Source organism: Panonychus citri, unplaced genomic scaffold, assembly GCF_014898815.1.
Source record: "Panonychus citri isolate SS breed McGregor unplaced genomic scaffold, ASM1489881v1 Contig00072, whole genome shotgun sequence".
Taxonomy (NCBI): Eukaryota; Metazoa; Arthropoda; class Arachnida; order Trombidiformes; family Tetranychidae; genus Panonychus; species Panonychus citri.
Window position 1 is genome coordinate 1,277,543 of NW_026515477.1, and position 138,734 is coordinate 1,416,276.

The 138,734-nt window shown below is 31.2% G+C and overlaps 24 protein-coding genes, 2 long non-coding RNA genes and 3 pseudogenes across 32 annotated transcripts; 12 read left to right on the forward strand and 17 right to left on the reverse strand.

The window, feature by feature from the left end:
* The first annotated feature begins 5,189 nt into the window (after positions 1-5,189).
* LOC128386477 (calpain-8-like) lies at positions 5,190-12,019 on the forward strand. The gene is made up of 5 exons (XM_053345513.1): positions 5,190-8,314; positions 10,946-11,039; positions 11,116-11,448; positions 11,525-11,580; positions 11,873-12,019. The coding sequence occupies exons 1-5, from the start codon at positions 5,489-5,491 to the stop codon at positions 11,897-11,899; spliced, it is 3,336 nt and encodes a 1,111-aa protein (XP_053201488.1). The 5' UTR covers positions 5,190-5,488; the 3' UTR covers positions 11,900-12,019.
* Positions 12,020-12,080: 61 nt separating this feature from the next.
* On the reverse strand, positions 12,081-14,714 carry LOC128386478 (1,4-alpha-glucan-branching enzyme-like). The gene is made up of 2 exons (XM_053345514.1): positions 13,094-14,714; positions 12,081-12,802 (listed from the first exon to the last, which is right to left on the reverse strand). Exons 1-2 carry the CDS (start codon positions 14,562-14,564, stop codon positions 12,234-12,236), a joined length of 2,040 nt encoding a protein of 679 aa, XP_053201489.1. The 5' UTR covers positions 14,565-14,714; the 3' UTR covers positions 12,081-12,233.
* Positions 14,715-17,118: 2,404 nt separating this feature from the next.
* On the forward strand, positions 17,119-32,144 carry LOC128386475 (GATA zinc finger domain-containing protein 14-like). 4 transcript variants are annotated; one of them, XM_053345509.1, is made up of 3 exons: positions 17,119-17,930; positions 26,992-27,112; positions 27,773-32,144. In XM_053345509.1, the coding sequence occupies exon 3, from the start codon at positions 28,097-28,099 to the stop codon at positions 29,474-29,476; it is 1,380 nt and encodes a 459-aa protein (XP_053201484.1). In that variant the 5' UTR covers positions 17,119-17,930; positions 26,992-27,112; positions 27,773-28,096; the 3' UTR covers positions 29,477-32,144. The 4 variants fall into 4 exon arrangements, with proteins under 4 accessions (XP_053201484.1, XP_053201485.1, XP_053201487.1 ...); XM_053345510.1 differs by lacking the exons at positions 17,119-17,930; positions 26,992-27,112 and adding an exon at positions 27,222-27,413; XM_053345512.1 differs by lacking the exons at positions 17,119-17,930; positions 26,992-27,112 and adding an exon at positions 27,445-27,465.
* Positions 32,145-32,299: 155 nt separating this feature from the next.
* LOC128386474 (para-nitrobenzyl esterase-like) lies at positions 32,300-34,014 on the reverse strand. The gene is made up of 3 exons (XM_053345507.1): positions 33,676-34,014; positions 32,629-33,618; positions 32,300-32,557 (listed from the first exon to the last, which is right to left on the reverse strand). The coding sequence occupies exons 1-3, from the start codon at positions 33,942-33,944 to the stop codon at positions 32,425-32,427; spliced, it is 1,392 nt and encodes a 463-aa protein (XP_053201482.1). The 5' UTR covers positions 33,945-34,014; the 3' UTR covers positions 32,300-32,424.
* Positions 34,015-34,640: 626 nt separating this feature from the next.
* LOC128386537 (acetylcholinesterase-like) lies at positions 34,641-36,296 on the reverse strand (annotated as a pseudogene).
* A 582-nt stretch (positions 36,297-36,878) lies between these two features.
* LOC128386553 (para-nitrobenzyl esterase-like) lies at positions 36,879-39,040 on the reverse strand. Its single transcript, XM_053345599.1, has 3 exons — positions 38,244-39,040; positions 37,190-38,176; positions 36,879-37,118 (listed from the first exon to the last, which is right to left on the reverse strand). The coding sequence occupies exons 1-3, from the start codon at positions 38,510-38,512 to the stop codon at positions 36,983-36,985; spliced, it is 1,392 nt and encodes a 463-aa protein (XP_053201574.1). The 5' UTR covers positions 38,513-39,040; the 3' UTR covers positions 36,879-36,982.
* A 436-nt stretch (positions 39,041-39,476) lies between these two features.
* Positions 39,477-54,960, forward strand: LOC128386673 (fatty acyl-CoA hydrolase precursor, medium chain-like). 2 transcript variants are annotated; one of them, XM_053345739.1, is made up of 3 exons: positions 39,477-39,908; positions 39,968-40,963; positions 54,783-54,960. In XM_053345739.1, the coding sequence occupies exons 1-3, from the start codon at positions 39,649-39,651 to the stop codon at positions 54,916-54,918; spliced, it is 1,392 nt and encodes a 463-aa protein (XP_053201714.1). In that variant the 5' UTR covers positions 39,477-39,648; the 3' UTR covers positions 54,919-54,960. The 2 variants fall into 2 exon arrangements, with proteins under 2 accessions (XP_053201714.1, XP_053201715.1); XM_053345740.1 differs by lacking the exon at positions 54,783-54,960 and adding an exon at positions 41,035-41,312 and having other exon boundaries at positions 39,478-39,908.
* On the forward strand, positions 41,548-43,235 carry LOC128386674 (para-nitrobenzyl esterase-like). Its single transcript, XM_053345741.1, has 3 exons — positions 41,548-41,865; positions 41,934-42,920; positions 42,992-43,235. Exons 1-3 carry the CDS (start codon positions 41,597-41,599, stop codon positions 43,122-43,124), a joined length of 1,389 nt encoding a protein of 462 aa, XP_053201716.1. The 5' UTR covers positions 41,548-41,596; the 3' UTR covers positions 43,125-43,235.
* On the reverse strand, positions 45,266-50,031 carry LOC128386671 (ATP-binding cassette sub-family C member 4-like; annotated as a pseudogene).
* Positions 54,961-55,027: 67 nt separating the features above from the next.
* LOC128386672 (WD repeat-containing protein 35-like) lies at positions 55,028-59,133 on the reverse strand. Its single transcript, XM_053345737.1, has 2 exons — positions 58,493-59,133; positions 55,028-58,397 (listed from the first exon to the last, which is right to left on the reverse strand). Exons 1-2 carry the CDS (start codon positions 59,126-59,128, stop codon positions 55,170-55,172), a joined length of 3,864 nt encoding a protein of 1,287 aa, XP_053201712.1. The 5' UTR covers positions 59,129-59,133; the 3' UTR covers positions 55,028-55,169.
* Positions 59,134-59,306: 173 nt separating this feature from the next.
* LOC128386677 (protein tramtrack, beta isoform-like) lies at positions 59,307-60,367 on the reverse strand. 2 transcript variants are annotated; one of them, XM_053345743.1, is made up of 2 exons: positions 60,223-60,367; positions 59,307-60,123 (listed from the first exon to the last, which is right to left on the reverse strand). In XM_053345743.1, the coding sequence occupies exon 2, from the start codon at positions 60,056-60,058 to the stop codon at positions 59,624-59,626; it is 435 nt and encodes a 144-aa protein (XP_053201718.1). In that variant the 5' UTR covers positions 60,059-60,123; positions 60,223-60,367; the 3' UTR covers positions 59,307-59,623. The 2 variants fall into 2 exon arrangements, with proteins under 2 accessions (XP_053201718.1, XP_053201719.1); XM_053345744.1 differs by having other exon boundaries at positions 59,307-60,088; positions 60,223-60,360.
* LOC128386711 (dolichol-phosphate mannosyltransferase subunit 1-like) lies at positions 60,243-61,580 on the forward strand. Its single transcript, XM_053345783.1, has 3 exons — positions 60,243-60,297; positions 60,361-60,610; positions 60,721-61,580. Exons 1-3 carry the CDS (start codon positions 60,243-60,245, stop codon positions 61,352-61,354), a joined length of 939 nt encoding a protein of 312 aa, XP_053201758.1. The 3' UTR covers positions 61,355-61,580.
* Positions 61,507-63,515, forward strand: LOC128386675 (uncharacterized). Its single transcript, XM_053345742.1, has 3 exons — positions 61,507-61,648; positions 61,793-62,084; positions 62,519-63,515. Exons 2-3 carry the CDS (start codon positions 61,888-61,890, stop codon positions 63,411-63,413), a joined length of 1,092 nt encoding a protein of 363 aa, XP_053201717.1. The 5' UTR covers positions 61,507-61,648; positions 61,793-61,887; the 3' UTR covers positions 63,414-63,515.
* A 1,854-nt stretch (positions 63,516-65,369) lies between these two features.
* LOC128386637 (uncharacterized) lies at positions 65,370-66,420 on the forward strand. Its single transcript, XR_008324912.1, has 3 exons — positions 65,370-65,529; positions 65,859-66,050; positions 66,146-66,420. It is a non-coding gene; the product is annotated as an uncharacterized LOC128386637 (long non-coding RNA).
* Positions 66,421-66,493: 73 nt separating this feature from the next.
* On the reverse strand, positions 66,494-68,850 carry LOC128386625 (anillin-like). Its single transcript, XM_053345682.1, has 3 exons — positions 67,833-68,850; positions 67,617-67,769; positions 66,494-67,454 (listed from the first exon to the last, which is right to left on the reverse strand). The coding sequence occupies exons 1-3, from the start codon at positions 68,644-68,646 to the stop codon at positions 66,601-66,603; spliced, it is 1,821 nt and encodes a 606-aa protein (XP_053201657.1). The 5' UTR covers positions 68,647-68,850; the 3' UTR covers positions 66,494-66,600.
* Positions 68,851-69,313: 463 nt separating this feature from the next.
* Positions 69,314-71,779, reverse strand: LOC128386635 (PRA1 family protein 2-like). Its single transcript, XM_053345693.1, has 2 exons — positions 71,464-71,779; positions 69,314-69,956 (listed from the first exon to the last, which is right to left on the reverse strand). The coding sequence occupies exons 1-2, from the start codon at positions 71,664-71,666 to the stop codon at positions 69,611-69,613; spliced, it is 549 nt and encodes a 182-aa protein (XP_053201668.1). The 5' UTR covers positions 71,667-71,779; the 3' UTR covers positions 69,314-69,610.
* A 233-nt stretch (positions 71,780-72,012) lies between these two features.
* Positions 72,013-73,353, forward strand: LOC128386634 (uncharacterized). The gene is made up of 2 exons (XM_053345692.1): positions 72,013-72,171; positions 72,249-73,353. Exon 2 carries the CDS (start codon positions 72,252-72,254, stop codon positions 72,834-72,836), a length of 585 nt encoding a protein of 194 aa, XP_053201667.1. The 5' UTR covers positions 72,013-72,171; positions 72,249-72,251; the 3' UTR covers positions 72,837-73,353.
* Positions 73,354-73,356: 3 nt separating this feature from the next.
* LOC128386633 (CD9 antigen-like) lies at positions 73,357-75,355 on the forward strand. Its single transcript, XM_053345691.1, has 7 exons — positions 73,357-73,502; positions 73,594-73,679; positions 73,743-73,940; positions 74,026-74,106; positions 74,607-74,702; positions 74,784-74,885; positions 74,947-75,355. The coding sequence occupies exons 2-7, from the start codon at positions 73,596-73,598 to the stop codon at positions 75,097-75,099; spliced, it is 714 nt and encodes a 237-aa protein (XP_053201666.1). The 5' UTR covers positions 73,357-73,502; positions 73,594-73,595; the 3' UTR covers positions 75,100-75,355.
* LOC128386626 (CUB and peptidase domain-containing protein 2-like) lies at positions 75,356-77,047 on the reverse strand. Its single transcript, XM_053345684.1, has 3 exons — positions 76,766-77,047; positions 76,111-76,682; positions 75,356-76,033 (listed from the first exon to the last, which is right to left on the reverse strand). Exons 1-3 carry the CDS (start codon positions 76,973-76,975, stop codon positions 75,418-75,420), a joined length of 1,398 nt encoding a protein of 465 aa, XP_053201659.1. The 5' UTR covers positions 76,976-77,047; the 3' UTR covers positions 75,356-75,417.
* A 742-nt stretch (positions 77,048-77,789) lies between these two features.
* Positions 77,790-79,371, forward strand: LOC128386629 (chromobox protein homolog 5-like). Its single transcript, XM_053345687.1, has one exon. The coding sequence runs from the start codon at positions 78,158-78,160 to the stop codon at positions 79,049-79,051; it is 894 nt and encodes a 297-aa protein (XP_053201662.1). The 5' UTR covers positions 77,790-78,157; the 3' UTR covers positions 79,052-79,371.
* LOC128386636 (mitochondrial import receptor subunit TOM22 homolog) lies at positions 79,360-80,101 on the reverse strand. The gene is made up of 3 exons (XM_053345695.1): positions 79,967-80,101; positions 79,581-79,814; positions 79,360-79,503 (listed from the first exon to the last, which is right to left on the reverse strand). Exons 1-3 carry the CDS (start codon positions 79,985-79,987, stop codon positions 79,480-79,482), a joined length of 279 nt encoding a protein of 92 aa, XP_053201670.1. The 5' UTR covers positions 79,988-80,101; the 3' UTR covers positions 79,360-79,479.
* A 124-nt stretch (positions 80,102-80,225) lies between these two features.
* On the forward strand, positions 80,226-81,862 carry LOC128386628 (uncharacterized). The gene is made up of 3 exons (XM_053345686.1): positions 80,226-81,262; positions 81,335-81,526; positions 81,619-81,862. The coding sequence occupies exons 1-2, from the start codon at positions 80,428-80,430 to the stop codon at positions 81,490-81,492; spliced, it is 993 nt and encodes a 330-aa protein (XP_053201661.1). The 5' UTR covers positions 80,226-80,427; the 3' UTR covers positions 81,493-81,526; positions 81,619-81,862.
* Positions 81,836-113,582, reverse strand: LOC128386631 (transmembrane protein 98-like). The gene is made up of 2 exons (XM_053345690.1): positions 112,737-113,582; positions 81,836-82,247 (listed from the first exon to the last, which is right to left on the reverse strand). Exons 1-2 carry the CDS (start codon positions 113,367-113,369, stop codon positions 82,107-82,109), a joined length of 774 nt encoding a protein of 257 aa, XP_053201665.1. The 5' UTR covers positions 113,370-113,582; the 3' UTR covers positions 81,836-82,106.
* A 728-nt stretch (positions 113,583-114,310) lies between these two features.
* On the reverse strand, positions 114,311-117,153 carry LOC128386627 (uncharacterized). The gene is made up of 7 exons (XM_053345685.1): positions 116,711-117,153; positions 116,574-116,633; positions 116,058-116,225; positions 115,868-115,965; positions 115,464-115,797; positions 115,071-115,372; positions 114,311-114,972 (listed from the first exon to the last, which is right to left on the reverse strand). The coding sequence occupies exons 1-7, from the start codon at positions 116,796-116,798 to the stop codon at positions 114,673-114,675; spliced, it is 1,350 nt and encodes a 449-aa protein (XP_053201660.1). The 5' UTR covers positions 116,799-117,153; the 3' UTR covers positions 114,311-114,672.
* A 248-nt stretch (positions 117,154-117,401) lies between these two features.
* Positions 117,402-119,464, reverse strand: LOC128386630 (glyoxalase domain-containing protein 4-like). 2 transcript variants are annotated; one of them, XM_053345689.1, is made up of 5 exons: positions 119,258-119,464; positions 119,008-119,131; positions 118,676-118,725; positions 117,891-118,551; positions 117,402-117,820 (listed from the first exon to the last, which is right to left on the reverse strand). In XM_053345689.1, the coding sequence occupies exons 2-5, from the start codon at positions 119,089-119,091 to the stop codon at positions 117,755-117,757; spliced, it is 861 nt and encodes a 286-aa protein (XP_053201664.1). In that variant the 5' UTR covers positions 119,092-119,131; positions 119,258-119,464; the 3' UTR covers positions 117,402-117,754. The 2 variants fall into 2 exon arrangements, with proteins under 2 accessions (XP_053201664.1, XP_053201663.1); XM_053345688.1 differs by lacking the exon at positions 119,258-119,464 and having other exon boundaries at positions 119,008-119,181.
* A 2,474-nt stretch (positions 119,465-121,938) lies between these two features.
* LOC128386469 (natural resistance-associated macrophage protein 2-like) lies at positions 121,939-127,517 on the reverse strand (annotated as a pseudogene).
* A 1,366-nt stretch (positions 127,518-128,883) lies between these two features.
* On the forward strand, positions 128,884-130,706 carry LOC128386468 (arfaptin-2-like). Its single transcript, XM_053345500.1, has 2 exons — positions 128,884-129,303; positions 129,590-130,706. Exons 1-2 carry the CDS (start codon positions 129,009-129,011, stop codon positions 130,420-130,422), a joined length of 1,128 nt encoding a protein of 375 aa, XP_053201475.1. The 5' UTR covers positions 128,884-129,008; the 3' UTR covers positions 130,423-130,706.
* Positions 130,707-130,729: 23 nt separating this feature from the next.
* On the reverse strand, positions 130,730-131,872 carry LOC128386470 (uncharacterized). The gene is made up of 2 exons (XR_008324899.1): positions 131,750-131,872; positions 130,730-131,627 (listed from the first exon to the last, which is right to left on the reverse strand). It is a non-coding gene; the product is annotated as an uncharacterized LOC128386470 (long non-coding RNA).
* Positions 131,873-134,262: 2,390 nt separating this feature from the next.
* LOC128386467 (zinc finger protein 423 homolog) lies at positions 134,263-137,400 on the reverse strand. The gene is made up of 3 exons (XM_053345499.1): positions 137,018-137,400; positions 136,513-136,925; positions 134,263-136,260 (listed from the first exon to the last, which is right to left on the reverse strand). The coding sequence occupies exons 1-3, from the start codon at positions 137,130-137,132 to the stop codon at positions 134,356-134,358; spliced, it is 2,433 nt and encodes an 810-aa protein (XP_053201474.1). The 5' UTR covers positions 137,133-137,400; the 3' UTR covers positions 134,263-134,355.
* Between the last annotated feature and the right edge of the window lie 1,334 nt (positions 137,401-138,734).

A 138,734-nucleotide genomic window follows, 5' to 3' on the forward strand; every position in this document is an offset into this window, starting at 1 on the left:
ATTTAAAATCTTTTGCCAATTTCAAAGTGATAATCAAATAGTTTACCTGTGAATGATTTGCTTGGTTAATCTTGCCTGATGATTGACTGGATTAGATGATTAACAAAAATACCAAAACGAGATTAAATTGTTCAGCAAACTATCAACAATCAAGTTAATGATCAACACTGGAAGATTTTCATTTGAGTAAATGATTTACCATTTAACTGGATTGTCAATGTTACCCTATCACAATCAACAACAACAATTAACTTTACGATGATTAAAACCAACTACGGTTTTCTCATTAATGATTAGTTGAAATGGTTTTTTTTTCTCGCACTTTAAATTGTTGATTAAAGTTAAATTAACCTGGTTGATAATTATGACAAGGATGTTAATTGTTAAGAATGTTAATCAAGTGAAAAAAAAGTTAATTGAATTGATGTAACAACAATCAATTGGATTTACCTATCAATCACAATTGTTTTTACAATTGAGCTTCTGTTAATTGCTAAGAAATTGACTATTTAATTATTATCATTCACAATTGAATTAAGTTGGTGAGAAAATTGTGTTTATCAATTGAATAGGATCCTATTAATTGTTAATTGTGAATGATTATTATTAGCTAGAGTTTTCTAATTGTGATATTGTGAAAAAGAGGACAAACTTGTCCAACAATCAAAAGGACCCATTGATTGTGAATGGGTTCAATTTAAAATTAAATTAGATGATGATTACAATTTAACAAGGTTATTGAGGTTATCAGTTAATTTGATTTAATCTTTAAGATAAAAATCATGATTAACTTGCGAATTAGTTAAGTTAATCATTGGCTGTTTATATCTTTTAATAGCAATTTAATAGACAATCAATAGTTAATCATAATCATTGACATTTCTCATCAATGATTATTATTTTTGTCAGATTTTCTCATTTCAACTTAATCAAAAAAAACTTTTTTAGAACTTTTTCTTTCTCGTCGAATTGTATTCAATCGAGCTAATTGATTGTTCAAAATTAAACAATTTAAATTCATTGTTAATAATAAGCTAAATTTTCATTCCATAATAATGTCATACGTTGTTGCTAATAAATCAATCAATAAATTGGATCGCGAGATTAATTTTCAAATGATTGTGTTGATAGGAAAAGGATTTTAATCTCGTTGGTTTGATTGTAAGGCCAACAGTTAACTCCAATTGTAAACAATCACGGTAGAACTGAATTAAGGTTTTAATGTAAATTATATTTTACGACCAAGACAAGAATTGAATTGTTCGTTATAAATATCAATAGAGTAATAATAATTAGATAATAACTGTAGTATCAGTAAAAATAATAAGTAAACAAGAATATATTATTCATGAATGAATATCCTTAATCTACTAAATCGTAGTACTCATCAACTTTTATCGAGTTTAATTTGATCATTCAAATGATTATCATAGACTCGTTACTTGGTTTGATTGATTATCAACTTGTCCCTGTTGATTTCTGATCATTTTTGTAACAATTAAAATCCATCAAAATTTTCTGGTTGAAATTTTTTCAAAACTGATCCTTACAAATTGAGAATTACGAATTTCTGATTGAGTTTTCCCATCGATTGACAATTAACCGATTGGAATATTGCAACTATTCAATTGCTATTGGAAATCAAATTCTATTAGAAGGTGACCCTTGACCCTTGTGATGGAGCTTCTATTTTCCATCTATCTAGATTTCTAAGCAATCGTACTAATCGTAGTTTCGGTTATAGCCTTTATTTAGATTCTTTGACGACATTTCTATCAGAATCGTGAATCGTATTAATTGTTGGAATATTATGATTATAATGTATGATAACAATTAGCTAATTCCTAATTTATCATAATCATCATCAAGTTTTAGGTTGACAACTTCCGGTCATTTCCTCCAATGGGTTAAATTTGTCGAAAATCTTAATCACCAGCGTTAAATTAGTTAATTATATTTTGATATGGTCACGATTAGAAAAAGTAATGTTAGTTATTAATTGTATTCGTTTCATTAAATTTAATTTACTTTTCTCAAATTAAAAACAATTCAGGTCAACTGGAAGACCAAATTGTAACTAAATTGTATATCCGCTCATCTTAATCACAATTTCATTAAGTGTTATTAAAATTTTCATGATGATTAACTAATTTTACACGATCAAGATGAGTTAATTTAGTTTGTTCTTTTTCCAATTGTAAATCATTACCTTTAATTATATTTACGAATTTGATTTTGTTGTTGTTGTTACTGTAAAGAAAGAAAGAGAGAGAGAGAATTAAAATATCATAATAAAAATAAAAAAGTTCTAATAAACATTCAAGTTCAAAATTCCGTCAAAGGTTAATCTTAATCAGAATAATCTGAATCAGAAAACTTTGGGAACTTTTCTCATGTTAATCAATCACAATCGAGTTACTTATTCATCAAGTTAAATTGTTCATCTTCGTCTTGTTAACGATGATTATGATGATGATGATGATGATGATAAGGATAATAAAGCACGGACGATGCGTGCTCAGAGCTATAACAATGTTGGTTAATTAGGTTAATTTGCATAAGAATTAAATGAATCACTTTTCTGGAGCGGGTTTAATTTTCAATTGCGAGTAAACATTTTCAACTCCAATCGACAATTTTATCATTGTGGTTTTACGTTAAGTTGATTGTGTTGATTAACGTGAGTGATTATTACTATTTATGTAACATGATTAAAGTTAATCAACAAGGATAACCCTAATTGTTAGTTAATTAAGGTAAACTGTTAAAGATGACTGATGATGATAATGTTATCAATTTCAATCTGATTGTTAATCAATTTGCTATTTTTTTTTTGCTTACACTTGGATTTTAAAATGATTTCAATTAACTTTTAGTTGATTAGTTATCAGATGATTGGATTAATTTGATTCAATTGTTAACACTTTTACCCTTGATTATGAAGGGAAAAAGGTTGATCAAATCACTTGCGTGGGCTGATTTTGTATTATGTTATTTAATTGTTTACCTTAACAAAATACTAAAATATTATCATTAGTTAATCAACAGGTTGATTAGTAAAGTGATTAAGGTAGGGTAATGGACGTCAATGATAATAGATTGGCAGTGAACCAAGTGATTAGTTAATCAATTTCAACAGCTAATGATGAGGATGCTAATTATTAGCATGGAGAAAGAAATAAAAGTTGATGTAATTTGCTCACAATCAACTTGATTGTTAACAATTAACGCACTTTGATGATCCTTGGTGAATCAATTGTGATGAACAACTTGCAAATGTAATCTCTTAATCTTGATTATGTTTTGAAACAATTAACGGTACAATTTATGATAATCTTTTAGAGGGATAATAAATGAGTAAGTAAAAGACGGAAGTTAATTTGTTAGCGTGATTGTGATGATTAAGAATCCAAAATCCTAGGGAATTAATTGTTGCCGTGGACAATCAAGAAAAGAAGAGGATAATCAAGTTAATCATCTTGAGTTCTCATCTTGATTAACATGATTGTCACCAAACATCCGAATGTTTATGTTTTACATGATAACAATTAACGATCACAGCGACAATTAATTAGTAGATTAATTAGCAAATTGTTGACTATATAGTTGATCGATTTTAAATTTATCTCAAAATTAACCTTTAATTAATTAGTTTTATTAATCACGATAACAATCAAGAAAATTTGAACAAATATTATTTTAACAATAATCACTGATAATTAACCTTAATATTGTTTTGTTGATTTGTTAATTGTTCACTGATTGTGATACTTATATTATCAGTTGATCAATTTTAACTGTGTAGACAGATGTTAATTGTTACCTTGATTTGATTATTACCAGAATATGAAATCAACAATAAAGTATTAATGAAAGAAAAAAGTTTTTTTTTTCCAAACAATTAACTAACTAATGATAACAATCAACTAAATCAGATGAAATCGCAAAAAAAATTAACCAATTCAAAATGATAATATTAAAAGTAAAGAGATTAAAGTTAAATCATCATCATTTGTTACTGGATTAGTAAATTGTTGTTTACCATCAACCGTGAAATTTACTAATCATGATTATCCCTATTTGCTAATCAAATTTAAATTGTTGTTGTTTGTAAATTATTGTTATTAACATTTTCCATTTCAATAATTTAAACGTAAATTACCTTGGTCATGAACTTTAATTCGTTGATTGTTAGTAATTAAATTATCTTCTAATTACCAGATAATCAATACATAAAGAAACTCATCTATTGTATCCAATTGAATTAACCGTTAATTGTTGTAATACTTTCACCAAATACCACTAATTGTTTTTCCACAATCATGATGATTAAAAAATTGTTTATTCCATTGATCAAATCAACTAATTTCATTGATTGATTTTCTCTCACTCTTTTTGATTATGATGAAGACAAAAGTTAATTAAGATTTCGATGCTCCATCAAATGTTAGACTAAAACTATCGTAAAGATAATTAGTCTGATATTTTAATTGTTTCAATTAAACTTGTTGATTAATCAAGTTAACTGGTGAATAAAATGTTCACAATTTAATTTGTCTGATTGTTAATTCTGGTTTACAATTTGTCTCTGTGTCTCTTTTCAATGGATCAATGAATTGATGAGAATTAAAGAAATCAGAAAATCTTTTTCTTTCCAATTCACTTAATCCATACCAATTAAACAATTCTCACCTTTCTCATCCTCATCCTCATCTTCATCCGCATCCCCTTCACTCATCATCACCTATCAAAGGAAACGATAACCTATCAAAATATGAAATTCACCTTTCTAATTGTTATAAAAGTAAAACTTATTGTTAAACTTTAACCGAAAATCAAATTAAACGTTTAATGATCACTAATCAATGTAATTAGTTATTCTCGATCGTGACAATCAATTGTTAATTAATCCTCGATTCTTTCAATGATAAACATTGATTACTTATCATCGCAATCGAAAGCAATTGTTTGCAATTGAATTAATTTTCCCCACGATTAATATTCAATAAATCATAAGTAATGAATTAAAGGTGAATTAAGCAAATGATCAAGTTAATTGTAACAATATGATCGTTGGAAAAGTTTTCTTCATTGATAGAATTGAAAATTTTTCTCTTGCAAATGGAAGATTTTTCTTCTCGTCGTTGGTTCTTCCCAAATGATTGTTATCTTCTTCTTCTTCTTCTCTATCATCATCATCATCATCATTCAACCTTCCCAATAAACAATTGGCTCCCTGAGTGAGTCTCTCATCCTCCAAGTGAGAAGAAAAAAGTAAAAAAAAAGTCACTCAAATGAATCTCTCACTCGCAAGACAAGTTTCAATTGTTGTAGTTACAACTTTTTTCACAATCAACTGTAGTTTTCTTGTTTACTATGATTCCAAGTAAATCTTCAACTTTGATTTAGTTGTGATTAATTGCGACAATTTTGATTACCTTACCATTGTGATTTACCTTTAATTGTGTCTCGGAAAACCTTTTCGTCAATGGGTTTCACAAGGAATATCAATAATCAACAACGAAATCATCACTATCATCATAACCATAATCATAATCACAATCAATTACATAATCAAGCAAATACTTCACATGCAAGTAAATCAATTGGTGGATCATCAAATGTTCATCATCATGTTAATCATTTACCTCAACGAAAACCATTTACCAATCCAGTTAACGGAGGTTTAAGAATCAATGGAAATCAATCTTCACATGTATCAACTAATCAGATTAATTCTTGTGCTAATTCAGTTCCAAATGTTTCATCATCATCATCATCTCCACGTGAGAATCAAGTAAATCAACAGGTTAATCCATCAACTAATGGTAATAATAATAATAATAATCATCACCATCCAATCGGTTCAACAGCGACAGGAAAAGTTAATCATCAGCAACAATCAGCATCAACCAACAGCGCGAATCAAAATGTAAATGGTCATCATCCTAATCCATCATCATCTTCATCTTCATCGACAACATCATCGACCAATTATTCGTACCTTCGTCGACTTTGCCGTGAAAGAGGAATACTTTTCGAAGATGCAACTTTCTCTCCAGGTAATAGATCACTTTTCGGTAAGAAAGATGTACCTTCATCATCTTCATGTAATTTTCTGTCCAAAATTTCATCATCCATTGTTTGGATGCGTCCATATGAGATTTGCTCTCGTCCAAAGTTTATTTCCGCCTCCCCATCAATGGAAGGTGGAACCACCTCAGCCTCACCTATTGGACGTTTTGACGTTGAACAGGGTGAGGCCATAATAGCGATAACCGCTTGTTCTAGTAACAAAAGTTCATCTTCATCTCCATCATCTCTTTTACTTCCAACTTTATCTTCCTCATCAAACTCTAATCACCATCACCACCATCATCATCATCACCATCATCATATTAATAACGGAAATGGTGGTGGGGGCGGTGGTGGAGGAGGAGGAGTAGGAAATGGTAATATAAATGGTCTTAACGGACACTCTGGTCTCTCAGGCGGAATCATTGGAAATTCAAATTCTTCTCCATCTTCATCATCCTCATCAAACAATTATCTTTCTTCAAAAACAACTTGCTCATCTCTCCTTTCGGCCATTTCCTGTCTCACCTTGACTCCATCGCTTCTTGATCGAGTTGTACCTTCCGATCAATCCTTTTCACCGACAAATTATTCGGGAATATTTAGATTTAGATTCTGGAGATTTGGTGATTGGACTGAGGTAATTATTGACGATCGACTACCAACTTATAAAGGTCGACTTCTTTTCCTCCGTTCAGCTGATCCAACTGAATTTTGGGTTCCACTTTTAGAAAAAGCTTATTCCAAAATGTATGGTTCATATGATTACTATTTGAAAAACTGTTTCACCGCTCAAACATTACAAGATTTGACCGGTGGGATCGCCCAATCGTTTACAGTTCCTCATCATGATGGACACATAATCTATCAGATGATTAGCTCAGCCGTTCCCAGATCAACTCTTCTTTCAGCTTGTATCTCATCTATTCCTCCTTCAGAAGCTCCTGCATCACTTTTATCTTTATCGGGTGGAGGGTCAGGGTCAACACCTTTCACCCCGTTTAGTTCATCTTATTTATCTTCAGGTCTTTCCGTTGCAATGAATAAACTTCAACCTGCTCGACTTCGTAATGGACTAATAACCAGACAAGCCTATTCGATAACAGGATTAGCAAGGGTTAGAACACAATCAAGAGGTGGTCTATCAAATCACAATCATATCCATCATCATGCTCATCACCATGCTCATCATCATCCATCTCATTTGCATCATAATCATCATGCTTATGGAACTGGGCACATTAATCAAATGACAACAGGAAATGTTCCCAATGGAGGGTTTCCAATGACCTCTGGATCGGCAAGTAGCCTTGAGGTTGTTTTAATTAGACTGAAAAATGCTTGGGGTAAAGGTGAATGGAATGGCCCTTGGTCGGAAAGGTCATGGGAATGGGATACACTTTCTGATCGTGATAAAGAAGAGCTCTCAGCTCGGTGTAGAGATGACGGTGAATTCTGGATGTCATTTGATGATTTTCTAAGATTCTTTACTCACCTTGATTTAGTTCACATTGGTCCTGATGATTGGATGGCTGAAACAGCCTTACACCATAAAAGACCCTGGAGAGCGGTTCTTGCCCGTCGTCGGTGGAGATATGGTTTCAATTCTGGTGGTTCACCAGAGTTTAAAGATACTTTCTCAACCAATCCACAGTTTCATATTCATATTCCCAAAAATGGTCTCAATAAATGTCACGTTGTTGTCTCAGTTACTCAGCACTATTTACCAATTGGTTTAGCTGTTTATGCGACTCATCCATTCACAAAAGCAGAATTACAATCTCATCATCATCATCACCACCATCATCATCCTCAGCACCATCATCCATATCATTATTCACAACAAAATCAACTATTGATGCAATCATCAGCTCCATCACTTTCAACTTCAACCCAATTAGCATCTTCTCGTAATCAAGGTTCACCAGTTAGTCTTTATCCAATTGGATTCTGTGTCTATGAGGTTCCACCGGGAATGAAAAGATTAACCTCAGCGTTTATCGCTGCCCACCGTCCACTCGATGTAACCGCGTTTACCTGTACAAGGGAAACGGTTACCTTTTTCACTCTTCCTCCAGGCGATTTTATAATTGTCCCAAGTACAGAGAAACCTCATTGTGAGACCAAATTTTTACTACGAATCTTAACCGATGAACCAAGTACGATTTGGGAAGTTAATGATGATAACATTATTTTCACCGATATTTCAATTCCCAAGGTTATCGAAAACACTGGACAGGTAAGTTTACCATTGAACCGATTAATTAGCCAATCTATTCATCTCAATTAACTAACGATCGTCAGTAATTATCAATAGCCACACCAACGAGTAATTAATTACACTTAACAATTGATTGATTTTTTCTTAATATTTTATAACAACAACAATTGAATTATAGTTAATAACAATTTAAACTGTTCACCAATGATACTTGATGTGAGTTTGTTCAAGCCAAATGTAATTAACAATCAAATTATGGGTTAGGTAACAATTTAAATGATCAGTAAATATATATAACCATAAATGATAACGATTGTGATAATGATAATATAACAATTTAATTTTGAAAGGTAACTGATTTAGTGCCCTTTTTGTTTAAATCATCTTAGGTTAACAATCTAATTAATCATATTAATCGTTTGAGAAACTGTTAGATATTTAATTTTATGATAAACAACAATTTAAATAACCTCTTCAATTAAAGAGCTGGGTGAGGTTGTTTGTTTGACTGATTATCATTAAAATTTTGTTGTATATTTAACTTACTTTAATTGTTTGGTTAGTTAATCAGTTAGTTAATCAGGGGAAGATTTGATTTGATCATAATCACCGATAAAATTAATAATAATAAAGGTATAATCATAATGATGGTAACATCTTTATCAATCAGGTAAATCAAGAAATACAATCAATTGAATTGAATTGAATTTACAACAAGAGACCAAAAAATGAAAATCTAATAATAATATATTATCAATATGAATGAGAAAACTTAACAAATTAAGAAAAAAAAAGTTACGATGATTTAGTTTGATTATTGTTTGATTATCTTGATCCATTCTGTGATTAACTATTATTAATATTTTCGCTTAATTGTTAATACATATAATTTGTTTCGTAAGTATAATATCAAGTGAGGAAAGTTTGTTTGTCCATGACAACGATAACTTGATGATTCCCGGAAAAAGAAATGAACACAATTGAGAAATTGTTGATTCTCTCTCTCTCTCTCTCTCTCTCTCTCTCTCTCTTGATTGTCGAGAGGAAGAAAAAAAAATAACCAACATGATCAAGAAATTGAACCAATGTCATGATTATGTTGATTGTTATGGTAAAGAAAACAAAGACATTCATATGTGTATTGGAAAAAGATGATGAGGATGCTACTGAAGAGAGTCATCAAATTGACCTTGAATAATGTGAATTAAATGAGTAGCCAAATGATTAGAGATGGACATGGTTCATCAGGGACAATCAACAGTAGATGGAAGAAGAAGAAAAAAAGTAGAAAGGATTAGAATACAATTGAAAAGAATCTGATGATTTTGTTAGAGAGAAAAAATCATCGGTAGGTCACGAGTAAATCGTTTTCATCATCATCATCATCTTCTTTATTTTCCTTTGATAATCAACATGATCATCAATTGTCAATGGAACACTGAATTTCAAGGTTACTCTCTATCGTAATTATTATTACAATCAACAGATAAATCCCGTTGTACGGAAGTAACAATAATATAAATTGTTGATTATGATTCACAATCATCATGATGATGATTGTGATGTGAAAGATGATGAGGATGAAATTAAGAAAAGAATAGAATTTAATGTTGATTTTTCTTCCATTTTCTTTTTTTTTTTTCCTTCTTTTTGATTAACAATTTAAATCGACATTCTCTCCATTTAAATTCACTTGATCTGTTTTTTCTTGATCGTTGATTGTTATTTAAATTGTTACCTTTTATATTGTATTCTCATCTTGACATTGAAATCTCAATAATTTGAATTGATTATGCTAATTTTTACCTCGATTTGATTTCATTGCGAGTTTATTTAAATCAGTTTTTCACTTCTTGTGTTTATTAGATTCTGTTAATCTTATCAATCATTATAATCAGTAAATTGTTGATAACCTGATTTAATTTCAATTGTCCTTGATACCGATGTTGTTGTTGTTGATTATTACAATGAAGATGAGCTTTCAGCTTTTAAATGATTAACTGATTGTTTAGAGGTTAGAAAATAAATTATTTAAATTAACCTTTAATTGGTTGAATTTGTGTAATTATCGTTTCCACAATTGGCTTTATTTTTATCAACATGCAATTGAACAATTTAAAATAACAATCAAGTTGTGATGTTAATTGTTGTATATTATTATTGTTGAAAAAATTTACTCAATTGGTTAATTTAATTTCCTTATTATCATTGAGATTAAAAACTAATCAATCTAACTAATTACAGTTTTGTTGACAGTTAATTTTCAATCGGTGATTTTTTTTTGTTCAATTGATTAAATTGTTTACCTTTTTCCTTTACTTAACCTTTTCGATTAGTGATCAATTAAAATCAATCCTAATTGTAAAAGATTATCATTAGCTAATTGTGTAAATTGATGATTCCAGTCACGGTGAGAGTTAATTGTAACAACCAAATACCGATTGTTATGCTTTCGATTGACCATCAATCTTAAATTGATTTCATATTATACTAATTGTTAAAAGAATGGAAAAAATATTTCTACTCAATCAAACCAAATTCTAATCAATTTTCTCAGTTGAAATTAGTTAATTGTTACAAGAATCAAATGTGAACAATTGTGTACTAATCGAAAACCCTTCGAACTTTATTGTTGTACTTTCTTAATAGAATGGACAAAATGTTCTAAATCGTTTGATCGCTAAGCTACCTAACGAAATCGACGCCGCTTTGTTACTCAAAGTTCTAAAAGCTTATTGGAAACGTAAGTTTGACATTCGAATAGAATATTAACTTTTTTTTTTCGATCTTTCTAACAACTAATTGTTAACAATCAACAGCTCTTAATATCCTTTACGATAAACCATCAATGGAGCTTTGTCGATGTTTAATTATGCTAAAAGATTCGACAATTACTGGTAAATTAATCGTGACCGAATCTTTGGCTTCCCTATTGAATATGCTCCATTTTTGGAGAACCATTTTCACTAAACATCAATCAAATTCTCATCACAAAGTTTCATCTTATAATTTTCGTTTGGTTCTCTGGGAAGCGGGAATATCAGTTTCGAATAAAGTTCTAGAATGTCTTGTAATTCGATTCACAAACAATTGCGCTCTTCTCAACCTCGAATCGTACCTACTTTCTCTAGTCAAGTTACACCTTGCCCATGGTGAGTTCGAAGCCCAATTGATACTCAAACATAACATTCGTATTCTAATTGTAAATTGTTAATTGTTTCTTCTCAGATCGTTATCGTAGTTTAGAGAGGAAAGGAAAGAATCAAAATTTAACATTGGAAGAGGTGAGTGTGTTTAACAATTAAGTGAACCTTTTCACTGATGATCAACTTTGGGTTTAACAATTTATTCTTGTATTCTATCAACCGTTACAATTGATTCTGTTAATCATGATCATCATGTCAGGTTGTTGATTGTGAATATCATTCAGTTAACTAGAAAAATTTTCTCTCTTCTCAATTGTTCTGGTGATTAGATTTCAGTAAATTGTTAAACCAGTTTTTCTTTGCTTAATCATTTTCTTGAGAAATTTAATCCAATTCAAATTAATTGTCAACTGATTCTCTTCATTTTCAGATGATTCTGTTAACCACTTATTCATAATCATAGTTATAATATAAATTGTTCAATAGAAATTAAATCTGTTAAAATTTCTAATTACTTTTCATTGATTAATTTTTGTAATAATTTAAATTATAATAAAAACATTTTTCTAAAAACTAATTAGTTACAATTAGCGATTCATATTATTTATTAGATGGATAAGTTAATTTTGGGATTAAGATTATTAGAATTAAGTTAATTTATTTAAACTGGATAACAAAAAATAACTTGTTCATTTGATTTGCAACAATAATAATTAACTTAAAATGACTAAAAATAGGTTTTTAAGAACAATTAATTGCTCTGATTGAGTTATATATTGCCAATGTTTAAATTATTTTCTAGCGAAAATGATTCCAGTTCGAGAAGGAATGTAAATCATCATTGAATTAGCACGTCCAGCAAAATCTTCTGGAGAAGTGAAAAAATCAACTGAATGATCCAACCTTTGGAATCCACCAAATTCAGCTGAGTCTGAGTCAAGAATCATATTGTACTTTCCAGGTTCATGAACACCAACTTTGTAGTCTGGAAAAGATTTGGTTGGATGAAAATTGAAAACAAAAAGACATTGGGATCGTTCAAATACAACAACTTTGTCTTGTTGATGTTTCCAGGAAACATAACCAGAATCATCGGCATTTAACCAACGGTACTTTTCTTCCAGGGTATTCATGGCTCGATCAAAATTACCAAGAAACTTGTAACGAAGAAGATCATCATCTACAAGATTATACTGTCGACGAGCATAATGGTAACTACTATTGTTACCAGCTCGAGGGAAATCAAGCCACTCTGGATGTCCAAATTCATTGCCCATGAAGTTTAACCAACCCTCTCCACCGAGACCATGAGTTAACAATCTGATCATCTTGTGTAAGGCAAGTCCTCTTGAAATGGTATCTGAAAGGTAAAGTGAATCGTTTATAAGTATCAGTTTAAAAGTAATAATAATAACAACAATATTAAGATAACAATATAATGGATCAGATTACAAAGCAACTTGACGAGAAAATGGAGGAAATTAGCGGAAAAAGAAAGAGAGAATATGATGACTGGAAGAAAAGGGTAAAAAAGAAGAGTTCAACATGGATGCAAAATATTCAGTTCCATTGGTGAATCTCTTGCGATACTAATGGATAATAATAAAGAAAACAAGTTGGAGAGTAAGTGAAAAAAATAGCTAATCATTACCGGTCAATGGAGTCAAGGTTGACATATTGTCGTACATTTCTTTATCCATCAACCAGAAAGCAATTGTTTTGTCACCAACCAGAGCTTGATCATGAGATTCAGCATATGCAATAGTTTTTTCCTTCCACCGTCGGTTTGTAAGGGTATGGATAATGTTACCAATATCCCAATCTTCATCTCGCTGTTCTTTAAGTAATTCAATCCATTTATCCGGTAAAGCCATTCCAAGACGATAATCAAATCCACCTCCACCCTCTGAAACAGGTCGACAGAGAGCAGGCATTCCGGAAACATCTTCAGCAATGGTAATTGCATTTGGATGGAAAGTGTGAATCAAATGATTAGCCAATTGTAGATAATTGAAACTTTCCGTGTCCGTGTTAAGGCCAAAATATTCATTGTAATCACCAGAGAAACCATGACCAATACCATGTGAATGATAAAGAATCGAGGTAACACCATCAAAACGGAAACCATCAAATTTAAACTCTTCCAACCAATAATGACAATTAGAGAGTAAAAATCTTAAAGTCTCATAATTAGAGTAATTAAATAAACGTGAATCCCATAGAGTATGTTCACCTTTTGGACCATCATGAAAGTAATGACCATTGGTACCATCGAAACGATTTAAACCATCGGCCACATTTTTACAGGCATGAGAGTGAATTATGTCAAGAAGGACATAAATACCTTGTGAATGACATTCATCTATAAGGTGTTTAAGCTCATCGGGTGTACCATATCGAGAAGAGGGTGCAAAATATGAGGTAACTTGGTAACCAAAAGAGGCATAATAAGCATGTTCCATGATTGCCATTAATTGGATTGCGTTGTAACCCTGTTTCTTAATTCGAGGTAAAACTTTTTCTCTAAAATAATCATAGGTTGCAACCTTATATTCTGGACTACTGATACCAACATGACTCTCATAGATTTTTATATTAGTCGGTGGTGAAGGTTTCGACGATTTAAAGGTGTAACTTTTTTCCGGATTGTAGAAAACCTGATCATAGATTATTGATGTTTCTGGTTGTACAACGTAATTTGCCCAAGGTGAAATACGATCTTCAATGATTCCTTGTTTGGTTAGAATTCCAATTTTCAATCTATCACCATGTTTAATTGCTGGTTTACCATTGGAATCTGGTGGTATAATTAATTCCCATTTACCAAAGTCAAGTTTCTTATATGGATGGGAAATTGTTGACCAGTCATTGAAATCACCTTTAAGAAATAATCCTTCAGCTCCAGGAGCCCATTCGAGACAATGGACACTGTTATCAGGTTCAACATGGATTCCAAATTGTTTATAGCTCTCGAGGAAACCTTTTATCCCCTCATTTGAACCAATTGAGTCCAATAGTTGATTAAAATGTTGATATCGACGTTTAATCTCATTTTCGTGTAACTTTAAATATGGATCAAGTTTAAGAAGATTTGATAATTCGGGCGGAGAGACACTTAACATGGCACAAAGAGAAAGATAATACAAATTGTAGTTTCTTCGTTAACAAGGTTAATTGAAAGTCAAAAGAACTTTTTTTGTCTTTCTATCAATCAATTAATTACGAACAAAAAATAAATGAAAGAAAACAAATTAAAAGAAATCACCAAGGCTCAATCTTAATCTTTCTCTATGGAAGATTAACGTAGTAGGCGGAGTCTCTTTTTCGATTTGGCGGTCAATTTAAACTAATCAACTTTTAGAAAAGAAAAAGTAAATTTGGCGCCAAATTCAAATGAGAGTTTTTTTCGATTGAAAGAAAATTAAATTTTCTCTTTTTTTTATTTATTTAATTGTCGAGATTATTATTGATTTGATGTTGGAATTTTGTTCTTTTTTTGTTGTTGTTTCTATTAAAGGTTATTTGATATCTGATGAGTCTGGTAATGTTTATTGGATAAAGGGGGAGATTTACAATGTTTATGATATTGAACAATATTCATATATGATGAGAGTGCGATACTTGTGATGATAAATTGTCGAGTATCATTGACACCAATTAAATTTTATCTGATTCTAAGTTAATGAGAATTAAAGTTATTAACCAATTATCATTCATAAATTTATTCTTCTTTCTTTGTATCGTTTAAATTTTCTAATAAACATAAATTAGTTTCACTTGTTTTACTATTTACGAGCCAATGAGAAAGGTAACAAAATGAACCAACCTTTTTAATGATGAAGTGTAAATGAACAATCAAGAGATTTGAGGCCAGCTAAATTAGAATCTAGAATCGTAATTAACCTTTTTTTTTCAGTGAGTTAACATTTGATTTACAAAATTTCATCGAGCTAATTGTTGATCTTTTCTTAAGATTGGGCGGAAATGATTAATTGTTTTACCCTTGGGGCATAAAGATGACATTTTTTGACTTTCTCAAAAAGTGGAAAAAGAAACAACCAGAAGAAGAAAAAGAAAGAGAGAAAGAAAGAGAAGATAAATTGATGATGATGATGATGATGATGATGACGAGAATGACGAAAATGACCATGTTAATAATAATGATGATTCTGTTTCAATTGAATTTCAGTTAAATGATTAAGGTGCAGCCCGAGAAAAGCCTCAAGGTGAGTTGAGTATATTTTTCTCATTTAAAGTTGAGCATCACTTTCACTTTTCCTTTATTATTATGATAAATTCAGTAAATCATTGAGTTAATTGTTCTTGAATCGCTTCCAGAATCAATTCATCTTGTACTTTAAACATTGAAACAATCAGTAAATCTTAACAGTAACAACTTTCTGCCAATTTTTGCAACAACAAAAAAAACTAATCAATTGAAAATGGAGGTGAAAACAATTCTAGAAAAATTAACTAATTTCAATGAGAGAAAATTAAAACAATCAATCTCATCATAGTCTCTCAATTGATAGATAATAATAATATCGTGAAAATTGTGACAATGATTGAAAATTAAAACTGTAATAACAATCAGGCAATTGGATTAACTGATTAAATGATTATCCAATTTAACATTTTGTTATCCTCACTAATTTCTCAATCCTGACAATCGAGTTGATTACTTGGAAAATAAAGGAATCAAATTGTAAAAGCTTGAAGCAGTTAATCAAAACTTAGAATCAAACTAATAAATTATATTATGAGGCCCACAAGAGAAAAGTTTAGTTAACAATTTATTTAATTTTCCAACTTGACTTCTGTTAATATAAACCGAATCAACTTTTAAATAATAATAATATACACTTCCTTTAATTAGCATTCAATGAATTAAGAAAAATAAACTTAACCACACAGAGGAAAAATATCAACAATTAGGCGAATAACATTTAATCAAAAATGAGAATTAAATTAATAATCAACAAATCAGCAAATTAGTGAATCCAAATGATTCCAAAGGAAAAGGAAAATTAATTCACTCAAGGAGTTAGTTGATTTTTTTTTCTTCTTCCATTTTCAATGTTTATTAATACATTTTTTTTTTCTTCTTCATCATCATCTCTCTTATCCCTTACCTAACATTTTTTTTTCTCTCTCTTACCTTGGCCTTCTCCAAAATTTTTCTCATACCCTGAGGGCATGAAAACATGTTCCTTCTCCTTCTTGTTTCTCTTGTAACAATTTTCATCCTGATAATTTAAACGTTAAGAGACCGATCTGTTGTTCTTGATTGTTGTTTGTTGTTATTACAACTTCTTGAGTGTTGGAGTTTTTTTTCATATCATTGGGTTATTATTATCACACAGAACCAGAGAGAAGAGTCAAAGAAAAAATTGAAACACATGCTTGGGATGAGGATGAAGATGAAATGATCATCATCATTATCATCATTAAACTCACTTGGTTACTCTCTCTCTCTCTCTATTTCTCTCTTTCTGTTAATTTATTCACTTTCACAATTTCAAAGATACAAGTTGAAGTCTCTTCTTGAGAGAGAGAGAGAGAGAGAGAGAGAGAGAGAGAGAGAGAGAGAGAGACTCAAATTAACATAGAGAAAAAAAATTCTCACTTGAATTTGATGCTTGAAACTCACACTCTCTCATCATTTTGCATCTTCTTACCTTTTTTCATGTTTACTTTTTAAATTATCAACGTTAACAGTTTGTTGATTAACCATGATTATCATTCCAATAATGATACAGATCATAATCTTCATGATAATCAACCAATAAATGCAAAATAGATTCACCAATAGTTCACTTCTAGTTCCGTGATTATCTCGACACTATTTATCTCTCTATTTTTTTCTTGCTCTCCTTTTCTCTCTAACCACTGATCATCCCGAGAGATTTATGGTGACACCATAATCATCATTAGTTAATCTCCCTCTTTTTTAGTTGATCTTTTTTTTCCTCTATCACTTTTCTGTATCATCTTCACCCAACACCAGCAACAACACTATCATCATCATCATCATCTTCCAACTCTCTTCCTAAATTTTTTTCCTCTTCCCCTAAATGAGATTAAACCAACTACTACTACTGCTACTAATACATGTATCATTTTAACGGATTATCCGATAACCACCAAGAAGAAGAGGATAGACCAGGACATTGAGAAGAAGATGAAACAAATTTAACTTTATTCTTGATATTGAGAACAGTTTTTTTCTTATATTCCTATTCTCTACCTTTTAAATTGTATGAACAAGTTTCATGTTGATTTGTTGTTTATCAACATTCAACGATTACCTTGATTATCTTGGTGACTTTTTCTTAGATATTCATTATATTTATTACACTGTGAGTGTTAATATCTATCATCTGTTAATCAACCTGTAACCTCATGGATAGTAAATTGAATACGATTTATGTGGTGATGTATTAGTCGTTAATCCATGTTTCTTACCTAACACCTAAACCATTAAGTGGGTAAGTTGATCCGTTTTCTTATTCTCTTCATCTTCATCTTTTTATCATCATCATCATCATCTCTCTCTCTCTCTCTCTCTTTCTCTCACTCATTTTCTTTTGGCTTGAATCTCCTCTTTCACTTGAATGTGTCAAATTGATTCATTTCATGAAACCACAAACAAAATGTCTCCCAAAATATCTTACACTTTGTCGAATTTAAAAACTTTTTTTCTACATCATTTTCATCCTCATATTTATCTTCATCTTCAGTTTTTTCTTCTCTCCATCTTCATCTTCATCTTTATCTTATTCTCGTTAATTACCTTTGAGAGATTATTGCTTTGGAATAGGTTGATGACAGTTCTAAACACACATTAGCTTAAGGCATTTATAATGATCTCCATTCAATAAGCGTGCTCATATTAACGTACCTATTATAAGTTCATTTATTTACTAAATTATTATGTTATCGTTTTTAGTTGTTGTTTATCATCAATTGTCAATTGCTTTAGGTGACAATTTACCGTAACATTTTTACGTATTAATCAGATTAACATGTTAATTCAGTTTGACGATCTTTTTATCCATCTCTCTCTTTCTCTCTCTTCTTGTTACTGTTGATTATTTTAATCCAATTGCAACTTGTAATCAAAAAGTAATTCTTATATTAATCATTTGAAATTCATGAATTTTATGTAAACAAATCAATTCTTTATCCATGGTGATTATCATGATATACAGATTCGAGTGAAAAGTTTCGAGGATGAAAGAGAAAAAAAAACTTTTTCTTTCGATATGACAAGTTCGTTATCGACTTGTTGAACTGAGTTATTCAATCTTTACACCCACTCACCAGAATCTTTTTCATGATTCTGTAATCCTCCACAATTGACACTTGGATAATATTTGATTTGATTGTCAAATGCAAATGATTAATTAAATTAATCAAAATGATCATCATGAATATTTAACCAGAATTAACTGTAAACCAATATAATTATAAGTTAATTTTTATATAATAAATATAAATCATGATAGTTAATCTAAACATAAATCTAATCTTGTTAATGGCCAAGGAGAGACAAATTATTGATTGTTAATCATATCCAATCAATTAATCAAAATAATACGTTTCTTTAATCATTATTTTCTCGGTCAAATTTTACCCAATCAATATCATTTGATCACGATTCACTTTCATTGATTGTTAACCACCATCATCATCATGATAATGATTGAAACAATTTAAATTGATTAGCAATCGTTTTAATCAATTGGGATATTAAAGGTAAATAAAAATAACACTGATGATTTAATATCAATACAATTTGTCAACAATTAAACAATCAAACTAATACAAGAGTAAAGTTAAATGTTGATTGGTTAGTTAACTTATCAACTAATATATTGATCAGGATTAGGCTTAATTATTATGATGAAATAGTTAATAGTTAAAAAATGACTCATCTAATCATTTGATGAGGTTCAAATATCTTACCTTGATTTACAGGTTTTCATCACCAGGAACTTTGAATTAAATTGTTGATTTGATTGTAATTAAATATTAGCCTTTTAATTTCATCAGTTTAATGATAATTGCGATTAGTATTCATATATAATATTTATATATCTAAATTTATATAATTAATTGCTGATTATCAACAATTAATTACAGTAATCAATTGTTACAGTTTAAATTGATATTCTTGAGTAATTGAATTTGATATTGATCTTGATTGTTACTTATTATGGAAAGTTGGTTGTAATTGTTAGTTAATTGTTATCAATATTAAACATAAATGCTTATTGTAATAGTAATAATAATAACGATTATGATAACGATATGTTGATTAGGATGATTAAGTTGATTAAGTTGATTATCTTATTTGCTCGGTGATCTTAATCATCTTCAGGAATTGACCTTTTCCCTCCGATTCCCTCATTTCCCTCAAATCATATTTATAATATTTACCTTTAGGTTTTATATTATTTAATAATAATTAGTTAGTTAATCCATTCAACTTAATTTGATTGTGAACGTGGATAATCAAAATTAATCTAATTCAGTTGAATACATGAAGAAAAAAAAAGTAATAATTATTATTATTTAAAACGATAATCATAATCATCTTTAATCTTAACTTTTAATTTTGTTTTTTCCTTAAGCTCAAGATTATGATTATGATGACAAGATGAATTACAATTGATTGTCAGTTATAATTATTATTAAATTGTCTTAATTAAAAAATATAATACAGTCAATCATACAGGACAATTAATCAGCTAATGATTGAGAAACTTGATCTCAATGATTTTGTTTATTGTTTCATTTTACTTACCTGGTTGTTAATTGTTGTAACTAATTTAGTTTCAAGGTTAATCAAACTTTTCAACTGATTGTTGTTTCATTTACTTTTAATTGTATTGAATTTTAATTCATTAATGATTAGTTTTTGCTGTTGATTTTCAATTCACTCACATTTATTTATTAATAATAATCATATTTACTAATATCTGATTGATTAACTTGATTAGCAACGTAATAGTTTAATAATGATAATCAGTTAATTGTTAGTTAATTAGTACTCTAAGAATCACCTGCTAATGGTCATTTACCTTAATCAATTGTTGACAATCAAATGATTTCAATGTAACAAGACAATTAAAAGGATAATTATAATTACAATGTTTCCCCTGATTATCATTAATAATTGATTCCATTGCCAATAATCAGCTAATTGTTCACACACAATTGATACAATCAAAAGCTTCATTATCATTATTTGTACCTATTATAATACTTGTATCAATGGGATGAATTTTCAAACAATTAACTCGCAATCAAATTTACCGAGAAACAATTTCAATGTGAATTTCAATGGTTTAAGTAAATTGGTTTTGTTTCCAACGAAACTAAATTAACATATTTGAATAATTATCATTCCAAATATAAATTATGATTAATTTAAAAGTTCCAACGAATGATTGAGTAAATTGTTTCAATTTTACGAGAAGAAAAAAAAAGTTTGTAAGAATTTGGAATCATTGAAAAATCTCATTGATTCTTGGGACAAGTTAACAAATAATTAGTATAATTTATTAGCATTTGGAAAGAAGTAAAAAAGAAACCATGTAATTTATGAATTGAATCAAGAATTGATTGAGTTAACAGAATAAATCTGAAATTAAATCCTATCCAATTCTGACCTTGAATAATAATATAAGAGAGAGAGAGAGAGAGAGAGAGAGAGATGAAAAAGCAACACCATGAGCGACGATTCGAGTGACATGGTGAATGTTTATCTCTCCTTTTCCATACAAAATTTCACCGTAAATAATTTTAGTTATGAGTTAAAATCGCCATTCAACTAATTGTAACATAAATCAACTTGATTAGTGTTCATAGAGTCTTTTATATGTTAGCTCTTTTAACGATAATCTTAATTAATTCCTCGAATTTAAATCATCATCATCATCTTCTCATCTTCTTCAATTCCAATGGTCATTTCCAATTGATGAGACCAATCTTATTTTCCTCTTGTTCCAATTCAATTTGATTCCTTTTATATTACAATTGATTTGTTTTAAAAACTTTAATTATCCTCGGGTGTGTTTCTTTGGTTAGAAAGTTTCACTCAACAATTAAATTTAATTTAGTTTCATTTAGCTGTTGATTATAAGTGAATAACCTTCACTTGGTAATGATAATGTTTCATGTTAATCTTACCCTTGATTTCTGATTACCTGGTGGACTACAATTAACTATGCAACATATGTAAACTGGATTTAATGATGATGATATTAATTATTGTGATAATCTAATGGGAGGCAAGGATGATGATGATGATGAGAGAGAGACAAAGAAGACAAATCATTTTAATGAATTAAATAAACATTATAAGGCCACAGGTAAACTCATTCATTATTTATCATTTTGATTAGTTAAATGAATTAGTGAAACAAAAAAAAATATATCAACTTGAAAATTGGAATTAGTTGATCACGAAATGTAATCAATCAACAATTAAATGTTTACAATTCAATTTTAAATTTAATTTGATAAATTTAATCATTAGTTAACACATAGCTTTCTTAATTTACTCTATTAATTGTAAGTCTATATTTTACCTTAATCATTAGCTAAACATTAATTATCATCTTGGTGAATGATAATTATTTCATCAATAATTAACTTGATGACAGGAAAAAAAGTTTCAAATCAAATTCACCTTTTGTTGTTGTATATTAATTGTTGATTACTTGATTACATAGAACTAGATTTATGTATATAAAGTTAATTGTTGCTAAATTGTTTCAACGGATATACGAGGCCATTGCAATCCATTGGCCTTGGCCTTATAACAATTAATTAAATAACAATTTAAATTGCCAGTAAATGATTAGTATTTTTTGTTTTCACTTCTTTCAGTTGATTACAATTAAATATTACACAGCTGACAAATTAGCAGATTTAATTAATTTAGTTGTACAATTTAGGTCACAACGGATTTTGTCCCAAACCGTATCGAAGTCAATATCGTCTTTAAATGTTATATACAATTAAGTTAATCATTTGATATGAAATGATTTAGGATTTTGTTTGGTTAACTGATTGTTGTCTTTAGATTTAGTTAATAATAATAATCAACTAAGATTAACCAAAATCTTAAAATGGGTTAGATTGTTGAAGTTAATTGTTGATTCTGATGATAATAATAATGATGATGATGATACTCTCGATTCTTAGAATTAGTTAATTTCGGAAAATTACCAGAATTATGTTGATTTAAAGTATTTTATGTACTAAATTGTCTGTTGATTGTTGATTAAAATTGAATTGGTTAAACTATCGGGCTACTTTGCTTTGGAACCTCTTGACCTTAAGTCCCTCTCGTTTCATTTGGTTGATGATTCTGTTGATTAAACCTGAGGCTAATTTACAGCCTCATCAATCTAAACCAGTTAAATTAACATATTGTTAAATTAATTACTTTTAATTATCTTGAAGAAAAGTTAAATTAATTGAGGAGGTTTAGTAAATTTCTATTTTTTTTCTGTTAATCTTTTAATTCTTGTCTACTTTTAATTTTGTTTTTGTTTTTCTCGTTGTTGATTGTTGATTTTTCCTTCTTACTTATTAATACATAATAGATATTCCCAAACAATTCAAATTAATCATCAACAAGGTTAACCAACAATTATAATCATCAACATGATTATCATCATTATCTTCAATCATTGTAATCATGATGATTATGATTCTGGTGGATTAACCCAACTTGATTATCCTTACAGATCGATGAACTTAATCAACAATTAAGAAACAAGTTAAAACCATTGATCAAATCTCAGCTAATTGACAATCAAATTAGAGTAATTGAAATAATTGATTCACTTGATTACTTTAATTATTAGACTAGTTTTTGTTTTACAATCAATTGACTCTGAGGAAAGATTTTTATTTTTGTTGATTCTCTTGGATTTAATTAAAGACAGAATCAACTTTAATCATGTTGATCGTTTTTCCCTTGCCAATGGAAACAATTTCATGATGATTATCATGATGATTATGATTTCCTATGAATTGTCATGGTAACTATTTCTCTTCATTCAATTATCTTCCTAGTATCCAAATAATTATGTTGATTGTTGTTACTGATTAATACTTGGAACCACAATTTGAACAATCAGAAGCAATCAAATGCTTCCTTCCTCTGTTGATTCAATTTTTTGGGTTAATTTATTTAATTAAAATGATTAATAAACTGTGTTGATTGTACAAGTTCACAATTTACTCAATTGTCCCTTGATCAAATTGATACAAATTGATTATAAAGGTTAAACAACTTTGACCCTGTTAATTGTGATCAGGTCAATGGTCGTTACAATTATCCAAGTATCACAATCAATTGACTATTGGTAAGAGAAATTAAATTTTCACAATCAAAGAACAACAATTAACTTAATTGACGATCATCTTATTGATTTATTAATTTGAAGGTGAATATAAATACTCTGTTAATGACAGATTTGTTTGATAGGAATGGTTAATAGATTTAATCAACAATTAAGTCACCAAATTTGAGGTAAATTGTTATAAAACAATTATTAATATCTGATTAAATTGTGGTAATTAGAGTAATCATTTTAGGTCAATCTGTATTTTCCAGTTAAATTAGACCACAATTAAATAAAGTTAATCCTTGATTAAACTAATCAAGACAAAACCAAAGGTAAATCAAATGCAATTTATGATCAACCTTTCATATTGGAGCAATTAAATAATCAATTGGATGGCTGTTTTTACATCCTTGTTGATTGTGATTGATTTTGACAATGGTTAACCAAATTAGTCTCAAATTGATTAGGTTTTCCTTTGTTACAATCAATTAATAAATTAATTGTATATATCGCTAATTGTGGATAACCCAAAATCAATTTAATTTTGTCGTTGTTATTGTTGATCAAACAATCAACGCCTTCTTGATCTTTGATCGTTCACAATTGAAATGAAAAAAAAAGTCTTGTTGATTGTTATGAATTAATCTCTCTTTCCACTTCTATGATTTTAATCAATCAATTAATTAATTAATTGTCTGATTTACAAATATCATAGTATGTTCACTTGAAAATCGTAACAACGTTTCAACTGTAACAATTTACCAATATTTAGATCACAATCAAGGCCATGACCGGTCATCGATTATAATCAATCCAATGATTAATTTAATCTTTTTTATTTATCACAATTAAACTTCAACTGATTAATTAATTGCTCCCATTCTCATATAGTTGTAGATATTTTTACAAGTAAATTTGTTTTCCTAAATTATCCTAATGGTAAATTGATTGAAAATGATTAGCGTTGATTGTAAACAAAATTAAATGAATTGAGAGCAATCAATCTCTCTCTCTCTCTCTCTCCTATCTGATTAATTTAAAGTTGTTTACTAATCACTAATCGATTAATAGTAATAATAATGATTCTTTGATCATGATTTGGATTAACAATTTGAGAGATTAACAGTGAAGTGAAACAAAAAGGAGAAAGTTAAGTTCAAATCAATGGAAAACCTTGATTATCATGAAGGTGAACCAGGAAATGATAGAAATTAATTCATTCTCATGACAATCTAAATCAGGGTCTTGATCAGAATTTTCAACTTGAAATTTAATCAATTTCAAGTTTTCTCCAAGATTTCCTTGGTTACCTCTGATTTTTACTTCTCGAAACTTTCAAAAGTCCAAAAAAAAAAGTTTCATGATTGATTGAAACTTTGTCCATGTTTTGATTGTATCAAAAATTAACTGTAATTACCTTTGATTGTTAATCTACCTGTTGAAAGAAGACAACAAAACAAAATCAATTTTCCTAATTGTCAGTACAAATTGTACATGTATTATGTTAACAGGTTATGTTGATTGATAAAGATCAACATTAGCATTGATTTGTATTAATAATATTATCATTTTTGCCTGAGAGCAAATTAAATTTACCTGTTAAAGGCTTTTACCAATGATTATCACCTTAATCATGACCAATTATCTTAAATTGAAAATCATCTCAAGTTAATCAAGTTTACCGTTTATCGAAATTAACTTTCAAACCATTTTTACCGGTTTAACTTGTGGATTAAGACTGAAAACTTAATCGACGAAACAAAAAGAGATTAAGAAACAACCAAAACAACGAAAGAAACTTTTCTCGAAAAACTTTTCTCTCGAAAGAAAAAGTTTCCGAATCTAAATTACCATCGATTATCATGATTAACCTTGAACAATTTAAGTCAATGGTCGTTGAATTAACAGTTATTATCAATGGATAGAAATGTAAACCGTTATGTTTACACAATTGAAAGGAGATTATAAGATTAAAAGAAACTATTAAATCAATGGGATTATAATTGTGACAAAGGTAACAAAATGGATTAATAACAAAATAGAATCAAATTTAAACCGTTAAATTGTTGATCGTTGATGATGAGGCCTAAATGATTAACATGAAGGTAAACATAAAAGGAGAAGCCAAGAAAAGGTAACTAATTAATGTGCCTCTTGTTTTAATCCATGTTGATTAAATGTTGATGATTAAACAATCAGTTTATTCAACAGGCGAAAAAAAAAGATGAAGATGAAAAACTTTCGCCTTAATCTTTGGTTAGCTAAATTCAAGCAACAACAACAACATGAGAATAGTAATTAAGTAATTAATCCTAATTAATCAAGTGTTTATACCACACACTCGTTTCTAGTTAATGTTAATCTCTGATGGAAGAGAAAATAAGAGAAGAAAAATTTTCAAAATTTTCTCTTTTTTTTTCGGTTCATCTTTTTCTCTATTTTGTTTTCATCTTTTCGTTTTCCAATCTCACTCATGTTTCTCTCTCTCTCTCTCCTTTCACTGATTAGCGCCTGAAGAAGAAGAGAATTGATGAGGAACCATTGTGATTGATTTTTATTCTTCATTAGACTATCATCATCATTCTATCATCATCATCATCATCTTCTTCTTCAACAACGTTCGCTTAATTTTCTCTTTTTTTTCTCTCTCTCTTCTCTTCATCATCTCTTTCTGAATTTTCTTCTTCTTCTTCTTCAACATTCAACTCATTTTCTCCCCTTTTTCTTTTTCCCTCCTTTTTTCTCTTCTCTCTCTCTCTCCAAGTTTCTCTTTTTCTCCTTCTCATCTTCTCATCTCTCTCTTTTCTCTTATTTTTTTTTGTGGAAACCACTTTGTGAACCTAATCTAGTTTAAGATATTCTTCAATGTATGTTGATCAACGGTGAAGATCAACCAAAAAGAAAACATCACTTACATAAACACTCACACTTACATTCACCATACAAACTCAGTTACACACCAAAGAAAAAGAGAGTTTCCATTTCTCTCTCTCAATTATTGTTATTGTTTCTTAATAATCTCTCACTTTGAGACTCTCTCTCTATCTACAACAACTACTACTACTGTTGATGGTCAATCTCCAATAAACATGTAGATCGTTTTCTTCCCTCTGTTGATTGTTTGTTGATTTGTTTGTTAATATGTTTTTATCTCTGTTCTTTTCACCTTCCATCTCAGGCTCACTTACCATCAACAACAACAACAACAACAATTAACATCATCATCTCTCCTTTCATCTGGAGTCAATGTTAACCACAATTAAACCTGTTACCATTTGATTAACTTTAATTGTTAATTGGTAAGTTTATTAACTTGTTTTCTTGTACATATATTTATCTCTTATTTACCTTTTATATTGCTAAGTGAAGAAAGAAAAAGAGAAAAGAACAAAAAAATATTCTTTTTTTCGTTTCTCAATTTTTCTTCTATTCTCTTTTATTTTTCTTTTTTCTTCTATTCTACTCTTCTTCTCCTTTTTTTCTTCTTCTAATCATAGTAACTGTTTATTTAGTTTGTTCTTAATTTTCTTTTTACACATCTTAATATCTCTCTCTCTCATCTTAACTAGATTAATTTCAATTGAAATAAGAGACTCCAAGGTGAACTTGATTCTCTCTCTCTTTCTCCTTTTCTCTTTCTTATTCTCTTTCTGTATGTTTATGTTTATATTCTTGTTGTTGTTATATTTTTAGTGTAATAGAAAAAAAAGAAACACTTTCACTTTCTATTCAGTTTTATCACCTTTTCCTTTTTTTTATCTCTGCTACCTGATTGTTTATTCAGATATATAAATTGTATTGTATATACGATTGATTGTCATTGTCCTCTCATTCCAACCACTAGAGAAATAGAAACTCTCAATTGGTGAAAGATGATTAACTATATTTTAGATGTTTACCATTGGAAAGAAAATTAATTCTTCTGCTTTTTGTTTCTCTCTCTCTCTCTCTCTCAACAGATATCTACCTCATCGAGTTCATCTATGGCTTAGATAGGAAATTGTGCCTTTACCCAAGAACCCAAATTCGGATACAAGTTTATTGTGTTAATTTACTGTTTCTCTCTCACTGCCTGTCGTTTATATTTTAAATCTCCAATCATCGGACTTTCTCCTGATTTATTTTGTTCGGCATTTATATATATATATATATTTATATGTTATATATAATATATAAATTACGTTAATCGTTTTTTGATTTATTTTTGTGTTGTGTTGATTAAGGGAGAAAATCAAAGTAATAGGTCCCACATACATAAAGTTATCGTTAATTGAGAGTTAAATATGCGTCAACTTGAAGAAGAAGATGATACTCAAGCAACATGTCCCGAAGACTCTAATTTAACTACATTAAATGTTAACTGCCGCGGGCTAAATGGTCGAGAAGATGGTATCAATGGTATTCCTGGTGAGAATGGGATACCTGGTGTTATCGGTGGCTTAGAATGTAACAATCATAACATGTTAATGAAAGGGAAAACAAATTCGTCATCTACATCAATCAATACAACCACTGGGACAATACATTCTGGTCCACCGGCTATTTTACCAACAACACCAACATCAACAACAACAGTTACAAATACTACTACTACAACAAATATGAGGAAAACTAAACGATCACCTAATGAAAGACGATTTAAATGTGATCAATGTGAAAGAATGTTTTTCACCCGTAAAGATGTTAAACGTCATTTGGTTGTACACACTGGAGTTCGTAATTACGCTTGTCCTTTCTGTCAACAACGTTTCGGTAGGAAAGATCATTTGGTTCGTCATGCCAAGAAAAGCCATCAAAAGGATACTCGAGCTTCAGCAGCTTCGACAGCAAATATAACAGTTTCTTCACCTCCAATTGGTACTACAACCAATAACAACAATAATTCACCGATAAACCATCACCATCATCGACGATTAACTTTCACCCATAGTCAAGTTCATCATGGTTTATCTGGAACACCAACAATTAACCATCACCATCCAGGACGTATGATTGTTAATGTTAATAACAATCTTCACAACAACAACAACAACAATAATAATAATACCAATGGCAGTGGTAATAATGCTAATCTCTCGCCATGCAATTATTCATCATCAAATTTGGGCCCAGTTATGGATCAACCATCATCCATTATGCTTCTAGGTCCAGGTCCGGGTGGAAATGTTAACGGAACTGGAAGCAGCAATAGTAATGTTTCAAGTTCATTAAACAATTGTTCAACCAATGGTACAATTAACGGTTGTAATACTGTAAATGGAAATGGTGTCATTAATAATAATCACCATGATCTTTGTTATCCAGGAAACACAAATCATCACAATGGATCAATGGCCTCTTCAATAAACGATGGTCACTTTGGTGCTCCAACACCAATGGGACATCATTCATCTTTATGTGAAACAACCTCACTATTTAACAACGGCAGTCACTATTTTAGTTTAGGAGCGGGTCCAACTCCATTCATGAATCCAGCTTATATAACTAATTGTTTCGGACATATAACAGTCAATCCAAATAACTCGAGTTCTCAAGGGTTAACTAGTGTACCAACAATGTGCTCAAACGATCAAACAAACTCAGTTAGCTGTACCAATGCTCTAACCCATTTGGATGTCAATCTATCAAATCATCTTCATCATTTTAATCAAGTTTTTCAGTGAGAAAATTAATCAACAATCAACAAAACTATCTCCTTATTATATCGTTAGCTCTCTCTCTCTCTTTCTCTCTTTCTCTCTGTCTCTCTTACACACACACACACACACAAACACTTTCTACCTCTGATAATTTCTCCATTTTAACTTGTCTATTCCATCCAAGGATAAATATACGAGTTAACAATTAGCAAGAAAACATCACAATCAAAACAATTTAAAGTAAATTTGACTTCCCACTATGACAAATAACCTTCTACCTCAAGATTGAGTTACATGGAAAAAAACTGTTTCTCTTTTCTTATTCTCATCATTAACCACAACTCTCAACTACCTCTAACAATTTATCATCCAATTATTCAAAGGTACAATTTACCTTGAAATTGACGCAACTTTCGATGTTCACCTACACATTAATCATCATCATCATCATCAAACAACAACAACAACAACAACAACAACAACAACGTATTTCACTTAACCTCAAAGCATAAAGAAAAAAAAATCTACCTCATTTTACTCAAAGATTAACGAGACATGTGCCATCTCAATTATAACTATTGTTATACTACCTCAATACGGATGGAACTTGATCAACTTCAATTGATTCAGTTTTGTTGATTGTAAACTTTGAATTGATCAGATTATCAAATGATAATCGTCGAAAACATAAAAACACAATTGGTGATAAAAAAAAACAACAAAAAAACCCATCGAAAATACATCGATTATCAAGTATATATTAACCTCTTATAAAGACACACAAAAACAAAGACACATATACACACAGGAACGAAACTACCTCAACGAAATTGACCTAATTTTATAAACCAACTTCGTCCTTTGCGAAAAAAAAATATCACAATCGATATTTGAATGAAATCAACTACCTCAAACTTTTTGGTCTCTTTTACAATTTTCCTTGGAAAAGATCAACCATGAAAAACACCATAATATTGATAAAGGAAGATGAAGATAGAAGTAAAAAAGAAAACGAGATTGTTATGATAATTGTTGAAGTGATTTAATCATGAAGAGAGATGAAAAGTTCAGTTTTAATTGCCATTGTTAATCAATCAGCTATTAATAGTTTTCTATATACTAAACTATTTGTACAAAAATTTATCGAAGATAAAACAAAATCTCATTGAAAAGGGTTTAGGATTATCTAAGATTATCGAATATGTTTCATTGGAAATTTCTGTTTTTCTTTTCTCTGATCTAATCTTCCTTTCTCATGTTATAATTATTGAAACTAATTAACTATCATTAACGATTTTAATCTAATTATTTTTTTTTCTCGTCGAAACAAAAGGAAAATCCATTTTATTTGTTTACAACCTTTTCTCTTGCCTCTTTTTGCCAATATTAACCATTTAATCAACATTGTAAATCCCAAAATGTTGTCAATTTTTTGCTCTACCTCAACTTTTTGTTTTCAATTTAAATTGTAAGTGGTTGACAATGTAAACTTACAATTAATTGTTTAATGTAAATCTCCAATCATCGCTACAATCAAATGATTTTATTCTGAAACAACAAACAAACAAATCAACTTCTAATTGTGTAAAGATACGTTTCAGCATTTTGAGTCAAATTTGAAAGAAAAAACTTCTTTTTTGTTTCTTCTCTCGATTCTAATCTATTTTAATGCCTTACCTAAATTTTTGCTCAACAATTGTTACAATTAATTAATTAGTTAATTAACGAAGAAAAGTTAATAATAGGAACATTATTAAGTATTCTAATTGCTCAAAATGCTTGTAACTTGTCTTCTTCCATCTTCCTATTATCTATCACTCTCTCTCTCTCTCACTCTTTTTCTCTCTCATCTCTCTCCCTGATCATGATAAACCGTAAATTAATTGTGATTCAATTAGGAAATTAATGAACTATATTATAATTTGAAATGACTGAATTGTTATCAACAGGAACCACAACTCTACACCTTGAAAGTTAATGATGTTTCTTGATTGAAAGGGAACATTAATAAGACGAAAAGGACGAGAAAAAAAAACTCTTTGGAATCAAGAAAATACACTCAACCGAACTCACCTAAAGTGCCGTAATTGAATTGATATAAAACTTCAGGAAAAAGAAATTAGCAAAATTAATTAGCCAAATAACAAATCAAAAGGGAAAAGTTTTAGCATTGGTCAAGAAATTATCATCGTAATTGTCAACCGTCAACAAGTAATCAAGATAATCTTCTCGCTCTGTTAATCTCTTAGCAATTGTTTTCCTCTTCACTCATATTCATGTTCACTAATTCCCATTGAATGTTGTTAAATGTTATTGATACAAAGTTTGACCACTAACATGATGATAACTGAACAACAAGACACTCACAACCATGAATACCTCACAATCAGAACCATGATTACAATGTAATTAAGTGTCTTATATTATAATTTCATCTTTGTATTACCCTCCGAATAAGTTTCCTCCAAAAAACAAAACAAAACAAAACAAAATGGTTCTATTTACCTCTCTATCTGAGTGTTAAATCACTATTTTAATCAATCCTTTAATTTCTGATTCTTAAATTACCTCAACAAACAATTTGTCTTAATTGCTGATTTGCCATAACTTTGTTCATCTCTGCCAACATTTAAACCGGTGTAATGATTATTATCATAATTATTATTATATTATTATTATTATTATCTTATTATTTCAATCAATTGCAATATTTTTTACTCTTTAAACAATTAAACCAAATCAATCTCGATCGTGTTGAAACAATTAAGTTAACCATCAAAGCCAACAAAATAATTTATTGACAATAGTCAATAGTTTTAAAGTAATTATTAATACCATCGGGATAGATATTGTTGATTCAACTAATACTACATTTATTGATCAATTTTCATGATTAACTAATTTAATTGTTGATATTTTTATTTAATAGCAAAGATACAACATAAGTGTGTTGATTACTTGGCATTAGTTAATTATGATGATAAACATTTTGTTCCAGTTAAATTATCAATTTTACCGACGAACTTGTTGTTTAACTCAATCAGATTAACCATTTTAGGTCCACCGATTTGAGGCCAATCGATTGGCCCTTGTTTAGTTGGTACACTAGAGATAAAATTAAAAGTAAAATAGATTGTAATTTGTTTGGTGGTTATGATTTGGTTTTAATTACTTACCCATTTCGTGCGAAATCAGCCCAAATTTTCATGATGTTAATACTCAGTTCGATATCATCGGCATCGTAATCAGTAGGATCTCGAAGAGGAGCTCCGAAGACGTAAACTAGTTCATCGCAGTGACAAACTTTGTCCATTTTTCTGCCACAATTAGGAATTGGTGTGCTGCCGAATGGCCTAATAGGGGCCTGGGTATGGATGTAACCGTAAGTTGATTTGGTTGAATTAGTGGCTTTGAGAACGGCAAACTTGTAAGTGCCACAAACTAGACTATCACCTTCATCTCTTTCTGCTCCAACCAACAAATTGACATCATTGAACTGTCCAGTTGCGATCGCTTCATCGTCTTCGATTGGAAGAAATTCATCACCGAAAATTGGAGCTAGAAAAGCTCTAGGGACGTTACTCAAAAGATTATTCCATGGGATCGATCGAAGACAAGATAGTTTATCAGTAGCATTCGAGCATTCAACCGCCTCAACAATATCCGTTGTAACATCAGTAAGGTTTTCTTTTGGCATGAACTTCATGATCCCTCCCGATTCCATGATGGCTCCTTTGAATAGTCCCTTATTTTGTGGTGAAAGAATATGATAGGAAACAGCAGCCGAACCAGCCGATTGTCCAAAGATTGTGATTTGATAAGGGTCACCACCGAAACGATGAATATTATCTCGTGTCCATTTAAGAGCAAAATGTTGATCCCAAAGACCGAGATTCGGAGTAAGGTTAGGAATCAAATCTCCACCATTTAAGAATCCTAAGACTCCCAATCGATAGTTAAAAGTGACTAGAATAACATCTTCGAGAATCACTAAAGGAACTCCCTTGTAAGCATCATGTTCATTACCACTTCCACCCTGAAAACCACCACCATGGATCCAAAAGAGAACTGGTTTCAATTGAGTAGTTCGTTTGTCAAAAGTTTCCTTGTTAACATAGATGTTCATGTAAAGACAATCTTCATCCGTGTCTTCAGCCTTAATCGCCCTGTTCATGAAATAGAATCAGTAACATGGAAAATTATCGAAAATCAAAAAAACTTACCATGCAGATTGTGGACAAGATTTTCCATAAGCGACTGTGTCTTTAATTCCTTCCCATGATTTAGGATGAACGGGCATAGAATATCGAAGAGAATCGACCGGAGGTGCGGCGAAGGGGATACCTTTAAATTCGTAACTTGATCGGCCTCTCCATTGTTCAATCGCACCACGAATTTTACCCTGGGGCAATTCAACGACTTCACTAAATTCAAGACAATTTAGTTGATCAAAAGCTAAACAAACAACCAACAAACAAAATAATAACTTCATTTTCAATTCAATTGTCAAAGCTAAACTTGTACAACAATTTTAATTATGATCAGACTCAAATCAATCAATTATTTATATACACAATTAAAATTGTGTCTCAATCAAGTTACTTTAGGTATTGAGAATTTAATCAATCATTGATTGTTACGCACTTCAGGATTAATTGAACTAACATCAAAATCCTCGAGATAAATTGTCACAAATTATTTCCATGCTATTTACTTTATTTATCTAATTATCTTTCATTTTCCTTCGTAAACTGGATTAACTCACTGAATTAGCTAATTAAGGTTCCAACAATAATATGAAACTGTTTCTTGTTTTCCAATTAGTAAGAATTATGATTAAGATTAAAAGTATAATTGATTATTATCAAATTGATTAAATTCTATTCTTAATCTCATTGATTAATAATATCTACGTAATATCAACAAGAGACAATTAACATGTTGTAATTAAACTAGGAATCAAACGCAAAGCCTTAATTAATTGTTCATCATTTAATATAATCAAGTCTCGTATTCAATGAAAACTCATTTGATTTTAATTATAACTAAGAGCCAAGTCACAAACTTGTCATTTTAATGAGTTGAGATAATTGGATAATCTAATGAATTGATTTTTTGTTATAAAAAATAATCCAAAGTTATTCAAATTGATTTGCAGAATTAAGTTATTATATTTATTAAGTTATTGATTAATTTACTAGTGCAGATACAATATTGTCATTATCGTGTTGATTATTTGGTGAAATTAAATTCAAATTTTGGACAAACATTTTGTCCCAGTTTCATGATCAATTTTACCAACGAATTTGTTGTTCAATTCAATCAGATTAACCATTTCGGATCCGCCGATTTGAGGCCAAACAATTGGTCCTTGTTTAGTTGGTATTCTAGAGATAAAATTAAAAGTAAAATAGATTGTAATTTGTTTGGTGGTTATGATTTGGTTTTAATTACTTACCCATTTCGTGCGAAATCAGCCCAAATTTTCATCATATTAATACTCAGTTCGATATCATCGGCATCGTAATCAGTAGGATCTCGAAGAGGAGCTCCGAAGACGTAAACTAGTTCATCGCAGTGACAAACTTTGTCCATTTTTCTGCCACAATTAGGAATTGGTGTGCTGCCGAATGGCCTAATAGGGGCCTGGGTATGGATGTAACCGTAAGTTGATTTGGTTGAATTAGTGGCTTTGAGAACGGCAAACTTGTAAGTGCCACAAACTAGACTATCACCTTCATCTCTTTCTGCTCCAACCAACAAATTGACATCATTGAACTGTCCAGTTGCGATCGCTTCATCGTCTTCGATTGGAAGAAATTCATCACCGAAAATTGAGCTAGAAAAGCTCTAGGACGTTACTCAAAGATTATTCCATGGGATCGATCGAAGACAAGATAGTTTATCAGTAGCATTCGAGCATTCAACCGCCTCAACAATATCCGTTGTAACATCAGTAAGGTTTTCTTTTGGCATGAACTTCATGATCCCTCCCGATTCCATGATGGCTCCTTTGAATAGTCCCTTATTTTGTGGTGAAAGAATATGATAGGAAACAGCAGCCGAACCAGCCGATTGTCCAAAGATTGTGATTTGATAAGGGTCACCACCGAAACGATGAATATTATCTCGTGTCCATTTAAGAGCAAAATGTTGATCCCAAAGACCAAGATTCGGAGTAAGGTTAGAATCAAATCTCCACCATTTAAGAATCCTAAGACTCCCAATCGATAGTTAAAAGTGACTAGAATAACATCTTCGAGAATCACTAAAGGAACTCCCTTGTAAGCATCATGTTCATTACCACTTCCACCCTGAAAACCACCACCATGGATCCAAAAGAGAACTGGTTTCAATTGAGTAGTTCGTTTGTCAAAAGTTTCCTTGTTAACATAGATGTTCATGTAAAGACAATCTTCATCCGTGTCTTCAGCCTTAATCGCCCTGTTCATGAAATAGAATCAGTAACATGGAAAATTATCGAAAATCAAAAAAACTTACCATGCAGATTGTGGACAAGATTTTCCATAAGCGACTGTGTCTTTAATTCCTTCCCATGATTTAGGATGAACGGGCATAGAATATCGAAGAGAATCGACCGGAGGTGCGGCGAAGGGGATACCTTTAAATTCGTAACTTGATCGGCCTCTCCATTGTTCAATCGCACCACGAATTTTACCCTGGGGCAATTCAACGACTTCACTAAATTCAAGACAATTTAGTTGATCAAAAGCTAAACAAACAACCAACAAACAAAATAATAACTTCATTTTCAATTCAATTGTCAAAGCTAAACTTGTACAACAATTTTAATTATGATCAGACTCAAATCAATCAATTGGCTTATATACACAATTAAAATTGTGTCTCAATCAAGTTACTTTAGGTATTGAGAATTTAATCAATCATTGATTGTTACGCACTTCAGGATTAATTGAACTAACATCAAAATCCTCGAGATAAATTGTCACAAATTATTTCCATGCTATTTACTTTATTTATCTAATTATCTTTCATTTTCCTTCGTAAACTGGATTAACTCACTGAATTAGCTAATTAAGGTTCCAACAATAATATGAAACTGTTTCTTGTTTTCCAATTAGTAAGAATTATGATTAAGATTAAAAGTATAATTGATTATTATCAAATTGATTAAATTCTATTCTTAATCTCATTGATTAATAATATCTACGTAATATCAACAAGAGACAATTAACATGTTGTAATTAAACTAGGAATCAAACGCAAAGCCTTAATTAATTGTTCATCATTTAATATAATCAAGTCTCGTATTCAATGAAAACTCATTTGATTTTAATTATAACTAAGAGCCAAGTCACAAACTTGTCATTTTAATGAGTTGAGATAATTGGATAATCTAATGAATTGATTTTTTGTTATAAAAAATAATCCAAAGTTATTCAAATTGATTTGCAGAATTAAGTTATTATATTTATTAAGTTATTGATTAATTTACTAGTGCAGATAAAATATTGTCATTATCGTGTTGATTATTTGGTGAAATTAAATTCAAATTTTGGACAAACATTTTGTCCCAGTTTCATGATCAATTTTACCAACGAATTTGTTGTTCAATTCAATCAGATTAACCATTTCGGATCCGCCGATTTGAGGCCAAACAATTGGTCCTTGTTTAGTTGGTATTCTAGAGATAAAATTAAAAGTAAAATAGATTGTAATTTGTTTGGTGATTATAATTTGATTTTAATTACTTACCCATTTCGTGCGAAATCAGCCCAAATTTTCATAAACTTAAGACTCAATTCGATATCATCGGCATCAAACTTTTCGGGTTCACGTAGAGGTGAACCAAAGACGAAAATCAATTCATTACCATGACAAACTCTATCAACTTGCCTACTACAATCTGGCGAGGGAATAGCGAATGGCGTTAAAGAGACCTGAGTGTGGACATAACCGAAAGTAGATGTATTTGAATTGGAAGCTTTGAGAGCAGCAAATTTATAAGTACCACAAATAAGATCATCGCGTTCATCTCGTTCGGCTCCAACTAATAAATTGACATCGTTAAACTGTCCGCTTTTTATCGCTTCAGTTTCATCTAAGGGAATGAATTTATCACCATAAACTGGCTGGTATTTCAAAGGTTCAGTTTCATTGAAAATATCGAACCATGGAACTGATCGAAGACAAGAAATTTTATCAGTAGCATTCATACAGCCGAAAAAATCAACAGTATCAGAGATAATTTCTGTGATATTAAGTTCTGGGTTCAGTTTCATTATTCCACCTGATTCCATGATGGATCCTTTAAATAGACCCTTGTTATGAGGAGAAAGCATCTGAAAAGCTACAGCAGAAGATCCAGCCGATTGTCCAAAGATTGTGATTTGATAAGGGTCACCACCGAAACGATGAATATTATCTCGTGTCCATTTAAGAGCAAAGTGTTGATCCCAAAGACCGAGATTCGGAGTGTGAGAGGGAATCAAATCTCCGCCATGTAAGAATCCAAAGATTCCCAATCGATAGTTAAAAGTGACCAGAATAACATCTTCGAGAATAACTAAAGGAGTTCCTACATAAGAGTCGAAATCAGCTCCACTTCCAAATCGAAAACCACCACCATGAATGAAGAACAGAACTGGCTTTAGGTGAGTAGTTCGATTGTCAAAAGTTTCCTTGTTAACATAAATATTCATGTAAAGACAATCTTCATGAATGTGTTCGGCAGTAATACCCCTGATATTTAGCGAAAAGAATATTTCATTTCGATTATGTCATCAAAAAACTTGGAAAATGTACTTACCATGGATTCTGAGGACAAGATTTTCCATAATCGATTGTATCTTTAGTTCCTTCCCATGGTTTTGGATGTTCTGGCATAGAAAATCGAAGTGAATCAATCGGAGCTGCAGCGTAAGGAATACCCTTGTATTCGTAGGTAGATCGACTTCTCCATTCTTTAATCGCTCCACGAATTTTACCCTGAGGCAATTCAACGACTTCACTAAATTCAAAACAATTAAACTGATCAAAAGCTAAGAAAACAATCAATAGACAAAATAATAACTTCATTTCAATTATTTATTTCTTATTGTGTTTTTTTACTGTATTGTAAGAGTTAAACTTGTAAAACTATTTCAATTATGATGAAAATTAAAACTATCAATTGATTTATATATTTTTTATTCGCCATTGTAATCAAACAATTAAGTGCAATTAGTGACAAAGTGAAACATTTAATCAACTTATTCATCTTATTATTCGTGAATCGGTGCAACTCAAACAATAGTCTAATTCCAGATACTAAGATCTTAGACCCGATTTGCTGTCATAGATTTTTACGGAATTTATGGTAAAACCGAAAATTAAATTGTTCTTTTTTTACATTAATTATTAGATAAAGTTGATTGTAATAATTGGAACATATTGAACAGTTTTTTGAGTTAATTAAAGAAGGATACAAGTTAACTTTAATCGTGTTGATTACTTGGCATAAGTTAATTATGATGATAAAATTAAAATCAAGAAATTGCAATTTAGATAATTGAGTCTCATCAATGAGATTAAATTTTTTTCCTCTATTGTTGCTCAATATCAACATTATTGAGAGATGGAAAGTTGATTAAATTGTGATACAATCAACAAGTGATAGCAAGATTTAATTGTCCACTAGGTTTGGTAATCAATTGATAATTTTAGCCTAAGAAATAAAAATATTTTGGATATTCAATATAACATGAGGCTTGTATTAAGTGTTGAGAAGAAGCAAAGAAAGTGTTGAAGAAAGTTCCAACTTGATCAGGTTAATCAATGTGATTATTGGAAAATTGAATCAATTAACAAGAATCGATAATCAATTTTTCAATGTATCTAATCTTAATCCTCTTCTAAAGATATCGTAGCAATCAACTAAGATCTGATTGGAAGAAACCTATTGAACCAAAGATATACCCACAGGTGAACCAAAGCTCGTGTGAGCTAATTAAGCTAATTAAAGTTAATCCAGTTTATAAAGAAAAGAGGAAAACAGTTGAATGAATAAAGTAATCGTCATGTAAGGATTTATAACAATTTATCTGAAGGATACAAATACGAAGCTAATTAATCCATGAAACCGTAACCAGCAACTAATGATTCTTGACAACAGATGAATTGGTGGTAGAATCTAATTATTAAGATTGTTCCAAGTGTTTAGAAACCAACTTGAAATGAAGTTATTATTTTGTCTATTGATTGTTTTCTTAGCTTTCAATCAGTTTAATTGTTTTGAATTCAGTGAAGTCGTTGAATTGCCTCAGGGTAAAATTCGTGGAGCGATTAAAGAATGGAGAGGTCGATCTACCTACGAATACAAGGGCATTCCTTACGCCGCAGCTCCGATTGATTCACTTCGCTTTTCTATGCCAGAACATCCGAAGCCATGGGAAGGAATTAAAGATACAATCGATTATGGAAAATCTTGTCCTCAGTAAGTTTCGATTGAAATGAATCTCTAAGTTAAATTAATTCAATTCATCTAATCAACAGGCCAACCAAGGCTGAAGACACGGATGAAGATTGTCTTTACATGAACATCTATGTTAACAAGGAAACTTTTGACAAACGAACTACTCAATTGAAACCAGTTCTCTTTTGGATCCATGGTGGTGGTTTCCAGGCTGGAAGTGGTAATGAACATGATGCTTACAAGGGAGTTCCTTTAGTGATTCTTGAAGATGTTATTCTAGTCACTTTTAACTATCGATTGGGAGTCTTAGGATTCTTAAATGGTGGAGATTTAATTCCTAACCTTACTCCGAATCTCGGTCTTTGGGATCAACATTTTGCTCTTAAATGGACACGAGATAATATTCATCGTTTCGGTGGTGACCCTTATCAAATCACAATCTTTGGACAATCAGCTGGTTCTGTTTCTGTTTCTTATCATATTCTGTCCCCAAAAAATAAGGGACTATTCAAAGGAGCCATCATGGAATCAGGTGGATTCGTGAAATTTATGCAAAATGAGAACATGAAAAAAACTACCAGTGATATTATTGATTCTGTTGGATGTTCGAATTTTACAGATAAATTATCTTGTCTCCGACTGATTTCATGGACAAGTCTTCTCGACAAAGCTCCACGAACCTTTTTATCATTTCCTCCAACTTTCGGTGATGAATTCGTTCCACTGCCAGATGATGAAGCGATTCCAATCGGACAGTTCAATGATGTCAATTTGTTGGTTGGAGCAGAAAGAGATGAAGGTGATGGCCTAGTTTGTGGCACTTACAAGTTTGCTGTTCTCAAAGCTGCAAATTCAACCAAATCAACTTACGGTTACATCCATACCCAGGCCCCTTCAAAGTCCTTCGGCAACATACCGATGCCTAATTGTGGTAGGAAAGTGGACAAAGTTTGTCATAGCGAAGAATTGGTTTACGTCTTCGGAGCTCCTCTTCGTAATCTTACTGATTACGATGCCGATGATATCGAACTAAGTCTTAATATGATGAAAATTTGGACTGATTTCGCTCGAAATGGGTAAGTAACTAAAACCAAATCATAACCACCAGACAAATTACAATCTATTTTACTTTTAATTTTATCTCTAGTGTACCAACTAAACAAGGACCAATTGTTTGGCCTCAAATCGGTGGATCCGAAATGGTTAATCTGATTGAATTGAACAACAAATTCGTTGGTAAAATTGATCATGAAACTGGTACAAAATGTTTATCATCATAATTAACTTATGCCAAGTAATCAACACGATTAAAGTTAACTTGTATCCTTCTTTAATTAACTCAAAAAACTGTTCAATATGTTCCAATTATTACAATCAACTTTATCTAATAATTAATGTAAAAAAAGAACAATTTAATTTTCGGTTTTACCATAAATTCCGTAAAAATCTATGACAGCAAATCGGGTCTAAGATCTTAGTATCTGGAATTAGACTATTGTTTTAGTTGCACCGATTCACGAATAATAAGATGAATAAGTTGATTAAATGTTTCACTTTGTCACTAATTGCACTTAATTGTTTGATTACAATGGCGAATAAAAAATATATAAAGCAATTGATTGATTTAATTTTCATCATAATTGAAATAGTTTTACAAGTTTAACTCTTACAATACAGTAAAAAAACACAATAAGAAATAAATAATTGAAATGAAGTTATTATTTTGTCTATTGATTGTTTTCTTAGCTTTTGATCAGTTTAATTGTTTTGAATTTAGTGAAGTCGTTGAATTGCCTCAGGGTAAAATTCGTGGAGCGATTAAAGAATGGAGAAGTCGATCTACCTACGAATACAAGGGTATTCCTTACGCTGCAGCTCCGATTGATTCACTTCGATTTTCTATGCCAGAACATCCAAAACCATGGGAAGGAACTAAAGATACAATCGATTATGGAAAATCTTGTCCTCAGAATCCATGGTAAGTACATTTTCCAAGTGTTTTGATGACATAATCGAAATTGAAAATTTCTTTTCGCTAAATATCAGGGGTATTACTGCCGAACATATTCATGAAGATTGTCTTTACATGAACATTTATGTTAACAAGGAAACTTTTGACAATCGAACTACTCATCTAAAGCCAGTTCTGTTCTTCATTCATGGTGGTGGTTTTCGATTTGGAAGTGGAGCTGATTTCGACTCTTATGTAGGAACTCCTTTAGTTATTCTCGAAGATGTTATTCTGGTCACTTTTAACTATCGATTGGGAATCTTTGGATTCTTACATGGCGGAGATTTGATTCCCTCTCACACTCCGAATCTCGGTCTTTGGGATCAACACTTTGCTCTTAAATGGACACGAGATAATATTCATCGTTTCGGTGGTGACCCTTATCAAATCACAATCTTTGGACAATCGGCTGGATCTTCTGCTGTAGCTTTTCAGATGCTTTCTCCTCATAACAAGGGTCTATTTAAAGGATCCATCATGGAATCAGGTGGAATAATGAAACTGAACCCAGAACTTAATATCACAGAAATTATCTCTGATACTGTTGATTTTTTCGGCTGTATGAATACTACTGATAAAATTTCTTGTCTTCGATCAGTTCCATGGTTCGATCTATTCAATAATACAGAAGCTTTAAAATATAAGCCTGTCTATGGTGATAAATTCATTCCCTTAGATGAAACTGAAGCGATAAAAAGCGGACAATTTAACGATGTTAATTTATTAGTTGGAGCCGAACGAGATGAACGCGATGATCTTATTTGTGGTACTTATAAATTTGCTGCTCTCAAAGCTTCCAATTCAAATACATCTACTTTCGGTTATGTCCACACTCAGGTCTCTTTAACGCCATTCGCTATTCCCTCGCCAGATTGTAGTAGGCAAGTTGATAGAGTTTGTCATGGTAATGAATTGATTTTCGTCTTTGGTTCACCTCTACGTGAACCCGAAAAGTTTGATGCCGATGATATCGAATTGAGTCTTAAGTTTATGAAAATTTGGGCTGATTTCGCACGAAATGGGTAAGTAATTAAAACCAAATCATAACCACCAAACAAATTACAATCTATTTTACTTTTAATTTTATCTCTAGTGTACCAAGTAAACAAGGACCAATCGATTGGCCTCAAATCGGTGGACCTAAAATGGTTAATCTGATTGAGTTAAACAACAAGTTCGTTGGTAAAATTGATCATGAAACTGGTACAAAATGTTTATCATCATAATTAACTTATGCCAAGTAATCAACACGATTAAAGTTAACTTGTATCCTTCTTTAATTAACTCAAAAAACTGTTCAATATGTTCCAATTATTACAATCAACTCTATCTAAAAATTAATGTAAAAAAAGAACAATTTAATTTTCGGTTTTACCATAAATTCCGTAAAAATCTATGACAGCAAATCGGGTCTAAGATCTTAGTATCTGGAATTAGACTATTGTTTGAGTTGCACCGATTCACGAATAATAAGATGAATTAGTTGATTAAATGTTTCACTTTGTCACTAATTGCACTTAATTGTTTGATTACAATGGCGAATAAAAAATATATAAAGCAATTGATTGATTTAATTTTCATCATAATTGAAATAGTTTTACAAGTTTAACTCTTATAATACAGTAAAAAAACAATAAGAAATAAATAATTGAAATGAAGTATGCCTCTAATGCTGACCATAACCTGCACATCGCTTCCACAATTGAATGATATTACAGGGCTATTCAGCTATTTTCGCCGATGTTTTTTTGCGATTTTCTCAGCAACTAGAACGCTCAAAGACTCACAACTTGAGTGTTATGAGTTTGAGTGATATTCAATTGTCATATCAAAAGATCAAGGCCATTCAGGTCATCGGTAAAATAACAAGTTTCAAGGTCATCTGAAGGCATAAAAAGTGAACAATGGGGATGTTGATTAGTCGGTGGGTGAAAGTAAATTTATATTGGGGACATGATTATAAGAGATGTAGAACTTATTGGTCCCATCATCATTGAACAGTTATTGTAATCCAGAACGATATCTAGGGTAACCTTTCGCTTTTTTATTAAATTCTTCCATCAAATATTTACGTATCTTTGAAATGTCTATAATGGGTTTATCGGGAGCGCACGCTAAATTTACCTCTTCTGTCAAGGCCTCGAGATTGACTTTGCTTATGTTGTTGTAGGTCATTATCTCCACATTCATCTTCTTGCACTGCGCTGAAAAATGGACTGCCTATCTTTAAGGAGTAACATAAACAAGATAAACTGATTCGAAAAGTTAACACTTATTAATGATCGAAAGATTTTTGAAAAATTTAATGTTATCGCAAACTAAATTGAAAGCAAATGAAACAAAGAGAATTTTACCGTATTGATGTTTGATCAAAGTTTATTTTGTAAACGATTAATTGGCTTTTTTCTGACCATATTGTCTCACACTTTCCACAGGGCTATTTTTACCGATGTTTTTTTGCGATTTTCTCAGCAACTAAGAGTCAGAGAAACTCGTGACTTTAGTGGTATAAGTTTGAGCGATACTCAATTGTCATATTAAGAGATCAAGGTCATTCAGGTCATTGTTGAAAGAAAGCGTTTCAAGGTCATCTGAAGGTTTTCCAACATCGGTAAAAATAGCTGAATAGCCCCTGTAGTTTTTAGCAACAGTGGATCATGACTTCATGTTCACCTCTTCGTGAACCCGAAAAGTTTGATGCCGATGATATCGAATTGAGTCTTAAGTTTATGAAAATTTGGGCTGATTTCGCACGAAATGGGTAAGTTAATCATTATAAATTACTATTTGATCACAGAATCAGTTGACTCAATTTTACTTAATTATATCTCTAGAATACCAACTAAACCAGGACCAATTGCTTGGCCTGAAATTGGTGTATCAGAAATGGTTAATCTGATTGATGTTGTCTTGTTGATTGTATCATAGTTTAATCAACTTTCCATCTCTCAATAAAGTTGAGTTGCTAATATTGAGCGATAATATCAGAGGATAAAAATCTAATCTCATTTATGAGACCCGGTTATCTAAATTGAAAACACTCTTGATTTTAATCTGTTCTAATTAATACAATCAACTTTATCTATTAATTAACGTATTTTTATGAAGGCTTGATAAAAAGTCTCATATTTTATCCCCACATGTTAATCAAAATGTATCAAGTTGATTATAAAAATCAAATTAAACACAGCGATTAACAATTATCGGTTAACGGTTTACAGTTGTGGTGATTTAATTAACGCTAATAATATAAGTTATAAATTCTGAATAAATAAATATTGACCACTAATGGACAATTAATAATTAGTGGACTTTTACAACGAAAAAAAAGTTTTCAAAGAAAAATTCAATTTCATGATTAACTTAATTAGAAGTAAATTAAAAGTTTTTTATTTTTTGAATAGAAAGTAGAAAAAAAACTATCTAATTACAATCAGTTAATTTGATTATCGTTGTGCAATTGGGTAAATCAAATTTCGTTTAGCAATTAAAGGCCCAAAAATTTATTACTCTGAATCGCTTAATCCTTTGCCCCTTAATCGGCTTCTCATCGCAATCTTGATTAATGCATCAGCAGTTTCTTTACCTGTTGATTGTATCATTGAGTAAAAGATTCCCTCTTTATCATCAGCTAAACTTGCTGGATCACCAAATTGAGCAACTTTACCTGCATCCATGACCAAAATTTTATCGGAATCCATGATGGTGTGTAATCTATGGGCGATTGTTAATACAGTACAATCAGCAAAACGTTTTCTGATTGTCTGTTGAATTAATTCATCAGTGACTGGATCAATATTTGCTGTTGCCTCATCAAGAACAAGAATCTTGTTATTGGCTAAAATTGCTCGAGCCAAGCAAACAAGTTGCCGTTGACCAACACTTAGATTTGTACCTCCATCGGTTACAATAGCGTCCAGTCCACCCATTTCATCAACAGGTCGTTTTAATTGTACCTGATTAAGAGCTTCCCAAAGATCGGAATCTTTTTTTGAGCTAAATGGATCTAAATTGTATCGAATTGATCCTGAAAATATTATCGGTTCTTGAGGAATAATTGAAATCTTTTTTCTCAAATCATGTAATCCAATCAATGAAACATCGATTCCATCAATGATTATATGACCTTCCGTTTCGGTCATTCGATATAAAGCGGTCATTATTGAACTTTTACCGGCACCAGTTCGACCAACAATGCCGACCTTTTCTCGAGCATTAATTTTGAAACTAATATTATTCAGAACTGGAGCTTTTTTCGGATCATATTTAAGGTAAACATGATGGAATTCAATTTCACCCTTACTGGGCCAAGAATCGGCTGGCTTATTTTCAGGGGTTGAATCTAATTCGGCTTCGGGTTCAATGTATCTCATCTGATCCACACGTTCAACCGAAGTCATCATGGTTTCAACTTCCGTTAACTGTCTCATACCCCATTGAATACCAGTGGCAAGTCCAATACTGGATGTAATAATAAGACCCACGCTACTACCATTAAGAGAATCGATAACAACCAATACAATGACGATAATTGCCAGAGTATAAAAATTTGAAATCGTATTCATCATCGATATAAAGAATCGGGAAGAAGCGACCCAAGTGAAATATGCCGATGAATGGTCATCTTGATAGACATCGAAAAGATCCTTGAATCGTGATTCAGCTTTGAACGCTCGAATTGTGGTTAACCCTGAAACGGAAGTTGACAGATGAGAAAAAACTGGACTTTTAGTAACTCCTTCGAGCCTTTTAACATTTCGGGCGATGTCAACATAATAGTTACGAGCAATTCCCGCAACAACAAACAGTAAGATTGAAGGAATCGCTAAGAAACCATTGAGCACCGACATTAATAAGATCGCAGCGAAATTGGAAGTTATAATGAATAGAGTATCGAACATGGTTGCAGGTAAGAAATCATCAACAGTTCCAATGTCTCGAGATATACGGTTAAGTATAATTCCTGGAGGATTATTATCGAAAAATGAAATTGGAGCTCGAACAATTGATTTGAACAATCGGGAATGAAGTTTGATCGAGGCTCTCATACAAACGGCAAAAAAGGCAACGTTACGAGTTAAACACCAAACCAACAAGATTAAAGTTAATCCAGCAAAGAAATAGATATTATCGATTTGACTGAAGTTATCAACAAACGATTGTGCCACCAAGATGGTTGAATTATTTGAGAAGGCGATAGACTTTCGCTCTTCAGAATCGGTCCAGAGTGAGAAATAATATTCAATAAAAGACATGAGCAGTTGACTACCCAGAATATAAAACGCAAATGCTGGTAAAAGAGTAGGATGAATTCCCGCTCGAATATAAGTCCAAAGAGAATTGGATTTAGTTTTAATTCTGGAAAGTTCATCTTCTTCACCCTCATCTTCATCTGGATTATAAATTTGCTCATCATAAAGATCAGGCTCAGTTCCAGTAATTCCCGACAATATTGATGCCAATGATCCTTTACGACTGACCCGTCTACTCAATTTTCTTGACGTCACCTTTTCAACAACCGGCTTAGGTTTAGGCTCATTTTCTGCGGTTATTGTTGATGTGAGAAAGTCACTTCCCTTTTTCAAGAGTTCAGAATAATCCCCAAAACAAACCTGTGAACCATTTTGTAGTAATAATATACGATCAGCTGATTTCATGAATTGTAACTGATGGGTAACCAGAATAGCGATCTTATCAGAAAGAAACTCTTTAACACTTTTCTCAAAGATATGTTTGGCTACTGGAGCATCAACAGCCGATAAAGGATCATCTAGAAGGTAAATATCGGCGTGAGCATAAAGAGCACGGGCAAGGTTAATCCGCGCTCTTTGACCTCCAGAAAGTGATGCTCCTCGATCACCGACGACAGTTTGATCTCCGGCAGGTAATATTTTCATGTCTCGTTCGAGAGCTGAAACATGAACCACTTCCTTGTAGCGAAATGAATTATATTCATTTCCGAATAGAATATTTTCCCGAACAGTTCCTATTAAAGAGAAACAATTTTAAACATACAAATCAATTGAAACCTGAGGAAAAATCTAATAATCAACTTACCTGCAAAAATCCAAGCTTGTTGACATGCATAGGATATTTTCCCTTTGACCTCAATCTTTCCAACATCGGCAGCAATTTCGCCCAAAATTGAGTTGACAAGTGTCGATTTCCCTGACCCAACGGGACCAACAATCGCCATTAACTGGCCTTTGGTAAGATTTAGATTAATTTTCGTTAGAACTGGATCATGATCTTGTTTCCATCTGATTTGAACGTTTTCATATTTTATCGAAGGTTCTTTTGATCTTGTGTTAATATTTTTCATGGTAGATTTTTCCTCAAGTTCAGGAAGTTCAAGGAAAGTTTGTATTCTTTTAATAGAGATCAGAGCTTCAGCACCAGCAGATATACCGAGAGGTATGAAGAGTGTGATAGTGTATTGAAGTTGACGAATCAATGTCATTGCGACGAAAACCATTTTAGCTGATAAATGATTTCCCATTAGAACATAAGAACAAAGAACCAAGAACATGATCAATTTCTCTGAAACAGTTCCAATTCCATAGTTAAGAATTTTCAGATAAGCGGCACTACGAATTTTGGACACTTCTCGTTTACGAGCATTATCGACTAGAGATGCAAACGGCTTTTCCCATGCGTACATTTTGATAACTCTCATCGCAGGTATGAACTCATTCATTAATCTAATTCTCTCATCGGTTCGAATAGCTCCTGTAGTTCGAAGTTTACCGAATGCTTTTCCCATGAAATACTGAAACGGAGCAAAACAGAAAAGCACAAAAATCCGATTACCGATGAAATACCCAAAAGTGGCCATAGAATCCAAAGACAGATTCCAGTTTGAATTGGACCATAAAAGAAAAAGAAAGGAAATTCGGAAGCATAATCAAATCGAGCGACATCATTAGATAAAAGATTAACGATCTGTCCCGTTGTGGTTTCACCTAAAGCTCTTTGAGATAATCGTAAAGTTTTCTGATAAATTAAACGACTACAAGCAACACGAGCATTTAGTCCACCTAAACGAGCATAGAGCCAATAAAAGTTATTCGAGTATGCGAGCAAAAATTGGGAGATAACAACTCCCGAGGCGTACCAATAGATCTGATTCTTGAGTGAATGATTATCGACACCAGGTTTATTCATTTTGTAGAGAAGATCAACCAAATATCCCATGAAAACGGTCTGAATTATTGGGAACAAGTTCTGTAAATCATGAAATCGAAATGATAAAAATCAATTTTAATCCTTTTGATTGTTAACAGTTTGCTCTGCTAATTAATGATGCTCGATGCAAATATTAAAATACAAAACCATTAAATATGTAAGATATTCAACAGAGAGATCGTCACAATCAATTTAAATTAATAAATTGTGAAACTGTTATTAGGTAATTGACATTCAAAGGTTATAAAGTTAATTAATTGAGACTAAAAAATAACATTAATTATGATGAAATTGTTTGAATTAAGTAAAAGCAAAAACCAAATCAATGAACTTTTTTTTCACCAATTCAAATGAAAGTTTAAATGGTTAATTGTTTTGATTTGAAAAGGTCAATTGAGCAAAAATTAACTCACCGAAATCGTCATAATGATGAAACAAAGTGAATACGAAGGACCAATCGCTTTAATTATCGCCCATCCAAGACTTGGTTTACCTTTACCTGTTTTCCCCTTTTTGAGCTGGTTAATCCATTCCCTAACAATTAAGAATATTTAATTATACATGTAAGGTGCAATTAAGCCAATGATTAACTTACTTTTCTAATTTGATTCCAATCGTTGATGATCTTGAGGTTTGTGGACATTTTTCTAGATCGGAAACTTTTAATTTCTTTCTCTGTGAATCGATGAAAAATTTCAGCATCCAACTAATAGCGAAATAAACATGATAATAAGTTGACTAATTTAATCAATAATTAAGAGAATGATGAAATTTACTTACCTGAAAAGTAATTTGGATACAAAATTAGCTTGATCATATGTTGATTTAGATGATTGAATAGTCATTTTATTAATTGTTCACCTCTTTCTTTGATTGTTGGCTTAGATACAATAAATTACACAGAAAATGAAAGTTAATTGTTACTTGATTGTTGTTAAAACAGAAACAAACTAATCAATTGTTTCATTGTCTCTTTTAAATACAATCAAATCTCACTTTTTATCAGCATTTTCATATCTTTATGAGATTCATTCTCATTTCGCTCAGAAAATTTCCTCGTGCGATTCATTTTACAATATTATTAACCTTGGATAACATTTGTACCTAGACTCATGATAATCAGTTACTATAAATATCACTTTCGATTTCGAGTGCTAATAAAATAAATTCTAAAGTTTTCTCGATTTTCTTTTGGCTATTGAATTTCTATTTAAACTAGAATATGGTTAGAATTGAGGTCAATAATATCAAACTATCACAACATACTAGTATTAATACATGAAAAAAAAATCGACCAGAATATCAGAATAATAACTGAGCTCATATGAATTAATTGAAAATTTAATATGAATAATTATTTCAACTTCAACAATTGGAAAACAATTTCGAGATATTCAAATTCTTTATGTAATTTTTTCTCTCGAAACTTTGACCTCGAACAGTTGAAATTTGAACTATTTTATATAGCTTAAAGTAGGACAAATCAGTTATCATTATTTATTACAATCACAAGGTGAATGACAGTTTATTACAACGTTACAACGACTCCATATAATTTAGATAAGCAAATTTAATTATCTCTCTCTCTCTGCACATTGATGTTACTATTATAATGCCATTGGACTGATGATCAAAGGGGTAAATGAACCCTAAAGCCGATCTCCATGAAGCTTTTTTAGATAGAGCACTTATTGACTCTGACTAACCTTCTTTAAAAGTTCTAAAAATGTTTGATTAGGCCACAATCAGCGATTCGATTTTTTTATCATTTTCTCCAATTTAGATGAATTAAATACTTCATCTTATCGATTATTTTCGTCAGCATTTCACAAGCATCGTCAACACGATTTGCCTTCCGTTAAAGTTCAACGATATCGATGTATGTAATACCTTTCCTTGGACAGTAAATGATTAGCATATTGGGTCATTAATGCATCGATATCGGTTATTTGTCGTTCCTTGGCTAATCAAAATACTTTGATCACCAAGATTTTTTAACGCTTCTCTCATTCCAATATGTTTGTCATCAAACAAATTACAATCTATTATTCTTATACAGCCAAAGACTTTGAGTTTGCAACCACTTTTTAAATCATTCACGCAGTTAATGATAATCAAGTAAACGTAACTTTTGATATCTAACCAGTTGACCATTTTAAGACTTCATCACTTAAATTAGTGGACAAACTTATCATCATATCTTTGGGTTAACTGTATCTCTCATTAATTAGATTCAACTGCGTGAATGATTAAGTAAACAAGTAAACAAGGACCAATCGATTGGCCTCAAATCGGTGGACCTAAAATGGTTAATCTGATTGGGTTAAACAACAAGTTCGTTGGTAAAATTGATAATTTAACTGGAACAAAATGTTTATCATCACAATTAACTAATGCCAAGTAATCAACAAACTTATGTTGTATCTTTGCTGTTAAATAAAAATATCAACAATTAAATTAGTTAATCATGAAAATAGATCAATAAATGTAGTATTAGTTGAATCAACAATATCTATCCCGATATTATTAATAATTACTTAAAAACTATTGTCAATAAATTATTTTGTTGGCTTTGATGGTTAACTTGTATCCTTCTTTAATTAACTCGAATAACTGTTTAATATGTTCCAATTATTACAATCAACTTTATCTAATAATTAATGTAAAAAAAGAACAATTTAATTTTCGGTTTTACCATAAATTCCGTAAAAATCTATGACAGCAAATCGGGTCTAAGATCTTAGTATCTGGAATTAGACTATTGTTTGAGTTGCACCGATTCACGAATAATAAGATGAATAAGTTGATTAAATGTTTCACTTTGTCACTAATTGCACTTAATTGTTTGATTACAATGGCGAATAAAAAATATATAAACCAATTGATTGATTTAATTTTCATCATAATTGAAATAGTTTTACAAGTTTAACTCTTATAATACAGTAAAAAAACAATAAGAAATAAATAATTGAAATGAAGTATGCATCTAATGCTGACCATAACCTGGACATCGCTCCTGCAATTGAATGATAATACAGGGCTATTCAGCTATTTTCGCCGATGTTTTTTCGCGCTTATCTTAGCAAATAGAAGGCACAAAGACTCACAACTTGAGTGTTTTGAGGTTGAATGATATTCAATTTTCATATCAAAAGATCAAGGCCATTCAGGTCATGGGTAAAATAACAAGTTTCAAGGTCATCTGAAGGCATAAAAAGTGAACAATGGGGATGTTGATTAGTCGGTGGGTGAAAGTAAATTTATATTGGGGACATGATTATAAGAGATGTAGAACTTATTGGTCCCATCATCATTGAACAGTTATTGATATCCAGAACGATATCTAGGGTAACCTTTCGCTTTTTCATTAAATCCTTCCATCAAATATTTACGTATCTTTGAAATGTCTATAATGGGTTTATCGGGAGCGCACGCTAAATTTACCTCTTCTGTCAAGGCCTCGAGATTGACTTTGCTTATGTCGTTGTAGGTCATTATCTCCACATCCATCTTCTTTCACTGCGCTGAAAAATGGACTGCCTATCTTTAAGGAGTAACATAAACAAGATAAACTGATTCGAAAAGTTAACACTTATTAATGATCGAAAGATTTTTGAAAATTTAATGTTATCGCAAACTAAATTGAAAGCAAATGAAACAAAGAGAATTTTACCGTATTGATGTTTTCATGTTTCGTGTTTGATGTTTGATCAAAGTTTATTTTGTAAACGATTAATTGGCTTTTTTCTGACCATATTGTCTCACACTTTCCACAGTGCTATTTTTACCGATGTTTTTTGCGATTTTTTCAGCAACTAAGAGTCAGAGAAACTCGTGACTTTAGTGGTATAAGTTTGAGTGATACTCAATTGTCATATTAAGAGATCAAGGTCATTCAGGTCATTGTTGAAAGAAAGCGTTTCAAGGTCATCTGAAGGTTTTCCAACATCGGTAAAAATAGCTGAATAGCCCCTGTAGTTTCTAGCAACAGTGGATCATGACTTCATGTTCACCTCTTCGTGAACCCGAAAAGTTTGATGCCGATGATATCGAATTGAGTCTTAAGTTTATGAAAATTTGGGCTGATTTCGCACGAAATGGGTAAGTTAATCATTATAAATTACTATTTGATCACAGAATCAGTTGACTCAATTTTACTTAATTATATCTCTAGAATACCAACTAAACCAGGACCAATTGCTTGGCCTGAAATTGGTGTATCAGAAATGGTTAATCTGATTGATGTTGTCTTGTTGATTGTATCATAGTTTAATCAACTTTCCATCTCTCAATAAAGTTGAGTTGCTAATATTGAGCGATAATATCAGAGGATAAAAATCTAATCTCATTTATGAGACCCGGTTATCTAAATTGAAAACACTCTTGATTTTAATCTGTTCTAATTAATACAATCAACTTTATCTATTAATTAACGTATTTTTATGAAGGCTTGATAAAAAGTCTCATATTTTATCCCCACATGTTAATCAAAATGTATCAAGTTGATTATAAAAATCAAATTAAACACAGCGATTAACAATTATCGGTTAACGGTTTACAGTTGTGGTGATTTAATTAACGCTAATAATATAAGTTATAAATTCTGAATAAATAAATATTGACCACTAATGGACAATTAATAATTAGTGGACTTTTACAACGAAAAAAAAGTTTTCAAAGAAAAATTCAATTTCATGATTAACTTAATTAGAAGTAAATTAAAAGTTTTTTATTTTTTGAATAGAAAGTAGAAAAAAAACTATCTAATTACAATCAGTTAATTTGATTATCGTTGTGCAATTGGGTAAATCAAATTTCGTTTAGCAATTAAAGGCCCAAAAATTTATTACTCAGAATCGCTTAATCCTTTGCCCCTTAATCGGCTTCTCATCGCAATCTTGATTAAAGCATCAGCAGTTTCTTTACCTGTTGATTGCTCAGAAAAACAAATTTTCAAAGGCTTTGTATTGTTTGAGTTGCACCGATTCACGAATAATAAGATGAATAAGTTGATTAAATGTTTCACTTTGTCACTAATTGTACTCAATGATTGATTAGAATAGCGAATATAACCAATATAATAGCAAACCAGTTGATTGATTTCCAAGTTTAATTCTTATAATACAGTTGAAAAAAGAATATGAAATAAATGATTGAAATGAAGTGCGATATAAGAATGGAGAGGTCGATCTACCTACGAATAGTAGGGTATTCCTTACGTCGCAGCTCCGATTGATTCACTTCGATTTTTGTGCCAGAACATCCGAAGCCATGGGAAGGAATTAAAGTTACAATCGATTAGGGAAAATCTTGCCCTCAGAATCCATGGTAATTACATTTTCCAAGTGTCTTGATGACATAACCAAAATATCCTTTTCTTGAAATATCATGAGTATTACTGCCGAATACATTCATGAAGATTGTCTCTACATGAACATTTTTGGTAACAAGGAAACATTCAAATACATCTACTTTCGGTTATGTCCACACTCAGGTCTCTTTAACGCCATTCGCTATTCCCTCGCCAGATTGTAGTAGGCAAGTTGATAGAGTTTGTCATGGTAATGAATTGATTTTCGTCTTTGGTTCACCTCTTCGTGAGCCCGAAAAGTTTGATGCCAAATGGGTAAGTTAATCATTATCAATTACTATTTGATCACAGAATCAATTTACTTAATTTTATTTAATCATATCTCTAGAATACCAACTAAACAAGGACCAATTGTTTGGCCTGAAATCGGTGGATCCGAAATGGTTAATCTGATTGAATTGAACAACAAATTCGTTGGTAAAATTGATCATGAAACTGGTACAAAATGTTTGTCCAAAATTTGAATTTAATTTTATCAAGTGATCAAAACGATAATTATGACATTTTATCTTTACTAGTAAATAATCAATAAATTATCATCGTCAATATATTTGTTCTAATTGAAAATCTATAATTCAGTTCTGTATAATTACAATTAGATTGTGTTTGACGATTGAACCAAGACAAAAATATTACGAGAAAATGTTTCCACTTCTTAATAACATTCAGAGATGAACAATTGAATCGTCCAATTAATAGTATTTTCTAATCTCTATTATGATGTAATCGGATGGTGACAAAGTGGACAATTATTGAATGTGACCAATTCAATCTTGAGACAGTTATGTTTACACCTTGAGCAAGTCCATTGCTGAGATGAATCCATAATTGGTTTGCCTGAGGCGACACAAATTGGAAATTTAACATTACACGAGGGACAAATTGTCGACCAATCAGCAATCATAGTCTCACAATATGAACATTCTGATCGAGATAAATTTTTCGATTCTTTCGGTGGATTTAAAGTGAATATATTAATCGAGAAATCTTGATAAGCTGATCTCCTTTCTTCTGGAATTGATTCAAGTGATTCCAATTTGATAAAAGCTTTCGATGCAATGTAATAATTTGAATTGACGATACTTGTGATGGCAATCAACGAATAAATATCTTCCGGGTCAATATAATCATCGTAATCAATTAAATTGAGGCTCGTTTTCATGGCCGAATCATAATAACCATCATACAATTGCTTCTGAGCGTAAATATAAAAGTGATAAGCTTCAGCTCCTTTCCATGGTTGATCAAAGGCCTTATTGAAATGTTTACTCCAATGTTGATTGTTGAAAGATGATGAATGATCATCAATTAATAGTGAATTAAGTGTATTAGTCCGGCGATCGTTAATCGTTGACGTGGTGTAATATTGTTCATAGAGAAGTCCAATTAATGTGTAAACCTTTTTCATACTGATCACTGGGGACAATCCCAATTTAGGTGAATTAATCTTCATCTTATCAATTATTTTCAACAGCATTTCACAAGCGTCGTCAACACGATTGGCCTTTCGGTAAAGTTCAACGATATCGATGTACCTTTCCTTGGACAGTAAATGATTAGCGTATTGGGTCATTAATGCATCGATATCGGTTATTTGTCGTTCCTCGGCTAAACTAATCGCCATTCGCCATTCATTTAAATTTACACAACATTTAAGAGCTGAATCGAGACGAGATGCTTTTTGGTAGGCTTTCACAGCGTCGCTACAAAGGCCACTTGACTCGAATATCCATCCAAGTGATTCCAATAATGTCGGTGATTCAATATCGTTGAGCAGTTTTCTTAGACCATCATAGTTTTCCAATAACGTGTAACATTTAAAGAGTTGGTGCCAATCTTGACACTGCTCATAGTAATCGACTGCATCAGACCATCGATGCGAATCAAAATATTGATCACCAAGATTTTTTAACGCTTCTCTCATTTCGATATCATTGCCATTATGACCCATTGAATCGTCCTGAATTAGTTTAACTACTTTAGGCCAATCACCGATCATTTTTCTTAATGAGATGGCTAAATCTTGTCGGTCACAATTGAGATAAACTTTTTCCGCTTCGTCAAATGAACCAAAAAATGCGTAAACTTCAGCTCGTTGCAGTTCTTGATTTGGTAACTTTGACACTCTTTTAGCGAACTGGATTCCTTTGTGATCTTTACAACGAACCAGAGCAAGTTCAGCGTTCTTGAAATCTAATAGTTCGAGAGACGATTCAGCTAGTAATCTCCATAGTCGAGGATGAGAATGCTCTTCGATAAAAGAAGTTCCCTCAACTGGTCCAACTTTTTTCAGCACTTCTTTTGCTTCTCGTAATAATTTAGTCTCATGTTCAATCAAATATCCATCTGATTGTGACGTTGATTGGTATTGTGATGCATCAACGTGATTCTGTTGATGGTATTGATGGAATGATGTTGGTGAACATGATTCGATAACCAAACCATCAATAAGAACCATTTTAACAACTAAATCTTTAAATTGACAGATATTACCATTGGAAGTAATTGATTCATCAGGTTCTAAATTAGAGTAAACAATTAATTTCGATTTCTCCGTGATAGCAAATGCATCCGAATTCTCAATGGACCAACAAAAGTCCCAAATATCTTTCTTCTCGAACTCAAGTATCGAAGGTTTCGTCGTTGTTGTCGCCTCCAAATCGATGATAGTTAACAGACTAAATGTGTCGATAATTGCAAGTTTTGAAGAATCACAATTAAGATAAATTGATTTAGGTTTACAATCGATAGTAAACTTTTGAGTTAAACTAAGTTCCGGCATAAGATATGAGAAAATGTTCCCTTCCTCAGTCGCAATGATTAGTACCCGTTCTGATAAAGCTAAACAAATGATTTGATCATCAGATGAATGAGAAAAATTCAAGTTGATTGTGTCAATTTTATCATATCGCTGATTTGATCCATTTTCATCTCGATCATCAAATCCCAATGATAATCCACCATCAATAGCTGATTGATTGTAGCTCCATGGTGTCGACAATGAAGATAAAGATGATGAACTTAATCCTGGTTGATGATTGTTAACACTTTGATGGTCATTATTATTTAGATATTGACCTTTGGATGGTGGTTTAAATGACCAAACAACGAAAGAGTTGATTGAAGCAGCGACAACACGAGTTGAATTGATGGCAATTTGGTTAACAAGTAAATCGATGTTAACAGAATCGATCGGTGTCCCAATTGAATTACATAAAATCAGTGAAAAATGATTGTTTAAAGTTGATTGTTTGATCGATGGTGAATATTGGTTATCCTCTGTTGGAGATGAGGTTAAGTGTTGGTAAGATTGTGTTGCAGTTGTTGATTGTTTTGTAGATAATGATGAAGTTAAATCATCAAATCCAGTGGCAAATACACAATATTGTCCATAAGATGCAAGACAATTAAGATTTTTGATATTTTTGATTTGCCTCGAATTTGAGTTTAGATTATAAAAAATGACCGTATCACTTATTCCCGAGCCCGAATTAGCAACTCGATTAGTGTCCAAAATTGTCTTCATATCTCGAGGTAAAGCGACGATCACCGTGTTCGCAAAATAAGACCACAGGTAATCGGGCCTAATGTTGGCAAAGAAAATGTAATTATCAACGCCTAAGGCGATTCTCAGTCCTTCCTTTTCCCATGCACATGAGACAATATCTTTACCAGGAACTTTCAGAGTTTGAACCAAAGAACCAATTGGATCGTAAAACTTTACCCAATTAGTTGACGATTCCTCAGTTGCCCCTGAACGCCCAGTGATCGCTAAATAGGTACCAAAATGATTCCACGACAAACAAGTAATTGTCATCTTGGTGTCGATTAAAATTGGATTATCATCACATTCATTTTTCATCAACTGAATTACACCATTGGATAATCCGATTGCTAAACTATTTGGTAAGTTACCATTACTAAACCATTTTATGTCAATAACCTTGTAAATACAGAGAGAAACAAATTGTAACAACAATTAACCATAAAATTTGCTGATCATTACAAGTCTTGATTGATTGATTGATTGATTATTACCTGAACCGAATCAATAAAACCAGTAATTGCCCTTCCATTGGCTCCATTAACACCAGGTAATGGGACTTTACCAACATAATTACCTGTCTGATCATAAATATGAACTTGACTCGAGGTTGAACCAAATAAAATTAATCGACCATCGGGTGACCATTGGACGCTAGTTAGTTTGATTGATTTAATCTCTTTACCCCAAAGTCTATTACCATCAACCGAACCAACAATAATCGCACCATCTTCATAAACGATACAAATTTTAAGACCATCAGATGACCAGCACATACCAATTACTACAGATCGATTACGATTGTTGACCATTTCCTCGTACCAAGAACCTTTATACAACATCCAGACGATAATTAAACCATTCGAATCGGATGAAGTTAATTTCTCATATCTCTCATTCCATACGACAGATATAACATCACCATTATGACCTTCAAGGGTTTGATTCATTGATAAATTTTTGGGTAAATTTAGATTAGTTGATTTAACTTCCCAGGAATCTAATTTGAGGACTTTAAGTAAACCGTTACTTGCACCACAGGCGATGAATCCGTGCTCTTGGCTCCAGGCGATGCTTCGGACTTTCCGTTGGTTTGGAACTGCGATTTTTTTACTTAGATAGATTAACATTGTGGAAAATTGATTACAATTAATTAGAATTACAGTTAATTAAAAGGTAGAACAGTGGATCAGAGCTGTGAAAGAAAAGAGTTGTTTTTTAGAAAACAAATCAAACAATTTCCATAGAAACCTTTTGTTTATTTTCTTTCACTTTTCCAAAATAATTATGGGCCAGTTTAGATCAAAATTGTTACGAAAATTGATTCTAAATTTTTCAATTAAAATATATACTAAAATAGGTGAATATTAATACACCTCATGGTAGTTACAATGAATTTCATTTAGATCCATCAAACAATTTCACAGAATGAGGAACAATTTTTTCATGTTTGTTTTGTGATACTGAACTTTAAAAAAATGATCACCATTGGAAGAGTTTAAATGAATTGTCAGATCAGTTTATCATTTGAATTGGTTTGATTATCCGAGAGTTTTTGATAGTAGATTTAGGAAATTGCCATAGAGAAAAAAATGTTGGAATTGGAATTGGAAGGCGACAAATCATTACCATTGTTGATTGGTTTGACTTTTGGTTACGTTCACTTCGGATAAGCCTTTTACCTTAAGACTTTCAGCGCTTTTTAATACTGATGCCAATTGCTCTTGAGGGACGAAAACCTCTCCTCTGTAAATAAATTCAACGATAGCACGAAGATCGGCAAAAGGAATATCCTTCATAATGACAACTGGATATTGATAGGGATTGACAAATTTGTTGAAAATATTCTTAAAATAAGATGAACAAGCGGAAAGAACCATTTTATGAGCCCGAATACTTCCATCGACACAGGAAAGGGTAACATCAACCATCGCTTCCTCTTTGAACATTCGTTCAAAATGCTCCGACATATCGGAAGAATGATTATTCCGTCGAAGACAAAAAGCTTGAGCTGACATTGCTTGAGGGATTCCTGCATGTTGATCTTGAGCTGCAGCCATTTTGGTAGAAGAAACAAAAACCAAATTTATCTGATTAAAGACAAAGAGAGAAGAAGAAGAAAAAACTGAAAAGAAGAAGAAAATAAAAAATCAAAAAGAAAAAAAGAAAAAAAAAGAAAAACAATAATAAAACAATTAATTAGAATGTTTAACTAAACACAAACCAAATTAATCTAAAGGTAAGATGATCTTGAAGCTTTTACACTTGATTAACAATTTAAATGGTTTAATAAGATTAGGTAACAATTAAAGGAAAACAATTAATTGTTAGTTAACTTAAATCTAAACTTTTACTTGAATAGATAAAAAAAACCGAGGCCTCACTTTGGATAACCGGATTTTGGAATCGATATTTTCATTTGGATCTCCCAAGTATCGGATCTTCACATTTTCTTTACGTTTTCAATTTTTGTTTCCAAAAATTTCAATTAGTCTCTGGTTTTTAATTGTCGCAATCAATATGGTCCAATATTCAATTTTATTACCTACATATAATGAAAGGGAAAATCTACCGTTGATTATTTGGCTGATTGTTAAATCTATGGATGCCGAGTAAGTATTTTTATCTGTTATTTGTTATTTGTTGTTTACTATTTTGAAACTTGTTTTGTTTTTTGTTTAATTATTGATTATTGATTGATTGTTATCTTATTGTTTTCTAGAGGATTTTCATATGAGATTATTGTTATTGATGATGGTTCACCGGATGGTACTCTTGATGTTGCTCAAAAATTGCAGGAAATTTATGGAGATGAAAAGATTGTCTTGAGACCAAGGGAACGTAAACTTGGCCTAGGAACGGCTTATATTCATGGATTGAAACATTCCAAAGGCGATTTTATCATCATAATGGACGCTGATTTATCTCATCATCCTAAATTTATTCCACAGTTTATTAAGAAGCAAAAGGAAGGCGATTTTGACATTGTCACCGGTTCAAGATATGAGGGCGATGGCGGTGTTTATGGTTGGGATTTCAAGAGAAAATTCATCTCAACAGCAGCAAATTATTTAACTCAAATTCTATTAAATCCTGGTGTTAGTGACATAACGGGAAGTTTTCGCCTTTACAAACGTCAAGTGCTCAAATCATTGGTCAATGATTGTAAATCAAAGGGATACGTTTTCCAAATGGAAATGATTGTTAAAGCAAGAGAAAAAGGTTACAAATTGACCTCGGTACCGATTTCTTTTGTTGACCGATTTTATGGTGAATCAAAATTAGGTGCCAATGAAATCGTACAATTTGCCACTGGATTAGTGACCTTATTCATATCGACACAATTACATTTATAACTTTAAATTTATTTAAAATCAACTACTAAATGAGTTGACTCACTTTTACCACGTATGAGAATTGCCTTATCATCAGCTGTTTCATTATTATTGTTGTTGAAAATTCTGGTAATTTATCAACAAGAAGATACCAAATATTGAATCAATGGAATCAAGTTCCTTTCATTAAAATTGTTCTTGATGATTATTTATATTAGTACAAGTAAAAGTTATACTTTTTCATGAATCCAAATTAGTCTTAATTTCGTCAATTTCTTCGTGTTAATTACCTAGAAGCGACTCTCGTGAATGAAGGTAAGATTGAAATGAGATTCAATCTCTCTCGATGTCCATGATAAACTTGCCGATCAACAATCGATGTTTTTTTTTCATGGTAAATTGTTGATTCGAATGAATTTCTCGTGAGATGATTAACTTGTTTTCTCGTTTCACTCTCAGTTTTCAGCTCATTTCAATTTCTTCCTCTATGGGTGATGTTTATCCCTTCACTTTAAAAGCTTATTTCATGTAATCAAATTTTCTCACCATTAACCATGATGAACAATAAATATCCACAATCAGAGAAACTCAATCACATCAATGAACTCCAATTGAAATATCGAAAATTACTCAACGAAACTGTTTATTTACCTCCAGTCCTTGACACCTTTGACCCAACGAAACCACCGAGATGGTACAACAAGGATAAATTGGCTCAATCTCAACGAGTTTGTATGAAATATTTTTACAGGTAAGTAATTAGACTAATCAACTTACTGTAAATTAAATGAATTTCTGGTTGATTCTCTGAATGAACAATAATCCATATTCACCAACAAACCCAAACTTAAATTCAATCTCCAGTGAATTTGTAATCTCAATTTCATTGATAATTTCACAACCAGTTTAATCACAATCAAATGTATATTTACCTTGCTAATTATCAGACAACCTTGTAATCAATAATGATCACCTTGAAAGCTAATTCCTGATAATTTTTTGTTAAATTGATCATAAAAAAAAACGTCAATTGCTTTTGATGATCAAATCTTAATGATGATTTGATTGTCGATTTAATCTTTAACCATGAAGGTGTAAAGTAATCAAAGATGTCAACTAATATTTGAATGACAAAATCAACAATTAATGTTAATCATTTTGAACATTTTTTTTTCTTGATTACAGTTTATTCAAATCAATATTGATCGGTAGTTTTTTGGCTCTTCAAACACCCACATTTGTTAATCCAGTTGTAACTACAGGTAATCACAAGAATATCAGCAAAATTTACCGTCGCTATTTGGCCACAGCGATTCATATGTTAACATGGTTCCTCGAAGATCCTTTCGACCCGGAAAGTTCAGCTTACCGATCATTCAATCAGGTTCGTTCCATGCACATGAAACTGTTTCTCTCAATGAATACTCATAACAAGAATCATGGTGTTGATAAACTTGATTCATCTCTTCATGATATGATCATGGCGATGTTCCCGTTCATCGGGCTTCTCATTAACTATCCAATCGCTTGTGGGGCTCATGGAATCACCCAACATGAAAAGGATCAAATCATTTACACATGGAGAGTTATCGGTCATGCAATGGGAATCGATGATCAATACAATATTTGCAATGGATCAGCTGATGATTTCTCACAATTATATAAACAATTTGAGAGAGATTTCTTTATCCCTTTATTGTCAAAAGTTCCCAATGAAACACCATTGGGTTGGCGATTATCACAAGGATATATAATTGCTCTTAATCGGTTAGATTTTACACTTAACTTTAATTGTATCCTTTACTATTGGTTTAATATCATTGGTGTTCCAGTTACAATCAAATTAAACCTCTACGAATGGACAATCATGATGGTCAATCATTTCATCAGCAACTTTTTACTACGATTCAGATTCTTTTACAATCTAATCAACAATCATGTTCGTAGTAAAATTGATCAACATAAACAGATTCGAGATTCAGTTTCAAATGATCTTAATCAACTTTATTCACACATTAATTACGTCCCATCATGTCCAGTTAATCAAGATCCTGATTACAGAGATGATTTCATTGATTAACAATCGTAACTATTATCATCATGTATTTATTATTATAAAATCGAGTCAATTGTAAGTTGATTATTTAAATTGTTGAAATAAAAAACGAATCTATTTTAATAACATTATCGATTACCATTCAATACGATCAATACATTTCGAGGGATTTAATTAAAAACAGTTGTCCAATTGATTGCTGGTAATTAAGAGATTTGTATTGTTTGATTGATTGTGATCGCGAAAATATTTATTACATTGATCAATTGACCTGAACATATATAATAAAATGTTATTGATTCAATTGTGTGTTTACAATTAGATTAATTGTTATTGAAGAAAACAAAAGTAATTCTGTAATGATGGAATCAAATTATTGATTTGTAAGTTGTTGATTTGATTTATAAATGATTAAACTAAATTAGTAAAAGATATAAAATCATTTCATTCAATTATTTCAACTCTTCCGGTAACTTTAAATATAAATTTTAATCGTTGCAACTGATTAACTTTATCAGATTGTTTCAAGTCATTAAATTAAATTAAATGAACGAAAAAAAATAAAATTGAGACAAAATGAAAATTAAAAGAAAGTTCAAGCTCGAAAGTTAATTGTAAATGACCAGCAGAAAAATTATTTCTAAATTTACGTTAATTGTGTCAGAAAATGATTAAAATTTAGTTGATTATTTGATGAGAAAGAAGCAGAAAATTAAAAAGATGAGACAATTTAAACGATCTGATTGTTAATTGTTTTCTATTTTTTTCTTCTTCTTCTTTGTTTCTCAAATTAATCTTTCGTCTTTAATTTGATTGCTACTAATTGATTGAGAATCGTAATCTGATCAGTAAAGTAGCAATTTACTAATTTTGTAGAGATAAATTAATCATGTTAAATTGGATTTAATTTTAATCTCCTCGATCCAGTCAATCACATTGATAATATTAGTTGAAACTATTGATCAGAATTGCGATAAATTTAAAAATTGAAATTGAAATTATGTTGAACAATTTAAAAGTTAATTGTTAAGATAAAGGATTATTTAAATATAAACAAATTGATTTGAAAACACAGCAATTAATCAAAATGATGGTAATTCTGTAATAATTTTGACAGGAATCGGGTTGAAATATTATTAATATTAAAGCAGAATAACAATTTAGATTGAGGTTGATTATTAGATTGTGATTATGATCACAGTTTTACAATTTGACAAATTTAATCCAAAGGTGATGATGATTAGTGATAATTAATATGATTAAATGTTAATTGTTAATGTGAAAATGAATTGTAATGAAATAAAAAGTTGAAAAGCTTCCGGTTTGTGATAAATTTCATTAAGACCTGAAGCAAATCCTAATATGATTGTGAGATGGAAAAGTTTGAAGACAGAGAAAAAGAAAGAGACTAAGTGGGTGGTGATGATGCTCACGGCATCATCATCATCATCATCATCATCATCTGAAGATGAAATGGTTACTCAATTATCCAATATTCGGGTCGCCTGGACTTTTCGAATGGGAAAAATTACCTTTGTTCTAATAACATTTTTTAATAATCGTTGGAATCGCAAAAAATGATCAAAATGAGATGATGATGAAGAGAAATGATGAGAATGATGATGATTATTACGATGATGATGATGATGATGATGATGATGATAGGTTATAGAAATCAAATTGAAATCAAAAAGTAGCCTGAGGTCATTTTTTCAGTCAAAATTCTTTCGTGATTTTTGTTTACCAAATATTTTATACTAAAACATTAACACTGAGCGACGATTGAAAAGTAACCTACTTCCTATTATATATCGGAAACAGGATAACATGATCTCCATCTCAACGGCAACGGCTTCAGGTCAAAAATCAGTCCAAACTTTAGTGAATAAGGAGGATCTTAATCATCATCATCATCTCTTTAACTTTCTCCTCAGTGTTAATCACTTTCGCTTTAATCATCTTCTTTTGGGCTGTTCCTTTAGAATTTAATTTTCGACTATAAAAAGCGAATCAGCTAAATTGTAATTCTCATTCACATTCATTCATTTGATTTGATAACATTTGAAATCAGCTTAGTGCAGTAATTTGTTGATTCTGTTTCATTTTTGGATAACCAAAGGATAACCAACTAAACAATCAAGTAAGATTTTCCAAATCAAAGTTTATTGTGATCACATTACAATCCAATCAGTTTAGTGTTAATTAACAGTTAAGCTACTCTATCAACCTCAACAAGTGACTTGTGATTTTTAACAATCAATTTCCAATCAATAATAATAATAACAAGTGATCTTATTGTTAGATTATAATTAGTAATTCGATCTCTCTTTCTTTCTGTCTAATCAAAGTGTTTACTTATAAAGGAAAAGATTTAATTTTCTCTCTCTCTTAACGGATTAGTGTTAATCGATTGATTGTTGAAAACAAAAGTTGTAATTCTTTGTTTTAATTGATTCTCTTCATAATTAGAATGCGTTCAATTACAATCTGTTGTTTAATCGCCGCTGTGATGATCATTCTCGTCACTTTCACTCCAAGCGGAAGTGAAGCCTCCCGAAGGAAAATCATGAAGATCAAAAAACTCGCTGCTCTTGCCCTTCTTCTTAAGTCCAAGAAAAAGTACATCTTCCCAATTCCACTTCCTCTTCCTCTCCCAGTTCCGTAAGTGTCAATTTCTATAAAAAATATTCTATCGATTATAAATATTCATTGAGTAACTTTCTCTCTCTCTCTTTCTCTCTATTTCCGTTTCTCAGAGTTCTCAAGAAAACTGTCCAAGCCTGGCCTGAACCTTCATGGCCCGAACCATCATGGCCTAGCAGTGACTCTTGGTCTCAACCCCAAGCTGGTTGGTGGTAAATTAGATGATAAATTCTGATCATGATTATTAAATTAATCTCTTGATCCCTTCGATATCATCAGCTGATTATTAGGTCATTAAAATTTTTATTTGTAAATATAAATTTTCATTAAGATGATTAAAGATAACTGGATTATCTAAATATCATTAAATCTGATGCCTTTCATTTTATTTCAATTTCAATTTATTACTTGATTGACATAACTAATTGCGAATCAAAATATAAAAATAATCACAATCGCGATTGTTGTAATAATAATAACGGTTTATTGCAAAAAGATTATGATAAAAAAAAGTGATAAAGATCAATCATAATAATGAGATGATGATATCGTTTAGAATTTTTTGTTTTCACTTCATCGCTCGATCCAAGGAAATTTGGTCCATAGGCTGTCGGGCATCTTTCTCCCAAATTCTGATCGTTGTTAGAACTTTATTCAATCTATCGAGCCAAATATCTCTTTCTTTACGAATATCGGCAGCCATTAAATAGCGAACTGGTTGAAATGAGTTTTCTTTCCGTTGAAAAGTTAGGAATGAAAAGGAATACGATCTCATGCAAATGTCCGAAGTCGCTTTCGATATGGTTGGATTAACGCACTGTTTCAAACAAATGGAGCCCATCGGCTGTTTGGTACCTTCGTCTTCAGCGTATCTCCAATAATAGATTGATGGACCATCAAGTAGACACCAACGACGATTCCATACTGGATAATCTCCTGAGGTCTCATGGAAATTCAGATAACTTGAGAATTTGATATTATAATCAACGCCGATTTGTGAGTCAATGGTGATCAAATTTTCGAGAAGATCTGGACATGTCAACTTCGAAAGGTGAAAAGTGTCTTGGAATAAATTTTCTCGAGTAAAGTCAACATAACCAACGAGTTTAAAGTTACTCTTGTTTTTCTCGCACTCAGAGTTTTCGATTGATGGTAATGAACTGTTTGGTTTCGGTCTAGTTTTCGGTGTGATTCGGAAACTTTTTGATGTGATCTTTTTATCGTGATTCCGTTTACTCTTTGCTGAAGCCATAACGTAGACGTTTAAACGTATTTTGAAATTCTCTCGCAAATTGTCAAACACAATTTGATTGCTGAAACTTAAAGAGGCTTCACGAATCGAGTGATTTGAACTTAGTGTTTCTGTCGCGATAACTTTGTCCCCACAAATGAATAAACAAATGAAATTGTAATCATGAGAATCTGTGAATAGATCAGAGAGAGAGAGAGAGAGAGAGAGAGAGAGAGAGAGAGAGAGAGAGAGAGAGAGAGAGAGATGAAAAGTTATATGTAAGGAAAGATGAGATTATCAATGGACTTATCGGTTGAGGAAAGATTCGAGTTGAAATCGAAAAGGTCACTCACCGTTCCCGATCGCTTGAGAGGCAAAGAAACTTCCTTTCACTGGAATCGTTAGTTTGTTGAAAGTCACTTTACCAATTGGGTCATCGATAATATCACCAATCGATTCACTTTGTAATCGACTGAGTTCATCCTCGCAAGCAGTTTTCTTGACCACTGAACACAAAACCAAAATTAAATATTAATCGAAAATATTGATAACATCAAATGTCCACTTACCATTGACAAGAAGAATTTTTTCCGCTTCGAGTCTCTCAGAAACATTATTGGTCTGAACACACAATTCTAAAGCTCGAGAACTTTGGTAAATGATATTGTTGTATTTTTCGAGCTCCATTTTAAGATGATTCAACTTTTTCGCTCTCGAATCAATATACATTTCAATGAGTTGATTCTTTAGATTTTCAGTTTCCAGGTCATCAAAAGAATCTTCAGAATCTTCCATTTTACTGAGGTTTCGAAATTTCTGTTCCCTTCGATACATACTCAGAGTACGAAGCGGTGTATGAGAATTGGACTGGACGGGAGGAGAGATACATGTATTTACAACAACAGAACTTTCGACCTGAAATTCTGTGGGAGATTCAATTGGCGATGGTTCATCCGACCTGTTGATCGGTGAGATGAGATGAAATTCTGGTGATTTATTGTCACTTCCATCACAAGGTAAACTAATTTCTTCAAGTTGAGGTAATTCGGGATATAATCGAGTCGATTGGGTGACAAAACTATTGTTCTCTGACGATAGATGACTAGACTCATCTTCGGAAGAAATAAAATGATCATAATCAGCGGAATTAAAGTCACAATTAGAATCATCGCCATTAAGGTTATAATAAGCACCGTTTTCTTTTGGCAGCTCGTCGATCTTTCTAAAAGCGGTCAGAGCTTCAGTGACATTCGCTTTGTCCAGAATGATTGTACCATTGATCTTCGGCTCGAAAAGAGCCCGACGAGCGGCCAAAGGTAACAATGAAGGGTCACAAGAGTTGTCGGTCGTTAAACTATTAGAATCCATTGAGTTTTCATTCATTAAAAACAAAACAAATCACGAAAATAAAATGAATCAAAATTGAAAATAAAATCAAGGGAGAAACAGAGACAATTAGCAAACTCTGTTGGAATTGATTACATTTAGAATTGTGATTAAAAACAATTGGCCAAACATTAGGAGAAACAATTAACTTGCCTACTAAATGGTTATCCAAATAGTGACAATCCAATGTTAACAATTAGTGAATTAGTGAGATTTTAAATTGTAAATTGTTTCCTTTTCATTGGTCACATTATCGAGACTCACTAGAGGGCAATAAGTGTGATTACCGCGCGATTAAAATCTAGTTGATTAACTAATTTGATTTAGTTTGTGTTCCCAGATTAATTGTCATGTTGATTGATCTTTCGTTCATAAATGGAAACTTTAATTCTGATTGTTTATTCAGTTTTCTCAGCTCAATTTGTTTTTGGCTTCTTTTAGAATCATAATTGTTCATTGGGATATTCAGTTAATTGTTTCGATTTCTGGATCAGTTTTAATTGTTGATTGAATTTGTTGTGATTTACATACATCAACTTTCTGATTGGATTTTTTTTTTGCTGCGATTTGGTTACGAGAATTGATTGGATTTGATTATTTATATTTGATTGGAGTTTTTTAGATGAGCAATTGAGTGAATTTAAATTGTTATTACAAGAGGAACTTGTGATTAAAACTGTAATTTCAATATTCATGCTTTGGATTAATTTTGTTCGAGGTGCATTTTAATTACATCGATACTTTGTTTTTGATTGGGGAAGAAAAAAAATGATCTGATTTTGAAGAGATCGATCACAGGTTACAACGATCATCGGATGTTTAATTTCTTTGAGAAATTATTGATTAATCATTCTGAAGATCAGTTGAATTGTGGTGACATTTTTTTTTCTATCAATAAAAATAAAAGATTTTTGGATGAGAGTGATTATCCATAAAGAGAGAAAGAGAAAAATGAGACTTTCTATTTGATGTCGATTCCCATTAGAATGAGAAATTTTCCCATTGGTGTTGGTCCAAATCCGAAAGATTCGAGATGCTTGGTGATCTTATTGCTCAAGTTTCGAGCTCGAAAAGTTGCATGGCCTAAGATGGTCATAAGAGGAGTTAATATTCCCCACATGAGAAGATAAATATCGAAAAAATAGAAAACCAGGCCAATACAAGCGATTAAAATGGCCATTGAAGCAGCAGCATATTTCTCCTTGAAATTGGTTATAACGGGAAGTTTTGAGGCCACAAGAAGATAAATAACGGCCAATAAATACATCGAAAAGACTCCTTTCATCATTCGATCTGGTTTCAAAATTCTGTAGAAATGCAATAAGACAAAAAAGAGAAACATGATGAGCAATTAATTATAATCAGTAAATGATTAAGGTAAATGAGTCTAGAGAAAGTATCATGTATATAAAACACAATCATCTCTAATTCAAGGACAATACGATGAAAGCGAATCATTAAATAACTTGTTTACATGATATCACCTGGATGAAATGTTTACAGGTGATTACTGAGTTTACTCATTTGATGAACAATTCATGATGGAAAACAGAGAAATCAGACTAAAACGACTTTAAGAGATGACAGGAAGGTTAAAAGGATAAACAATTTAGAGATTTATTTCTTTTCTCAAATTGTTGAAATAGGAAAAATTTGAGAAAATCAATCAAAAGAATTAGCTAAACATAAGTAACTATCATTGAGAATGATTAAATTGGAGTTGAGAGCCAAGAAGGTTCATCTGTCCATCTCTATTGGTCATCTAAGATGTGTTCACTAGAATTTGACAAAAAGTTTGGGTCTTATTTTTGCTTCTTTCTGATTGTTTACAATTAATTAAAATATATAAAATGAAAGTTCAGCTATTCATCTACATTCATGAAAAATTTCAAAAAATTCTGATGAAAGGTTTTTAAACAATTAAATTTTGAAAAAGTTCAAATTGAAAATTTTTATGTTATTCTCTATGAGAAATTAACATGGAGAGCAAGAAATGCGTTTGGTCAGAATTTTTAAATTAGCATATTTTTAATATGCGATTTCATGGTAACCTTTAACCTTTACGGTTTTTTATCATTGCCTCTGAGCATCTTTTGGTGTTTTCAAAAATCAAATGTGACCTTTGGTTCTCGTTAAAAAGCCATTAATTCGAAAAATATGGTGAAAATTCTGATTTTCGCGATTTTTTTTCAAAATTTAATTGTTTAAAAACCTTTCATCAGAATTTTTTGAAATTTTTCATGAATGTAGATGAATAGCTGAACTTTCATTTTATATAATTTAATTAATTGTAAACAATCAGAGAGAAGCAAAAAAAAGACCCAAACTTTTTGTCAAATTCTAGTGAACACATCTTACTATTCTCTAGGTCATTATTTAGGTTTTTTTTTCTTTCAAATCTTGAAACGTCAAAGAAATGAAAAGTTTAAAAGAATTGAATTGCATGTAAATCTTATTCTTTTACCTAATCAACTCAAAAGAAAATATCATTGGCCAACCAATACTCAGAGACGAAACATGAACAATTCTAATTGGTTAGATTGTGACTTCTATTGAAATGGTGTTGGTGAAGAAGCTAATGCATCGGAAATTAACATAATTAACATTAATTAAAAAAAGATAATGAGAACAATAGATAGAATAAAACAAAACGAATAGACCAACAAAGGACAAAGACAAAGAATCATCGTGAGCTAAAGAGCGGAGGAAATGTTCAATTGTGTTACAATCGAAGAAGCGGAATTCCAATTGGAATAGACAGATAATTTCCTAGTAATCAGGTAGATTAGAACAACAGTTATTTATAAAACATACCCAGCAAAAATGCAGGCGATGAGCCAAATGGTAAAATAATTGGTTTGGTAATAAAGTAGATTATCTCTAATCCTTCTGGTAAATTTGGTCGGATCATTGTAAGCGGGTAGCTTGAAACGGCCCATAAAATCATTGGTCCTGAAAGGAGGGACTTCAAACGATGGACTGGATGAAGAAGAAGATGAAGCTGATGATGAATCCATGGTTTAATACTAAATCAATTGAAGAACAAATCAATTGAAACAAATTGTGAACAATTAAATCAAGAGAAAGATGAAAAAGAGAAACACAAATGTCAATGGAGATCAACAAACAACAGAGAAAAACCAAAAGCGCCCTCACCTTTTTGGAAAAACAACTGAAAAGGATTCGAATTTGTTATCGAGTCCCAGAGACGAAATTCCAAATTCGATTGATTAATTTTCTTCTATTATATTTGAGAGATTCCAAATTTTTTTCTCTTCCAATTAAAACACAATCTTAATTAACAGAATTAGATTAACATCTCTAACTCATTCAATATAATTTCACAATTTTATTGATTAGAGAAAACAATTAGATCTGATACTTGGATCGGAAGATATTTGATTCCGATCCTTTTGGTTGGATTTCCAATTCAATTGTTGTTGTTTTGAGTTAATTTTTTAATTTGTTACATTTAATTGTCTCGGGTTTTGTTTTTATTGATTGTTAATTATTAATTCTTTGGTGAGTATCATTTTGTGTTCTTGATTGGGCTCTTACTTTGGCTTGTGGTTTAATTGTTTCTTTTTCTCTTCTTTTAGGCCATGACATCTATAAAAGAGCGTGAAACTGTTCCTGATGAATTGATGGCTTATGTTGACAATTTAAGGAGATTTATTAAAGATCAGAAAATGATACGAGAAGAAAATTGTTGTCAAAGATTTACCATTGAACCTATTGTCCAAATTGAAACGGAAATGGATGAAAATATAAAAGCCATTCTACCCAAATTAGAAATTGAAATTCAACGATGTTCCAAAACAGTTGATTCATTGAAAAAAGAAGCTCGTGAACTTTTACATGATGCCGAAATGTCTTATCGATTGAGTAAATCTGGTGTTGCGTTTAGGACAATTTATAGTTCACCGGAAAATCTACAATTTAATAGTCCATTTGTTGACAAATATTTCCAGGCTAAAATAGAAAAATTTGAGGAAAGAGTTAAAGTTTATCAAGACCAGATTAAAGATCTTCAAACTCTTCTAAACACTTACAATAAATCACATACACCAGAAGAATTATTCGCAATAATCAGACGTCAACATGAAATTCTCGTTGGATTATCATCTCAAGTTTACGCTATTCAAGATTCTGTGTCTAAAAGTGGCCGTCCAGCTTTAATTGCCTGATCTCTACTATTTCTATCATTTTGATGATCGGATAACAACTGAGAACTAACTCACACAATCATCTAAATTTCTCTCTGTTTACTCAATCAAACTAATCAACAACCCAAAGTAGATGATGATTTGAGAGGCGACCATCAAATTACTCATAAAAACTGATAAGCTGATTAATCAGATGCCCTCAATGATTAACTTTCTTTTTCTACCATAATGATACAACATTTGGTCAAAATATCTTCAAAAGCCTTTCCCAAGTATCAATGAAGATTCCAATTTCAATTGTGATAAAGAAAAAAACACAAACCGAGAGAGAGAAAAAAATCAAGAACAAAAAAAAACAACAGAAAAATGGTTGATTCTTTATCCATGTTTATCTGATACAATATTAATATCTTCATAATAATAATATTCCCCCTCCATCTCTCAACATGTAACAATTGCCCCGCCAAAGTAAACAAGATGATTGTTAACTTAATCGCGCTCTCATGGTAACATTGATTAAAACTTGATTAACCATTTTCTTCTGATTGTTACCTTTTTCTTTCCATTACACCTTATCATTAATTACCAAGTTACCTTCTTCCTTTAATAACAATCAAACTATTACAATCAGTGTAGAGCAATCAACTAATAACATCGTGTGATCTTCCAATCAATTTAAATCTAACGGTTAGTTTTCAATCATTTTTTTCTCTCTAATTTTTTCCATTGACAAAAATTAAACTAATTTCTGATTTCTTTTCACAATTAACTTAATCAGAAATGACGCTTTGGGACTTTGCCACCCCAGATGCTGCTCTTCCTTGTTTCAAGTATTTCATTTTTGGATTTAATTTCGTCACTTGGGTATGTTATCCGTTAATTGTTCACTAATTGCTGTAAATTAACTTGACCACTCTTTTAATTAAGTGTCTTGGAGCAGCTTTACTAACCATTGGAATCATAATCAGGACGGACGACACTTTGTATGAATACACGAAAGCGCTTGAGATTCAACGTTACTACATTTCGACCTACCTTTGTATGGGCATCGGCGTTTTAATCATCATCATTTCATTCATCGGGTGTCTTGGTGCTGCCGTTGAGAGTCCATGTCTTCTTGCATTTGTAAGTGATTAACAATTTAGTCTAATTGTTGTGTGTGTGTTAATTGACTAATCGTTTTTGTTTTCTAATCAATCAAAATTAAAAGTATGTCTTTGTAACGGGCATTTGTATGGCCTTGGAGGTCGCTTGTTGTGTCATGGTTTGGAAAACCGCTGGAGGCGAAGCTGTAAGTAGACTTTTGATTAATTTATTAATCATTCAACGTTAAATTAGTTTAGTTAAACATTTAATTAACAGTAATAATTGTCTATTACTTGAGCAAATGTTTCTCTATGAGTGTTTCTCAAATACAATAAAATCAAGAGCAAACAAAGATTATCAATTAAGATAATTTAGACTTTAACGTTTTCCTTTTTTTAAGATGATTGTTTCTCATTGATTGGAAAATTAATTGTTATTAATAGTAAATTAGTTAGCAATTAAATTGTTCAACTTAAATCGTAGCCGAATCTAACCAAACTCAATCTAATTAAACTCGAAAACAACCTAATTCCGTTGAAAAATGACCTAACCCAAACTAAAGTAATCGCAGTCACGATTGGGTCTCTCACCTTAATCAACTCGTTTAACATTTAATTAATCAGTTAAACCGATTAATTAGTTAATTTCTTCTCAATCAATGAATCTGTGTGACTTTAATCAATTGAATTGTTATTTTCTTTTTAGCTTCAATCAGAATTAACTGAGCAAATGTTAAATCACATTCGCATGTATAATTCAAACCTTGATTCTAAGCGATTTATGGATTTAATTCAGTATCGAGTAAGTTAATCTGATTAGAATTGTTCAAGTTAACAATTCGATAATTGCTTGTTAATTACTTTCTCTTTCATTGAATTTTAGCTCGAGTGTTGTGGTGCCCGTGATCGTTTAGATTATGATAAATATTCACTTGATGATCCACCTTCGTGTTCATCAGAAAGGACAAATAATATCAACATCAGGGTAATTATCTAATGGAAAATTAACCAATCTAATCAATTAATTGTTTCTCCGATATTTTCAGAGTTGCGGTGAGAATCTACGTCGATATTTGGAGAAACGAGGTGGGGCCATTGGCGGTGTTTCCATGGGACTATTGTTACTACATCTTTTCTCACTCGGATTCAATAGTTGTCTATTCTGGGGACTTCATCAACAATCCCGTTATCGTTATTAATCAACCCTCTGGAAGAGCAATTTGATTAGTTAATAGATTATAATGGAAAATACCAATCATCTAATTCAACTTTGCGACTTTTGATTTCATTTCATTGATTAGCTTTTCGAGAAATTTATTCACAATTTATCATTTCTTTTTTTTTCTCGATTCACTTTAAATCAACATTAACAAAACGATTCGTTTTTTTTGTATTAATCAAAATTTAAGATCATCTTTTTTTTGAACAATTAAAGAAACTTTTTTTTCACTTCGATTGTTTCGTCTTTCGTATAATCTTTATTTGATCTTATTTCGTTTTCGAAATGTTATGTTAAATTATTCCATAGTTTCTTTGATCCATGAGATTTTCGCTCTAACATTAGCGTAGACTGCGTTTCCATCCTTATCCCCACAAACTGGACCAAGAATTGTTCCAGTAGTGACCATACTTGCGATTCCAAAGAGATACCAAGTATCGTCCACTTGACAGACCAAAGGTCCACCCGAATCACCGCTACAAACTCCCAGTCCATGTCCACCGACTTTGATACAAATCTGAGAGTCACTTGATGTATCGACTTCCTCAGCATCACCCATAGACTTTGAGCAAGCATTTATATCATCAATTTCAACGATTATCTGCTTGAGAATACCACTGCTTCCGGTTCCTCGAGTTGCTCCCCATCCTGTTACAAAACATTTGGTTCCTTTGGTTAATTTTGTCTTCGAATCTGCTAAACAAATTGGATTAACAGAATCGGTTATTTCCACAGGAACACTCAGCTTCATCATAGCGAGATCATTGATGTGATCGAAATCACCGGTTTTCACTTGAAAAGGTATATCACCATACTGAGTGACAGAATCTACTGAGCGAGTCTGTTCAGTTCCATCATTTTTGAAGGAGTTATGATTACCAAGAACAACTCGAATATCTGAGGATCGAGGAACTCTGTAAGATTAATCATGAAAAAAATCATGAGAATATAATTAATCTGAATTGATAACAAGTTTCGACAAAAAACTTACGCGGCAGCACAATGGGCTGCAGTTAACACATATTGAGGATGGATTAAAGCTCCTCCACAGTAATGCCCTGAGGGCCAGAGGAATCGAGCTTGAAGATCAGCCTGCCAAGGCCAACTTCCAGGAATAACAGGATCACCACCAAGAATTCTGTCCGTGAATCCACTTGTATCTGGTTTGATTTTTTGTTTTCCACATTCATATTTAGGTAACTTTGCCTTTTTACATCCTCGTTCATCAGATCCATCGGTACATTCATATTTACCGTTGCAAAGTAACGTACGAGGGACACATTCACCTGAGAAACACCTAAACTCTTGATTTGAACATTTGTCATAATTTTTCGAGGTTGTCCAGGAGATATGGAAACCACGGCCAGAAAAAATATAATCGCTAACAAATTCAATTTTCAACAAAGAAATTTCGGAAACTGTCAAGTCTTTTGGTTTCCAAGTTCCACATACGCGTTGGACTAGCGCTTCTTGAGCGAGTGACGATCCATAAAACGAAAGCGAATCGTCGTCACATCCAAGTGATTCGTCGAGATCCAAATCTTCAAATTTAACTGTTAAATACTATCAAAGAAAATGGAGAAAAACAATTAAGTTGAAAGTAGAAGCTCACAATTAGTAAATCGTCATCATATTGGTAGACATACCTGTCCATCGGGAATCAAGATTGACCATTTACAATCAAGCCCTTCGGAATAAGATTGATTAGAAAGGTAACCGGGGCTGTAGATATGCCCTGAGGGCTCTGTAAGTATATAAGGAACATCTTTGTTACAAATTGAATCAGGAGCAATCGATAAGCAATTAAACGATTGGTTAAAAGTGATTAGAAAACTTAATAAAATTAAAACTCTCATCGTTTATGGTTAAAATGGAAACAACAATTAAATTGGAAAGTTAATCTTGTAAATGTGATTTGTAAATTTATTTTTCTCTCCATTTGATTTGCTTAATTATCATCGGAAAATTAATCATCAGATTGTAATAATCAAATTTGTTCACAATAAAATCAATTGAACTTGATAATTAACAGTGGATTCAATTGTTTCAATTGTTATTATGAACAAAGAGGAAACAATTAATTGATGAGAATTTAATTGATTGGTGGTAAAAAAGTGATCATTGTGATTAAATGAATTGTTGAATATAATCAATATTGGAAAATGATTGTAATCAAATCATGAGATTTTTGTTTCAATGTTAATTGTAATCTGATGAACTAAAGATTAGCTATAAAGACAAGAAATGATTTGATTTTTTTTCCTCTCGTTTTATTAAAATAAATTAATCATTAAAAATTTTCTTAACTTATTGATTGTCACAATTATCTTACAATAATTTATTGATCAGATAAATTGTTCAAGATTTTAAACAAATATCACTAAAAATCAATAACGATTTTCCTAATCTATTGATAATCAAAATGTACATAGATTAGATTAAGATAATCCATTGACAAGGCCATAGATAACCAGGGCTAATAATAATCACAATTTTAATTGTTACCCATTCATTAATTAGAATAATTATTTTTTTTTCAATTCTAAAGTTGAATTTGAATTTACCGCTTTTCTAATTATGTTGATGTGATTCAAGTGGAATTTTTTTTCGCCATCAAAGTGACTTTTTATTTCAATGTTTTCTCAGATTTTGATTAAACTGTTGACACTTTTTACTGATGGAAAACAAATTTTCAGTCTTTAGATTACTGAAAGTTATTCTTTAATCGGTGATTGAGATAATTGTTATTCGGTTTTAATTGAATTTCCAATTGTAAACATTTAATTTAATTAAAACGAAAATAAGTTCTCAGCGCCATCTCTTGTTCTCTTGACTTTCCCGGTCTCTTATTGGTGAGCAGAAAGTGAGAAATTATTTTAATCCAGTCTCATAGGGCAAAGTCTGATCGTTTTTAGGGTTGATTCTTATTTTCCTGGTTTATCAAATTATCTGATTGATTTGTGTTTTTGTTTTAATTTGTTGTGCTCTCCATTGGTTTAGACTTTGATTTTAATTGTTTCTCTTTCATCTGCTTCAAAATGACCAAGAAAAAACGAGGTGGAAATTCAAAGAGAGGTCGTAAAGCCAAGGAAGAGGAATTTACTGTTGAATCAATTGTTGACCGTCGAGTCAATAGTGAAGGTGTCATTGAGTATCTTCTTAAATGGGTTGGTTTTAGTCATGATGATAATACATGGGAACCTGCTGATAATTGTGCATGTCCAGAACTAATTGAAGAATTTGAAAAAGAAGCCAATCGCCGAAGGAACATTACTGACATTGATCTTGATGATACTGATGCAGAAGATGAAACTGATAACGCCAATAGTAGTTATAATAAAAAGAATCAGAAAAAGGCTGATGATTCTGAAACTGAAAGTGAAATGAATGAAAAACCTAAACCAGCTTCACGTAAATCTCGTAAAAATGGAACCCGATCTGCTTACAAGGAAGATACTACAGAAGATGAAGAAGATGACCTTATGGAAGTTGATCGGTCAACCATAAGTAAAGACAATATTGCCTTGGAAGAATCGGAAGATAGTCTGGATTATAATAAGAGTAAATATTATAACAAGGAAAATGATGCTTCTAAAATTCAACCTGAATTTGAGATTGAAGAAGATGATGATGACAAAAGATCTGAGAAAAAAGATCCACCTAGAGATAAATTTGATGAAATTATGTTCAAAACTACTTCATCTCGCTCATCTTCAGCCATCTCACCGACTACACCTACTAATACAATTTCCGAGAATAATTTGGCCGCCGAAAGAATTTTAAAAGCGGGTCTACTCAAAGATGGTAAAATCCATTTCATCGTCAAGTTGGAAGGTCTAAATGAGCCTCAAAGATATTCCGCTGCCGATGCTAATAAGCTTTTCCCTCAAGCAGTCATTTCTTATTACCAAACCAGAATCAGATGGGAATGAGAAGCTTTTTTATAATTTCAATTTACTCTCCCAGTTGATATCACTTTTTTCACATTCTAATCCGATTTTCATTCAATTTTCAACCAACTTTTCTCTCTCTATCATTGTCACTCTATTATACTATCCTTATTTTTCCCAAGTCTTTTTCTTATCCCATACATGATGTTACTTTATTTTTCTTTCTTCTGACTTGAAGCTTTAAAACTCTCTCATTTGTAAGACACCAAAATTGTTCATCTCAAACAAAGAAAGTCTTCAAAAAGCATGAATTTCCACATGTTCCAAAATCATTAAAAAAAATTTTGACATTTGTATGAAAATTTCTTTAATTATTAGACTATTCTTTTTGTTGTAATTAATTTAATCTGAAGGTTTGACATTGATGGTGATTGTTGATGAAGGTGAAACAACAAATCTAAAGCCGGTCTTCAACCACGCGGTCCAAGTAGTAACTGTAATAACAAGAAAAGATTTTTTAAGATTAATCACTTGTTACAATCAATGTTAATTATGATTCTATGACTGTTACCTGTCTCTGTAATTCTTTCTCTATTGTTGACCTTTCAATTTCCACCCAAATAGGTCCAAACAGAACAATACTAGAAGTAAATGTAACCCAAACAGATGACCGACTAAACTGATAAGTAGCTTTCACTGCTCTAATTGTACCATCGAAAACGGAATAAGATGCATTTCGAACACACTCAGGGAACATTTCGGTTAAACCATAAAGTCTCTCAGCAATGGTTTCATCAATGTCCGGCTAAATAGAATAGAATAACAATGGAAAAAAGAAAAAACAAATTAAAAGAAAAGAAAATGTGGTTAAGGCGAAGGTCGTGATCTCAAGGTAACATTAGACAGAAAAGAGAAAAAGAGAACAAAACGAAAAGAGAAAATGATCCAATTACTTACATCATCTTCGATTGCATTCATTATTGGAAAGTAAAGGTAATGCCAACAAAAAGAATAGAAAAAATTAGCGACAATTTAATTAATTACTAAATAGAATAAAAAAACCAAAAATTTTCTCCAAAATTAAATAAGAAAATCGGACAAATTTTCGCGTCGAAAACCGGAACCGGTTTTTCCAAGAACCGAACAATTTTAGTTACTGTTTCTATCGGCAGATGTCTCACTGATTTCGATTTAAAATCAAAACAATCAAGTGATTCTTGTCTTGATCTCGACAAGTTATTTACAATTGAATTGATGTTTAAATGACTGTAAATTCAATGTTTTCTGTTAAATTGTAAAAGTGAAGGTAATTCATCAAGTGTTTTCTTGGAATTGTGTCAAAGTCACAAGTTCTTCTTGAACAATTCAGATTCTATTGATTAATGTTTTTGCCATAGAAAAAAAAATCAAAACAAATAATGGGCGATGATAAACAATTGGGTCGGACTGCGGTCAATTCTTCGAAGTCAATTCCACCTCCACCACCTCCTCCTCCTCCACCTCCATTACCTTCAAGTGTCACAAGTAAACCTGCACCTTCCCTTGTAGCGGAACTTTCAACCGTCTCTCTTAAACACAGGCCACCTCCAACCTCCAAAAGTAATAATTTGACGCAAAGTAAAAAAAATGTCCCAATGGTTCCCGGTGGTCCATTTAGACTACCACCAGCTTCAACTTTGAAAAAAGTTCGCCCACCACAACCGCCATCATCTTCATCCTCACCATCACCATTACCATCATCATCTTCATCATCAGCTCAATCTTTACCATCAGCAATTAATTCTGGCAGATCAATTGATCCTCTTTTAGCTGAAATCTCTGCCGTTTCCCTAAAGTCCAGGTCAACTCAAGGTGGTAAAAAAAGTGTCTCCAACATTTCCAATACCTCGAATGACACCTCATCTGGTTCATTTAAACAACCAGCACCTTCAACTTTACCCAAGAAATTTCGTCCACCATTACCACCTCCACCTCCACCATCAGTTCCACCCTCTGGATTCTCAAACAATTCCAATGGCTCAAAATTCATCCCTCCTCCACCTCCTTCCCAAGCCTCTTCCAGTAGCCTCAAGAAACCTGCCCTTCCACCCAAAAAGATAATCAATCAACCTGTCAATACTAGCGAATCAGATAATCGACCTGCAACATCCACAACGAACTTAGAGTCGCGATTCCGTCACATATTTAAAGATCTCCACACTTTACCTGCTCCAGAGCCTTTTCTTAGCTCCAAAAAACAATATCCAAGTGAAAGTAAGTCCAATAATTTGTATCATTCATCAAAATAATTAATTCGTATCCTTTTGTTTCCATTTTCATCTACAGGGAAACCCCGAGGTCCAGCTCCACCTATTCCTTCACGATCAACCTCAATTTCAAATCAAAATGACAACAACGAATCAAATAAATTCAACTCAACGCCAATGCTTCATGTTCAACTTGAACACCAAGCTCTAGGTGTAAATTACAATACTAGATACTAACGAAAGAGCCTCTGGTTCAATCAAAATGAAAAAGGTAAATTCAAATTCCATACTCACAATATATAAATAAATTACTCTTTGGCAATTATTGATTTCCTGGTTTTTTTCTCTTCTCTATCTCCATAGATTATCGTTTATTTTGTTTTCCTCTTCTTCGTATTTGGATTGTACAATTAAAACACAATTAAGAGAAAGAAAGAGCTAATTGTTTTAACGAAAATGTTTCCAGTATAAATACAATGTAAAGAACTTTGGTCTTGACGATTGAACGACGTTTTCAAATTTTAAAAATTCTATTCAAACGATTCCCGATCAACTTTGTGATACAATTAAAAGACAAGAGTCAAGATTAAAAGATTGTTTAATTTAATTAGATTAAATTATCTTGATAAATACAAGTTTTGATGGAGTTTTTTTTGGCTTAAGAAAAAAAGATGAATAATTAAAGGTAATTAGTGAGCCCGTTTAACAGGCCAAATATTAATTCCAATTTTATCGCCATTAGGCTCTTGCTAATTATTATTATTATGACTTGATGATAATCAACCGTTTATGAGGTAAAACAAAAACAAATTGTTGATATGAATTACGATTGATTGTTGATTGTTGGCTGATTAGTTGAAAACAACTTCCAATCTATTTGTTGGTGATGAGTTTCTTTCGTCTTCTCCATTTGCTGAACAAACTGGATTAATTGCTCCATTAGAACCATTATTAGTTGATTCGATTAACGATTGACCAACTTCCCGAAGAGCCTAAAATGATGTAAATTGTAAACATAAATTATCATTTTATTAAATTGTTACGAAATTGTAATAAATTAGTTAATAGGAAATTAAAAAAACTACATCACAATTAACGTGATTATATTGACATTTCAATTCCAGTCAGGGAATTGCTATCAACCAATATCTTGAATCTCATCAAAGGAAAGTTAATTGTTAGTCAACTAAATTGTAACATTGATTATTAATCACTTTATATGTAAGAATTTCTAATTTTTTTCAATAATCAATCAATATGATTAAATTTTATTTAGGTAAATTGTTTGAATCAATTTTAACCGGCGGGTGAGAAAACTTTAATTGTTGGATAATCTTTAAGTTTTCATGTTTAAGGTTAAAATTTAACTACTAACTTTGATTATTTGATTTAAATTAGCCTTAAATTGTGAACAAATTAGGATAATTTAGTTGATGATTAACGTTAACATGATTAAGTTACCCTGATTTTCATGGTTGGTATTACAATTTAAATTACAGTAGTTACGAGATTAAAGCATTTAATTTCAATCTAATAATTAAATTATTGAACAATTTAACTTATTCTCATAATGATTAAACTTAATTAATGGATTTAAGTTCATCTTTTAATCCAATTAATTGTAATCCAAGCATGGAAAACAATTATATAATCATTAATTGTATCTAACAGGAGACAATTAATCAATGACAATTCATATAAAATCAACGGTAATTGTAATTGGATCAGATAATCAGGAATCAAATTACTAAATTATTGACTAAATTGAGTTATCAGCTGATCTAGTAACTATCAGAGGTTTTTAATCAATAATTAACTTGATTATAAATAAATTAAGGCGTGTTGGTGATGGTTTTAAGCCATAATTAGTAATTAAATTTTAACTAATTATCTAATAGTTTTCCATAATTAATCACAATTAGATAATCATGCCTTTATTAGTCAATGAAGAAAAGTTTCAATCGGTTAATGTAATCATTTTAATTGTAGTAATCAGTAAATTAAGATTGGTTAGTTAATCAATTTACTAATAATAATAATATATTCCAACACTAATAGTAAACAATTTGATTAACTTTTTACCGTTCTAATTATAATACACAAATATCACTAATTGTCAATTTAATCAACAGAAAAACTGTAAATCAGTGAAAATAAATCATTCTGACCTAATTTAATTGGGTCCGTTTACACTGATATTTGATTACAATTAAAGTAACAAAAAACTTGATTAACCAAGAAAATGAAACAAAGTGTTAAAACAAAACAATTGATTCCAATCAAATTAATCAAGTTTCTAATTACAGATTGATTGTTTTCATTCATTAGGTGACATTTATAACGGTAAAATTTAATTCCAATTATAGTTGATAAATGTTGTTAATTTGATTTCTTACTGTAATTGTCAATCAGATTAAATTAGATTTCCTGTTGAGTTAATTTTTCCGTAATTGTTTATTGTTGTGTAACCAAACTGGTTAAACAACCAGTTTCTTTTGTTCAACCAGGTACCACCTCTCACGTGGTACCTGGTTCATTCTATTGGTTAAAATTTTGGTAAAGATGAAGAAGGTGAGTGAGACAATTCTCTCCCTCACCACCAATATAATGGCCGATTTTCGGCCATTTTCCTTATGGAGATTTTGGGTAAAGTAACCCTGTTTTCGTAACAATAAAATTACCTTTTGTTAAGTGCTTGTTTCTCTCCATCTTTGGCACCCTTACGGGGATCTCTTTTATATGTGTTTTAGATAAAATATTGTACAACAATCTAAAGTGAATCACTTAGTTTAATCCTTAATGCTAATCCTATTTACTGTGTTTTAATCAATAAGTTTGTTAATTTATGTTCTAATCAGAATAGTAATTGTGGTTTTAACCAACAACTTAGTTAATTTCAATTCTAATTTCAATTAGAACAGTGATTGTGACTATAACCAACCCATTGGTTAATTTCAATTCTAATTTAAATTAGAATAGTAATTGTAACTATAACCAACACATTGGTCCCTATTTTAACGTTTATTACAAGTAGAAAAGTGCGGTTCGTATTGACAAATAAACTGGCTAATTTCTATCAATTAGAAAAGGTGCCTTTGTTTTGTAACTGTATAAAACAACAATTTAAACGCTGACTGACACAACGATTTTGGTTCTCGCTTACGATTTAATTCCTGGTTAACATTTTTTCTTCATTAATAAAATAAAATATTAAAAGAAATCCATTTACAACAATACGATTTTACGAAGCAAATCGATAAATTAAATCCAACAAATTGAGCCATTGGTCTGCTACCAGGAAAATAAATCAGATAAGTATTAAATTAATTTTGTCTCAAATCATAAACAAAAAACTGATCATATTGAGTTAAATTAACCATCGAAAATGAAATCATAATGATGGTGAAACCTAATTAGAATAACAAGAAAATTACTATTCACCTCATCCTCAATGAAAAGCAATTATTATTTCCTTTTGTACTCAATTCAACAAAAGGAACATTTTAACTTCGACCTTAATTCAAAACAAATAATTATTACATTTCATTTCAACCTCAATTTAAAACAATCAATTATTTCACTTCAATATAAATCATCGCTGTTTTCAATATAATTCGTCATTTATTGAATTAACTGATTTATTAAACCATAAATTACCTTCAACAATTAAACAATAAAACAATAAACAATTGAATTACCTTCAGCAATTAAACAATAGAAGAATGAACAAATAAATTACCTTCAACAATTAAACAATAAAACAATAAACAATTGAATTACCTTCAACAATTAAACAATAAAACAATAAACAATTGAATTACCTTCAACAATTAAACAATGAAACAATGAACAATTGAATTCAATCAGTTATAAATAAAATTAATTCTTGAACTGGGTGAGACAAATTAACTACAATCATAATTGAAATCAGTCAACTATAATTAAAAGTAAATCATTGAAATTTTCTCAAACTGAAGTGAACTTTTAACAATTGAAAGCAACCAACCATAATTAAATATAATTATCTGCACCTTTTGAATTGAATTGAACTTAACAACAATTGAAACCAACCAACCATAATTAAATATAATTATCTCACCTTTTGAATTGAATTGAACTCAACAACAATTGAAAGCAACCAACCATAATTAAATATAATTATCTGCACTTTTTGAATTGAATTGAACTCAACAACAATTGAAAGCAACCAACCATAATTAAATATAATTATCTGCACTTTTTGAATTGAATTGAACTTAACAACAATTGAAACCAACCAACCATAATAGAAGTATAATTATCTACACTTTTTGAATTGAATTGAACTCAACAGCAATTGAAACCAACCATAATTCAAGTATAATTATTCGAACTTTTGAATCAAAATTGCACTTATAATAATTGAATTCGCTCTCAATCAAATATGATTAACTCTATCCTCAATTAAATACAATTAAATTCTCTCTTAGCTCTCTTTCTTTTAATTTCAAGTTTCTTTCTTCTCTCTCTTTTGAATTTAGCTCTCTTTCTTTTTAATTTCAAGTTTCTTTCTTCTCTCTCTTACTTTAGTCTCTCTCTCTTATTTTATTCTCTCTCTTTTACTTTAGTCTCTCTCTTATTTTATTCTCTCTCTCTTACTTTAGTCTCTCTCTCTCTCTTACTTTAGTCTCTCTCTCTTACTTCAGTCTCTCTTACTTCTCTCTCTTATTTTATCTCTCTTACTTAGTCTCTCTATTTTATTCTCTCTCTTACTTTAGTCTCTTACTTAGTCTCTCTCTCTTACTTTAGTCTCTCTCTCTTACTTCAGTCTCTCTCTCTTACTTTAGTCTCTCTCTTATTTTATTCTCTCTCTCTTACTTTAGTCTCTCTCTCTTATTTTATTCTCTCTCTCTTACTTTAGTCTCTCTCTCTTACTTTAATCTCTCTCTCTTACTTTAATCTCTCTCTTACTTTAATCTCTCTCTTACTTTAGTCTCTCTCTCTTTTACTTTAGTCTCTTTCTCTTACTTTAGTCTTCTTTTTACTTCAGTCTCTCTCTTTTACTTTAGTCCCTCTCTCTTACTTTAGTCTCTCTCTCTTACTTTAGTCTCTCTTACTTTAATCTCTCTCTTACTTTAGTCTCTCTCTCTTACTTTAGTCTCTCTCTCTTACTTTAATCTCTCTCTCTTACTATTTTAATCTCACTCTTTTAATATTAATTCTCTCTCTTTTAATTTTCATTATGTGCAAAACATTTTGTCTATTTTTTTGTTTAATCATTATTTTCTGGTGATATGAATGATAACGATCACCTTTTAGAAATAGAGGAACAGGAAGCTATACACTTAATATTTGGAATTCAATTTAGTGATACTACAATCAAAGTTATACAATTATTAAGTTTTCTCTCTCCATTTATTATATTACTAATTTGGTTTATCTTTAAATTACAACAATTATACATTGAAACTCATTTCTCACCCTAACTATGGATGATCAACCTCTTTTAACTACCCCGGTGCTGGGGATTGGTAGAGAGAAGAAAAACAAATTAAATTCTACAGTAAATCAACAATTACATATTCCTAATTTCTCCGGTGATGGGGATGAGGATTTATTAGATTGGCTTGATCATTTTGAATCAGCTGCAGTTGCTCTTGATTGGGATGAAGAGATTAAACTAAAAGCTTTACCTGCTTATTTAACTGGTACCGCTAGTAGATGGTACAGATGTAGAATTAAACCTTTAACTGGCGATAATATTCCTAAAACTTTTGAAGATCTGAAAGTCAAATTGGTTTCAGATTTAGCTCCTTCAGGTTACCGGAAAAATTTAATTAAAGAGTTAAATAATAAGAAACAACGTTCAGATCAATCAGCTATTTCTTACTCTTACGAGGTTCGAGATCTATGTAGAAGAATTAACCCAGACATGCAAGAAGAATTAGTAAATAGCTTCATCGACAGAGGTTTAAAATCAAACATCCGAACTAGATTAGATTTACTAACAGCTGATTCTACCTCTGACTTTATTACTAAAGTAACATTAGCTGAACGATCAACACTATCAAAAAATGATGATTTAACTGAATCCGAAGAGAATGAACAGTTAAAAAATACAATAACGGCATTATCGCAACATTTACAACAAATTACCGAAAGATTAGATTGCTTAACTTTCCAACAAGATATGAAAAAGCGAGAGAGAGACAATTATCGTAATCGAAATGATTATGGAAATAGTAATTATCGAAATGATAACTATCGAACTGAAAATTATCGAAATACAAATAATTATCGTGGTAACTATCGAAATAATTACAGAATGAATAACTATCGACCAAGTAATCAATCAAACGATAATAATCAACCAATCATATGTTACGGTTGCAATGAGCCTGGACATAAAGAAATGAATGTCCCTGAAGAGCGGACAGACCTCGGATGATCAAAAAGTATTGGATGGGCAACTCAAGGTCCATCAACATCTAAAGATGATAATTGAGAACCCAAAATCAATCACAAGATAATCGAAAACAACCATGGTTTTAAACAGAAATTTAAGTAGATCGCCTCCTCGTTCGATGCGTCCACCTCGACCAGATGAATATAAAGTTACCTCAATCAAATACACCACGAAATCGATCACTAAGTCCTCGACCTAGAGGACGACCACAAAAATCTCCTCACCCTCAAGGTAGAGGTAGACCAAGATCGAGATCAAGATCACCAGTAGTATAAAAGTGAACCTCTGGCACAGTTGGAGTTCTCTGATTGGCTGATACAAGCATCGATCAAAACGCCCCTGGTGGCAACTAAAGCAGTCTATTTCTATATGGGTGGTCCAAAATCAAGAAAATGCCAATAGTGTGTTTGAACTGGGTGCCTTTAGGCACCCTGGTTCATTATACAGGGTGTTCATATTGGGTTTTGTAAAATTCTATTGGTTGATTTAAAGGAGCAGCCTAATCTTTGAAAATCAATCATTTTCATCTAACCTCGACCGAGTCAATATTAAAAATACGATTTGACTTTAAAAAGTTAAAAATTTGTTAATTGTGAATTTTGGATGATCTTGAGTCGTTTAATTATAAAAAGTATCAATTTTAGATTTTGGATGAAATTTAAACGATTAAGTTTTAAAAGAGTAAATTGTTGACTCTATTTGAACTTGAGTCGATTAGCTTTAAAAGCGACATTGTATTTTTGATGAACTTGAGTCGATTTACTTTAAAGTGTAAATTGTTGACTCTGTTTGAACTTGAGTCGATTAACTTTAAAATGTGAATTGTGAATTTTGGATGAATTTTAAACGATTAACTTTTAAAAGTGACATTTTATTTTTGATGAACTTGATTTATTCTTGAAATCACCTAAATTAGTTCTCCATATAGATGACGCATCGAAATATAAGTCAAGAAACAGCAAGAATGCGGTTGGCTGCTCTAGTGAATCGCAGTGCAAAACTCAGGGAGGAAATCACCAATTCAGGATGGGAAGAGATAAAAAATTGGTCCAATAATCCCGCAGGAGTTGATGAACTGTCAAAAATCCTCAAACGGAGTACCGTCGAAAGATCATCCTTCCTACTCTATATTTGTGAATTAATCGAAATTGATTTGATAAAACACAGATTCTGAGAGGATTAATAGCTAATTTCCACTATCCTACCAATCCTATACGTTACTTTTTAAATTAAAAAATTTGGCTTATTTTGAAATTTATTTGTATTTATTTATTTATTTATTCGGCTTTTTCTATCTTGATTTTATTAATCTTGTTTCATTAGTAAACACAAAATCACAACTTGTTTAATATTCTATCTTTTAACTTTTGTTAATTTTTGGTCATTTATGTTTTTACCTCAAAGAGTAAGTTGTTTTTGTTTGTTATGCGAGTCCATGAGGTGAATGTGGTGACCTTCAGGGGTTGCTTTCACCTCTAGAGATGAACTAAATGAATTAATTAAAAATTATTTAATCATTTAATTAATTAATTAATTAATTAAGCAATTAATTAATTAATTAATTAATAAGTTGATTTAATTATTAATTTTTTCCCAATTAAAAAATTAATTAGTTGATAATACTTATTTCAAAAGAATTAATGTGCTAATTTGTTTCCCTCAATTTTCCATTTTTCCCTCATTATTGAAGACTACTCGCCTTTCACTGTCTTTTTTGTCGATAAACTTTACATTTTTTCTTTTCCATTTCATTTGTGTTTTTACCTTCAAAGAGGTAAGTTGATCACAGTTATTATGCGAGTCCAAAAGGTGAATGTGGTGACCTTCGGGGTTGCCCTTTCACCTCTAGAGATGAGCTAAAATGAATTTAATTAAAATAATTAATCATTTCATTAATTAATTAATTAATTAATTAATTAATTAATAAGTTGATTTAATTATTAATTTTTCCCAATTAAAAATTAATTAGTTGATAATACTTATTTCAAAAATTAATGTGCTAATTTGTTTCCCTCAATTTTCCATTTTTCCTCATTATTGAAGACTACTCGCCTTTCACTGTCTTTTTGTCGATAAACTTTACATTTTTTCTTTTCCATTTCATTTGTGTTTTTACCTTCAAAGAGGTAAGTTGATCACAGTTATTATGCGAGTCCAAAAGGTGAATGTGGTGACCTTCGGGGTTGCCCTTTCACCTTTAGTGATGAGCTAATATTAATTAAATTAACAAATTAATTAATTAATTAATCGAAATAAAATTAATAATTAAATCAATTCATATTAATTGAAAAAATTTATTCATTAATAATACATTGTATAATCATTAAAGTATAATTAGATTCATATATTAATTTTAAAATTAGATCTAAATATAATTCACTTAATTAATTAATTAATTAATTAATTAATTAGTTGATTGATTTAATTATTAATTTTTTTTCTTTCCAATATTGATTAGTTGATAATATTTATTTTAAAAGAGTTAATAAGCTAATTTGTTTCCCTCAATTTTACAATTTTTTCATTTTTCAAGACTACTCCCCTTTCACTGTCTTCGTTTGTCGATAAACTTTACATTTTTTATTTTCCATTTCATTTGTGTTTTTACCTTCAAAGAGGTAAGTTGATCACAGTTATTATGCGAGTCCAAAAGGTGAATGTGGTGACCTTCGGGGTTGCCCTTTCACCTTTAGTGATGAGCTAATATTAATTAAATTAACAAATTAATTAATCCTTTCATTAATTAATTAATTAATCAAAATAAAAATTAATAATTAAATCAATTCATATTAATTGAAAAAATTTATTCATTAATAATACATTGTATAATCATTAAAGTATAATTAGATTCATTAATTAATTTTAAAATTAGATCTAAATATAATTCGCTTAATTAATTAATTAATTAATTAATTAGTTGATTGATTTAATTATTAATTTTTTTTCTTTCCAATATTGATTAGTTGATAATATTTATTTTAAAAGAGTTAATAAGCTAATTTGTTTCCCTAAATTTTACAATTTTTTTTTCATGACTACTCAACTTTCACTGTCTTCGTTTGTCGATAAACCTTAAATTTTTTATTTTCTGGCTCATTTGTGTTTCTGCCTCCGAAGAGGTAAGTTGATTAGCCTTATTATGTGAGTCCAAAAGGTGAATGTGGTAACCTTAGGGGTTGCCCTTTCACCTTTAGTGATGAACTAATACAAAAATAAACCAATTAATCAATTAATCAATTAAACAACTAATCAATTAATCAATTAAATAATGAAATAGTTATATTAGTTGAAAAATATTTTCTTTTGTTGATTAATTGTGCAATTAGTTGATTGAATATTCTATTAATTGGTAAATTAATATTTTTTTATAGATTTTTAAGAAAGTTATTAATAAAAGTTCATTCACTTTTCGTTTTTTCAAAAATTATAGACTAGTGTGGCCTTCATCTGCCGTTTTTCTTTAATTCTCTGTCATTTTTGTTTCCTAAGCGGTAAGTCAATGTTGATAAAAAAGCATGTGTCAGATGAGTGTCTTTACAATGATAGGTTACTATTCAAGCTTCAATAATGATTTTATATGTATTTAGTTTCAAAAAAAACAAAAAATGACTAATTGAATTAATTATATTAATTATAATATTGATTAATCTTATTAGATTTAAGATTAAGTTACAAAAGTTTACAAGCAGCAAGATATGTGAAGAAGTTAAACCAGACCATAATACATAAATAACATAAAATTTCTTTTGTATCTTTCAAGTTATACACTCACATTTTTCAATCTGTTGGAAAAAAGTTTAATATCTACATAACTGGTTATATACATCTATACCATAAAAGTAAGTTGTTTTATTATAGAATCGAAAGCAAAAAGCTGTTATGATGATACTCATCATTGTCATTTGATTCCTAGTAACAAGCAAATTAATTAAAATTTAACCCATATATTTCTATACATCCAATACACAGATACAGCTTTAATCCCATATTAATCTGAATTGTATCTTTGCGAATACTTAAAAGAAAAATGGATGGTAAGGTGTAATTTTTAACATATGATAATCAATTTGCAACATATATATTTTTTTTTCTTCCCTTTTTCATCATAGAACGAATGCAAGCCCGATTAGCAGCACTTGTTAATGACGGTGTTCAGACAGTAAGTTTCTCTGAACCGTTTTCACCTGATTTGAGTTTAACCTTTTTTCTTTTCATCTTTAAGTTGCTCGCTACCTATTACACTTTTTTGACTCAATTGAATACGGAAGCTCGACCAATCGTTGCAAATCTGAGGAATAATGAATTTCCTATTCAACAATGGACTATTCCAGTCAATTTAAATGACCTTGATGAATCAATTGGTAAAATCTTGGCACGTAAAATTCCGAAAAAAGATGACAAAAATTACTATTTGGTTATTGCCCTCAATGAGATAGATCTTCTCCGAGTTCAATTAATCCATCACATCAAAAACCTCGAGCGAAACCCAGTATATGCTCCAGCCCCCATTGAGCTCAACTAACTTCATGTTCACGTATACCCTATAAATTTCATTTGTATTTTGATATTCATTACCAAAGATTCATTATCCAAAAATGTTATATCTTGTCATACTATTTCCATAAATGTTTTCAAGTCATTATAAAACAAAAAACACAGCTCAAAGTATATATAATCAAAAAAGCCAAACAATAAAATCATGATACAAAGTTAATTGCAAATTTTCCCGCTCATTACGTGTATGAAACTATTGTAAATAGTTCACTCTCCTTTATGATTAGTCATTTGTTATTCATTCATCAATGAGTCCAATTGTTGTTATCATCATAACCTTTATAATATTACTTGTTAGTATCGCGTACTTTTTAAATATCTATTACCATGTTTATGCCCCCAGAATTACGAGTCACTTAAATATGAAATAAAATTAATGGTGAGTCTCTGGAATCTTAATGGTAAAATCAATATTACTGTTGATAATTCAAAACGTAAAAAAGCTTATAACGCTCAAGTAATTAAATCTGAAGGGTGTACTTTCCTTGTATTTGCATCTGGTAAAGTAGTGGCAACTGGTGTCACTGATGTAAGCAAACCTGCAACTGTATTACAAAAACTATTTCGTAATAATTCAGTCAGTTTCATACGAATATGTAATATTGTAGCTCAATCGTATTTACCATATATGATAAATTCAGCCCATTTACTGAAAGCTCATACTGATTTACAATATGAACCTGAACTATTTCCGGCTATTTACTTGAAAGAAAATGGTGTAACTCTTCAATATTTCTCAACTGGAAGTATAATTATAACTGGAGCTAAGACTTTACCTGATATAGAGTGTATTCTAGCGACTCTCCTTTCAAAAACCGCGCATTTAAATACTTCCATCAATCAACAGTAGATGGCGCTTCTTCTTCTCAATATAAGTAGAAGCACATTGACATGTCCGCCATTTTGTGTTTAGTTCTATGATGGAATGGTTCTCTTCTCGACCGATACATATTGGTGATTTCATCTACCTCAAACAATCTTGGACCATTGTTAACTGTGAAATTTTCTGTTCAAGAATCAACATCACCGCCTATAATCGAAGTGCTTCACCAACTGGATACGGTATTTCATGTACACTTTCAGAGTTTCTTTTCATCTCAAACTTCATTGATTCAACTTTAGCAAATGTGTTTCATCCAAGTGAATTTTATAATATAAAGATAGAATCTATTGGTGATCTTCGTTTAAAAGTAACCAAGGGTGATAAATTCATCTTTTTATCTCGAGCTAATAATTTACGTTTACTGGAACTTCAACCTGCACTTGTATATCTTGTCAAGTTACAGAAAAAAGTCAAAGAAGAAAGAGTTGGAAAATTCAAATTTCTCTCAACACTTTTTACTGCCGCTCATCTTTCATCAAGCTACGGATCATCCATTGTACAACAAGTTTGTCAACCATTATCTAGTGAAGTAAAAGCTACTCTTGTCCCAATTGTTGGCAAATATTGGGATCTCTTCCTTAGCAACGTTCTCGCTCCATTACAACTACCACCAAGACCTAATCTCGCTGTTGAGAATATAAAACATTTTGATCACGAACTGTTAATCGAATTTTACAACGAAAACCCTCAAACTTTCTTATCACTTGTCAATCTCTTCTATCTTATCCAACATCACCCAGCGTACTGATGGACGATATTTGTGGGTATTTTGATACGCAAGGGTTTCGTATCCATAAAGTTTACTATCCAAAAGAGATTGCATGTCTCAGTGTCTCCGAGATTATGTGTCTCAAGGTATCAATTGCATCTGATGTGCCTGATTACCCTCTTCCTTCACTCGAAATAGACTATTTAACCAAAAACCATCATGGGTTAGAATTTAATACCAGTGATGATCTACAGCTAACAAGGAAAGAATTTAGAGACTTATTGAAAGAATTTTATGATATTGTTAAATCCCCTGAGAGAAAAATGATTGCAGTTAAGTCCAGAGAAGCTGAAGAAATAATGATGGAATTTAATATCCCTACCCTGAATATTCTCTCTTTTGGAGGTACACATAAAACCATACGAGATATAGAACGTTTACCCTGTCCCCACCATGTTATTCAAAAACCTTTTATTAAATGTTGTCTTAATACTGTAATTATGATGAAAAAATGGACTGAAAATAACCCCTTATACATATGAAATATCAAAAGCTAAATAAAAATTCAATTCAAATTTGAATGAAGTCATATTATATTTACCTGCATTATTCATTTTGATTAGGATTTATAGTATTTCTATAATGTATATCGGAGTAAATCATGATGATTTATTATGATTAATTAAATTTTAGCTTTTTTATACATTCATATGATGACTAATCATTATTTTGAGTAATTAAATTTTAGCTTTTTTATACATTCATATGATGACTAATCATTATTTTGAGTAATTAAATTTTAGCTTTTTTATACATTCATATGATGACTAATCATTATTTTGAGTAATTAAATTTTAGCTTTTTTACGCGTTCATATGATGACTAATCATTATTTTGAGTAATTAAATTTTAGCTTTTTTACGCGTTCATATGATGACTAATCATTATTTTGAGTAATTAAATTTTAGCTTTTTTATACATTCATATGATGACTAATCATTATTTTGAGTAATTAAATTTTAGCTTTTTATACATTCATATGATGACTAATCATTAATTGTTTTCATTTGTATTTAACCTGCTCCCTCCATTTGAGCTCACTCAACAATATCATTTGTTATTGGTTAATACATAATGTTAATGTGAACAAGTCCTCTCTATTCTTCTCTGTCTTTGTTTGTCGACAAACTTGTTTACATTTTTATTTTCTATTTCATTTGTGTCTCAACTCTTGGAGAGGTAAGTTGTTTTCTTTTCTTATGCGAGTCCAAAAGGTAGAAGTGATGACCTTCGGGGTTGTCCTTCTACCTTTAGTGATGAGCTGAGTAATTAGGGATTTAGAATAGGTTAGGTTTCCGGTAATTCTCAATTAATCATGATTATTTACATGATGAAATCATCCACATGATTTGTTCAATTAAATAATAAAAAAAATAATGAATCTATAGATTTGAGTATTCGATCATATTATTTATAGGTTCATTTCTCTATAAAAATTACTTTTCAGCTTTTTCTATCATAAGTTTTATGACGTAGTTTGTTTACTAATTATTTGTTTTCTCATTTTTACAGGTTCTTTCTATTCTTCTCTGTCTTTTTTGTCGCAATATTTGTTTATTTATTGTGTTTTCCTCATTTGTGTCTCAACTCTTGGAGAGGTAAGTTGTTTTCTTTTCTTATGCAAGTCCAAAAGGTAGAAGTGATGACCTTCGGGGTTGTCCTTCTACCTTTAGTGATGAGCTGAGTAATAGGGATTTAGAATAGGTTAGATTTCCGTTAATTCTCAATAGATCATGGTTATTTTCATGATATCATTTAATGAATTCATTCAATTAATTTATTGATTTATCTGAATCAATAGATTTCAACAATCAAATCAAATAATTTATAGGTTCATTTTTCTATAAAAGTAATGCTTAGCTTTTTTAAATATAAATATGATGACGTAGTTTGTTTACCAATTATTTATTTTCGTATTTTTACAGGTTCTTTCTATTCTTCACTGTCTTTGTTTGTCGACGAACTTGGCTACCATTCTATTATCTCTTAGTTTGTCTCCAGCTTTCGTCTTGGTAAGTTCACTTCAATGTTAAAATGAGAGTTGAAAAAGTGATCGTGATGATCTTTAGGATTGTCCTTTCAGCTCTAGTGAAAAGTCTAAGTTAATAACATCTAGTTTTTGTTTAAATTTGATCTATTTTCAGTTTCATCTCTAGTATATTATACACATTCTATCAAAATGGATAACGATGTAAGTAAAATTTGATCAATTTGAAGTACTTTTAGTTCATCAATGGTTTTTTTTCTCATAGAGTTCCAGCGATGAAACAATAATATATGACAATGAGTCATATGGTTCAACTACTGAAATATCATCATCATCATCATCATCATCATCATCATCATCATCATCATCATCATCATCATCATCATCATCATCATCATCATCATCATCATCATCATCATCATCATCATCATCATCATCAGTGAAAGGTGAAAGTATTGCTAATCGTACATATAAATGTAGAAATTGCAACAAAAAGCCTTACAAGCGCTATGGCATGTATCGGGCACATACCAAAATTTGTGGTAAACCTTACCCATCACTCAATGTATCATTCCCATCAAAGAATGGACAATTTCACAAGTTGATGAGCTCTATGGGAAATCGCTTCGTTGTATATCGAACCGAGAATCCAAATGCTGTTGATACAAGTGCAATTTATGATAACTTATCCGTCAATATCATAAATGTTTTAAAAATGGCGATCAACAAGATGAAGCTTATTAAAGCCGCAATAAGTGTTAAACTTGAAATGATCAAAGAAACAATCAATGGACAACAGAAATTGAAGCCAACGTTCACGAGTACATTACTCAAAATATATCAAGGATCAAATTTAACTAAAAAAGTTGGAAAATCACTCACTGAAATTGATTCTTTCATAGATCAATTCACTCAACGAGGGTCAGGATGGTCAGTCAATAGATTCATCAACGTGGACATCATCTTTGGCTTATACAAACCTCATAAAGGAGGGTGTCGCTCAATTAAATTACCTCGTGAACTTGCAAACAAAAAGTGTCTCATTTCACCAGCGTGTGATACGAATTGCTTCACTTTCGCTGTTCTTGCTTGTCTCCATGCTCCAGCTCATAATCCACAAAGAATATCATGTTATTCACGGTTCCATCGACTTTATGACTTCTCTGATGTGCAAGGTATTGTTCCCGTTACATCTATCAACAAGTTCTGTAGAAAGAACAATGTGTCAGTGAATGTTTATAAATACGAAGTATCAACAAAAACAATCTGGCCAATCAAAGTTATGGATAAACAAAATCCAAAACATTGTAACCTTCTTCTACATAACGATCACTACTTTGCCATTTCAAATTTTAATCGTTTAGCTAGTAAGAAAGGTAGAGCTTATCATCATTTTTGTCACCGCTGCATAAACTCTTTCAGAGATGAAGAACGATTGAAAGCTCATTTAGAAGATTGTTTACTTCATAAAGCTCAACGGATCATTCTTCCTGAACCTGACTCACGGAATTCATACATAACTAGAAATGATTATCGAAAAGAAAGCCGTTTTCCATATGTGATTTACGGTGATTTTGAAACTCTATCCACTCAAGTTGAAGGATCAGAACGTGTTCTCGCTGACTTGGTACCTGTTAGCTTCGCACTTGTAGCTGTTGACTGGAACTCAAATATAATTGAAAAGAGACTATCCTTCGGTCGAAATCTTGGTCAAAAATTTTTCACAGCGCTTGTTGAAATAAAAGAAAAGTTGAAAAAACATCGTGAAGAAAATTTCAAGCCATTGTCAATGTCCGCACTTGATGAACATGAATTCGAGAATATAGAGAACTGTCACATTTGTGGGAAAAAGTTACATAGTGACCGTGTAAGAGACCATGATCATTTCACTGGTAGATTTAGAGGTCCCGCTCATCAAGCTTGTAACATCGCTTACCAGGTGCCATCCAAGATTCCCGTCATTTTTCATAATTTGAAAAACTTTGACGGACATATTATCATTAATGCTCTACGATCTGGAATGTTTGAAAAGCCACCACTATTGATTCCACACACCATGGAAAAATATATCGCATTCATTCTTGATGACTTGGTTTTCCTTGATAGTTACAGTTTTCTCTCTTCATCCCTTGACAATCTCGCTTCATCAGTTCCTGAAGTATTCAAAAGGTTTTTATTGAGTCAAGTGTTTGCAGCTGGAACACCTTTCGATTTATTAATGAAGAAAAGCTGTTTACCATATGAGTATTTCAAGTCGATTAATGATTTTGATACTGATCATTTACCACCAAAAGAAGCTTTCTACTCAACATTGACTGACTCTCATATCTCTGAAGAGATGTATGCTCATGTCAACAATATTTGGGATCAATTTGGGTGTACAACATTAAGGCAATTACATGACATTTACTTGAAAGTTGATGTTATTTTATTAGCTGCCGTCTTTGAAAACTTCAGGAAAACCAGTTTTCGACACTTTGGAATCGATCCCTGCCACTACTTTTCCGCTCCTGGTCTCGCATGGGCTGCAGCGATGAAGAAAACAGGAGTTAAACTTGGCTTGATCACAGATCCTGATATGTTATTAATGGTGGAAAAAGGTATTCGTGGTGGTCTCACTCAGGTATCCAAAAGACACGTTAAAGCTAATAATCCTAGCTGTCCCGATTATGATTCATCAAAAGAGCTCACCACATTAGCCTATTTCGATGTCAACAATTTATATGGCTACGCTATGTCCCAAGGACTACCAGTTGATGGCTTCAGTTGGGTAAATCCAGCTTATTTCAATGATATTCTCACTACAATAAGAGGTCATGGTCCAAATATGTCTAAAGGCTACATTCTAGAGGTTGACTTGGAATATCCTGACAATCTCCACGAGGTACATAATGATTATCCATTAGCACCTCATAAAATGACCATCACTGACGATATGCTTAGCCCATATCAAAAAGCTCTTTCACAAAGACTTTCGGAAATTGGGAATAAAAGCACCAAAACTCCAAAACTTGTGACCACATTCCTCAAGAGAGAAAAATATGTAGTGTTGGGTGCTACTCTTGGTTTTTACATTCTTGAAGGTTTAATTGTAACGAAAGTACATCGAGTGATTTCATTCAAACAGCAACAATGGCTTAAACCATATGTTGAATTTTGTACTAATCAACGAAAAGAAGCTACATCTCCATTTGAAAAAGACTTTTGGAAGTTGATGGTGAATAGTATTTATGGGAAGACCATTGAGGACAAAAGAAAACATACACAAGTTGATCTTGTGTTGAATGGTGCAGATGCTGAAAAACACTTGCGAGCTAATACTTGTGAGAATTTCCTGATTTTGGACGAAGAGAGAATGTTGTTTAAAATGAAAAAGAAGAGTGTCAAAATGGATAAACCAATTGCCATCGGGTTTGCTGTTCTCGAGATATCTAAAATGAAGATGTATGATCTCCATTATAATCATTTCAAACTGGAATATGAAGATCGAGTCCAGTTAATATATACTGACACCGATAGTTTCATCTATGAGATCAAAGGCCAGGAGCTCTCTGACATCGTGATGTACTCAATCAGTCATCTTATGGATACAAGCAATTACCCTGTTGACCGTCAAGAGTATTCAAGGGTTCATGAGAAAGAAATTGGATATTTAAAAGATGAGTTGGCTGGTGGTACCATGCTCGAGTTTGTGGCTCTCAAATCAAAGTTGTACGCTTATACCACGGATTCAGGGGAGAAAAAGCGAGCAAAGGGAGTCAATAGGGCAGCGATGCAACACGTAACATTTGATGACTACAAACAAGCCATTGAATCAAATGCTATTTTACATTTAAAAATGAATCGTCTTGGTTCTCATCTACATGAAATTCAATTACTTGAATATACAAAACTTGCCATCACCCCATTTGATAATAAAAGATATATTAGAAGTGATGGTATTTCCACTTATGCTTATGGTCACCATGTACTTCAAAATTAATCTCATATATTCATTATACTAAGAAATATATTATGTATCCATAATTTTTTCTTTCCTTAAATGAAATATTTAAAAATCATATCTTTAAACTCATTCATCTCTTTCATTAGTTTTCGCTTGCGGTATATTCACTTGATTCGCGATAAATGAATATTAATTACATGGTCATTCGATATTTTTAATATACAAGATTATTAGTTCCATACTCATTTCAGTTATAAGTCAAGAACCAATGAATTCAAAAAAGACCAGATATTTGAATATACAGGGCTATTCAACTATTTATCAACGTTTTACACAATTTTCTTATGAACTAAGAGTCAGAGAGACTTGAGTGATATGAGTTTGAGCGATACTCAATTGTCATATTATAAGATCAAGGTCATTCAGGTCATGGGTAAAATGACACATTTAAAGGTCATCTAGCATTGAAACAGTTATTCTCCACATTTTTAAACCCTGGAGTTTAGAGATCGCTGTTGTCACAGACCTTGAGATATTACAGTTTATCTGAATAACTGTTGAAAATCTTATATTCAATAAATTTATCATTAAGCTGTATATTATTCCAATTCATTTGTGACTGTGACCTTGATCCACAAAAATTCACATTATTTTATAATGCATTGCATGAGTACTTTTAACTATCAAAAACTAAATCGGTTATCCATTTTATCACGATTGAATTACTCGATTTAGAGTACATTCGGAACTTTTCCATGATTATAAAAAGATTGATTCCATCTTTTACCGAAAATAAAATTTTAAAATAAAAATTTATACATTTGATACTATTTTTAATGGCTCTTTTGTTATTTTCAACATGTTTTCCAATTGATAAATATTTGTTTGTACTTTTTACATAGTTATTGAATGAAGAGTATGTATAAATATAATGATTTATAGTGAATATGAAAATATTAGATATGTATTGGAAAAAATAAACAATGAACAGAATAGTATCTTTCTCAGTTTAGCTCGGTCAATGGAGGGGCATATTGTGGATTAGAAGCCAGAATATTCATATGATGAATTACTTGTGTTCGAAGTATATCAATTTCATTGAGATTAATTACCAAACTATAAATTGGACTGTGTTCAGGAGGTACCTTACGAGCCAGAATAATATTAATTGATTCTTGCAGATTATTTGAGTTGTATTGATGAACCATTGATCAATATCGAATCCATGATCTTTCAAGGCTGCAAGAATAGGTTCTGCTTCTCGTGTAAGACTTGTTAAGGCTGAGTGATACTCATTGAGTAACTAATACAAGGAGAGAAAAAACATTAGTCATTGAAATAATTATTCAGATACAACTTACTCTTTGTCTTACATCAAGATCGTGGTTGGGTTCCATTGTCTAGATTATAACCAAGTTATTACTTGAATACTGTATAATATTTAAATGTGAAACAATATGCTGCATTAATAACAAACAACTTAATGAATTTTACTCATCACTAGAAAATGAAAGGATAATCCCGAAGATAATCACAATTATATCTTGGACTTGTATTAAATAGAAGTTGACTTACCAAAACTATTAAATTTCCAACGTTTTTTATGAGAATTGACTTTAGTTTGATATAAACTATATAAAAATAAATTCTAACTAATCTCACTTTATTATTTCTTTCACTTGTTGAACAAACTTAAAACTTGACTCAAGTACACTGTTTGATAAATGCAGCTCGGGCAATGTTTTTGATAGGCCAACGATCGCTAATAAAAAAATTAAAAATCATCAATGAATGGATACAATAATCATTATGATAATGGATAGCTCATCACTAGAGACTAAAGGGCAACCCCGAAGGTTACCACATTAGACCCTTGGACTCGCATTAAATCAAAATATTATCTCATGTGAAGTCAAAATACAAATGAATACTTTGAGAGACAATATTCTTGTTTGTCAAAAAAAGGCGAAACTTGAAGTTTAGTTATCATTGAATCAATAAATGATGGATTGTATAAATAAATTTATACTTTTTCACTAAATACCAATATCACTATTACTTCATTCTAAGTAATCAACTTTTAGATTTTAATATGAAAATATTGATTAACCCTTTTGGCTTTTTTTTATATATTTTTTTACCCTTTTGACTTTTTTATATTTTTTAGCCTTTTGGGTTTTTTATACTTTTTTGTTTTTTTTTTATTTTATACTTTTTGGCTTTTTTTATTTATTTTTTTTGTTTTTAAGCCTTTTGGCTTTTTTTATTTATTTTTTTTTTGTTTTTAGCCTTTTGGCTTTTTTTTATTTTTTTAGCCTTTTGCTTTTTTATTTTTTTTTATTTTTTATTTTTTTTTTAGCCTTTAGGCTTTTTTATTTTTATTTTTTTTTTTGCCTTTTATTTTATTTTTTGCCTTTTATTTTATTTTTTGCCTTTTATTTTATTTTTTGCCTTTTATTTTATTTTTTTTTTAGCCTTTAGGCTTTTATTTTATTTTTTGCCTTTTGGCTTTTTTATTTATTTTTTGCCTTTTATTTTATTTTTTGCCTTTTGGCTTTTTATTTTTTTTAGCCTTTTGGCTTTTTTTATTTTTTTATTTTTTTGTTTTTTTATTCATTTTTTTTATCATTTTTTTTATTCATTTTTTTTCTTCAATTGGTTTTGGCATTTTATTGCCGACATCATTGAAAAGATTTTTGGATTTTTGCGCTTTTTCATCCCGCTTCTTTTCCGTTTTTGTAATATTCTTTTCCATTTCTTTTAGTTTGTCGCCTTCTTCTGTGACCAATTTTCGCTCATACATGGCTTTAAGTTTTTGATTCAAAGTATCTGCTGCTGCAAAATGTTTCCGACCTTTTCGCATTAACCATATTTGTTTGTTTATGTCAGTTTTGGGGATTTCCTTCATTTTCATTTTCCTCTCTTTCGCTCTTAATTTGGCTTTTTGATTTTTTGTCAACCCTTCAGGGTACCGCTGAGAACAATTACCACTTTCCATATTCAATAGTTAATTGAATTACACCAATTACTTAACTGTTTGAAATAAATAGAAAATTTGACAAATTGTAATGAAATAGAAATTTTTTTTTAAATCAGCTTCAAAACTCACATAAAAAGAAACAAAATCAACTTACTTCTTTGAAGGAAGAAAAACAAATGAAATATTTTTTACAATATTTTAAACAAATATGTCGACAAAAAAGACAGTGAAAGGCGAGTAGTCTTCAATAATGAGGGAAAAATGGAAAATTGAGGGAAACAAATTAGCACATTAATTCTTTTGAAATAAGTATTATCAACTAATTAATTTTTTAATTGGGAAAAAATTAATAATTAAATCAACTTATTAATTAATTAATTAATTAATTGCTTAATTAATTAATTAATTAATTAAATGATTAAATAATTTTTTTAATTAAATTCATTTTAGCTCATCTCTAGAGGTGAAAGGGCAACCCCGAAGGTCACCACATTCACCTCATGGACTCGCATAACAAACAAAAAACAACTTACCTCTTTGAGGGTAAAAACATAAATGACCAAAAAATTAACAAAAGTTAAAAGATAGTGAATATTAAACAAGTTGTGATTTTTGTGTTTACTAATGAAACAAGATTAATAAAATCAAGATAGAAAAAGCCGAATAAATAAATAAATAAATACAAATAAATTTCAAAATAAGCCAAATTTTTTAATTTAAAAAGTAACGTATAGGATTGGTAGGATAGTGGAAATTAGCTATTAATCCTCTCAGAATCTGTGTTTTTATCAAATCAATTTCGATTAATTCACAACATAGGGAGTAGGAAGGATGATCTTTCGACGGTAATTTCCGTTTGAGGATTTTTGACAGTTCATCAACTCCTGCGGGATTATTGGACCAATTTTTTATCTCTTCCCATCCTGAATTGGTGATTTCCTCCCTGAGTTTTGCACTGCGATTCACTAGAGCAGCCAACCGCATTCTTGCTGTTTCTTGACTTATATTTCGATGCGTCATCTATATGGAGAACTAATTTAGGTGATTTCAAGAATAAATCAAGTTCATCAAAAATAAAATGTCACTTTTAAAAGTTAATCGTTTAAAATTCATCCAAAATTCACAATTCACATTTTAAAGTTAATCGACTCAAGTTCAAACAGAGTCAACAATTTACACTTTAAAGTAAATCGACTCAAGTTCATCAAAAATACAATGTCGCTTTTAAAGCTAATCGACTCAAGTTCAAATAGAGTCAACAATTTACTCTTTTAAAACTTAATCGTTTAAATTTCATCCAAAATCTAAAATTGATACTTTTTATAATTAAACGACTCAAGATCATCCAAAATTCACAATTAACAAATTTTTAACTTTTTAAAGTCAAATCGTATTTTTTAATATTGACTCGGTCGAGGTTAGATGAAAAATGATTGATTTTCAAAGATTAGGGGCTGCTCCTTTAAATCAACCAATAGAATTTTACCAAAACCCAATATGAACACCCTGTATAATGAACCAGGGTGCCCTAAAGGGCACCCCGGTTCGAAACACACTATTGGCACATTTTCTTGATTTTGGACCACCCCATATAGAAATAGACTGCTTTAGTTGCCACCAGGGGGCGTTTTAATCGATGCTTGTATCAACCAATCAGAGAACTCCAACTGTGCCAGAGGTTCACTTTTTATACTACTATCACCATCAAGTGACAAAAGAACTAAAGTAGTTAAAACAGTTTATACTGAATATGGTGATGATGATGATGAAGTAAAAATTTCCAGTTCAATCATTTCAAATTTATTTAAAGAAAAGAATCAATTAATATTTACTAGAGCAAAAATTAAGGAAACAGAAGTAGAATGTTTGGTCGACACCGGAGCCGAAGTCTCATTACTTTCCAAACAATTAGCTCATAAATTGTCACTGAATTATCATAACTATAAAGGTCCGATTCATTTAACTGCAGGGAACCAACCATTGAAAGTGATTGGTGAAACTTATATTAAATTAGAGATTCCAGATGGTCCAACTAAAATAGAAATTAAATCACCTATGATCATTGTTGACACCTTGCCGTCAGGAATTGAGGCCATCATTGGACAAAATATTCTAGAAAAGGGAAAATTTTTCATCGATTGTAAACGGAGAAAATTAATTATTCCATTAAACCCAAAAGAAAAATTTGAAAACATAGATTTAAATTTTAAATCAAATATAAAGCAACTAACCACATCATCAATCGTCTCATCTAATTATGATTCGAATCAAATACAATCATCAACAAATTCACAATTAATTACAAGAAGTGACTATTCATCAACAATTAGTTTATCTTCATTATTTTCAGTCTCCGGTGATGGGGAAGAAAATTTTGTTGATGAAGAAATTTACATCAATAATATAATTAATGATTTAAAACTTGAAGTGAACAGTGAAATTCAACCCACAACACGAAACAAATTAAATGAATTAATAACTAAATATCGAGTGGTTTTCGCCACATCCAAAGAGTTAGGATTCTAATGTTTACTCTCACTCAATTGATACTGGAAATCATCCTCCAATATCTCAAAACCTTATCGAATGTCAGATTTGAAAAGAAAAGTAGCAGAAACTTCAATTAACGAATTAATAGATGATGGAATTGTTATCCCATCCTGCTCACCTTGGTCATCACCAATTGTATTAGTATCAAAAAGGAACCACAGAGATGCGATTGTGTAGATTATAGAAAATTAAATGAGATAACTGTTAAAGATAAATTTCCATTACCAAATATTCAAGATTATCTTGATAGTTTAAGAGGAATGAAATTCTATTCATTATTAGACTTAAGATCAGGTTATCATCAAATGGCAATGGATCCAAAGGATCAGCCTAAGACAGCATTTGTCACTCCAAGTGGGTTGTACGAATACACTAGATTACCATTTGATTAGCAAATGGACCTTCATCATTTATGAGGATGATGACTATTGTTTTGAGTGGATTAATTTATAATACTTGTTTAGTTTTTATTGATGATTTATTAATTTATTCAGAAAATGAAGAAGAACATTTAAGTAAATTAGAATTAATATTTACGAGACTCCAGAATGCAGGGTTAACTTTAAAACCTAATAAATGTTCATTTTTGAAAAAGAAAATTCTATTCTTAGGACACGTGATTAGTGAGAATGGTCAACAAGTTGACCCAGAGAAAATAATAAAAGTTCAACAATTTCCTACTCCTAGGACAGTTAGAGATATAAAATCTTTTGTTGCTTTATGCTCTTATTATCGAAGATTCATAAAAGACTTCGCTAACATCGCCCGACCTCTCACTAACTTAACAAGAAAAGATTTACCTTTTGATTGGGGGCCAGAACAAGAAAACGCTTTTAATGAGTTGAAATTTAAATTAACAACACCGCCAGTTCTTGCTCATTATGATCCAGCAAAAGAAACTCAATTGCGAGTGGACGCCTCAGGTTATGGTCTCGGAGCAATTCTCTTACAAAAGGATGATAATGGTTATCACCCTGTTGGATTCGCCTCCCGAATATTAAGAGGAGCAGAGTTACATTATCCAGTATCTGATAAGGAATGCTTGGCCATCGTTTGGGCAGTACAAAAATTCCAAGTCTATTTAGAGGGAATTAAATTTGAAGTAGTAACTGATCACTGTGCCTTATGCCACATTCATTCAAAAAAGATCCTTCCCGCTCGCTTACAGCGATATGCAATGGCCCTCCAATCATTTGATTTTTCAGTTAAATATAAATCAGGGAAAATTCATGCTGATGCCGATTGTTTATCACGATATCCTGTTGATGATATTGTCTATGATAATCAAAAGGATGAATGTGAAGAACTGTTCACATTATTAGTTAACCAAATTATTGAAGAAAAAATAGACTTAGTTGATGAACAACGAAGAGATCAACGAATCATAAAAATAATTGAACAATTAGAAAACTTTCCTCATTTAGATCCCAAAGAAAGAAAATTAATTTCTAAGTATAGAATTCGAGAGAATCTATTATACCGATTAACAATTAACCATTATGGAGAGAGTTGGAATATAGTTATTCCTAAAAGATTAATTAAGCAAATTTTGCATGAATATCATGATTCGATCTTGTCCGGTCACCCAGGGATCTTTTCCACTTACAATAAAATTAAACAACATTATTGGTGGCCACAGATGAGTAGAGATGTAACAAATTACGTTCGAAGTTGTCTAATCTGTCAATTAGATAAAAGAGGAAGTGGAACCTTAGAAGCTCCATTAAAATCAATAATTGTTAATAATGCATTCGAGAAAATTGGAATCGATTTAATTGGTCCCTTCCCAACATCTAAGAAAAATAATTATATTATAGTATGTACCGATTACTTTACACGATGGGTAGAGGTTGCAGCAATCAAAGATATGACCGCTGAATCAACAGCGACTTTCCTAATTAACTCGATCTTCCTCAGACATGGTTGCCCCAGAACAATTGTCTCAGATCAAGGTAGAAATTTTATATCTTCAGTGGTTGATCAAATTAGAGTTTTCTTCCAAAGTAAATGGTCATTTTCGACCGCCTATCACCCAGCAACAAATGGCTTAACAGAAAAGGTCAATCAAACATTATGTTCAATGTTAACTCATTATTGTAAAAAAGAAAACACTCAAAAGTGGAGTGAATTAATCCCGGTGCTGGGATTCGCTTATAACTCGAGTATAAATCAATCTACGAAAGCCTCTCCTTTCTATTTACTATATGGTCGTCAACCAACCTTACCCATTGATATTATAATTAACAACCAGACATTTAAACAATTACCATCTAACTTAAAATCAACAATCGAAAAATGGCCTGAGATTTATGATCAAGCAAAACTTTACTCATTGAACTCAAAAGAAAATCAAAAAATTCAACATGATCGGAAGAAATTACGAACCTATCAAGTAGGAGATGAAGTAATGTACAAGCAATTTCAGGGACCAAAGAAACTGAAACAAAAATTCAAAGGACCATATAAAGTAATAGAAAAACAAGGAGACACCACTTATAAAATATTAAGAACAGATAAAAAGGAAAAAATGAGACGAGCGCATAGTAACCAACTCAAGCCGTACTTTCATAGAAATTTAATCAATTTAGTAACAATTTTAAGCATACTCACACGAGTAGAGATGCTAGAAATTTCTCCTTTCATTAGTGGTGAACCTATTCTATGGAGAAAAACTGATTATCACCCAAGAAAATCAGCTCAACAGGTCTCTGTTATACTAGCATTTTCAAACCCATGTAAAGAAATCCCAATCGTTCTAAAAACAGACAAGGAAAGAAATGAATCCATTACATGAGTATAATCCAGCCATGTGTAAATTAGTAAGGAGATTTCTAGACAAATTTGAAGACCATTGTTCATCATTTATTGATGAAAATTACATAAATCCTATTCGTAATATACCGAACGTAACAACCCAACCAGAAGAAAATATTATAAAAATAAGACGAGAAATAATCACTCTGGGAACTGTAGCCACCACAATAATAGTTGGTGGAATAGTAATTAGTGGCGTTAACTATTTATATAAACACATTTTCCCTCCCGAAATAGAAATACAACCAGTACTAACAGCCATCGCAGAGTCTAACCAAGAATATAAGAAGTTGATAAAAAAACAGTTTGAACAATTACATAATGTAAGCCAACAACTGTTTTATATTCAATTCGATGTGAATCAACTGCCTCAATATTTACCAATATTAACATTTCAAGCCGCCGATACAGTAACGCAAGCAAATAACCAACTTAACCAATTAAAACATTTTAATGAAACCATTAGAGAAGCTAAACCAAGGATTGATAAGAATTTCTTTAAATTCTTCAAAATTATTTTACCATGCTCACCAGAATGTTCATTAGATGAAATTGAAAATGTTAATGTAAACGTATACAATAACGAAAGATTTCCAACATTAATGATAAATTTTACAACATTTTTACGAGATACCACTAACCAAATATTTCAAGCAGATGCATTTACATTATATAATAAAATAATACACACTTGTAAAGTTACATATAAAGGTCCAGAATATGTATTAGTCAACATCACTGATTATCGATTCTGTGAGATTAGCGAGAAGGATTTGAAAGGTCATAATCCTATTTTTAAGAAAGTATCGAATTGTAAAGAAAACTTGAAGAAAATTGAACTTTGGAAGAATGAAGTTTGTTTCAGCAATAGCCCTAATGTCACCACATACGCAGAAACGATTCAAGTTAAACAAATGGGAGAGCAGTATTTAATACATTGTGCAGGACACCCAATTACTTTATATAGTAATATTAAATATATTTGTCCAAATAATGTGATAAGATTATCAAAATATACCAATTTTACTATCGATGACCTAGAATATACAGTTCAAAAGTTCCAAATTCACAGTCAAGGTTCACCGGTATCAGAACATACACATGCAATCAATTTACGATTAACTCAACCATCGGCTAAAGAATTACAAATTGAACCACTTGATTTCACATTAATCGATGAAACTCAAGAGAAAATTGAAACAAGTATCAATCACCTTAAAATCAATTGGAAAATGAATGTACCAATGTGGATTTGGATACTTATTAGTATTACCATCAGCTTCTTGTGTTGTGTTATTGGTTGTAGATTAATCCCTTATCCAAAAAGATCAATAAACTCTGTGATAGTTGCTAGAGAAAATAAGGAAAATAAGGACGTTATTATACCTTTACATCAGTGTTATTAATACAATTAAAATCAATGCTCCGGTGCTGGGGCAGGTTTTCGAATTTCTCCGGTGATGGAGATAAAATTACTAATGATAATGATAAATTATTTGGTAATGGACATACAATTAATAAAATGAAAATGTTCTTTTCACCCGGTGATTGGGTTTTCGAAGTTCTAATGATAAAAGTTTAATTAACCCGGTGATTGGGTATTAAAATTTAAATTTATGATAAAATTTCAATCAACCCGGTGATGGGTAATTTAATACTTATTATTCAAAACTCCGGTGATTTGGGGTAGATGAATAATTGAAATTCTCTTCTTTCTTTTCTTTCCTTTACAATTAGGATGGAAGAAGATTGGAATAAAACAAACGCTCCTCCACATCCAAAACTACTCGCTTTTCAAAAGAGTATGGAGAATTTAAAGATAAAATCAAAAAATAATCATTCGACAACAAATAAACAAACACAATTAACGAACCAGAATGCAAATCAATTTAGATTAATTTCAACAGCATCAATATTCAGAAAGTGTTACTTAATCCTCTCAATCTTTGCATCAAAATATACCAATTATTATGGTCACGTTTGGAGACCAGAATTAGTGTCGTCAGAATATGAAATAAGTGGTACACCCAAGGAAATGAACAAATACACAAAACTAACGGTAACAGCAAATCATCCAGATAAATTAGAGATCGCTCATCACAACCTGGTTAAATATACAGAAAATCTACGTAGACAAAACAGCAGAAATTCAACACAAGTAAAACTTTTTCATTTGCCCGAAAAACATTGTTCCCTATGTTTTAGACTTGAGCACACAAAAATGAATTGTAATTTTTGTTCATATTGTAGTGAATTAGGCCATTTTAGAAGAGATTGTCCTGAGTTACCTTTTAAAACTGATCATCAAATTAATATAAATATGGTAAAGTTAACTCCAGAAAAAAATTCACGTATAAAAGAACAAAGGAGAACTCGACGACGGGAGTTAAGGTCAGCATATGGAGGAAAGCCTTGGTGGAAAAACTTGAATAACCCGATTGCCGAACACCTAGAAAAATATATCCCAATTGGTCCGAAAAATAATAAAAAAGATACCTTGGCACTTGATATTGAAGGTGATGGTAATGGTGGTGTTGGTAGTGTTCATCTTTCAGGCTGGTTTGGAAATCAAATAAGAATCCAAACCGTATACTACGCACAGGTTAAAAATGAAAATATAACGAATCCATTAACTAGAATTACAGGTTTACAAATTAATGACATCTCATCTGGATTATCCTTAGATGAAGTCTCAATGCAAGTTGCAGAACTATCCATCGGCAGAAGACTAATAACACAAGGAAAAGATGATCTACACAAGTTAGGCCTAACCCCAGACAAACTCAAGAAATATTTTATTGAACACTTAGATCTTCAGGACCTTTGGCCAGGTAAACAACCCATAGGATTAGTCTCCCTGGACAAATTCCTATTCCACGATCATCAAAAACTTCGACGAGAAGACACATCACATGTAACAATTGGCCATTCACCAGAAAGAGATGCTCGTGTTACCCTTAAGGCGTACATGCAATTATTAAAACTAAAGGAAAATAATATCACTATCCCTCCAGCTGAGGTCGTAAGAGAAATGGTAAAAAATGGACAGACGATACAACATTGGCTTGAACATGAACAGTCAAAACCATCATATAAAATTATCAACTTTTAATAATCATACACTTAATAATATTTAACAAGTTTTTTTTACCTTGTAAATAATGTCCGGTGCTGGGCAATTTTATATTAATAATAACTAATTTATTATTGTAAATCAACGAGGACGTTGATCTTTTCTATGTACCCCCGAAGAACTGTAACCAAACTGGTTAAACAACCAGTTTCTTTTGTTCAACCAGGTACCACCTCTCACGTGGTACCTGGTTCATTCTATTGGTTAAAATTTTGGTAAAGATGAAGAAGGTGAGTGAGACAATTCTCTCCCTCACCACCAATATAATGGCCGATTTTCGGCCATTTTCCTTATGGAGATTTTGGGTAAAGTAACCCTGTTTTCGTAACAATAAAATTACCTTTTGTTAAGTGCTTGTTTCTCTCCAGTTGTTTCATTTAATGTTTACAACCAAATTAACAGGATGTTTATTGTTGGCTTGGCTTAATTATCACAATTTAAATCATCATTATCATCAAACAATTACCAATGAAAGTTAAATCATCAACAATTACGAGGATCAGATGATTTAATTTCATTTTTTTTACTTCTATTATTTCAATTACAATTAATATTACAACTTCTTCAAGGTTTTCATCGTCTTTTGATTGTGTTATTTAAATGGCAACAATTAGTTAAATTGTTTACCAAGTTTCCAATCTTGATGATGTAAATAATTTTACCATCAAAGGCTTCAATTGATGATAATTAATTGATTTGTTTAATTACTTGTTAGATTGTCATTGCTTAGGATGAATCAATAATCATCATCTAGCTGATTAATTGTGATTAACATCACTTTAAGTGCTCTAGATTGTAATGATTAAAAGTTTCCAATGTTTCTTTCAAGGTAATTAACTGGATGATGAATAAATTGTTTAGGATAATTAATCAGTAATTGTTTAAACTACTCATCATTTAATAGGATGATTATGGTAAAGTGAAACAAGTCAAACCAATTAAGTTTGTCACTGGACAGATACAATTAAATTGTTGCCAATTAACCTTTTCAAAAGTCATCACAATTTAAACAATTTAAGGTTAATTTTAATATTCAATTTTTATCATTAAAACTTAAATTAATTAGTTAATTAGATTAATATTAATACAATAATGTTCACTACTCATTGAATGAGTAAAAGTAATTATTGTTTCAACAATTAGCACGAAAACTATTTCAACGTCTGAGACTCGTTCATACAACAATTAACGTAGCAATTAACTAATAACTTTCATTTTTCTTATTCTAATTACTTTCAATATCATAGAAATACTTAATCACTATTAAGAGATGAAAAGTCCACTCATTTGAATGAATATAATTCTGAATCGAATATGATATTTACAATTAACTAATTAGTTATTTTGGCGGATATTTTTTTCTCAATTCTATCGAGGTAATTAGCTAATTCGTAAGGCTTACAAGCGGTAATTAACTTACCTTCATTTGTTGTTCCAATTCATCGAGTGATTCTTGAATCCAATTACTTTCAACATGACACAAGTACTTAATCACAGTCGCGAGATGAGAAACGGACAAAACAACGGCCAAACAACGAGCCTCGAGTAGCCGAGCGTCTCCATTGTACATGGACTGGACAACATCATCGACACGTGGAGATATTTTCTGAGCGATTCTAATGATCTCCCATAATTTCCGCTGTTGGTCATCTTGATGATAACTATTGAGAGCGGCCATTGTTGCCTCAACAAGCCGACCAGTCAAATGATGGCAGGACTTAAGGATAGCCAAACAATGAGGTATTAGTCCGGTAACATCATCGACCCAACGAGCATCGGCCAAAATTTTATCGATCTCCGGATGAATGGCAACATCATCGAGCTCAATTGAATTTGATGGACCAAGTGAGTGACCATTAACTGTTGTTTTCGATGAGGATGAAGATGGACCAAGAAGACCAGCATCAGGAGTAGCATCGGAGGACAAATTTTTGAATAAAAAGTCACGTCGGCAGTAACGTTGTTGACAGATGACAATTAGAGCTGCAAGTGAACCAAGAAATATTAAAATTAATATTCCAATGGCAAAGATAACAACAGTTTCCATTGGCATTTTCAATGACCAATCAATGGTCAATGTGGTCAGTTAATCAAGAGTAAACTATTCAATACTTATTATATATAAGAAAAAAGGTAAAAGTGACCAAAACAGAAATGATAACAAAACGATTAACCATAAAAGTGACGGGAACAGGGAAAAGTAAATTGTCAATAGTTAACTGATTATATTCACTATTTGGTTACTTGATGTTCACACCTCTGGTTACAGTTGAAGGGACACAATTAATCAACGATTATCAAGCTAAATTGTATGTGAACGTTTAATTGTGATAATCAAAGATGAAACATTTGAAACTTGTATCACAATGTTTAAGGTGTTTACCTTTTTTCTTATGAGTTTATTTCTAGCGTCAGGTAACCGATCATCCTAATCATCATTTCCAGTTTTCCCAAGGAGAAGGAGAAAGTTCAACGATCCTCATCATCTTCAGGGTAAAAAAATGACCTTTGTGGTTGGTGGCCGTTCCCTCTCTTTCTTTTTCTCTTTCTTTTGGTAACTTTTCTTTTCTCAAAAAGTCCAAACTGGTTTAGAAAAACTTTCACATTTCTCTTGAGTATTTATATTATCATCATCTTCCTCTAACTTGTAATCATCTTTCAAACAATTTAAACTAAATTACTCTAAACAATTGTAGAATCATCTCTCTTTGGTCAGTATAATGGCCACTGGTCAGTTTCTTTCATTTTCATTCAGGATCAATTTTTGTAGCATTAATTGTTTTCTCATCATAAATATGAATCGATCATTAGTTTTACTCTTAATTGTGAGTTTCCAATTAGTAAAACTTTATCATAAATAATTAACTTCGCGTTATTACTTTTGATTATTTAGTGGATTAGTTTTTCAGATTAATTTTCACTCTCGTTGATCAGTTAATCACATTGATAAGTAAATAATCAGTTTTGTTGTTGTTGTTGTTGATTAAGAAAATCTTATATTTAAAATAAGTGTATTATTCAAATAGTCCAATTGAATGGTTGAAGATTTGTCATTTACAATACAATTGAATGAAAACTTTTCAAATGTTTTTGTTTTTGTTTTCTATGAAAGGTTAAAGTGTAATGAGATCAAAAAAAGAAGGTCAAAACATGAATGAATTTACAGGAATTAGAGGTGATAAATATGATAGTTTTTGCAATAGTAGATTTTTGTTTACGTCTTTTTTGCATAGAGGAGAAAACTTTGATTTTGCTTTTCGTTTTTAAACTTGACAACAATCACAATGAGCCTTTGATTATAATTTGATTGGTGATTTTGATTGGACGTCATATATATCTTAATTATATCCATTGATTTAGTAACAATCTTCCGGAGTTGGATCGATAAATTTGTTCAACCAATCATCTCGCCAGAATGTTTCATAGCATTTAGTATCTTCGTCAAAAATAATTTCGCGATTTAGTTCAGAACATAATTTGGTTAATATTGCTCTTCCTTCATTAGATGAAAATGATCCGTCCAGGTAAAGTCTTTCGAGATTTTTACAGGCATCAACGATAATTCGAATGCAGGCCACAGTTATACATCGACTTACAACTCGAAGCTCTTTTAGATGTTTCAAATTACCAAATAAATGGCATAACGAGTCTTCTAACTGAAATGAGAAGGAAAATTTAATGTTAATCATTTAAAAATCAAAATTTTCGGTTAAAAGTGGTCAAGAGTAAAGGTAAATTGTTCGTATACACTTACTTTAGGTGTAAGAGATCCGTTAAATTGAAGTCGCTCAATTTTGGGACATTTATCTGTCAACACTTTAAGATCACATCCCGAGTCAAGGCATAAATTTTTCAAATTGGGTAAGAAGTTCACTAAATACATTTGCATATCACAGGTTGCATATAATAATTCATCTTCCGATACATCATTGAGTCCACAATTTAATACATCGTCAAAAAATTTGATCACAAGAGTCTTTAGGTTCGGTAAACTGTTGAAATCACGAGCGGCTCTTATTGTCTCAACATATTCAAGGACCTCGAAATCATGAGAATCTAAAGTAGAAGAATATAATTAATAAATGATAAACGATTACTACTTTATATCTCTTTCTCTCCCTTGAAATAGAATCACAATTGAAATTACCATCTTTCTTATTCCATTCAAAATGTTCGAGTTTTGGAAAAGTATTATGGAAAACAACCATCAAGGGGAAAAATCCATAAACACAAAGTCTTCGCAAGTTGACACATTTTTGCAGCAAATTCTCATAATTTAGTGGACTAAAGTAATGAAAATCGTCGACAAAATCAATATCCAACTCTTCAAGAGACTCATGGAACTGGAAGGAATCATCAATCTCGAAATTACCAGACAAATGAATGGATTTCAAAGAAGAAGCAATTTTAAGTCCTTGGGTTATATCGATAGTTGGCATTTCTTTGTCGAAATCTTTAGCTTTTCTAGAAAAAGTCAGAATCTGAAATAGAATAAAAATAGAATAATATAAGTATCGATGACCAATCAATTGTTAACACTTTTCTAAGTACCTTAAGATTTGGTAAACTTTCCATCAAGCGAATAAAACTATCTTCAGATAGAGTTGTGTCCGATACACAGAGGCCTTGAAGGTGCTTAAAATAGTCACCTGATATTCAGAGATGAAGAGAAAATCAGAAATTAGAAAAAAAAATAAAGAAAAATTTGATTCCAATGGTGAAGGAAAAGCGTTTAAGTTACCAATAAGATCATAAATGATAGGCCTCGGAGAGCAACCATGAATTCCAATGCGCTTCAAATTGGGTAAAAGGCTGAATAAAAATTTAAGATTTCGTCTTCTCAATCGCTTGTTTTGAGCTATGACATTTTGACCTTCATAATCTTTGATGATATCACTAGAAACGTTGTCTGTATAATAAGATAGATAGAGAGAGAAAAGGTTATTAAAACGAAACAGATATTTCAATGTAAACACCAGACTCAAAATTGGAGCAACAAAGATAAACACATAAGTAGCTAGAGAAAAATAGAAAAGCAGAAATGAGAGAACATGAGAGAACATGAGAGAACATGAGTTTCCAATGAAGTAAATAGCACAATAGAATAGGAAAAACGTGATAACTATTCGAATGGGTGAAAAAATAACAAAGGAAAACATAATCTACATAGAAAACAGTGTTAGAGGTTAGAGTTGAACCCAATTTAAAGTGATCGGTGTTGTGTCACAATTGATGGAAAAGGTGAGATGATAATTACAGTATAAGGTTTCAACTTTGGTTCCAAATTTGAGAATTAGATTATTCCAATGGCGACAAACTATACAACAAAGAGAAGAAAAGAAAAGAAAACCAAATAAGATTAGACCAGAAATGGATTCTAAATGGAGAACTCACCTCGTCTACAATTGAGAACATCGTTTAAATTTGTAAGCGAATGAATTATTTTGACCAATATTTCATTGGGAAGATAATGAACATTCATTTTTCCTCTTCTTCTTCAGTAGAACAGAATTAACTAAATTGTGGTCACTTGAATTTCGAAAACGTTGAATAAAAACATAAGATCAAAAAAATCAATGGAGAAGAAGAAATTTAAAAATCTAAGTTGGTGTTTATAGACAGAAATGATTAAAACAAAAAAGGAAAAGGATTTGAGACTTTATCTGGAATAGATCATGAATTATCTTGAAACCATCAACATCTAATTGATTGGTTGATTATCTGGTGAATTAAGGTTGAATTAACAACAATGACAATGGAAAAAAGCACAAAAAAGAAAAGAAAAAAAAAGCAAAATGTAAACAAAAGCGTCGAAAGGGAAGAAGAGAAAGAGAAAAGAAATTGAAGGAAAGAGAAAAAGAGAAAGTGAGAGAAGGGAAAATCTGTTGAGAGGGGAAAACGAATTTCAAATGGACCAATTGGTTAATTATCTTCTCTCTAATTGATCGACAATCGAATGTTCAAATTTAACATCTTCGAAAGTCCAAATTGTCAAAGGTGAAAGTTAACAAAAATTTTCAAATTTTTTCTCCAATTCAATTAATCAAAGCGGCGATTTTTTTAATAACATTGATAATCCGATTCCTTGGTTTTCATTTTCTTTTTATTTAAAATACTTTTGAATTGTTTCCAAGTGAAAGATAAATTAATTGGCTTCACATTTGATTAATCACTACTAATTAGATGATTAGTGTAATACAGAAACAGAGAGAGAGAGAGAAAATAATTGCGAAAATCACTAATCATGAACAGGAATTTTAAAAAAAAAGCAAAATGAGAAAATTAAATGAAACGATCAATTGATGTGAATTTGGTTGGAATGGCCAAACGAAGAGGGAAATGGCGAATATGATTAACGTCCAGTTAATCGTAACAATCGACTGTTAATTGTGTTGATAATTTACAATGAGAAACCAATTGATTGGTGATAATTTAAATTTACTCTTCCTTTCGACCATCTCGTCCACCTCTTTTCTTCCAAACAGCCGATTCATCAGCCATTGCCTGTCAACAATTAACAATACAATTCGATTAGTAAACAGAATTAACATGAAAATATAAGATCAATTCTCACCTGATTTAATAGCTTTTCGGCATCCGGATCAACGGCAGCGAGTTCAGCAAAATTTTCCGCTCCAACAAAACAGATCTCATAGTTATCCGGATCTAAGAGTATGAGGACATGAACATCGGATTTACCTGGAGTTGATAGAGTAATTAAATCGTGAAGGATTTTCAATCCTCTATTCTTGACCGATTCATTGATTTCCAATAGTCTTGGTGAAGGTACACCGAAGGCCATTCTACCCCAGCCTGTAGCATGATCGACCTGAGATTCAATACCAACAAGGTTAAGTTTACATTGATCATCAGCATAACCGAGAGTAACTTCATCATTAGATTGTGAATAGATGTTTAAACCAAGAAGACCAGACCAATAATCAATTGATTTGGTTAAATTGTTAACGGAAATCGATACTTGGGTAACTAAATCATTTCCTTTACGAATGACCAAAGGATAACCATCAGGATCTTTAACATCAACCTCATCACCGATCAGATTGAACTCTTTTTTAACACCTTCCAATGCTCGAGTTGATTCAATTACGATTTTCCTTAAATCATTACCAATACCATAAGAGGGAATTGGATAATTGTAAGTTAATTCAAAGATGAAATTGTCACTTTCTGGTCCATATCCAATCATTGTTTTGCTCCAGGCGTTTTGGTAAGGCCTAAAGGGGAAAAGATAAAATTAAAGATTACTAATTGTCATTGGAAAATTAACTATCAGCTAATCAATTGATTGTGAGTAAAATCGGGTGACAATCAATGACAAAACTGTTACAATTAACTTACCCATTACAAGTTGCTTTGCAACCTTCATCAAACTCTTCATGACGAAGTACCTGAAAGAGTGAAAACAATTAGTTAATTACGGGTAATTAAAATGTGAATCTTGTGACGTTTATGGTTAAATAAAACATTCTAAGGACATTTGATCAATTAGACAATCTTTAATTTGATTGCTGAAAGACACACAAATTGTTGACTTTGTGTTTTTGCTTTCAATTTTTGGAAATAATTGAAAGTTAAACAATTAAACTGTAGAATTACAATTAAATTTAATTTAGAAAAATGGTCAATATTTTTGGGAAGAAAATTGAGAAAAAAAAGAAAATTGTTCTTACGGTCATTCCAAGAATATCTCGATAGAATTGAATTGAACGAACTCGATCTCCGATCTTTAAACACCAATGAAGAGCTCGGGCCATGATCACAATCAGTTAATTGGCAATTCGATAACAATTTAAACTAAATTAATTGAAAGTGAAACAGAAAATGTGAAAATTTGATTGGCTCACATTGACTTTTAATCTCAGAAGATGAGGAAGATGAGGAAGATGAGAGTGACTTTTAGTTGCAGAAAAATTAACTTACCGCGGGTTAATTTGATTCTTTAAATTGGAACAATTTAACTAACAATTAGAATTATGATCTTTTGTTGTATTCCACAATTATAATCAAATTTATCGATGATATAAATGGATGAACGAAGGGAATTGTATATGAAGAAGTTTGATCGTAGAAGGAAAAAAAAAGTTGACAATCGTTGGAACGAAAAGTTTAATTGTAATGGATGCAGAGAATAAACTAATTAGAATAGTAATTAACTAATTAACACAGAATAGAATAGAAAATAGAGAAATCAATTTAATCATCTGTTTCCCCCTGAATTGTGAATTAAATGACGATTAATCAATGGGGGAAAATGAATTTATATCTCAATTCATGTCCTTCTCTCTCTCTGATTGATTACAATCAAATCATAGTTAATCTTTGTCTCTCTCACTGATTAAACAATTAAGCTTTTCCCCTGAACAATTAACATTAATCATCTTCATTAAGTGTCTTCAACATCTTCATGTCCAATAAAAATTAAACTCATTTTCGGGGCAAAAATGTCAACCAAAATTAAGATACTTAATTACTTAACTTTCCGTTGATTAGATACAATTAAATAACGTGTTGATTGTAATTAAATTGCCAGTTTTACTTTTGTCTCATCTTTATTATCATTGATTGTGTTTAATTATTATCTTAAATAATATTATGTAATCGATGAGGGACTTAGATTAATTATATCCAACGCCAATCAATTAGTTGATTGTCGTACCTGATTAAAGGGAACAAGTGGTAACAATTAAATCAATTGAAACAATTTACGTTCATAAGAACTGATTAATTCTCATGAAAGTGGATTAGTTATTAATAAATATCTTATTTAGTTGATTGTTAATCAATTCACGGACAAATTAGAAACATTAAGAACTATTGGTGACAATTAACATTTATTATCGGTGTTAATTAATCATCCAATTCGTGTGCAATTTGATTAACTACAATATTGTTAATTAATTCACATTCTTATTGATTTTTGTTATATTTTTCATGTCACTTAATCAGTTAACTATTAATAACAATTCCGTTGAGCAATTAATCCCTTACAATTAAAGATGATCAATAAAACTTTTTATTATTATTGATTGTTTACCTTAATTGTTCAATTTGATTACACGTGAATCAAATTGTTCATCAAAAATCGTAATTAATTGTTAACGTGAATTGTTCATGATTAATTTTATTGCCATTGATTTTTTATGATCAATTTTTGATCATACAAATTGTTACAATTACAAATCATCAATATTGATTATATTTTGATGGAAAAAAAGTTAAATTGTTTGCCAGAATTAACTCTTTCATGATTGTAATCAATTCATTGGAATTAATCTGATTGTCCATTATCAGGATGTAAATTAATCGATATAACGAACAATTTAATCTTCGAAATTGTGAAAATCTAATCAATGACAATTACCACTCGCAAGTATTTAAAGCACTTCCAACCTACTCATTAATTGTAAGTAACAATCAAAGTCTAATAAAATTGATTAATTTTATTGATTTATTATAATTTGTACTTGGAAATTGATAAAATAAATTGTCAACATGAAAGTTAATTAACTTGCACTTTGAGAAAGTTTAACTTTTACCTTTGGTGTGACAATTAAGTTAATCAGCTGATTCATTGTAACAATTGACATTAAATGAGTCAACCTTATCAACCAGGTACATTGAAACTCAATTAAAAAATTAAAGGAAAGTAAATATTACAATCTAATTAACTAATAATCAAAAACCAAAAACTCAACGAGTTAAAAACTAATCGATAATTTTTCTGGTTCATTGATGAACAATCGATGTATCGATGTATCGATATTTTGCGAAAAGAATTTTCCGATTGTGTCTCCCTCTATTTTGCTGAATTCTAACTAGTCTCGACCTTCTCAATCTCAAGTTGATTTTTTTGTTCTGTTTATTGTTGATTAAATTTGATTCTTAATTTTAATTGTGTTTTAAACGTTTGTTTTAATTAATTTAAAATGAATTTCGCAATCCGTCGATTGTTTTCTCCAAAGAATTTGGAAATTCTTCAAAAAAGAGGTTATTCTTATCCTTATGGAAACAAATTCCTTGTTACTCCTCCTCGAACACCGATCTCAGTTGCTGAACGAATTGGTTTGTTTACTTTATTATTCTGTTCAGTTACTTCCGTTCCAATATGGATTCTGTATCATCTTCGACTTTACCGTAACCAAAGCTACGAGGATTGGATTGCTTACCAAAATAGATGGTCCAGTAAAGATTAGACGGACAATGGACCTAAATAGAAACATGATTAGTCTCAATAGATTATTGTATCCAATGTATCAACATTTTGTTTCTCTCCTTAAGAAGCTTTAACCTATTCTAGTCTTAATCGTAACCAATTTCAAACAAATGGACGATTTAATTTATCTAAACCAAATTCAATAAGAGAATTGATGCCGATTTAATTGTTCTGTCAATCAAAGATTGGAAACTATTTACAATTAATGTTTTACTTGACAAAATTATTAGCTAATTGTGTAAATTTTTTGTCTCAAAATCGTCAACCTTAAATTATAATTTTAATCGATGATTAAATGTTAGATATACTTGGATTTTATTAATCTCTTGTATGAATGAAGTAATTAAGTTGATCTAAATTGTCCGGGAAAGTAAACAAACCAACTGAATTGAAAATTAATAAGCTTTTAATAGATTTTCAATCACATCAAATGGGATAAATTAGAATCCAATATGAGTATAAGAAGACAATTAGTGTAAACTTGATACAATTAAGAGGACGAAATGATTTATACAAATTAAAAGAGGAACAAACAACAACAAAAAAAAGGTAGAAAAAGCAATTATAATCGGTAGATTGGAATTGTCTTCGAGGAGGAAAAAAGTTCTAAGTATAAAAAAAAGTTTTGTAAACATCAATTCGAGTGATGATTATTTGTTTCTTTCGGTTATAAAAAATACTGTTTACAGTTGATGTAATCATTTGATTCTCTTCCGACTCAATTTGATTGTTTTTCTGTGTTTTTTTTACATCCATTAGGTATTAGTATTGGAAAAGAAAAGAGAGAAAGAGAGAGAGAGTTAATTACTTCAAATTAGTATTTATATTATATAAATTAGTCAAGATAATTAAGCTAATGGAGATGGTGATTGTCCTCGATCTGAAGGTGAATTTTCACCGGCTAAATGTTCATGTTCAATTGAATGTTCTTCCCTCATGTGTTTACCAACAATCGGTAGAACTGTTAACCAATCGCAACCAATTACTACTAAGAAACAACCAACCTGAAGAAGAGAATTAAAAAATAGATTAGAATTGATGATAATCATGGTAAATTCTGTTAAACTTACTAGATAAACAACGAAAATAAGGTAAAAGATGACAAATATCAGCGTTAACAGGATGACCCACCACGTGACGGGAAAATTGTCTTTAACAAATGAGCCAACGAAAAAAATATTAATCGATATGACGACAATTGAAAGTATCGATGCAATCATTATATTGGTAAAATCGTTTCTAAATTGACCCATCACTTTTTTAGATGAGGTAAAGGTGAGTGTTGGTAACAAGGCAAAAGGTAATTGTAAGGACATTAGAGTATTTAAAAGGTCATTCATTCCGTTAAATCTTGTTGTCGGTAGTAGGCGATAAAAGAGTTGGACAAATGGCAATGGTTCGGGTGAGAAGGACTCGTTTCATCGAGCCCAATGAAGGTCAAGAAAACCTTCCATAGCAAATTGACCAGAATATGTTCCGGTCATTGTTGAACTTTGACCAGCAGCAAATATACCGACAGCCCAAATGTAGAGAGCAGGTAAACCAAAGTAACAACCAAGATAAATTCTGAGAAATTGAAATAAATAACAATTTAAAAAGAGTAATTAACCGTTGGGAATATTAATCCAATTAATATAAATTCTTACAGCTTTGAATAGATCAGCATCAACGAGTTCGTCATTATTTGGGAAAGTACCGTTAGGAATTGGATAATTGATTCCAGAGCATTGAGCATTCTGTAAAATAACAACAAAAGAATCACAAAATATTATACAACTGAACAGTTCGAACAATATTTAGGACAATTGTTCGAGTATTCAAATTCGCTTTATGAAAGTTCAAAATTCATTTGGCCACAGATTCATACAATCAAGAGTTAGAGGTAGACATTAAGTAAACTCTACAAATGGTGAATTGAAACTGAGTCTAAATTACAAATAAATTGATTGTGATTAAATACACAATAACAGTTGTTAGAGCTAATTGATCCATTTAAATTCATTCCTAAATTGTAACTAATTGAACGATTGCTGATTAAAGTGATATAAGAATTAGGTTCATTATGACGTTAGAATTGTTATCACGATAATTTCGTTTATAACCTCAAAGAACCTCAATAATTTTTCATCTAATTAATATAATTGGAGGTGAGAAATTTCATAGATTCGATGATAATCGTTAGAGTGTTAATGATTATATGACTTGATGATTTCAAGAAAGAGTAATAATATAACGATAACTACGACTGAAAGTTTTATGAATTTTGTTTTCTTCAAATAATCAGATGAGAAATAAGGTTGATGGATATTGATTAACTTCATGATGAATTGCATGTTAACATGATAATCGCTTTCTGCCTCGTCATTTACTGTTATTTTTCCTCTATCTCTCTCTCTCTCTCGGCAGCAGAAATAATCAAACGTAGGACAATTTAATTTAGCTGATTGTTGTTGATTAAGTCATGCTATGGTTTCATGTATCCAGAATTGAATAATTAGTGTTGAAAAATATTACAAGAAATCAACATGACACATAATTGAGACTGACGTAAAGATTTGATTGTTAATTTGGTGACAATGTTGCTCCAATTAATAAATCATTAATTAGTGAAACCATTTCATCATAAATAATAAATGATTTTTGAGACAATTCAATTGATATTTTTCTGTTGTATTCCTATGAAACTATGAGTTCCAACTGATAATTAGTAAATCATTTCGGGAATTAGTTCATTCAACATAATTATTATTACATGACCTTCTAGACAATCGTGACAATATTTAAACAATTAACATCAATCTCCCTAGACAATCAATTTTAATTGTCCCGGATTTGATTTAGTTTAGCTGATTAAACATATTACACAAGATGAATTAGTTTAATTTTACCTGGTAAATTATCAAATATATCAAAACAAATCTCAGTTTTTTTTGCGTCAAACTAATTAAATGCCTTTAATGTTTGATTACAATTAAAATAATCAAACGATTAACAATATAAAAACACAATAGAGAAGTGAATATGAATCTAAGCTGATAAAACGTTAATCAAGAGTTAATTGTTCCCAAATGAAATTATTATAAGTGAACAAATTGTAAAAAGTGATAACTGATTCATTGTTATATTCATGAATCAGGGACAATTAATCAATAATTGAAATTATCATGATTAAGTTACAATCCAATATTAACTTGATTAGATGGTAGCCTTCATTGTAGATCCTTGATTTCAATTAATCAAGAAAAAAATGAGCAGCAAAACAAAAAAACTCAAGATCTCAAACTTGATTAGATTGAATTTCGTTGAAAATTTTTACGGTAAAAGTTTTAATTGTTAACAATTAAAAGTAAATAATAAGGTAAATAGAGGATAAAAAAACTCATTGATGTAACTAATCATTAACTATTATTTGTTATAAGATGAATATGAAAAAAAAAACAAACAACGATGATAACTACAGGTGATCAAATTAACAATCGACAGTGATTATCATCGATTGACAATTAATTTGTACAATATAAAGCTATCTCATTTGACGATAGTTGTTAATTGTTACTTTTCCATCAACAATTGAGACAGAAAAAAACAAATAGTTAATCATCAAGTGATGTATTCTCATGTATTCCAAGTGAATGAGAAAAAAGAAAAGAAAATGTCGACTAATCTTATTCGCAATCGAAAAAGTAAAGAAGAAGAAAAAAGACAGAATTAGGAAGAATTAGGAAGAAGAATAATTATCATCATCAGTATCATCTCTTGATATCGATGAGGTCCAAGCCATTTAAAGAATCAAAGAGCTGATAGAATGAACCGAAAAAAAAATTATTCTCAAAACAATCAACAAGTAAACAAGGAAACTGGAAAAGTTAATAGAATCAACTAATCAATTAGATGGTGGAAATCTATCAAAGAAAATCTTATTTCTTTGAGTACATTGAACCTCAAGTATTTTCGGGTTTGCACCGAGCAACAAAACACCACAAACTCACCACTTGAGAATTGGTGACACCGTACAATCCATGAGCAAACACCGATGTGACGGAAATGTTTATTAGCAGAGAAACTCCCAGCGCAATAAAGGCTTCAATGAAAACGTATCTATTGGCATCTTTCACCTCGGCGGCATTGGAGCGATCAATTTTCCTAGACTATAACAATGAAACAAGAAACGGAAAAAAATAACATGAGACAATAAAAGAAAATATCTTTCCATGAAAATGGATTGTAACAATTTAGCATTAATTGTTGGTTGGAATCACTCTTGTTGTTGTTGTTTACCTTGACTAAAGCCGAGTGAAGGTAAAGATTGTGAGGCATGATGATTGCACCTATTATTCCGACTGCTTGCATTAATGCTCCGTATTGACAGTTAGCGCACCAAGGAATTAAAAGTCCAGAACCAACGCTAACAGGGTCAGGTTTTACTCTGAAAAATTCATAACCAAAAGTAAAGGCCATGATGGTGATGAGTAGACCAAAGAAGGCTTCGAGTTTCCTTAGTCCATATTTATCCAGAAATAGAAAGGTAAATGTGTCACAGATCGTTATTAATACTCCGACAAAAACTGATATTCGACCTTGTGTAAGAATGTTTATCGCTATGGCAGTTCCGATAACCTCTTGCATATCCGAACCAATGATGGCGATTTCAATCATAATCCATAATAAGATCCTTGGTAATTTAGGATAACGACGATAACAAAGTTCAGCAAGATGTAAACCAGTTACGGTTCCAAGACGAGCCGCTAATCGTTGCATTAAAAGCCCCAAAAAAGTGGACCACATTAACACCCACAATAGATGATATTGAGCAACTGTACCAGCCTGAAGATCAGATTCAATGTTACCAGGGTCAAGATAAGCGATACTCATAAGGAAACCAGGACCAGTGAATTGCCATAATCGCCTCCAGCTAAAATTGTACTAAACAAGAAGCAAAACAAAAAAGGTAACAATCAAATTAATAAAATTGTCAATCTATTGAAGAAGATGTAAATTAAACTTACATCATTTGGAGGAGGAATTTCAATACATTCATTGAAATAAGTTTCTAATTTCTTCTTATCATCAGGTTGAAAGGTTAAATCAGTTCGATCCACCTCATCATTGGCTTCTCGAAATGAACTTGATCTATTTTTGACATGTTGTTTATCTGAAGAGCTATTTCCACCTTCATAAACAGGATTAACTGCTCCATAGTGGATTAAATCATCTTTATTAAGATTAACACTGGATTTAGATTCATCCATAATTAGTAAAACAGGTAAAATAATCAAGGTTAATCCAAGATTATGATGAAAACGGTGGTGATTATATGGAGATGAGTAAACACTTAAATTGAATGGTTGGTTAATCTTTTAACCATTGGCAAACAATTGAAAATAATATAAACACTGAAAAAGGAACCAGCAAGATAATCAACTAATTAAGTACCCGAACACATACTAAATTGTTGAAGGATTTTCATTGCTTCTATAACGTTTTGATGATGAAAATATGATGATAATGATGATCCAAAATGAGGGAGAAAACGTTTAAATAGATGATATTTTTTGGTCACCAGAAAGAGAGAGAGGAGTAAACACAATAGGTAAGAACAGAATTAACAAAAATTTTCCAACAAAATTGATTAAAAGTTTAATTAGTGTTAAATTACTAGTTGATTGATCAGTTTACTTTTTCCAATATCAACCAACCCAATAAAAGGTTTTCTAATATTCATCTCTCTCTCTCTCTCAAACACACTTTCAGGTAAAAGAAGCAACAACAAAAAGGAAACTCTCTCTCTCTCTCTTTTTCTTTGTATCTTTACTGGATCACAGTTAATTCACAAAGAATACAATTTACTAATTAGTTGTATTAATCAATTATTAGATAAAAATTAATTGAAACCTCAAGGTTTTAATGATAAGGATAAAATGAGACACAAATGAAAACTTAAAGGAACCATTGAGTCAAAAGGATCACCAGCTGATCGGAAGGCGGAGCTTAAATTTGGTTTCGTTGTTTTCTTTGAAATGTTTACCTTAACAATTTGATTACTTTTTTGTTTGATAATCAATTAACTAAATTAGTTTGGAATTGTAATTATTAGCGAATTGAATTAATGTTTCATCGATTAATTTGTCAATTAACACTTCAAATCTTATCGTTGGTTGAGTTTCTCTCTCTCTTGTTGATCAAATTACTTGAAGATAATTTTACTTTTAATTGATTAACATGATTGTTGTAAATTATGAACAATTAGATTTGTTAATTTTGTTGTTGTTTGGTATTGGTAGTTTTTAATTTCTTTCGATTAGTTGTGTTTTATGTTGGTAATTGATTAATGAATACATTGTGATTCAATTTTGATTGATTTACTTTTTGATAAGTTGGTTGGAATTGAAAAAGGAGACTGATTTAATTAGCAATTTAGAAACAATCACGATACAATTGAGACAATGGTGAATTGATTTAATTATCTTGTTCATTGAAGAAATTGTCAGTTATTGTCTATTGATCAACTGATCTTGATTGGTGATAATTTTCAGAAAGTTAAGTCAATGCTCTGGGAAAAAAATTCTGATTCATTATTTTTACCCCATGGATGGAATCGTATTGATTAATTTAAATTCATTGAAATCAATTGATTGTCCACAAATTTAATCACAATCACAATTTTCCATTGCTTGATGATTGAGGCCAAAAAAATCGCTCGATAAGAATAAGAAATGACCAAAATTTTCAGGAAAATTCGAGTCAACAAATGAGTGAATCTTCATTCATACAATTCCATAAGTTAAGATCATTAATCAATCAGGTTCAAACGAACGTAACTAAATTGATCAAGATAATTAAATATCATATCAATTTTTTCAGAGATAATTGAGATTCGTAACAATTAATCACCAAATAACAGTAGTAACTACTTACAATAACAATTTACTAAATATCTCTATTCACTTTTGAGTAACTTTTTTCATATTTGGACCTTAATTCATATATATATGACACTGATTAAAGAAAATCAATCAAATATAATAAACTTAAAATTAAATTAATTCGAGTAAATAAATTAACCTAAAAAAAAACACCAATTGATTAAAATACTTCAAATGAACCGTTTGAATTTGGATCGAATGACAAAATTTCCAATTGTCTTCTCACCCCATGGACGGGAATCATATTGATCACGCCACGAATAAATTGCTCAATGGACATTGGACAAAATTACGAAAAATGAATGAAAAAGACAACAATTTAATTCTTAATTCGATACAATTTAAAGATCCCTCACTTTCTACCGATCCATTGAAATGATGAAGGAAAATCAACCAAGCATGTGTGTGGATTATGATTCAAGCAGAAATAACAACAAACCATTTTGACATTTGGACGCTTTTAATTTGGTCATTTGTTTGTCTCTTTTTGTTTTCATAATCTTCTTTTATTTCTAATAGATTTAAATTGTTGGAAATGTCATCCAATTTTGGTACAGTTAATCCACTTCACTATTCCATCCCTTCAAGTCCCGAAATGACCGAGATCTCAATTGAAGAGACAAACAATGCAACCGATGTTGTTGTCACCAGCAAAGATAATAACATTTCCTCTCGTCCAGCGACATTACCTGTGTCCTCGCCCTTTGGCCCTCCTGGTTTACCTTCAACAACCTCATCTTATTCAACTAAAAATGGCATTGACAGTGAAACTAATCCATCAATTTCATCCAATTATCCACTTGGATCAACACCCAAAAGTACACCAATAGGTAATAAGGATAACCCAAGTTTCCTATTGACAAAATCATTTATAGTTTCTTATTATATTTCTCCGGATTTTCATTCATTTTACACATTAACCATTTTCTATCCAATTAATTGTGTTCATTTCAACCCTTCTATTCATATCACTATATTGATAAATTGTATTGATTGTCACTTGGAAATGTTTCTTTGTTTACACCTTCCTATAAGATACCATTTAAGTGGCAACACCTAAATTAAGTAAAGTTTAATGTTTCTAATGGTTTGATTTTTACCTTTTCTCATTTTCAGAAGCAATCAAGGAATGGTCGATAACAACATTTAAATGTACTAAACAATTGGTTAATGAGAAATTAGGAAAAGTTCAACGGACAATTGATACTGGATTAGAAAGTGAAATTGATAAATTAAGAGAGACCCAGAAAAAATATTCCCACATCTTGAGGATCGCTCGAGATATGTCATCGATGTATTCATCTCTAGTCCAACAACAGATTCTACTTTATGAATCGCTTAGTGATCTCTCATTAAAAGAGCCGAAAGTAGACACTAAAATATCTTCATCGTCATCGAGTGTTACATCAAATGTAAGTGGCGGTGGAAGTTCAGTTGGAGGTGGTGATGGAAATGGAGAAGATGTTAATAATTCACTGAGCAGTTTAAATCTTTCAGCTGATTTCCGACAAAATGCTGAAATGTTACGTTTGGTTTCCAAAAATGGTGAAAAATTGATTTTGGCTCTTCGATTTTTCTGCTCCAATTTATCAACTTTAGTCAATAAAACCATTGACGATACCATAGTTACGATAAGACAATTTGAACAAGCAAGATTAGAGTATGATGCTGAACGTAATAGCGTGGCAAACTTGCTACCAGCTCAAGCTGCGGCTGCAGCCAGCACCGAGAATCTAATCGCTGCTCGAGCTAAATATGAAAGACTACGACAAGATGTTATCATTAAGCTTAAATTCTTGGACGAAAATAAGGCGAAAGTGATGCACAAGCAACTAATTCTATTCCACAATGCCTTTACTGCTTATGCCTCTGGAAATGCTTCGACATTGGACTCTACACTTCGACAGTTCAGTATTAAAGCGACTCCTCAGTCTTGGCTGGAAAAATGAACAGGAAGAACAGGAAGAACAATCTTGTCCCAATTTGAATTCTATCGACTAAAATTAATAGAGAGAAAGAGAGAAAGATTAATAAGTGCAAACAAGAAAATCCAACAAATGGAACTGAAATAATTTGAAGAAACAAATCAATTCCTTCCACAATCAATTTCTAGTTGGTGATTCGAGACGAAAAATGAAAATCTTAAAGTTAACAGAAAGTTCTAATCATCACCTTCTCAATATAATATCTTCGTGGCTCAGTTACGTCTAATAAAATGGATTTTACCATTGAATCAGTTTCATCACACTAATTGCATTCGGTTAACTTGTACTTTAATTGTAGCTTTATGTTGATAATGAGATTTACATTTTGATTACTTTTCATTTATAAACCAATAAAAATGGACATTAACTAATCATAACACAAAACAGTAACATCTAAGCGCGTGCATGATGCGATTGGCACGAGGAATCTCCAAGAAAGTGAAAGAGAGACAGAGACAGAAAGAGAGAGAAAATAAAAAGAGATAAAATTGAAGAAAGAGAGAGAGGTAAGAAAGAAAAGAAAGAAATTTGAGAGAAGCGCAAATTCTGTACAATTGGGGACAAATTCGCCGCAATCTCGTGAGAATTTTTCATCTTCGAAGTCGACTTGGCTCAGAAAATTAACGTGAATTCGATTGCGGATTCACAAACTGAATGCAATCAAAAGTTTGCATTGATTTTCTTTGGTTTGATGATAAAAATCTCTCGGTAAGAATAAGAAATGGCCAAGATTTTCAGGAAAATTCGAGTCAACAAATGAGTGAACCTTCATTCATACAATTCCATGAGTTAAGATCATTAATCAATCAGGTTCAAACGAACGTAGCTAAATTGATCAAGATAATTAAATATCATATCAATTTTTCAGAGATAATTGAGGTTCGTAATGATTGTTAATCATCGATTGAAGTAGCTACCGTTGCACCGATGAATAATCTATAAATATCTCCATTTTCTTGGAATTGTTGTTTTCATTTCCTTTGGACGTACACATTTTTGCCACAGTGAATATGAAAAGTTAATCAAAGATGATCAACTTGACATTAGATTGATACGAATAAATGAAAACAAATTGCTCTTGCACCACCAATTCACCAAACCAATCGTTTGAAACCATATCGCACAGAGTATTAATTCATTTTTCCAAGTAAATTGTCATCTCCTTCATCCTACAAAAATAATCAACAATTAACATTAGGCTTTGTCATTTGAAATCTGGTAAAACAATCAAAATAAAGGAGGTATCCCCGATATTAGATAACAACATCAATAGATCACGATGTGCACATACCTTGAGAAATACTAGCATCATGTTAATAGAAAGTTGTAAATTACGATTCATAATTAACGCATCAACAATTAAATTGAAATTTGATTTGATTGTTTATCAGATTGAAAAAAAGTTCATCTGCTCTAATTATCCACCAACAGGTGGCAGTAAATGTCAGTAAATTTTATCTCGTTAATTTCGAAGGCGCGATTTTCAAATGTCAAGTTTTCGTAAACAAATTTTGTTGAACAAAATTTTGATTAAATTAATACATTTACACTAAAAAATTAGCACAATTAACTAGACATGATAGCATTAAATTTTCAAGAGTAATTAATAATTTAACAATTTACCAAAGAATGAGAAACTAATTTTCAGCCTTTTCCATCAATTTATCATCGAGTAAATTAATTTCATCAAAAGCTTAAATGAAACAAATTAACTAATTGTTATTATATGACACGAATAATAATAACTATTGAAATTAATTCTATTAACTATTAAATTAACACAAATCAATATACATTTAATTACTCTTATTGTTCATTAGCTTTTATTAAAATACCCACAACACTTCATTAATTACAATGAGTGAAACTTTTAATTACTATTACCTAATTATTGAAATTAAAACAAATCAAGCCAATAACTTTTTCTGATTAAATATCAACAATGAAACTAATTCATTAATCATGCACCAATGAATATCATTAATATATAAACAAGAAAAATCTAAAGTTAATTATATCCAATTGCATGAGAACTGAGCATCAGAACGAGTGAAACTTTAAAACACTTTCATAGGGAAAAAGTTTTTATTTCTCATTAATAACAATTAAATTGTTACGAATCTACAAAGATTAAAGTAACACTAATTTCACCAATGACACCCAAACTTAAATTACATTTAATTACCTTGGCATAATAGTTAATTCCTTCATTTCCTTTTCCTAACAACAACAACAATCTAAACCTTATTAATTATCATCTCTCAATGATTGTAACTAATTAAAATACTGACAAAAAACTGTTAACCAAAGCTTGGTGTCAATTAAATTGTAACTTGTTTTCTGTAAGTGATTAAGATTGTAACGTTGGCACCATTCAAAGACCCCACACCAAACAAATTAACGGCTCACGGGTCCATTCATATTTTGTATGTTAATTTAATGATAATCATGATTAAAATAATTTCCTCGTATGTCAACTCGTCCCTTTTGACCTCAAGCTTCCGTTATTATTATTAACATATAATCGCGAACCCTTTTCATATAATTGAGAAGCGTTCATATCGACTCACCTTGTTGCACGTACCATAATAATAATCATGACAGTTAACATGATTATCATGATTGGTGACTGTCTAGCCCACAAGAACATGGTTTTCATTATCTTATATATTATAAATATATAAGATGATTGCCTGAGGGCAAAAAAGGAAAGAAGAGATGAAAATAATATTAAGAAGAAAGAAAAAGTTAAGTGAGAAAAAAAAAAGTTTTTTTTTTCGTAATAGAAATGGCGTAACATGAATGAAGAGATGCTGTGAATGAATTAATGTTTGTTGTCAAGTTAATTGAATTCATCATTTTGGAGAGTTAATTTAAATTAATTTTAATTCGCGGTGATGGTGGTGGTGGTGGTGGTGGTGGTAAATTGTCCATCACGGACTTGGTCTCATCTTCTTGTTGCTCGGTCACACAATCCAAATTAATACCAATGCGTGTTTCCAACTAGATATACTGTATCTTCATCTTCATCTTCATCTTGATCATCATTATCATCATGATATAGTTTTGGAAACACGCACTTTTGTTGTTGTTAACAATTAACTCAGCTCAGAATATATTAAATATATTTAATTTTGTTTCTCTCTCTCTCCCTCTAATCCTGATGATGATGATTAAATAGAGACACTAATCAAGGAGAAACGCGTGTTACCCTACCATCAAATATGAATACAAAATTAGATTGTTAAGATGGTGAATTAAAAACCATTAATTAACTTTTATCAGATGAGATGACCACAAGTACGATGGTCATTATTATTAACTTGATTCATTCATTTTTTTTTTCATTTTCTAGGTGAAACCATTTAACTTTCAAGTCTTGATTCAATTAATGAATGAAAGTTACAATGGTTGGTGAAGACGGAAGATGATTATTACTATTATTATTATTATCATTATTATGATAACGACTTTGATAGTGATTAAAAAAGTTCTGACTTGAAATTATTTCATCGTTTTAATGACCATCACAATGTTGACCACTGTTACTGTTACTAAAAAAAACATTGCATGTCCGAAATCATCACTGACCATCAAGTAGAGTGTTGATTTTATCCCAAACAAAAAGTGGCCTCATTTTTGTCGTTAATCCGATAATTTGTTTATTTTCATTGTTATGGTATTAATATTAATCTAATTTCATTTTTAATTATCGTAACAATTTATCGTAACTATTAATTTCTCGTTTGTTGACAATCTTTCTGATTGTTTATCATTCATTTGTGATATTGGACTTGGAGACAATTTAATTGAACATGAAATGTTTAATTTATATATATTATTATTTAGGATAAGATTTTGTTGATTACAATTTTATTACAATTAAGATTAGTTAATTTAAGATATTGTTGTCGTTGGACTTTCCCTTTGACTTGAGTTATCATCACAATCACCTTGATCGTTACTGATATTCACAGAGATCTCATCAGTATCTTCATCATCTTCCTGATCATCATTATGATTGGAATCATCATTAGTTGTCTCAATATCAATATCGATTTCACTTGATTTCCGTTTTAATGTTTTCGATGGTTTACAATTTACCGTTAATTGTTCAGAGATAACGGGAGATAATTGATTCCTTTTTGGACTTGGTGATCTCGAACTTGTATCATTATGATTATCATTCTCATTGGTTGTGATACACTTTTTATCCTTGTGATTAATTTTCGTGTTATTATTGTTATTGAGGTTCGAGGAGTGAACTGTTTGAATGTGTTTCTCAAGAAGATACTCAATGTGAAATTCATCAGGACAATATGAACATTTAAAATATTGACATTTAGGAGTAAACATTGAGAAAGGATTAACAAGATTACTGGTGGAGGAAACTAACGAAGAGGGCAAATGATGATTAAGGTTATTGAAGGCACTTGAATAGTGATTATGGTTAAGGTTGTGGTTGTGGTTTAGATGGTGATGTTGATTAGGGTGCGAGTGTGAGTGATTATGAGAATGAGAATGAGGGTGAGAATGAGTGTGAGAGTGAGAGTGGGAATGATACGGCGATGAGACTAGATTACCATTAGTATTTGGTGAAAAGTGCGACACTTTAAGATGGACTTTGAAATCTTCTTGATTGGACCAAAGTTGATTACAAATTGAGCATTTGAATACTTTGCACTGGTTCGAGTGTTTCACTTGGAAATGGACTTGCAAGGAAACGTCAGTGTCAAACATTTCACGACAAATTGAACATTGGTACAAGTGATGGGAATGATAATCGATTAGGTGTTTGGTTAGATCATCTGATTTGGTGAATATCTTTTTACAAGATTCACAGGAAAACGATGAAACCATTGATCCTAAATGTGAATTGATTATATGAGATTCAAGTGATTCACTTGTAATTATTGATTCACAATAAGGACAAGGTAAAGTAGATGAAGATGATGAGGAAGATGTTGATGATGATCTTTCAATAGGTGAATTACCATGATGGTGATGGTGTTGATGATGATGTTGAGGTGGTGGTAAGGGTAATGGTAAAGGTGGAAGAGTAGGTGGATGAGGATGAGAAGTAACAAGTGAACCAGATGAATGAATTAGACCAGCAGCCAAATGAGACTTTAAATGAACTCGAAATGATTCAAAATCAGGGAAAGATGATGAAGGTGAACATTGATTACAAAAGAACGGAAGATTTGTTGAATTAAATGATGGAGATGAAGATGCTGATGTGTTGATCATTAAAGGTCCATTTGTTGAAGTAGATGTTGGATGTTGCTGATGATGATGAGGAGATGAAGATGATGAAGATGAGGAGGGTGAAAGGTTCATCAATGGTGACATCAACTTGGGACGTTTAGGTGAACCTCCTTGGGGAGATGGTGATTTACATTTTCCATTGGACAAATTAAGAGTTTGCTTATCATCCTTACACTTGGAACCATTATTATTACGAATGGTGGGTGATGAGGATGTTGAGGAAGAGGAAGATGATGATGATGAGGCAGCAACCGCCGCTGCTGCTGCTGCAGCCGCAGCGACAAGCCCAGGGTTCGGTGGTGGGGGTGGTAGTGTTGTTAATTGTTGCCAATTAGCAAATGCCGAAGCTGAATAGATTGAGTTCTGTAATAGCCCAGCGAATAGTAATTGATGCAAATGAGATTCACGAATATGAATATCAAGTGATGCACATTTATTACCACAAAGACCACAAGTAACTTGTTGTTGTTGTTGTTGATTAATTAAACTTTTTGTATCAAAATTATCTGACCTTCCATTGACCTGGTCAGTTATCTGTAAATAGAAAACGATACATTGAGTAAATATGTAAATTCTTGATAAAATATCGAGAGTTAAAATGTATTAATATTCTTGTATTTGATTTGCTATTTGATAGATTTTTGTTGTTTCTTGTATTAATAGATTAGGAGGATTAATGTTAAACCGATTAACAGATAAACTTTAATCTCTAATTTACCTGTTGGTCAGTTTTAAAGGTCATTTATGTTTTGTTTTATTGTCTTACAAAGTAAATAAGTGAATTACCTTTGTCTTTAGTTTTTGATGTTCGAGGCTCTTTTTAAATGTATCGACTCGTTGGTCAATTGTTGTTGATGGTGATTTTAATGATCGGTGGATAGTTTTCTCGTTTAATAGATTGTGATTGTTGTTCATCCCAATTAAAGGTTTTTTCATATCTAAATTAGTTGATTCTGTTGACATAATACTTGATGGTGTTAGAATTGGTCTAATCCTTGTTGATCCGTTAACTGTTAATCCATTTTGTAATCGTTTACAATTCTGTTTGTGGGAAGTTAAAGCGGCGGCCGTTGAATAGCCTCGATTACAAGTTGTACATTGGTGAGGTTTCATGTGATCATGAGTTTTCATGTGAATTTTAAGATGATCACTTCGAGAGAAAGCGGAATCACAATTATTACATTTATATCGACGATCACCTAGAATTTTGTTGGACAATTCAAGACAAAAAAATAGAGAGACAATCAACAATCAATTGAATCGCTTAATCGGATTATAACAATCAACTTACCTGTATGAATTTTAATATGACGATCACGACTTCGTTTGTGTTTAAATGTCCGTTGACAATATTCACAACGAAAAGGCATCAAAGTTGAATTAATTTGTTCTGATGTAAGAGACATGATGATGATAAGATTTCGGGAGAAAAAAAAAGTTAACAACAGAAAATATTAAGAGAGAGAGAGAGAGAGAGAGATAGAAAATAAATTGTATCGAAAAACAAAATAGTAACAACAAGATAATTAACAACAAGAGATTAATTGTTCAATTAATCAGTTTTATCCATGATGATAATCCGAGAACTAGAATATCAATTGGAAAGAATAAAAAACCAAACAAAATTATGAGAACGGAGGAAAAATGAAATAAGCGTTTAGATGAACGTCAAGAGAGAAACTAAAACCACTTCTTGCTTATTCCCTGAATCGGCTGGTGGCGCTTATCATCTTCCTTATCATCATCATCATCTCTTTCTCTCTCTCTCTCTCTCTCTCTCTCTCTCATCTCTCTTTCTTTTCCTTCTATTTCCTTTATCTTCTCTTTCTTTTCTTCACCTTTTCTTCACGTTATCTCTATATCAACCTTTTCCTTCATCTCCTATAAACAACAACAAGAAGATGAAGATGAAGAAGAAGAAGATGATAGAGATTGAGAGAGAGAGAGAAGATGATGAAGAAGAAGATGGAGAGAGGATAATAAAGATTGTCTGTCTGTGGGTGGCATAAGAAGAAGATGAAGAGAAGGCGAGGGTTAGGGTGCCTCCGCCGGCCATTTAGGGTGGTCCGAACTTCTTGTTGCTTTATTATCCACTTTTTTCTTCATCTTTATTAGAGTTTTTTTTCTCTCTTCTCTTTCTAATTTTCTTATCTCTCTTTCTTTTTCTCTCTTTCTTCCAGATCATCCTCATTTTTTTCTTCTTCTTCATCACCATCATCACCATCATCATCTTTATCATCATTTCTCTTTCTCTTTGAACTCAATTTCGAGATGTAAAAAAAGGATTGAAACACCTTGATAACCTTGAGAGTCTCTTGGGAATGAAGAAAAATTTTTCTCAACTCAATTAATATTCAATTGGAAACAATCAGTTGATTGTTCATTGACTTAATGTTTATTCAATTACTTTTTCTCCATTTATTTTTTTTTCTTTCTTCTAATTGTCTCAACCTGTTGATTATTTTACGAACCATAAATCAACTAATCTAACAATTAAACTAATTATTCAATTGTAAGGAAAATTGAATCATTGAATCAACTGATTGGAGAGAGAGAAAAGAGGAAAGAGAAAAAAATTCTCAACAATTGAAAATTAAGAAAAAGTTTTATCAATGAATTTTCATGTTAATTGAGATATCGAAATGGTCAATAAATAAGATAACAAAATGTCTTAATTAAATTGTTAACCATTGACATCTCAATTTTGTATAATTTATTTTGAACATCAACCAATGTAAAATTATATCTTCTCAAGGTAGTGGTTAAAGATGATGATGATGAGGAGAGAGAAAGAGAGAGAGAGAGAGAAGATAAACAAGAAGAAAGTAGCTACTATTAGAAGAGGCTCTTCTTCATCTCGCCCAAATTAAAGGTAAACCATGACCCAAAGAAAAGGTTCCTTTGGGTAGGGGCAAGAAGAAGAAGAAGAAGAAGATGATGATGATGATGATAAAGCCTGAGGTAGAAAAGAAGAGAAAGCGATTGAGGGTGAGAAAAGAAAGAGAAAT

Excerpts from the sequence above, each read along its gene's own strand:
- LOC128386477 (XM_053345513.1), top strand. The coding sequence starts at position 5,489 with ATGGGTTTCACAAGGAATATCAATAATCAACAACGAAATCATCACTAT. Across the intron at positions 11,040-11,115 it reads TCTAAAAGCTTATTGGAAAC|CTCTTAATATCCTTTACGAT; the intron begins GTAAGTTTGACA and ends AACAATCAACAG. Across the intron at positions 11,581-11,872 it reads AAAATTTAACATTGGAAGAG|ATGATTCTGTTAACCACTTA; the intron begins GTGAGTGTGTTT and ends CTTCATTTTCAG.
- LOC128386478 (XM_053345514.1), bottom strand. The coding sequence starts at position 14,564 with ATGTTAAGTGTCTCTCCGCCCGAATTATCAAATCTTCTTAAACTTGAT. Across the intron at positions 12,803-13,093 it reads AACCTTGACTCCATTGACCG|ATACCATTTCAAGAGGACTT; the intron begins GTAATGATTAGC and ends TTTACCTTTCAG.
- LOC128386475 (XM_053345509.1), top strand. The coding sequence starts at position 28,097 with ATGCGTCAACTTGAAGAAGAAGATGATACTCAAGCAACATGTCCCGAA.
- LOC128386474 (XM_053345507.1), bottom strand. The coding sequence starts at position 33,944 with ATGAAGTTATTATTTTGTTTGTTGGTTGTTTGTTTAGCTTTTGATCAA. Across the intron at positions 33,619-33,675 it reads TCTTGTCCACAATCTGCATG|GGCGATTAAGGCTGAAGACA; the intron begins GTAAGTTTTTTT and ends TTTCATGAACAG. Across the intron at positions 32,558-32,628 it reads GCTGATTTCGCACGAAATGG|TGTACCAACTAAACAAGGGC; the intron begins GTAAGTAATTAA and ends TTTTATCTCTAG.
- LOC128386553 (XM_053345599.1), bottom strand. The coding sequence starts at position 38,512 with ATGAAGTTATTATTTTGTCTATTGATTGTTTTCTTAGCTTTTGATCAG. Across the intron at positions 38,177-38,243 it reads TCTTGTCCTCAGAATCCATG|GGGTATTACTGCCGAACACA; the intron begins GTAAGTACATTT and ends GCTAAATATCAG. Across the intron at positions 37,119-37,189 it reads GCTGATTTCGCACGAAATGG|AATACCAACTAAACAAGGAC; the intron begins GTAAGTAATTAA and ends TTTTATCTCTAG.
- LOC128386673 (XM_053345739.1), top strand. The coding sequence starts at position 39,649 with ATGAAGTTATTATTTTGTCTATTGATTGTTTTCTTAGCTTTCAATCAG. Across the intron at positions 39,909-39,967 it reads TATGGAAAATCTTGTCCTCA|GCCAACCAAGGCTGAAGACA; the intron begins GTAAGTTTCGAT and ends TCTAATCAACAG. Across the intron at positions 40,964-54,782 it reads ACTGATTTCGCTCGAAATGG|AATACCAACTAAACAAGGAC; the intron begins GTAAGTAACTAA and ends TCATATCTCTAG.
- LOC128386674 (XM_053345741.1), top strand. The coding sequence starts at position 41,597 with ATGAAGTTATTATTTTGTCTATTGATTGTTTTCTTAGCTTTTGATCAG. Across the intron at positions 41,866-41,933 it reads TCTTGTCCTCAGAATCCATG|GGGTATTACTGCCGAACATA; the intron begins GTAAGTACATTT and ends GCTAAATATCAG. Across the intron at positions 42,921-42,991 it reads GCTGATTTCGCACGAAATGG|TGTACCAAGTAAACAAGGAC; the intron begins GTAAGTAATTAA and ends TTTTATCTCTAG.
- LOC128386672 (XM_053345737.1), bottom strand. The coding sequence starts at position 59,128 with ATGTTAATCTATCTAAGTAAAAAAATCGCAGTTCCAAACCAACGGAAA. Across the intron at positions 58,398-58,492 it reads GTTTTATTGATTCGGTTCAG|GTTATTGACATAAAATGGTT; the intron begins GTAATAATCAAT and ends TGTATTTACAAG.
- LOC128386677 (XM_053345743.1), bottom strand. The coding sequence starts at position 60,058 with ATGGCTGCAGCTCAAGATCAACATGCAGGAATCCCTCAAGCAATGTCA.
- LOC128386711 (XM_053345783.1), top strand. The coding sequence starts at position 60,243 with ATGATCTTGAAGCTTTTACACTTGATTAACAATTTAAATGGTTTAATA. Across the intron at positions 60,298-60,360 it reads AAATGGTTTAATAAGATTAG|ATAAAAAAAACCGAGGCCTC; the intron begins GTAACAATTAAA and ends TTACTTGAATAG. Across the intron at positions 60,611-60,720 it reads GTTAAATCTATGGATGCCGA|AGGATTTTCATATGAGATTA; the intron begins GTAAGTATTTTT and ends ATTGTTTTCTAG.
- LOC128386675 (XM_053345742.1), top strand. The coding sequence starts at position 61,888 with ATGATGAACAATAAATATCCACAATCAGAGAAACTCAATCACATCAAT. Across the intron at positions 62,085-62,518 it reads TGTATGAAATATTTTTACAG|TTTATTCAAATCAATATTGA; the intron begins GTAAGTAATTAG and ends TCTTGATTACAG.
- LOC128386625 (XM_053345682.1), bottom strand. The coding sequence starts at position 68,646 with ATGAATGAAAACTCAATGGATTCTAATAGTTTAACGACCGACAACTCT. Across the intron at positions 67,770-67,832 it reads AAAAATTCTTCTTGTCAATG|TGGTCAAGAAAACTGCTTGC; the intron begins GTAAGTGGACAT and ends TTTTGTGTTCAG. Across the intron at positions 67,455-67,616 it reads CTCTCAAGCGATCGGGAACG|ATTCTCATGATTACAATTTC; the intron begins GTGAGTGACCTT and ends ATCTATTCACAG.
- LOC128386635 (XM_053345693.1), bottom strand. The coding sequence starts at position 71,666 with ATGGATTCATCATCAGCTTCATCTTCTTCTTCATCCAGTCCATCGTTT. Across the intron at positions 69,957-71,463 it reads ATCGCCTGCATTTTTGCTGG|AATTTTGAAACCAGATCGAA; the intron begins GTATGTTTTATA and ends GCATTTCTACAG.
- LOC128386634 (XM_053345692.1), top strand. The coding sequence starts at position 72,252 with ATGACATCTATAAAAGAGCGTGAAACTGTTCCTGATGAATTGATGGCT.
- LOC128386633 (XM_053345691.1), top strand. The coding sequence starts at position 73,596 with ATGACGCTTTGGGACTTTGCCACCCCAGATGCTGCTCTTCCTTGTTTC. Across the intron at positions 73,680-73,742 it reads GATTTAATTTCGTCACTTGG|TGTCTTGGAGCAGCTTTACT; the intron begins GTATGTTATCCG and ends CTTTTAATTAAG. Across the intron at positions 74,107-74,606 it reads AAACCGCTGGAGGCGAAGCT|CTTCAATCAGAATTAACTGA; the intron begins GTAAGTAGACTT and ends TTTTCTTTTTAG.
- LOC128386626 (XM_053345684.1), bottom strand. The coding sequence starts at position 76,975 with ATGAGAGTTTTAATTTTATTAAGTTTTCTAATCACTTTTAACCAATCG. Across the intron at positions 76,683-76,765 it reads TCTTGATTCCCGATGGACAG|TATTTAACAGTTAAATTTGA; the intron begins GTATGTCTACCA and ends TTTCTTTGATAG. Across the intron at positions 76,034-76,110 it reads GCAGCCCATTGTGCTGCCGC|AGTTCCTCGATCCTCAGATA; the intron begins GTAAGTTTTTTG and ends TTAATCTTACAG.
- LOC128386629 (XM_053345687.1), top strand. The coding sequence starts at position 78,158 with ATGACCAAGAAAAAACGAGGTGGAAATTCAAAGAGAGGTCGTAAAGCC.
- LOC128386636 (XM_053345695.1), bottom strand. The coding sequence starts at position 79,987 with ATGAATGCAATCGAAGATGAT. Across the intron at positions 79,815-79,966 it reads TGAATGCAATCGAAGATGAT|CCGGACATTGATGAAACCAT; the intron begins GTAAGTAATTGG and ends TATTCTATTTAG. Across the intron at positions 79,504-79,580 it reads AGAAAGAATTACAGAGACAG|TTACTACTTGGACCGCGTGG; the intron begins GTAACAGTCATA and ends TTGTTATTACAG.
- LOC128386628 (XM_053345686.1), top strand. The coding sequence starts at position 80,428 with ATGGGCGATGATAAACAATTGGGTCGGACTGCGGTCAATTCTTCGAAG. Across the intron at positions 81,263-81,334 it reads AAAACAATATCCAAGTGAAA|GGAAACCCCGAGGTCCAGCT; the intron begins GTAAGTCCAATA and ends TTTCATCTACAG.
- LOC128386631 (XM_053345690.1), bottom strand. The coding sequence starts at position 113,369 with ATGCCAATGGAAACTGTTGTTATCTTTGCCATTGGAATATTAATTTTA. Across the intron at positions 82,248-112,736 it reads AATTGGAACAACAAATGAAG|GCTCTTCGGGAAGTTGGTCA; the intron begins GTAAGTTAATTA and ends ACATCATTTTAG.
- LOC128386627 (XM_053345685.1), bottom strand. The coding sequence starts at position 116,798 with ATGAATGTTCATTATCTTCCCAATGAAATATTGGTCAAAATAATTCAT. Across the intron at positions 116,634-116,710 it reads TGTTCTCAATTGTAGACGAG|TTTGTCGCCATTGGAATAAT; the intron begins GTGAGTTCTCCA and ends TTTGTTGTATAG. Across the intron at positions 115,798-115,867 it reads AAAGTTTACCAAATCTTAAG|ATTCTGACTTTTTCTAGAAA; the intron begins GTACTTAGAAAA and ends ATTCTATTTCAG.
- LOC128386630 (XM_053345689.1), bottom strand. The coding sequence starts at position 119,091 with ATGGCCCGAGCTCTTCATTGGTGTTTAAAGATCGGAGATCGAGTTCGT. Across the intron at positions 118,726-119,007 it reads GAGATATTCTTGGAATGACC|GTACTTCGTCATGAAGAGTT; the intron begins GTAAGAACAATT and ends TCACTCTTTCAG. Across the intron at positions 118,552-118,675 it reads TGCAAAGCAACTTGTAATGG|GCCTTACCAAAACGCCTGGA; the intron begins GTAAGTTAATTG and ends TTTCCCCTTTAG.
- LOC128386468 (XM_053345500.1), top strand. The coding sequence starts at position 129,009 with ATGTCATCCAATTTTGGTACAGTTAATCCACTTCACTATTCCATCCCT. Across the intron at positions 129,304-129,589 it reads ACCCAAAAGTACACCAATAG|AAGCAATCAAGGAATGGTCG; the intron begins GTAATAAGGATA and ends TCTCATTTTCAG.
- LOC128386467 (XM_053345499.1), bottom strand. The coding sequence starts at position 137,132 with ATGTCTCTTACATCAGAACAAATTAATTCAACTTTGATGCCTTTTCGT. Across the intron at positions 136,926-137,017 it reads TCATATTAAAATTCATACAG|GTGATCGTCGATATAAATGT; the intron begins GTAAGTTGATTG and ends ACAAAATTCTAG. Across the intron at positions 136,261-136,512 it reads ATCAAAAACTAAAGACAAAG|ATAACTGACCAGGTCAATGG; the intron begins GTAATTCACTTA and ends TTCTATTTACAG.